At 42.7% G+C, this 144,179-nt stretch overlaps 1 protein-coding gene across 1 annotated transcript; it reads left to right on the top strand.

Moving 5' to 3' along the window:
• Positions 1 to 77,298: 77,298 nt before the first annotated feature.
• Positions 77,299 to 125,925, top strand: LOC124789952 (tubulin polymerization-promoting protein homolog). The gene is made up of 3 exons (XM_047257481.1): positions 77,299 to 77,480; positions 108,960 to 109,089; positions 125,679 to 125,925. Exons 1-3 carry the CDS (start codon positions 77,299 to 77,301, stop codon positions 125,877 to 125,879), a joined length of 513 nt encoding a protein of 170 aa, XP_047113437.1. The 3' UTR covers positions 125,880 to 125,925.
• The last annotated feature ends 18,254 nt before the right edge of the window (positions 125,926 to 144,179 follow it).

Raw genomic sequence — 144,179 nt, 5'->3', positions numbered from 1 at the left:
GTGATGTACCTTCATCGAAATCTTCCGTACTACCGACACATGTTAGTTTTGTTGTGACGTTTTGTAGTTGGTTGTCGCAGCATGTCACCATAGACCGTAGATCAAGTTGGCAGCACATGACATCAGTATAAAGAAACCAACGTCTCGACCAATTGACGGGCATCTATTTTATTGTAGTATTTTCAGTCCAAATTTTTTATTATGATCGTGAATACTTGCGCAACGTTTGGTCGCAGTATTGAAAAACAGAAAAATAAGTATTACAACATTTCATGGGTTATTTTACCGCTGTCAAAATGTTGCTAACATATTTCTCGAGTGTAAGCCATTGAATTGTAGGGTAATGCTAATGAGTAATGCCGTTGCCGAGCACATGCGAATTGTCTTCGGCTTAAGAAAATTTTGTATTGTATAAATGTTACGGCTTTGTCCATAAAGGACATTGTGTATGTCTCATAAAAATATGTGCAGAAATTTATCAAATGTTAATTACACGGCCTTACTTTTCCTCTGTACATGATGCGAACATCGTACATTTCTTTTTACGTAATCAGCAATACTCGTAACATTTTTCTCGGTTATGAAGTACGAAGGAATCTTTCTAGTATTGCGTTGAAAAAGAATAGTTGTCTGACTGACGAGTAAACATAAATATGCTCCAAACATTTTTCGCTAGAATATTTTTACACAGAGGTTGTTTTTATCTAGGAACAAAACATAAATCAAATGTTGTGCTACCATTTCTGAGAAATATGTAAGGGTGCCATCTGCATCGGACAGTGGCATGTAATGTTACCGGCATGTGGAATTTTATTAATATGTGTATAAGGAAATTGATACGAAGAAGTTTCAGTCACTTAACTGTACGATTTCCTTTTCTCAACTACAGTTAATTAAAGTTTGGTTTAACTTCTATAAAAATTTAGAGACGCTAGAACAGTTTTCTTAATAATCGATGCTTTCTAAAATATTATGCTTCTTGTCTTCACGCTGTTTCAATATCTGTAGTGTCATAAAACACAAACCCCGTTTGCACGAAAACTGGGGTAAAGAATAAGAGCAGATGTCTATTCTGACGACTTCTGCAAGTATTTTTGAAACATCGACTGAGAAGAAAATTCTTCCTACTAAATTTATACTTTATTTTCCAGTTCTGTGAGGACCAGACGATGCACAATGTAGCTTAAGAGGGGGATTTATCGAAGAAAAACTAATTCTGGAAGTTGTATAAAAGTATATACAGAAAGAATTGTAAATAGAACGTTTCAAAATTTGTTACACTTTTTGCTAGATGAATATTATTACTAAAGCCATGTCATTAATACCAGAAATTTTGCAAAATTTACATTTATTATAATCCTGCATATGTAATACTAAAACAGTAGGTAACTAAATGGTTCAAATCAATGCAAGATTTTTAACTGGAGTGAGAAAAACGGTATTACCGATCTTGACTACGCATAATGCGTACTGACAGGCACTCGGCCTCATTCTGTTCGTCACGTGACCTTGACATTGGTTTCAAAGCCCAGCGGGACAGTAATATTGCACATGAGCGGTCTGGATGCTTCTTTGGACTAAGCACAAAAGAACAAGACAAGAGAGGAAGAAGTGGCGTCGCTTCCCCCTCGCAGACACCAAGGAGCGGTTCCTGAAATAGACAGCTACTTTGGTAACTTGGGCTTTCGCTGGGGATGAAGGCAGAGGCGGCAATTCTGCGTCTCTGCTCGAGAAACAGTCTAAGCAGTGGGATGTGGAGTACTCACCGAAAGCTTACAGAGGAGAAATGGGAGTAAATAGTACCGCCATAGTGCGTGAGAATTTTAGCATGAAAATTTTTCTTTACCTAAACCAATAAATCGCCTGTAATATTTAGCAGTTTCTCAGTTACTTGCGTATCGTTTACTTTACCTGTTGCTCTCTTCACCTTCTTGTGCTTGTCAGTAACACGCCAGTTGCCGAAATGAAGGCTCCTGGTGTATTCAAGCACCTGCTGTCCTCCGGGTAGCCGAGTTGTCAGGGGCCCATGGGCAACGTCCAGTGCACGCACCACTCCGCGGCTAGCGGCTGCCGACGCCTTCGTAACTGTTGCCTGTTAGCGGCCTCGCGGTGAAAATCTCCCCGCGCTCCAGACGCAGCAACGTATTCTTTAAGTCGTACTTCGCTGCTTCAGAAAGTTGTATGGAGGACATTCTCACTCCGCCAAAGCTGCGAAACCGATTCTACGTAGTATGGCGTCGAAAAGTCCTTGGTAGGTTCCCGGAGCATAGGACACCTGATGACCACTCACAGGGTAAGTAATTTCCGTAAATTACGAGACTGTAGTTTATAGGTGCGGAGCTAGCACCCGATAACCTACCAGATACGTTCAATCGGATTCAGATAAAATGAATATGGTGACCAAGACATCGTCAGTTCACTATCATTCTCCTGAAATCACTGTAGCACCATTATGGCCTTATGACACGAACAGTTATACTGCCGGAAGATGCCGTTGCTATCGGTTAAGACATCAAGCTTTGGAGGGGGGGGGGGGAGCGAGGTAATGCAGGTGGTTCACAGTAACGTTCCCGTACTCCACAACTGTCATGATACTTCCGATTACTAACTAAAGTCCGATGGAAGCCCAGGTCAATGTTTTTCGCAACATAATACTGTCACAGTGGCCTGTGTGGCGCATATACGGTCATGGCGATCGACCTGGTATAACAAGAAACGTGATTTATCCGATCAGCCGACGTGTTTCGATTGATCCACTGTCCAATTTCAACGATCCCGTGCCAAATGCAATCGTAATTGAGGATTTCGTTGGGTCAACATCGGAACACGTAGGATCGTCTGCTGCGGATCTCCATGTTCATCAGTGTACGCTGAGCAATGTGTCCGATACACTTGTACCTGCACCAGCATTACACTCCATCCTCACATCTGACACAGATTGCCGCCTATCCTGCTTTAGAATACTAGCAAGCCTCCGAACTCTACTTTATGTGATGTGGTGTGAATGTCAAACACCTTTTCGCCTATTCGTGGTTTCACCGCTCTTCTGACACTTTACATAGATTCTCAGGACAGTAGCACGAGAACATCCGACCAGCTTCGCCATCCGATAAGCTCGTCTCCAAGCTCAGAGCCATAAAATTTGCCCTTTTTCTAATCGCTTATGTCGGTGGTTTTCTACATTTGTGCTCCATGTCGTCGCTAGAATCATTTCCCATTCGTCTCCGATCTGCTTATACAGGGTGGTCCATTGATAGTGACCAGGTCAAATATCTCACGAAATAAGCATCAAACGAAAAAACTACAAACAACGAAACTCGTCTAGCTTGAAGGGGGAAACCAGATGGCGCTATGGTTGGCCCTCTAAATGGCGCTGCCATAGGTCAAACGGATATCAACGGCGTTTTTTTAAATAGGAACCCCCATTTTTTATTACATATTCGTGTACTACGTAAAGAAATATGAATGTTTTAGTTGGACCACTTTTTTCGCTTTGCTATAGATGGCGCTGTAATAGTCACAAACGTATAAGTACGTGGTATCGAGTAACATTCCGCCAGTGCGGACGGTATTTGCTTCGTCATACATTACCCGTGTTAAAACGGACCGTTTACCAATTGCGGAAAAGGTCGATATCGTGTTGATGTATTGCTATTGTGATCAAAATGCCCAACGGGCGTGTGCTATGTATGCTGCTCGATATCCTGGACGACATCATCCAAGTGTCCGGACCGTTCGTCGGATAGTTACGTTATTTAAGGAAACAGGAAGTGTTCAGCCACATGTGAAACGTCAACCACGACCTGCAGCAAATTATGATGCCCAAGTAGGTGTTTTAGCTGCTGTCGCGGCTAATCTGCACATCAGCAGCAGACAAATTGCGCGAGAACCGGGAATCTCAAAAACGTCGGTGTTGAGCATGCTACATCAACATCGATTGCACACGTACTGTATTTCTATGCACCAGGAATTGCATGGCGACGACTTTGAACGTCGTGTACAGTTCTGCCACAGGGCACAAGAGAAATTACGGGACGATGACAGATTTTTTGCACGCGTTCTATTTAGCGACGAAGCGTCATCCACCAACAGTGGTAACATAAACCGACATAATATGCACTATGGGCAACGGAAAATCCACGATGGCTGCGACAAGTGGAACATCAGCGACCTTGGCGGTTTAATGTATGGTGCGGCATTATGGAAGGAAGGATAATTGGCCGCCATTTTATCGATGGCAATCTAAATGGTGCAATGTATGCTGATTTCCTACGTAATGTTCTACCGATGTTACTAGAAGATGCCGCGCGGGATTAGCCGAGCGGTCAAAGGCGCTGCAGTCATGGACTGTGCGGGTGCTCCCGGCGGAGGTTCGAGTCCTCCCTCGGGCAAGGGTGTGTGTGTTTGTCCTTGGGATAATTTAGGTTAAGTAGTGTGTAAGTGTAGGGACAGACGACTTTAGCAGTTAAGTCCCATAAGATATCACACACATTTGATTTTTTTTTTTTTTTTTTTTTTTTTTTTTTTTTTTTTTTTTTTTTTTTTTACTACAAGATGTTTCACTACGTGACAGAATGGCGATGTGCTTCCAACATGATGGATGTCCGGCATATAGTTCGCGTGCGGTTGAAGCAGTATTGCCTAGCATATTTCATGACAGGTGGATTGGTCGTCGAAGCACCATACCATGGCCCGCACGTTCACCGGTTCTGACGTCCCCGGATTTCTCTCTGTGGGGAAAGTTGAAGGATATTTGCTATCGTGATCCACCGACAACGTCTGACAACATATGTCAGCACATTGTCAATGCATGTGGGAACATTATGGATGGCGAACTACTCGCTTTTGAGAGGAATGTCGTTACACGTATTGCCAAATGCATTGAGGTTGACGGACATCATTTTGAGCATTTATTGCATTAATGTGATATTTACAGGTAATCACGCTGTAACAGCATGCGTTCTCAGAAATGATAAGTTCACAAAGGTACATGTATCACATTGGAACAACCGAAATAAAATGTTCAAACGTACCTACGTTCTGTATTTTAATTTAAAAAATCTACCTGGTACCAATTGCTCGTCTAAAATTGTGAGCCATATGTTTGTGACTATTACAGCGTCATCTATCACAAAGCGAAAAAAGTGGTCCAACTAAAACATTCATATTTCTTTACGTACTACACGAATATGTAATAAAAATTGGGGTTCCTATTTAGCGCCATCTGGTTTCTCCATTCAAGCTAGACACGTTTCGCTCTTTGTAGTTTTTTCGTTTGACGCTTATTTCGTGAGATATTTGGCCCGATCACGATCAATGGAGCACCCTGTATATTTCCCTTACCGCTTCACGAGCCCACAGAACAACCAGGCGGCACTCAATCTCACGGTGCATCATGTTGTTGCGGCTCATCGGTATTATACGACTAGTTTAGACTCACTCCTCATCATCTGACAAAATTTAACAATTTAGGGTGATATAAACAACATGTCCATAGTTAAGACTACATCAAGTAGGTATTTAACACGTTGTTTGTATGCCGAATAATGATATGTTCGCGCACCAGAGACACTTTTGTACGCTGAATGCTATAAGGGGCCTTCAAAAAGTTTCCGTTGGGAGGCCGTACAGTCCAGAATCGATATTCCAATAAGGCAAAATCGCCGTGAGTACTGCGGCAATCAGGTTGAAGACAACCGTTATTAAAATAGTGCGTCCTGCTGCGTGAGAAAGTCCGTAACTGCCTGGTGCACATCCCGGTCAAACAGGAATCGTCGACCCTTCAAGGAACTGAAGGCGCGATAATCGCATGGGAGAGACCAAGACTACAGAGCGGGCGCTGGAGTGTCTCCCACTGGAGTTGCCGTAACTTCTGCGTTACGACATTTGAGGGTATCGCTTTATGCGTTATCATGAAGCAGCAGAACCCACAACTTAGTTCACCATTCCTCAACGGAGATTTTCCACAGACATGCAGCCCCAATGCAGAGTCTTGATTATCCGATGGATTTCTGCCTGTGTTTGCCCTTCGGGGCAATCAAGAGAAGCAAAACAGCACGCTGGTCCTGTCTGAACGCATTTGGTACTAACGTCGACGTAATTCACCTTTGTGCATTTACCGCACGCACGCTGGAAAGACACGAATGCCACGCTAATCCCCTGCCTACATGTTATATATCCACATCACAGACGCGCTATCGTCACTTAAACCTCTATTATAAAGCGCTGCCTGATAGGAAAAGGTAGAGCATCCAGAAAGGGCGATGGGGGAGAACCGAACGAAACTTCACGAGCTGAAAGGGTATATGATGTTATTTCACTGAGTCAAATTTACGAAAAACTTAGTCGTGTAAGCACACATAACGGTATGACGTTGCACTCCCTGTAGCCTGAATGCAGACACTGATTCAGCTGGAAAGGGTGTCATAAGGCTTTTGTATCATCTCCTGTAACAAGCTGGCCCACGGCTGTTGTAACTGGTCATTCAAATCCCAGGTACTGTAACTCGGACAGAGTTGAAGTCGAAGCTGATCCAAAATACACTCCTGGAAATGGAAAAAAGAACACATTGACACCGGTGTGTCAGACCCACCATACTTGCTCCGGACACTGCGAGAGGGCTGTACAAGCAATGATCACACGCACGGCACAGCGGACACACCAGGAACCGCGGTGTTGGCCGTCGAATGGCGCTAGCTGCGCAGCATTTGTGCACCGCCGCCGTCAGTGTCAGCCAGTTTGCCGTGGCATACGGAGCTCCATCGCAGTCTTTAACACTGGTAGCATGCCGCGACAGCGTGGACGTGAACCGTATGTGCAGTTGACGGACTTCGAGCGAGGGCGTATAGTGGGCATGCGGGAGGCCGGGTGGACGTACCGCCGAATTGCTCAACACGTGGGGCGTGAGGTCTCCACAGTACATCGATGTTGTCGCCAGTGGTCGGCGGAAGGTGCACGTGCCCGTCGACCTGGGACCGGACCGCAGCGACGCACGGATGCACGCCAAGACCGTAGGATCCTACGCAGTGCCGTAGGGGACCGCACCGCCACTTCCCAGCAAATTAGGGACACTGTTGCTCCTGGGGTATCGGCGAGGACCATTCGCAACCGTCTCCATGAAGCTGGGCTACGGTCCCGCACACCGTTAGGCCGTCTTCCGCTCACGCCCCAACATCGTGCAGCCCGCCTCCAGTGGTGTCGCGACAGGCGTGAATGGAGGGACGAATGGAGACGTGTCGTCTTCAGCGATGAGAGTCGCTTCTGCCTTGGTGCCATTGATGGTCGTACGCGTGTTTGGCGCCGTGCAGGTGAGCGCCACAATCAGGACTGGATACGACCGAGGCACACAGGGCCAACACCCGGCATCATGGTGTGGGGAGCGATCTCCTACACTGGCCGTACACCACTGGTGATCGTCGAGGGGACACTGAATAGTGCACGGTACATCCAAACCGTCATCGAACCCATCGTTCTACCATTCCTAGACCGGCAAGGGAACTTGCTGTTCCAACAGGACAATGCACGTCCGCATGTATCCCGTGCCACCCAACGTGCTCTAGAAGGTGTAAATCAACTACCCTGGCCAGCAAGATCTCCGGATCTGTCCCCCATTGAGCATGTTTGGGACTGGATGAAGCGTCGTCTCACGCGGTCTGCACGTCCAGCACGAACGCTGGTCCAACTGAGGCGCCAGGTGGAAATGGCATGGCAAGCCGTTCCACAGGACTACATCCAGCATCTCTACGATCGTCTCCATGGGAGAATAGCAGCCTGCATTGCTGCGAAAGGTGGATATACACTGTACTAGTGCCGACATTGTGCATGCTCTGTTGCCTGTGTCTATGTGCCTGTGGTTCTGTCAGTGTGATCATGTGATGTATCTGACCCCAGGAATGTGTCAATAAAGTTTCCCCTTCCTGGGACAATGAATTCACGGTGTTCTTATTTCAATTTCCAGGAGTGTATGTTCTATTGGGGACAGATCTGCGGATCTTGCTGGCTATGTGAGTACCTCAGCGCCACACAGACAGTTCATAGAGACACCTATCCTGTGTTGCCGAGCTTTTCTCTGTTGGAGAATAGCATCACGTTAGTGTCGCATGATGGCGCAGGATGACCGTGACTTATTGTTGCGCCAGTAGAGTTCCGTCAGTCGCTACCAGACGGGACCTCAAGTCATATCCGATGGTTCCCCATACCATGTCGCCTGGACTAATATCGTTATCTCTCGAAAACATTTGAAGAACGGGTCCATTCTCCAGGGGTAGCGCAAAACGGCGAATCAACGCCGAACACAATGCGACGCCGTGAATCAGCAGTCCGTGTTTCCCAGTCGTGGCACGACTCCAAACGCAGCCGTGTGTGCCGTGGTGTCAACGGCAGCCTACGCACGGGACGATAATTCCCTGCTTCGGCGGGTGCTAGTCTCTGACCAAAGATGCGGGACGACACAGACTTTTATGGACAGTCTGTTACTTCTACTCGGACGGCAGGCGCAAGTACGAAGGGGTTACGATGTGCTCAGTGCAAGATACGGCGATCCTCACTTCTTACGGTCAGGCCTTGGCGACGAGTAAGCCTGCTCTCGTGTCCCACGCAGTCCAGCACAGCGCAGGTATCACATCTGAATGCCCACAGACCTGGATATTGAATGATTCCATCTTTTCTTTGGCATTTGCATTGTATAAATTATATTCTCATCAACTATGTAGTAGCAACTTATATGGAACCATTTTAACAATTGTTAAGCATTCAATTCGCTGTAACCTCAGAGAATTTTTTATACAGGGTGATTCAAAAAGAATATCACAACTTTAGGAATTTAAAACACTGCAACGACAAAAGGCAGAGCTAAGCACTATCTGTCGGCGGATTAAGGGAGCTATAAAGTTTCATTTAGTTGTACATTTGTTCGCTTGAGGCGCTGTTGACTAGGCGTCAGCGTCAGTTGATGCTAAGATGGCGACCGCTCAACAGAAAGCTTTTTGTGTTATTGAGTACGGCAGAAGTGAATCGACGACAGTTCTTCAGCGTGCATTTCGAACGAAGTATGGTGTTAAACCTCCTGATAGGTGGTGTATTAAACGTTGGTATAAACAGTTTACAGAGAATGGGTGTTTGTGCAAAGGGAAAAGTTCTGGACGGCCGAGAACGAGTGATGAAAATGTAGCACGCATCCAGCAAGCATTTGTTCGCAGCCCAGGAAAATCGACTCGCAGAGCTAGCAGAGAGCTGCAAATTCCACAATCAACTGTATGGAGAGTCCTACGAAAAAGTTTAGTTATGAAACCTTATCGTCAACTACCCGAGGCGATGGATCGGCCGCCAGGCAGCCCGTGACAGAACACTTCATCACTGGCCTCCAAGAAGCCCTGATCTTACCCCCTGCGATTTTTTCTTATGAGGGTATGTTAAGGATATGGTGTTTCGGCCACCTCTCCCAGCCACCATTGATGATTTGAAACGAGAAATAACAGCAGCTATCCAAACTGTTACGCCTGATATGCTACAGAGAGTGTGGAACGAGTTGAAGTATCGGGTTGATATTGCTCGAGTGTCTGGGGGGGGGGGGGGGCATATTGAACATCTCTGAACTTATTTTTCAGTGAAAAAAAACCTTTATAAATACTCTTTGTAATGATGTATAACAGAAGGTTATATTGTGTTTCTTTCATTAAATACACATTTTTAAAGTTGTGGTATTCTTTTTGAATCACCCTGTATATTATGTTCTTTATATATATATATTTTTTTAAAAGCATTAACAACTCTATACCAATAAGACTGTAACAATGAGAAGTCTTTGCTATTAGATTCAAAAGCATACGACCCACCTTACATTTCAAGGCTGTGGGTTACTCTGTACTGTTAATGATATAAATGAAATGAAAAAAAAAAAATGATTCCATCAGCTGGCCACATGGGAGACTCACAATGTGACCCTTTCAAACTGTGTCAGGTGCTAATAAAGCGGTCTCACATGAGTACTTAGCGCCTCCGTGACCTTCACAGTGTTCACACATCATCTGTCGCCATTCACGCACCTTATATACTCTATCAGGCCTGCTGAAAACTTTAAAGATGAACGACGCTAATGCACTCTTTGGCTTCAAATGGCTCTGAGCACTATGGGACTTAACATCTTAGGTCACCAGGCCCCCAGAACTTAGAACTACTTAAACCTAACTAACCGAATGACATCACACACATCCATTCACGAGGCACGATTCGAACCTGCGACCGTAGCAGTCCCGCGGTTCCGGACTGCAGCGTCTAGAACCGCACGACCACCGCGGCCGGCTCTAATGCACTCTGGTAGCTGTTGTAACTATGACAGAAAATTGCAGTTCTTGTCATTTACATACCAGCCGATGCTGTGTACACGTGCCGGCTGGGGTGGCCGATCGGTTCTAGGCGCTACAGTCTGGAACCGCGTGACCGCTACGGTCGCAGGTTCGAATCCTGCCTCGGGCATGGAGTGTGTGATGTCCTTAGGTTAGTAGGGTTTAAGTAGTTCTAAGTTCTAGGAGACTGATGACCTAAGATGTTAAGTCTCATAATGCTGAGAGCCATTTGAACAATTTTTTTGTGTACACGTACGAAATTACGCTAACATCGGACCATGTCTTCTGAGTGCTTCACTTTTTTTCCTCTGGCAGTGTGTCTTGTGCCAACGGCCTTGCCGCAGTGGTTACGTCGGTTTCCGTCAGATCACCGAAATTAAGCTCTATCGGGCTAGGCTAGTACTTGGATGGGTGACCATCCGGTCTGCCGGGCGCTGTTGACAGGCGGGGTGCACTCAGCCCTTGTGAGGCAAACTGAGGAGCTACTTGACTGAGAAGTAGCGGCTCCGGTCTCGGAAACTGACACACAGCCGGGACAGCGGCGTGCTGACCACAAGCCCCACCATATTCGTATCCAGTGACGCCTGCAGTCTGAGGATGACACGGCGGCCGGTCGGTACCGTTGGGCCTTCATGGTCTGTTCGCGAGGAGTTTAGTTTTTAGTTTAGTGTATCTTGCGCCGGTGCTATACCATCTACAGCACTCCAAAGCGACAAGAGTGTTCTTTTAAGGGGAATAATTAATGCGTATTTAGTATTTACTATACCAGCGTTTTTTATCTTTATCAACTTTAACTAGTAGGCTGCAGATAAAAATTTAAAGGAAGTAAGTAAGATTGTTTTTTAATGTCCGATCAATGACGAGACCAACCGATGCGAAGCACGAGCTGCAACAGGTGGAGAATTGGACAGGAAATCGGCTTTTTTTTTTTAACCATCTTAGCCTTTAGCCATCTAGGGAAGCCGCGTAACACCAAAATCTGAATCGTCAGACAGGTATTAGAACCACCACTCTCCCGAATGTGAGTGTAGCCTCTTACCGCTCCCCCATCTCGTCGGTGATCGCAATGTAGAGCGGGCAAGTTACCATTAAACGATGGCAGTACCAGCAGCCGCTGCCAACAATGTCCAGTTCTCCCTGCGCTGTCACACAACTAGCCATCGATTACTACAGACAACAGAGTGAGTGTAAATTCTTTGCCTGTATAAAAAACATGTATGACTAAGGAACTGTGCTAAGTACAACTACACAGTTTGTTGCAAATGTCGGCTTAACCCATACAGTTTCTTACAGATACACTTCCACATGTGCAACGTTTGTTGCCCATAGAACACTTAGGCGATAATCAGTTTGTCTCCCATGTATTTGCTAACATCTCTTCAATCACCCCCACTACAGCATCTCTTATTCGTGTCTTAAGAATCTGCACACGGGGAACTGTTGAAATGAACACTTTATTCTTAATGAGCCGACCGTTGTGACCGAGCGTTTCTAGGCACTTCAGTCCGGAACCGCGCTGCTGCTACGGTCGCAGGTTATGGTCCTGAGTCGGACATGGATGTGTGTGATGTCCTTAGGTTAGTTAGGTTTAAGTAGTTCTAAGTCTAGGGGACTGATGACCTCAGATGTTGAGTCCCATAGCGCTTAGAGCCATTTGAACCATATTCTTAATGTAACACCACAAAAAGTCGAGAGGTGCCATGTCTGGTGAACGTGGTGGCCATGATGTTCAACACTCTCTACCAAACCGTGTTTCCAGAGAGGTTTTATCCAAGAATTTCCGAACAAATAACCTTCAGTGCGGCGGTGCACCACTCGTTGAAACACCAGCGATGTAAAATTCCAACATATCCAGGTAAACTGTTGCCGTAATGGTAAGCTTAGCGAAAAAAGAAAGATCCAGTAATTGTGTTGTGCCTTCACTTTCGGGCTGTCCCTTATCGAAAAAAAAAAAAAAAAAAAAACACCGTCCGAAGAAGCCTTGGAGACCGAACGGTACCGACCGGCCGCCGTGTCGTCCTCACCCTTAGACGTCACCGGATGCGCGTATGGAGGGGCATATGGTCAGCACACTTCTCTCCTGGCCGTTGTCAGTTTTCGTGGCCGTTGCCGCTACTTCTCAGTCAAGTGGCTCCTCAATTGGCCTCACAAGGGGTGAGTGCACCCTGCTTGCCAACAGTACTCGGCAGACCCGGACGGTGACCCGAGAGCACTTAACTTCGGTGACCTGACGGGAACTGGTATTACCACTGTGGCAAGACCGCAGGCTGCCCTTATCTGCTGTACCACATTCTGGTTCTTCGACACCCACATCCGGACATTATGGTAGTTTACTTTCCTGGTTGTGTGAAAGTCACTTTATTGTGAAGATGAACATTACTAAGGTAGTCATTGTATGCATCGATTCGTACCAGCAAGTTCGTAGCAAACTATGTGCATCTGGGTCCATCACCTGGCTGCAAAGCTTGCAGGAGTTGTTCTTGGTATGAATGGAAATTCAGCCGTTTTTGTGAAAATTTTCACCTCAGTGCTCTGAGGTATGCCCGTTTCACTGTAAACGTGACACATCGATTTTCGAGGACTGTGTTGTACGGTATCAAGACTGTCCTCACTCACTCCAGATCTACTGCGTCTTGGCTTCTCACCAACACTGCCAGTCTCTTTTAACTTCTACATCTACATCTACATCTACATCTACATTGATACTCCGCAAGCCACCCGACGGTGTGTGGCGGAGGGCACTTTACGTGCCACTGTCATTACCTCCCTTTCCTGTTCCAGTCGCGTATGGTTCGCGGGAAGAACGACTGTCTGAAAGCCTCCGTGCGCGCTCTAATCTCTCTAATTTTACATTCGTGATCTCCTCGGGAGGTATAAGTAGGGGGAAGCAATATATTCGATACCTCATCCAGAAACGCACCCTCTCGAAACCTGGCGAGCAAGCTACACCGCGATGCAGAGCGCCTCTCTTGCAGAGTCTGCCACTTGAGTTTGCTAAACATCTCCGTAACGCTATCACGGTTACCAAATAACCCGGTGACGAAACGCGCCGCTCTTCTTTGGATCTTTTCTATCTCCTCCGTCAACCCGACCTGGTACGGATCCCACACTGATGAGCAATACTCAAGTATAGGTCGAACGAGTGTTTTGTAAGCCACCTCCTTTGTTGATGGACTACATTTTCTAAGCACTCTCCCAATGAATCTCAACCTGGTACCCGCCTTACCAACAATTAATTTTATATGATCATTCCACTTCAAATCGTTCCGTACGCATACTCCCAGATATTTTACAGAAGTAACTGCTACCAGTGGTTGTTCCGCTATCATATAATCATACAATAAAGGATCCTTCTTTCTATGTATTCGCAATACATTACATTTGTTTATGTTAAGGGTCAGTTGCCACTCCCTGCACCAAGTGCCTATCCGCTGCAGATCTTCCTGTATTTCGCTACAATTTTCTAATGCAGCAACTTCTCTGTATACCACAGCATCATCCGCGAAAAGCCGCATGGAACTTCCGACACTATCTACTAAGTCATTTATATATATTGTGAAAAGCAATGGTCCCATAACACTCCCCTGTGGCACGCCAGAGGTTACTTTAACGTCTGTAGACGTCTCTCCATTGATAACAACATGCTGTGTTCTGTTTGCTAAAAACTCTTCAATCCAGCCACACAGCTGGTCTGATATTCCGTAAGCTCTTACTTTGTTTATCAGGCGACAGTGCGGAACTGTATCGAACGCCTTCCGGAAGTCAAGAAAAATAGCATCTACCTGGGAGCCTGTATCTAATATTTTCTGGGTCTCATGAACAAATAAGGCGAGTTGGGTCTCACACGATCGCTGTTTCCGGAATCCATGTTGATTCCTACATAGTAGATTCTGGGTTTCCAGAAATGACATGATACGCGAGCAAAAAACATGTTCTAAAATTCTACAAGAGATCGACGTAAGAGATATAGGTCTATAGTTTTGCGCATCTGCTCGACGACCCTTCTTGAAGACTGGGACTATCTGTGCTCTTTTCCAATCATTTGGAACCCTCCGTTCCTCTAGAGACTTGCGGTACACGGCTGTTAGAAGGGGGGCAAGTTCTTTCGCGTACTCTGTGTAGAATCGAATTGGTATCCCGTCAGGTCCAGTGGACTTTCCTCTATTGAGTGATTCCAGTTGCTTTTCTATTCCTTGGACACTTATTTCGATGTCAGCCATTTTTCCATTTGTGCGAGGATTTAGAGAAGGAACTGCGGTGCGGTCTTCCTCTGTGAAACAGCTTTGGAAAAAGGTGTTTAGTATTTCAGCTTTACGCGTGTCATCCTCTGTTTCAATGCCATCATCATCCCGTAGTGTCTGGATATGCTGTTTCGAGCCACTTACTGATTTAACGTAAGACCAGAACTTCCTAGGATTTTCTGTCAAGTCGGTACATAGAATTTTACTTTCGAATTCAATGAACGCTTCACGCATAGCCCTCCTTACGCTAACTTTGACATCGTTTAGCTTCTGTTTGTCTGAGAGGTTTTGGCTGCGTTTAAACTTGGAGTGGAGCTCTCTTTGCTTTCGCAGTAGTTTCCTAACTTTGTTGTTGTACCACGGTGGGTTTTTCCCGTCCCTCACAGTTTTACTCGGCACGTACCTGTCTAAAACGCATTTTACGATTGCCTTGAACTTTTGCCATAAACACTCAACATTGTCAGTGTCGGAACAGAAATTTTCGTTTTGATCTGTTAGGTAGTCTGAAATCTGCCTTCTATTACTCTTGCTAAACAGATAAACCTTCCTCCCTTTTTTTATATTCCTATTAACTTCCATATTCAGGGATGCTGCAACGGCCTTATGATCACTGATTCCCTGTTCTGTACATACAGAGTCGAAAAGTTCGGGTCTGTTTGTTATCAGTAGGTCCAAGATGTTATCTCCACGAGTCGGTTCTCTGTTTAATTGCTCGAGGTAATTTTCGGATAATGCACTCAGTATAATGTCACTCGATGCTCTGTCCCTACCACCCGTCCTTAACATCTGAGTGTCCCAGTCTATATCTGGTAAATTGAAATCTCCACCTAAGACTATAACATGCTGAGAAAATTTATGTGAAATGTATTCCAAATTTTCTCTCAGTTGTTCTGCCACTAATGCTGCTGAGTCGGGAGGTCGGTAAAAGGAGCCAATTATTAACCTAGTTCGGTTGTTTAGTGTAACCTCCACCCATAATAATTCACAGGAACTATCCACTTCTACTTCACCACAGGATAAACTACTACTAACAGCGACGAACACTCCACCACCGGTTGCATGCAATCTATCCTTTCTAAACACCGTCTGTACCTTTGTAAAAATTTCGGCAGAATTTATCTCTGGCTTAAGCCAGCTTTCTGTACCTATAACGATTTCAGCTTCGGTGCTTTCTATCAGCGCTTGAAGTTCCGGTACTTTACCAACGCAGCTTCGACAGTTGACAATTACAATACCGATTGCTGCTTGGTCCCCACATGTCCTGACTTTGCCTCGCACCCGTTGAGGCTGTTGCCCTTTCTGTACTTGCCCAAGGCCATCTAACCTAAAAAACCGCCCAGCCCACGCCACACAACCCCTGCTACCCGTCGATGCTCTTCACATCAGGCGGATTTCAACCAAAGGCACTTCGGAAGTGCCACTAAACTGTAGTAGGCAACTGTATCTTGTTCTGCAAATGTTTTGAACTGTATATTTGTCATCCTGCACAGTACTGAGTAAAATGATGTTAATGGTCTAAGAACACTGTACTAGATAATGGCATGAAACAATATGTCGTCCTGTACAGTACACTGCAAAAAAAGTTAGGGGTGTAAGATCATTGTACTCGGTAATGACGTAGAAGCCGAAATGGTACACAAGAAATATGCACTCAAATGGCCGTGTATTCTTTCAAAAAACGTAACAGGCGACTGTGTTTCATGAAATCACAAAACACATTGCGCGTTTCCAGAATGAGATTTTCACTCTGCAGCGGAGTGTGCGCTGATATGAAACTTCCTGGCAGATTAAAACTGTGTGCCCGACAGTTTTAATCTGCCTGGAAGTTTCATATCAGCGCACACTCCGCTGCAGAGTGAAAATCTCATTCAGGAAACATCCCCCAGGCTGCGGCTAAGCCATGTCTCCGCAGTATCCTTTCTTTCAAGGGTGCTAGTACTGCATGGTTCGCAGGAGAGCTTCTGTAAAGTTTGGAAGGTAGGAGACGAGATACTGGCAGAAGCAAAGCTGTGAGGACCGGGTGTGAGTCGTGCTTCGGTAGCTCAGTTGGTAGAGCACTTGCCCGCGAAAGGCAAAGGTCCCGAGTTCGAGTCTCGGTCGGGCACACAGTTTTAATCTGCCAGGAAGTTTCATATCAGCGCACACTCCGCTGCAGAGTGAAAATCTCATTCTGGAAACATCCCCCAGGCTGTGGCTAAGCCATGTCTCTGCAGTATCCTTTCTTTCAGGAGTGCTAGTTCTGCATGGTTCGCAGGAGAGCTTCTGTGAAGTTTGGAAGGTAGGAGACGAGGTACTGGCAGAAGTAAAGCTGTGAGTACCGGGCGTCAGTCGTGCTTGGATAGTAGCTCAGTTGGTAGAGCACTTGCCCGCGAAAGGCAAAGGTCCCGATTCGAGTCTCGGTCGGGCACACAGTTTTAATCTGCCAGGAAGTTTCATATCAGCGCACACTCCGCTGCAGAGTGAAAATCTCATTCAGGAAACATCCCCCAGGCTGCGGCTAAGCCATGTCTCCGCAGTATCCTTTCTTTCAGGGGTGCTAGTTCTGCATGGTTCGCGGGAGAGCTTCTGTAAAGTTTGGAAGGTAGGAGACGAGATACTGGCAGAAGCAAAGCTGTGAGGACCGGGCGTGAGTCGTGCTTCGGTATCTCAGATGGTAGAGCACTTGCCCGCGAAAGGCAAAGGTCCCGAGTTCGAGTCTCGGTCGGGCACACAGTTTTAATCTTCCAGGAAGTTTCACATTGCGCGTTCTCCTGCACAGACGCTGTTGTGACAGCAGCAGTCCTGAACTACGCGACGTGAACGAGAGGGAGAGAGAGAAGAACTTCTATTGTAGGGGCCGCCCTCTGCCGGGCTGGAAACCCCTATTAATTCGTCAGGATGCAAATGAGGAACTGTGCGGGCGTCGTTAGACACAATAAATCAGTATTCAAAATTACTCTATTTATTATTGAAAACACGAGTCGTTGCTGCTTCTTTTACATCGACTGGCGGCTACGATATCTGAAGAATCAGCTGAATCCACTTGCGGACCAACGGCTGTCGATCACGCTCCATCAGCTTGGAGTGGAGGTCGGTGACACCTTGGTACAGCGGTTTTGTTTCTTGCTGGCGAGGTATTATGCGCCGTCGGAGGTGGCGGTGACCACGATGTGTGCGTTTTTGTTCACGCGCTGTTTCGGTGAGTACTCAGAGCTTCCCAGGTCATTTCCCGCGTTGTCCCCTCAGTTGGACCGCGGTGACGGATCCCGTGTAGCCGTGCCAAATGCTGCACCTGGCTCGCCGGTATAGTGGGCCTTCAGACCTGTGCGAGCTTGGAGCTTAGAGCAGCTTCTGTCCCGGACCGAAGTCTTGCTGGTAGACCCTCGGTCTACCCATCAGCTTTGGCTGCTCTGCTGACGTCAGTATTTGATGCTGGACTTCTTCAGCTGTGGCTTCGTATCGCTGATCATCTCGTAGGGCAGCAAGTGCAAGACCAACACTAAAACAATCTCACACCGTACCGTAACCAGAGAACCGAGTGCGAACGACATGATAGCCACAGATCCTATTAATCGTGTACGGAAGGTTAGTGGGGGTGGAGTATTTATGTCTCCTAGAAGAGGTTCTGCTCTACGACGACGTTCGTAATGACGGAATTGATTCTGCTCTTCCTGAGTCGTCAGCGGAATTCATTTCCGCTACATTTGTTTAACTAATTTGCTACGGGTCCTTTACTGCTTATTCAGTTCCCACTAGACGTTGTTGGATCCTACCTAGTGTCCCTTATGTGCGGAGGTGGGTCGGTCTGCATTGTTCTCACCACGTTCTGTTGAGCTGCTCGCAGTCCGTCCTAAGAGTGTCCAGGTGGCTGTTTTCCTGACCCAGTAATGGTGTTGAAATACTTATGCTTCCTGGTTGGTGGCTGACAACTCTCCCGTGTGACTGTGTAACGCCAGCTGTTCCAACTTAGAAAAAAATTTGCTCTTACGTTTACTTACTATTTTTTAAAATTGGTTTAGCTTGCGAAGGACCACTTGAAATAACATATATATTCTTTCTTTTCTCCTTTCTTTCTTTCCAATAATTTTTCATCATTTCCCTGTGTTTTTCGCTTGTTTCTTCTGTCCATATTGTACCTGTCTTTTTGTTTTCTCCTGGGAGCCCTTGAAACCTTAACTTTTGCTCTGAACCTTTCTCTTTCTATTTCTTCCTCCATTATTTCCGTTTCCCTCAGGTCTTTTATCCACGTCATTGATGTTTTGAGGTTTCTATCAAAGAAGTTAAAACTTCTTTTTGTTATCATGTTTTCATCTATCCTTTTTAGGTGTCCATAGAATGCAACTCTTTTCCTCCTCATCGTGTCTGATATTGCTCTGTTTCTTCATAAGCTTCTTAATTACTTCTTAATTTGCATTTTCCATTCTCGTATATTTGACCCAAGATTTTTCCTGATTAATTTCCTTTCTTTTCTACTTCACCTGATTGTTTGGCTGTATGTAACAAAAGGCTTTCTGACGCATAAAGTCATTCTGGTTTAATGACATTATTATAGAGCCAAAGTTTTGGCGTTAGGGAAATAGAGTTACTGTTATACAGGTTTTTTTTTTTTTTTGTTAATTTAAAAGCCAGCTCCATTTTACTTTCCCTTTCTAGGTTTGCTTCTTTTCTAGCGAAAGAGTATGCTGTCAGAGCACATAAAAACTTCACAAGTGAACCTACCTTTTGCAAAAAGAAACCCACATAGATATATGGAAATGTTTCATAAAAAGCTTTATGTTAAAAAACTTTGCATCAAACCGCCTAGTTGTATGTATCATAGTTCCTTAGAAATAGATTTTTGTAAACAGGGAAGGATTTTACGCTCAGCCAGCATAACTGGCCGAGCATGCAATATCTGAAGCCCAGTAATCTGAACTGGCACACTCAAGTAATAGGCTGAAGCAGTTGAGGTTGGCGAGTTTGAGTTTGAGGTCTCGTTTATTTGCGTGGCACTTCCGACAGCCGAGCGCTAAATGGGTCAAACTGCTGCTAATGATCCTAACCGAGTGGGAGTTGGCGGCGCCGCCCAAGTGCACCAGGAAGTTCTCATCACGCGACTCTGGCGGTCGTGCACGTCGCGCATCTTGCAATCTGTTCTGAGGACACCGCAGCAGAAAGCTGTCCGAAAGGAGCTACCTAGGAAGGTAGTGAAACTAAGAGCTGCTAATATTCAAAAGCAACTGGAAACGTGTACATCTACATTTATATTCTGCAAATCAATGTACGAGGTGCATTCAAGTTCTAAGGCCTCCGATTTTTTTTTCTCTGGACTGGAAAGAGGTAGAAACATGCGCATTGTTTTAAAATGAGGCCCCGTTCATTGTCAATACGTCCCAGAGATGGCAGCACCGTACGGCAGATGGAATTGTACCGCCAGCGGCGAGAATGAGAACTGTTTTAAATACTTGAAATGGTGACGTTTTCCTTCCTTGAACAGCGTGCAATCATTCGTTTTCTGAATTTGCGTGGTGTGAAACCAATTGAAATTCATCGACAGTTGAAGGAGACATGTGGTGATGGAGTTATGGATGTGTCGAAAGTGCGTTCCTGGGTGCGACAGTTTAATGAAGGCAGAACATTGTGTGACAACAAACCGAAACAACCTCGGGCTCGCACAAGCCGGTCTGACGACATGATCGAGAAAGTGGAGAGAATTGTTTTGGAGGATCGCCGAATGACTGTTGAACAGATCGCCTCCAGAGTTGGCATTTCTGTGGGTTCTGTGCACACAATCCTGCATGACGACCTGAAAATGCGAAAAGTGTCATCCAGGTGGGTGCCACGAATGCTGACGGACAACCACATGGCTGCCCGTGTGGCATGTTGCCAAGCAATGTTGATGCGCAACGACAGCATGAATGGGACTTTCTGTTCGTCGGTGGTTGTGACAATGGATGAGACGTGGATGCCATTTTTCAATCCAGAAACAAAGCGCCAGTCAGCTCAGTGGAAGCACACAGATTCACCGCCACCAAAAAAATTTCGGGTAACCGCCAGTGCTGAAAAAATGATGGTGTCCATGTTCTGGGACAGCGAGGGCGTAATCCTTACCCATTGCGTTCCAAAGGGCACTACGGTAACAGGTGCATCCTACGAAAATGTTTTGAAGAACAAATTCCTTCCTGCACTACAACAAAAACGTCCGGGAAGGGCTGCACGTGTGCTGTTTCACCAAGACAACGCACCCGCACATCGAGCTAACGTTACACAACAGTTTCTTCGTGATAACAATTTTGAAGTGATTCCTCGTGCTCCCTACTCACCTGACCTGGCTCCTAGTGACTTTTGGCTTTTTCCAACAATGAAAGACGCTCTCCGTGTCAGCGATTTTCCAGTGGTCAAAACAGACTCCTAAAGAAGCCTTCGCCGCTGCCATGGAATCATGGCGTCAGCGTTGTGAAAAATGTGTACGTCTGCAGGGCGATTACGTCGAGAAGTAACGCCAGCTTCATCGATTTCGGGTGAGTAGTTAATTAGAAAAAAAATCGGAGGCCTTAGAACTTGAATGCACCTCGTACAATACATTTTGGAGTGTGCTGTTTGAAGTACCAGGTACGCTGGGGCTTCAGAAAGTTGGTAAGTTACACAGATCGTCGCACGCTAAGACCATTGCACAACAAGAATAGCGCGTTGTCAGAAGAGAATACATGCTCTATATTTCCTGAAAACACAGTTAAGCTGCGGCACCGGAAAGAGGTTCATTACGGGGTGCCAGTAGGATGATGCGGTAATTGGAAACGTACTCCAAAGCTGAAGTACGCCGGATAGTGCAATTCTCGTGGGTAAAACGTCTAAATCACACGCAGTCATCTTGAAATTCTGGCGGTATGTGGTCCAAATGCAGTGTCGCCTCCAGCCGTAGTGAAAAGGTGCCAACTATTTGACCGAGGAGGCGCAGACGTGTGTGATGCTGATCGGGAAGAATGGCCACCAACATCGACCACAGAAGACAGTGTTCGGGCAGTCGAGGAACTAGATTTTCCAACGATGAGGACATTCATACAGCGGCTCTGGAATGACTTCGGGACGACGGAGCGGTTTACTATCGTCGAGGAACTAAACGATTGGTAGAACATTACGAGTGTTGTTTACGGAGACTTGGTGACTATGTTGGAAAACGGTGTCACGCATCTGTGTCACTCTGAACTGTAGCGCAGCGTTCATTAAAAGTTACTTGAGGTGACACAGTAATGTGTAATCTACTTTTTGAAGCCTCTTCGTAGTAATATTTTTTCTCGTCACATTCACTAGTTGCAGTGTTCTGTCTGAGCTGTTACTTGCCTGTCTTTTTCATCTAGGTCCGTACGGGACAGATATGTAGGGGGTTCAAAATATTTGTAGCTTCTGCACTGAAAGACGGCTTTGGAAGTATTCTAAAGGGGTTCGCGTGACATTGACGGTTTCTTTTTAGTCTGTCTGCCACATAAGATTTTTCAACATTTTCGTTACACGCTCCGTGAAACAAGCAAATATACCATCCATAGCGCCCTTCTAAGTATACATCCGATGTCTTATATGTTTCCCACACACCAGAGCAGAATTCAGTTATGAACTGCACAAGTGTTCTGTATGCAATTTCTGTAGTGAACGCACAGTCCTTTCGCTGTGGTCCACCAGTCAGTCGCAGGATGCCACGTGCTTAGTCATCAACTGGGCCTAGGTGGTCGTTCTCCTTGACACAGCATACATAGGTGACAGAGTTTGGAAGTTAGTAAGAGTTACAAAAAAGTAGCTTACATAAGCAAATGTTATGCTTCACCGACGTTGGAGTATGGGACATAACTGTAGAACTTGCAAGATAGAACGATGAAAGTAAACTAATCGCCGCAATAATAATAATGTTAATAGTAATAATAATAATAAAAAGAAGAAGAACGCAAGGGCAGACAAAAACGCTAGAGTGGGAATCAAAATGGGAATTTCGTGAGCAACATAGATATGGAGGAGAGTCACACAGAACCAGAGAAAAGTATGCTTTCTCCCTGTAGACAGCAAGAAGCATATGACATAAGTCCAAAGGTGAGGTGCTGGACCGATAACCGAACAGATGACCTGATCATAGGGCCTCACACGGGTACTCAACGTCTATTTAAGAGCAGGGGGCATCAGGGACGCAGGGTATCAGAATAGGAAATATTCATACTAGGTTTTTTTAGATGCTGAGACGACCTTTGTACGATTCCCAGGATGTTTTGTTGAAAAAACGCTCAAAAGGGAACGACACCTTTAACATCTGACACCACTATATCTCATTAAGGAATTTGCCAGTAGACTATTCAACGATAAAGTGTCTGCATATTATCTGAGGCAAATTAAAGTGATTTGCTAAGCTTTGCAGTACGATCACCGAGATCAGTTTCAGCTTCCGGAGTGATACTGGTAATAATTGTATAAGGTGCCGCAGAGGGAAGGAAAACAAAGCTAAAGGTGACAGAAATTGCATAAGCAAAGAAATTCGTGTATACATATGCCCTAAGCCGAAGGGTTTCGAAGAGAAGGCACTTTTTATGAACATTGGTCTCTGCGCTAGTTCCGTGTATTCAGTCGGTGCTGGATCAGTAGTACACGTAAAACCTTACGGTTAGGCAGTGTTGGAGGACAGCTCACGTAGTACAAGTTTCTTTGTCTGTCTTTGTCTGGTATGATATGGTCAGTCTGCTTGTTTGAGAGGAATGAATAACACGACACTGTGACTTGCTGATGTTCACTCATTTAAAAATAATGTCAGCTGAACGGTTAGGAGACGCCCTTCGGCCTTGGAACATACTTGTATCGTGATGGATCCTCTCAATCTATGGGAAGCGGGAGAGGAGGGGAGTGGAGCGACACCTCAAACGCACTTTTCCTGCTGACGTGATAGTTGAACTATCTCAGTAGATCTGTATAATTAACAATGTTAAATATTTTATAGGCTTGCATGAAGATAGCGGCTTACAAATCACACTCTGATAAGCGAGGTGAAGTTTTTGGTTGCAACGTGGCCACTGCTGCTCTCAAACAGGAACGTACATGTTTATTAATGCAAGGAAGTGGCATTTCCTTCTGACAGTACAAAACGATTGAAATTGCTGTTGTGCTTCTTGAAAATTTGTTGTGGACAGTTTAAATTTTGTAGAGAACTGCCGTAATTTTATTGTGTTCTGGGGAAAATGTAGTTGAGCTATTGCAAAATTGTGACCTGAAAATAAATAATAATATAAAAACAGGGATGCCTAGGGGATAAACACAAAGCTGTGGAAGCATATATGATTAGAGAAAAGATGCACTGAAGAGCAAAAGAAACTGGTACTTCTGCCTAATACTGTGTAGTGTCCCTGCGAGCACGCAGAAGTGCCGGAACACGACGTGGTATGGACTCGACTAATGTCTGAAGCAGAGCTGTCCATAAATTAGTAAAGGTACGAGAGGATGGAACTCTCTTCTGAACAGCACGTTGCAAGGCGTCACAGATATATTCAGTAATGTTCATGTCAGGGAGTCTGGTAGCCAACGGAAGTTTTTCAACTCAGAAGCGTGTTTCTGGAGCCACTCTGTAGCAATTCTGGACGTGTGGTGGTGTCGCATTGTCCTGCTGGAATTGCCCAAATCCGTCGGCATGCACAATGGACATGAACGGATGCAGGTGATCAGAGAGGATGCTTACGTACGTGTCACGTGTCAGAGTCGTATCTAGACGTATCAGGAGTCCCATATCACTCCAACTGCACACGTCCCACACCATTACAGAGCCTCCACCAGCTTGAACTGTCCCCTGGTGACATGCAGGGTCCATGGACACATGAAGTTCTGTCCATACCGGTACACGTCCATCCGCTCGATACAATTTGAAACGAGACTCTTCCAACCAGGCAACATGTTTCCAGTCAACGATAGTCCAATGTCGGTGCTGACGGGCCCAGGCGAGGCGTAAAGCTTTGTGTAGTGCACTCATCAAGGGTACACGAGTGGGCCTTCAGCTCCGAAAGCCCATATTGATGATTTTTCTTCGAATGGTTCACTCACTGACACTTGTTGATGGCCCAGCACTGAAATGTGCAGTAATTTGCGGAAGGGTTGCACTTCCGTCACGTTGAACGATTCTCTTCAGTCATAGTTGGCCTGTTCTTGCAGTATCTTTTTCCAGCCACAGCGATGTCAGAGACTTTATGTTTTATTTACGGTACACTCGTGAAGTGGTCGTACGGGAAAATCCCTAATTCATCGCTACCTCGGAGATGTGTCTCATCGCTCGTGCTCCCACTGTAACACCACTTTCAAACTTACTTAAATCTTGATAACCTGCTGTTGTAGCAGCAGTAAGCGATCTAACAGCTGCACCAGACACTTTTTGTCTTGCATAGGCGTTGCTGATCGCAGCGCCTTATTCTGCCTGTTTACTAATCTCTGCATTTGAATACGCATGCCAGTTTCTTTGGTGCTTTAGTGCACTTGCCATTCATAGAGAAATTTTAAAAAATCTCTAAAGAAAAAGGAACCAACTTTATGAACATTAAGAACCCTGATGGTAAATCACTACTAAGCAAAGGAAATCAGGGTGTAAGTTGGAAAGAGTATATCGAAAGGCTATATAAATAAAGAAACATAAAGACAATACTACGGAAAGGAAAGAGGAAGTGGATAAAGATGAGATGGGTGATGTTATAATGCAAGAAAAATTTGAGTGAGTACTAAAAGAGGCACCTGGAGTAGAAGAAATTCCTAAAAAATTGTTAATATCCTTGGGAGAACCAATGATGACAAAACTGTTCCACTCTGTTTTCAGGATATAGGAGACAGAAGGAATTGCCTCAAACTTCAAGACGGCAGGTGTTGGAAGTCGATGCTTCGTCGCAGAATACGGAGGTCGGAAGGTTGCTCGTCTTGTCGTGTGAAACATGATAGGAGGCGGTCTGCAGCAGATCTGGTGACAGAGTAAAGTGCTGGTGCTGGCAAAAGTGTTTCGGAGCAAACCGTACAGTGCGTATTATTAAACACTGAGCTCCACAGCAGACGACCCCTGTGTATTCCATGGTGACCCAGTGACATTGCGAGTTACGATTGCAATGGGCGCAAGATATTCGAGATTGGACCGTTGGACAATGGAAACTCGTCTGCCTAGATGACTCAAGTTTTTTATTACACCAGGCAAGGGCCTTCCCTCGGAGATAGCACTGGGTTCCATCAGATCACCGAAGTTCATGGCCGTAGGACTTGGCTAGCATTTGAATGGCTGACCATACGGGCCTGCTGAGCGCTGTCGGCAAGCGGGGTGCCTTCAGCCATTGTGAAGCCAGTTCAAGAGCTACTTGATTGAGAATTAGCGGATCCGGTCACGAAAACTGACAACAGCCAGGAGAGCAGTGTGTTGACCACTTGCCCCTCCATGTCCGCATCTAGTGACACCTATCGCCTGAGGAAGACACGGCGGTCGGTCGGTACCAGGTGGGCCTACTGAAGCCTGTTTGGACAGGGTTTAGGTCGATGGACGTGTCCGGATACACAGTTATTCAGGCGAACGGCTGATCGACACATGCGTCGCGTCGTGGATGCAGGACGGAGAGACAATATTACGCTATGGGGGACGTTCCATTTGACCTGAGGCTATAAGTGAAGGCATCATGACAGGTGTGGAGTATGTGAACATTACTGCAGGCTACCGACATCTCGTCGTGCGTTGATGTCTTCCTCGGCAGCGATGGCTCCTTCCAGCACGATAACTGTTCTTGCCACAAATTCAGATGTAAAGATAACTTCCAGAGTACCCCAAGGAAGTGCCATACGACGTTTACTGTTCACAATTATATAAATGATATAGTAGAAAGCGTCGCAAGCTCCTTAAGACTGTTCACAGATCATGTGGTTGTCCATAAGAAAGTAGCAACGCTAGAAGACGGTTTCGATTTGCAAAATAACGTACAGAGGACTGATGAATGGTGCAGGCTCTGGCAGCTGACGCTGAGAACGTCGATAAATGTAACATGTTGGGCATACACAGGAAAAGAAATCAACTACTGTACAACTACACTATTGACTGGAAATTGCTAGAAAAAGTATCTACCGTAGTATATCCAAGAGCTATACAGAGCTACCTTAAGTGGAATGACCACATAAAACAAATAGTAGAAAAAGCAGATGCCAGACTGAGATGCGTAGGAAGAATTTTAAGAAACTGTAACTCATTCACGAAGGAAGTGGCTTACATGATGCTTATTTTAGCGATTCTTGAGGACTGTTCATTAATGTGCGGTCGTTATCAGGTAGAACTGATAGATGAGACAGAGAAAATTCAACGAAGAGCCTCGCGTTTCGTCAAGGGATTGGGTAGTCGGCGCGAGAGCTTTAGCGAGATGCTCGACAAATTCCACTGGCGGACGATACAAGAGAGATGTTGTGTATCACGAAAAGGTTTACTACTAAAATTACGAGAGAGCACTTTCCGGGGAGAGTCGGACAACGTTGTATTTCCTTCAACATAAATCTCCCCACGTCATCACGATGAGAAAATTCGAGAAATGTGAGCTAATACAGAGGCTTGCCGACAGTCATTCTTCCCACGCGCGATCACGAATGGAACATGGATGGGGGAAGCAGTTAGAGATACCAGAAGTACCCTCTGCTTGAAAGTGTTGAAGCAGACGTAGACAAGGCCTGAATAGTGCTGTAGTGGTTTTAGGAGTATGATAATGAACTCACCTTGATGTCTTGTCCACCAAATTCACCTGATCTGTAGCTGACAGATCTCATCTGGGACACTATCGGGTGCCAGTTCCGCGACCACCAGCCGTAATTTGTAGGAATAACGTGGTCCCTGCGCAGTTCCATTATACCTCCTGCAAACTACTAAAGAATTGTCTAATCCACGCCACATACGATCATTATTGTATTGGCTTCCAGATGTGGACTAACACACTATTAAGCAAGTGGTCGCAATAGTTTGGTTCATCAATGTATGTTAGTTAACATGGTGTCAGGAAGTCTTTTCTTGATGTGCGTGCTGGAGTGTAGGCTTACGTGTAACTGAACGGTAAGCCAGAAGCAGTATAGAAAAGAAGAGAACAGAAGGATTTGAAATGTAGTGTTACGTATGCTGAAGGTTTCATGGGTAGATCGGATAATTAATAAAGGGGGGATCGGAGCGATTTCGTAAAAAATAGTTCAAAAATATAACGTGACTAAAAGTACGGATCGGTTGATATGTTACGCCATTATATGTTAGGCATCAACGATACTTAATTTGGTAATGAAGGGACACACTGGAAGTAAAAATTTTTATGGGAAGACTGAAGCTTCTACAGACTAAGTACCTATAGGTACTTGTAGGTTGCAGTAGTTTCTCAGATATGAAATGTAGAGACCAGCATCAAACTGACTGTCGTGCAGATTACAACAACAACAGCCAACACTCAAACATAAAGAACAAAGTGGAATAATTTCGTAATGACAACAAATATTTACAAACGTGTACCACAGGAGCTAAATTCATATGGATGTTTTCGCTTCAAATAGCTGTTTCTTTCATCTCTGCCCTGAGGCAAAGTAGTTTACAACCATTCAAGTTGCTACGTTTCCCGCAGAAATTATTTCCAAGAGCAATTGTTCAGGTGAATGGCTCTGAGCACTATGGGACTTAACATCTATGGTCACCAGTCCCCTGGAACTTAGAACCACTTAAACGTAACTAACCTAAGGACATCACACAACACCCATCACGAGGCAGAGAAAATCCACGACCCCGCCGGGAATCGAACCCGGGAACCCGGGCGTGGGTGTTCAGAGTACTTCAATCACCTTCTCACACTAATCACCAGAGAGTTGAGGCCCTGGTCAATCTTGACTAGGTTTTCACGTATCTTCAATTACTGAAGTGCTACATATGCACGTCTGACCCATGTATTGCTCTCTCTGAAGCAGTGATGAGTAACAGAGCTTTCTGGTCGACTCTTCAGAGGCTTTGGTCACGATGTGGCGAGTAGGACGGAATTAATACCATGGCGCCAGTAACAGTTTCTGTTGAAAACATTATCTGGGTATCAGCTAACATACAAAACTTTCGTTCCTTCAAGAAAGTGCATTAAATGGGTCTTTTCAATACCATGAAAGCAGTGCTCGTTACAATAAGCTTACCGAAATTACGTTTCGCAGTCCGCAGCTCCTGGTCGTGCGGTAGCGTTCTCGCCCGGGTTCCCGGGTTCGATTCCCGGCGGGGTCAGGGATTTTCTCTGCCTCGTGATGACTGGGTGTTGTGTGATGTCCTTAGGTTAGTTAGGTTTAAGTAGTTCTAAGTTCTAGGGGACTGATGACTATAGATGTTAAGTCCAATAGTGCTCAGAGCCGTTGGTCTTTTTTTTTTTTTTTACAACGGCAGATTTAATATTTTGATTGACCTGAGTCTGACAGATGTCTTATGATACTATGCCACATGCTCGAACCCAAGACTTTTGTCAAATGACTTGTAGGAACGTTTTGATCGCTCTGAAACCGTATGCAAAAGTTGGCCCTCATAACTTTCGGTAATGACTCGCCACAGCTGGTACTGTCTTTTAGATTATGGCCATGGTTGATAAATGTGCTAACCATGCCGTGTGAAATACTGATTCGAGTTACATTGCTACCAGTTATTTTATAACTATTTTCTGTTTTATTTGATATATTGCTATGCATTTCGATCATGTTTCGTTCAGCCTCATGAGTTGCTGATACAGAATAAATGTTATTTATCGATATTTAATTTACATAAAACAACAGGGAAATTATGTGCACACCCACTCCCCAGACCTGCCCCTTCCTCCAACAGTCACTCCATTAACAGGAGAGTGCATATAGTTTAAGTGATGCAACTTCTTTGTTAGGTTTAGATTTATTAAGAAGATTTTATCGATAAATGACGTTTATCCTGTATACTCAAACTGTCGTGTACTAAGCAAAAGGTACAAGACCAACATTATGGGAGGCCGACATCACATAGGCACAACAATACTCCTGGAACCTCCTCCAGATGACACTCACAAACCCAGACCTCTTCCTGCTTCTGCACCAATTCCTCCAGCACGATGAGTATGTCTGCCAACAGAGCGGATGGCTGTCAAAGGAGCACTGTCAACTGTTAACTGCATTGCTTTCGCCTTGTACTGGCGGACATGGAAATTTTTCCTCCAACAGACATGCAACAGGACACTCACGTAGTTCCACATCAGAAATCAGACAGCGCACTTCAGTGCTTGCGACCCGCTTGACAGGAGTGGCGGTTGGCAGTGGTATTTTAGATATCCTTATTTATGCCCTTCTGGTACACGAATCAATGGACCATCCTGTGTTAGATGAAGGACTTTGGGAATAACGACCTGTGCTTTATTTATAGCTTTCACCTTGGAGGAGGAGGAGGATATCCTTGAAGGTTGAGAGCTCGTGGTTTTGTTGCCCGTTTTTACGACAAAATGATGGCCATAAACATAGCTGTGGAATTCTTTTAGGTCAAAGATAATTGCCAGAGCTTCATTCTCTGTTTGACTGTAGTTGTACTGAGCTGTCGTCAAGGTCTTGGAAGCAAAAGCGATGGGAAATCCCATGCCATCGACTCTGAGAAATGACTGACGCCAACCCATAATCAGATGCATCTGCAGCCACTGTAAGCAGCTTGTTGGGATCTTACACGATTAAGCACGTTGGATTAATGAGTGTTCTTAATGAGTACCTGCTAGAGGTGCTGAAAAGCCCCTTGGCAAGTGGGCCACCGTTGCCACTTCATATTCTTATGCAATAAATGTTTCAATGTCTCTGCAATGACCACAGCACCAATGGTAAATTTCCTGCGGTACTTCAGTTGAGCAACGACTGACTTCAACTGTTGGAATCCTCAGCGGCAGGAAGGTTCCATATGTAGTCAACATACCTTGAAAGTTGGGCAGATGCCTGTAGAAGCAATTATATGACATACATATTGTATCTTGTGGACAAAAAAGCATGTTGGGAACTGAGGCATGTCCAGTGGGTCTGTCCTCGTGAGAATTATGTCAGCTAAATAATTTGCAGTACCTGGTACACCATTTCACAACTGTTCCTAAGCCTTAGAAATTCTAAACAGCAGCTGACTTCATCTGACCAATCTGAAGGGTATGCTTATCACCAAGATGCATATCGCCTACTCGTCTAAAGGTAGCTACAGATATTTTGGAACTTTGTCATAATGTCCTCTACCTTCGGAATCGGATAAGTGTGACAATTGTTTGAGCATTTACTGTGAATTTGAAATCACCACAGACGCGAAGGTACCCATATGGTTTTTCCACCAAAATAGTGGGTAGGGCCCATAAGCTATTGAAAATCGGAGTGAAGAAGTCCTTATCCCATAGTCGTTGTAGTTCCAACTGCAGTTTGTCCTGCAGGCAAAAGGGATATTTCTTGCTTCAAACAATTTTGGTATCGCCAAAGGTTTGAGCATAATCTGGGTCTCATAGTCACAGACGCAAGCTGTCTTTCCATCAAAGATAGTATAGAACTTTTGGCAGAGGACCGGAAGGCGTAGGTTGGGTAAGGAGTCCCAAACCTCGTTTCTTGGATCATGTACGTCAAGACCAAACTTTTCCGGGAATTAGTGTCCTCAAATATTAGTGGTATCTGGTATCTGGGCCACCAACAATGTAGCCGTAAGTATTGAAACCTTGTGCCAAATGGTAGGACAGAACTGGACCTAAACACCAATGGCATTTTATCTCTAACTGGTTAGTAATCTGTGAAACGCCTGACCATAACTGCTTCTTTTCGTATATATCAATAATCGTTGAGGAAGATCTGGTGTCGATACGGAAACAAACTAGGGTGTGATTGACGGTTACCTCCGAGGTCAAGTACGAGCAGTACAAGGCAAAACTGCACGCACTTTAAAGACATTGGGAATCATCTCTAGAAAATCGAACTCATTGTCGTAGTACACTTCCGGGAAGTGCATACTGGCCACATTCATCCATCGGGCTGAGTTACAGATCTCGGTCTTGTGGTCCGACTTCCAACAAAGAGTGTATCTAGCCTACGTGAAATAACACTTTTGACACCGATGGGTGACAAAACAAATGTACTAGGAGCACAAGCTTCTGGAAGCCTGATGTGTCCTGAGCGCAGGTGCTGCTGCCGATTGATAAACTGTGAAGCAGACTTCTTCATGTAAAGGAAATAATGGTGGCAAATTCTGGGGCAATAGCGGTCCCGGGGCAGCAGACGTGACCCGAACTGCAGCAGGGTTGTCAGGCTAGAAACACAGGTGAGAGACCCTGAAGGTCTGTTAAACACATCATTCTTAGTTCAAATGCCCTAATTAGCGGTAAACAGGCGGCCAAGATGGCGTCGTTTAATTTAGTAAGTCATTTTGAAGGCCCTCATCTGGTTAATAGACTTTAATCATGTCTCTCACTAAACAATCGGCATATGACTGTTAACATTTGGAATTTAAATACTGGCACTTGTAATCTCTAGACAAACCCGCCAACTTTGTTATCCACTCGCTATAACTCTGGCCATTATTCTTGGTACAATTAAAAAAGTTTTGTCGTGCTGATGCCACATGATTCTGGGAACCAAAAGTGTCTGCAAGCTTGACCCTAAGGAGCACACTCTGCCATTTCCGAGGCAAAACCGCAGCAAGTAAGAGTTGTGCAAGCGGATTTGAAACCTCTTAATTTCTGAGAAATCCGTAAAGAGCACACACACACACACACACACACACACACACACACACAAAAACGCGCGCGCGCCCTGTAAGCTCTAGCGAAATCGCAGATCAAAGATGACTGACGTCAGAAGTTATCGATAGTGAAGTGAAATTAATAATCTACGGGTGAGGTAGCATAAACTCTGTACCTCTGTTTTTTTAAGAGTGAGAGAGCACGATTCCGCGTAGAATTTAAACAAGACCCACCATCTCTATTCATATAGGGGATAGGTAAATTAGTATGAAAACTTGTACTTACTTGGGAATGGTTTATTAATAAGCGGTTGGACCACCATCTGCCCGTAATACAGTTGCGATTCTTCTTGGCATATACTGATTGTATGCTCTCCAGTGGAATGTTATATCACTCTTCGATCAGAACATCTTCTAACTCGTGTAGTGACGAGGGAGGCGGCAATCTGCTCCGGAGTCTGCACTCCAATACCGTTCACAATGGTTCGATAATGTTCAATTTCAGGTACTGTGCTGGCCAGGGAAGACGCTGCGTTTCATTTGCGTGCTGCTCATACAACGCTTGTACTGTCCTGGATGTGTGAATGGGAGCATTATCGTCCTGAAATATGGCATCATTCTTGGGGACACAACAATTACATCATGGGGTGCACCTGATCACCTAAAATGTTCACATAATCGTTGGCTGTAACACGGCCTTTGAGAGTAATGATGAGACCAGCAGAATACCATGAAGTGGCTGCCCACACAATCACACTTTCACCTCCATGCTTAAGCATTGGAATCAGTCAATCAGGATTGTAGAATTCTTTTGGCGTTCTCCAGGCGCAAACCCGGTTCGATGTCGGAAATAACGAAAACATAGGAAAGTCGGACCATGATTTATGCACTTGACACCAAGTTTTACGCTTCTTTGCATCGGTTGTCGTCACTAATGGTTTCGCTATAGTAGCTTGTCCATGAATATTCGTTTTACGGAGTACTCGGCGAACAGTTTCATAGATACGGGGTCTCGAAGATGGCCATTGAGCTCTGCAGTCACTTTAGCTGCCTTAGTTTTGTGATGTTTTGACACAGTTAATGTTAGCGGACGACGATCTCTGTCATTTAGTTTTCATTTGCGCCCACTGTTACGTTTACACGATGATGTCTTTCCATGTTTTGTGTAGGCTGTTGTGACTGCTGAAACAGTTGCTCTTGAAACACTCAATAAGTTGGCTGTCTTGGGTACTGATGCTCCAGCTAATCGGGCCCCCACAATCTGCCCTCTTTGGAACTCTGTTAGGGCTTTCATTGCACGTCGACCTCGGCATCTGAATGCAAATATAAAGTGTGCACTATTCTTAAACAACCTGCACTGATGCCTAGCCCGTACTGAACACGCACAGTCCAGCGCTGACACGTGTCTTACCTGCGTTGTTGACCGTGAAACACAACCATCCCATTAGTACCACTGTTCATATTATTTTGTCTATCCGCTGTAAGGATACTCGCTAACTTAATTTCTACAGCTTCCGTAATAACACTACCCTAGTAGCTGGAAGTGCATGCCAGAGTCTCTGTGTTGCTGATTCCATAGGATGACTGGTGCCAAGACAATGCTCTGCAATGACGGATTTGCTCGGCTGTTGCAAGCACGTGTGCCGCTTACGCTCAGTACACCGGTCCCCCACAGTCCTGATAATCTGGCCAACATACAACGTGACACAAGTGCAAGGAATGCGGTAGACATTCGCCTTACGCAAACCAAGATCATCCTTTACGGAACCTAAAAGACCCTGATCATACACGCTAGTCGAAAAGCACGCTTCACGTTATATTTCCGCATAATACGATCAATCGTCGTGCGTAAGGCAAAAGGCATTAGATTTTGGTGCCACATCGGTATTACCATCATTCACCCGGTGCAGAATTGGTCTAAAGCGCAACGCAGGTTTGATCTTTCTTTCACTATAAACATTCTGTTGAAAGATGACTTCGAGATGGGCTAACTGAGCTGACAAACTCTTAGGGTCCGAGATGACATGTGCCGTGTGAACCAAGTACGAAGTATCTCTTCACGTTGAGACAGGTGGTGACGACTATCAGCCCGCATATACAAGTCAGTATGACTAGGCTTCTTACAAACGTCATGTCCAAACGTATCATTCACCTTCCTCCCGACCAACACATCAAAGAAAAAAAGCCTAATTTTTGAAGCCAACATTGAACGAAACCGAAACAACTCCTTGGAATCAAAATTATGATCAACATATTGTTTCAACGTTTGCAAAAGTTGGGCATCATACAAGGGCTGGAACTTAAATAGTGGCAACTGTTTATTCACAAACGATACAGAAGAGTTACATGTTTGCACCTGTTACTGTCCTTCAGAGTAGTCACCAGCGTTGTGTAGAATCCGTTGCCAGCGACGTGGAAGGCGTAGTATACCGTTAGCAGAGACTGTTCTGTTGATGGTGCGAATGGAGCGGTCTACTGCCTGTCGAATCTCTGGAACAGTTCTGAAGCGAATGCCACGAATTGGTTCTTTCATCTTCGGAATCAAATCAAAGTCACCATCACCTGCGACCAGCTTTGCGAAAGAAGCGACGACACTTCCTGCGCAACCCACCCATCATTTTGCACTATAATGCGCGGGCGCATACAGCGCAAGCTGTGGCTGCTCTGTTCCATCGATGGGACTGGGAAGTATTGTACCGTCCACCATACTCCCCGGACGTAAGTCCTTGTGACTTTGATTTGATTCCGAAGATGAAGGAACCACTTCGTGGCATTCGCTTCAGAACTGTTCCAGAGATTCGACAGGCAGTAGACCGCTCCAGTCGCACCATCAACAGAACAGGCTTTGCTAACGGTATACTACGCCCTCCACATCGCTGGCAACTGGTTGTACACAACGCTGGTGACTACTTTGAAGGACAGTAACAGGTACAAACATGTAACTCTTTTGTATCGGTTGTGAACAAATAGTTGCCACTATTTAAGTTCCAACCCTCGTATTAATTCTCCTGCCACCAATCGAATCAAGCAACGCACTGGCCTAGCTCTTATTCGTGAAAGCGCTTGTTCGTGAAAGGATCCAGTACGCTCGTCGACAGTTGGATTTTGTTTCCAAGGAATTGTTTCGGCATCATTTAATGTTGGCATAAGGAATTTCGTCTTGTTCTTGGGACTGGGTGGACGGGTGCTTCATGGTCACAGTCTGATTGGAATTTTTATTCGCTAACTGCCCGGCGTGAGGCGAAGTTTGAACGTTTCCGTGGCACGGACTCTAATATTTTATCTCGATGTTCTGTGATAAATCTCACGGAGAAAGCTCTCAACGATGCAGCTTTATCCATGCTAGGGAGGGTTTAAATTTTGCACCGACTCCCAAGCGTTTGCCAGTGGCTAATTTTTTTTAGTTTTGTTGAACAATTTGTTTTTTAAGTACCTCCTGATGCTAGAAGGAAGGCTTGTCGTGTGTTGATTCGGAAACGTCAGCCTAAGAGTATTATCACAGCAGCTGAGAGAGCTGCTTTAGTTCACTTAGAATTAGTTGATCCTGATATTGTTATTTTGCCTGCGGGCAAGGGCAATGTTGCCGTTGTTTTAAAGTAGCGGTATTACGTTCAAAAGAAGCAGTGTTGACTGTCTAATTCAAAGTATTGCATGGTCGGTGCTGACCTCACAAATAGTGTTGACAGCCTTATGAAGACAAGTTCCTTATCACAGGAGACCATCAAGAGCCTTAATTCTTATTGTGCTGTGCCCCGTAGGTTATATGGCCTCTATAAGGTCCAGAAGGAGGGCGTTCCTCCTATTCCGATTGTAGGTAACATTGATGCTCCGACATATTGTAGCAAATCTCCATGCTACTCTGTTCAGCCCCATAGTAGGTTGACGTGAGCACCACATTAAGAACTCGGTGGATTTCTCAATCGTTTAGAGGGAATGCATTTCAATGACCCTGATATTCTAGTAAGTTTTGATGTGATCTTTCTGTTCACTCGTATTCCTCTGATTCGTTAAGTTTGATTAAGGTTAGGTTTGGCGCTGAATTAACGAACCTATTTCGACATGTGTTGACTTCCAATTGCTTTTTATTCAGTGATCAGTACTGTGAGCAAACAGATGGAGTTGCGATGAGAAGCCCATTGTCACCTATTATTGACACTGTTTATGGAATATTTCGAGGAACGTGCCTTGGAATCAACGCCTTTGAAACCTTTGTGTGCGTGTGTGTGGTTTTTTTTCAGATATGTCGACGATACTTTTTTGTTTGGTGTCATGGCAGTGAGAATTTAAACATTGTAGACGTGTGGTTTTCGACCAACATCTAAGATCAGGGTCCTTTTACGTCCCGTAAAAGATTGCAGTTGTGACATGTCGTATATTGGCCAGATTATCAGGACTGTGGAGGACCGGTGTACTGAGCATAAGCGGCACACACGCGGACAACAGCCGAGCAAATCCGCCATTGCAGAGAATTGTCTTGGCACCAATCATCCTATGGAATACAATATGGCGATTCTGGCATGCACTTCCAGCTATTGGGGTAGTGTCATTAAGGCAGCTGTTGAAATTAATTAGCAAGCAACCTTATGAGATGGTGGTTTTTGTTTAAATTCTGAGTGCAATCGTGCCCTCTCACCTGTCAAAAAACAGGGGACAGAGTTTATGCTACACCCGCTGATTATTAATTCCACTATCGATAACTTCTCACGTCGGTCGTCTTTGATTTGTGTTTTCGCTACTGTTTACTGTGTGTGTGTGTGTGTTCTCTTTATGGAGATTCTTTGAAATTCGAGTGTTATCTTTATGGAGATTCTTTGAAATTCGAGGTTTTAAATTCGCTTGTACAGGGCTTGCTTGCTGCAGTATTGCTTTGAAAATGGCAGTGTGTGCTCCTGTCGAAATATCGGCGGTTGTCGACGACGCCACACAGCTGCATTCTCGTAAGGTATTTGAACAAGTACGTAAACTGTTTATTATTTCGTGAGTAATAGCCGCAACTAGTAATACGTTTATGCAACTGTGAGGCTAGATGGTCAGTATCTTAATGAAAAAATTTTGCGGTTGCTTCAAGGAGCCATAATCGCACTCAGGCGTCCATCTCTTCGACCGAACCAAGTCGACGGCCACGAATGTCTTTCTTCTGGGCTCCAAAACAATGGCACTTGCTTGGGGAGAAAATCGGGATTATGTGGAAGACGTGTGAGGGCTTCCCAGCGAAAGTTCTACAGTGTTCTCGAAATAACGTTGGTGACGTGTTGGCAGGCCATTACACATCATCCATACATTCCCGATCACTCTTCATGCGATTTCCATGTTTTTGGAGTCTTGAAGGAAGACATTTGTGGCTGTCGATTTGCTTCGGACGAAGAGGAGCACGACTGGATGCAATCATGATTTCGTAGGCAACCGCAAACATTTCTCCGCGAAGACATTGACCGTCTTGCCTCACAGTTGGATTTTACATTTACTTTTCAAATAATAAACAGTCTACTTACTGTTCTCCATCTGTTTCGTTTTCATTTTACTGCCTCTTATATTTAAGTAGATGCAAAGATAGTTAAAGATGGAATTGGCTTCATATCACGATTACCTCTGGTTCACATAGCCAGTAATTGGGACAGCAGACGTTACATTTCTGGTGTGTTATGACCGATAGTTGCGTCCTGCCTTCATGGCCTCCGTGGTATTATCTTTCAACAAAGTAATGGATTGCATGTTGCTCTTACTACCCTGAGCTACCTCCATCTTCGATACCGTATGTGTTCGACTATTGCCTTGGCCAGTACGTTCTCCGGATTTCTCAGCAACTGAATACATGCGGTCGTGGTTTTCTAAGAGACTGACACGCTAAAACCCGCCAGTAACTAAGGGTGATGAAGCTCTGCATATTGAAACAGAATGGAGTGACGTACCTGTATCTGCCATCCAAGCCCAGTTCGACTCGATGCCAATCAGGTTAGAGTCATTGTTGTTGCCAGTGGTTGCAGATCTGTGTTCTGCAGATTGTTGTACTCTGTAACATTTTTTTAGATTTTTCCATCTAACCAGCTCTGTAATAGATGTTTAATATATATTCTTAATCCATTTTTAAGTAATAACACTCACTTCTTGTGTATTGCAGTCTTTTCTTCTGACATTACAAAATTACTCTGGAGAAGTAAGGTTTTTCCAAATGTGAAAAAAAGTTCCAAGGTACAACGTTGTCATGCACCCAGAAACAAACATTCTATTGTCATTTTAAAATGTTGCAGTCGACAAAATCTTGCCAATACTGTATTTAATAGCCTATCTGTTACAATGTTACTCTACTACACACTAATAATTAGTAAGTTAAATCAAATTAAACAGAAGTTCGATGGCTATTCGGCAAGTAAGTTCCGGTCGGTCGCGAAATGGAAACCACTGTGAAAATCAAAACTCTTTTATTCGCAACAGTTACCTACATCTTGCAGCTACTTCTCTACATAACTGCCGTTCAGATTTAGACATTCGTCGCAACGTTGTATCAATTTTGCAATAGCCTCGTCATAGAAGGCAACCGCCGATGCCTTCCACCAATTCTCTACGCCCGTCTATAGCTCGTCGTCTGTGCTAAAATGTTGTCTTCATGACCAAGCGGCTAATGGGAGCAGATATGAAACTCAGGATGAGACATTTACGGGCTGTGCTGTGGCTGATCAAACACTTTCCATCGAAAACGTTTCAAGAGCATCTGCATTGTCCCTGCAGAGTATGCCTGAGAAATGTCATGAAAAACGAAACGCTTATGACACTATTTTCTAGGGGTCTTTACGTGTTCACTGTAAGCTCAGAATTGAAAGGAGCGACGCACCACGATCGACGGGCATACTACGCAACACACCTGTGCAAAACTAAATAGAATTTTCACAGTGGTTTCCATTTCGCGGCCGAGAGGAACCTACTTTCTGAACAGCCCTCACATTATCATAAATCTGTTGCAAGCAAACTGTATTTTGCAATAGAGGTATTGAAAACTAACACATTTCCTTTTTAAATGAAAATTACGCCACTTGACTCTATAGATATTTTTCTCTACTGTACAGTCATGAATTCGGCCTTTGGTAATTTTCATTTAGCACACTGAAATGCCCCTTACTTAAACATGGCTAAGGTCGTGATTGTACGGTAGAATAAACGATCTGTACAATGAAATCGCGGAATTTTCGTTTAAAAAGTATTACATAACTGTGGCCCCACACCATGGTAAAAATATTAACACTTTTCCATTTTCAGGACAGGTAAAATCGTCAGGACGCCAATGAAACGCAGTCCATTTGCAAATATCACATATTCCATGTTAGAAGCCCTTCTTCCGTTTCAGTGTACAAGATCGTGCGCGATCCACATGTTATATTAGTTTTAAAAATGTACACATCAAATTAAGTTTTGCATCATCCCAGTTCCCAGAACTCCTGAAGACAGACGTTGACTGTGGGTGTTGTATTACAGACACAGTCTCAGTGACTGCTCAGAGATGTCACTAAATCCGCCCAAAGATGTAAACAACCAAGCATAAGCAGAGCCTATTAGATGGAGGGGGTCCGACAGCCGATCAGTTCTAGTCATTCCACCAGGAAGGAGATACACGGCCCGTGTTGTCTGTAGTTCAACCATGCCTAGACGGCCAGTACCGCGGTTCGATCGCGTCCACATTGTTACTTTGTGCCAAGAAGGGCTCTCGCCAAGGGAAGTGTCCAGGCGTATCGAAGTGAACCAATGCGATGTTGTTCGGACATGGAGATACAGACAGACAGGAACTGTCGATGACATGCCTCGCTCAGGTCGTCCAAGGGCTACTACTACAGTGGATGACCGCTACCTACGGATTATGGCTCGGAGGAACCGACAGCAACGCCACCATGTTGAATAATGATTTTAGTGCAGCCATAGGACGTCGTGTTACGACTCAAACTGTACATAATAGGCTGCATGATGCACAACTTCACTCCCGACGTCCATGGCTAGGTGCATCTTTGCAACCACGACACCAAGCAGCTTGGTAGAGATGGGCCCAACAACATGCCGAACGGACCGCTCAGAACTGGCATCACGTTCTCATCACCGATTTGTGTCACATATGCCTTCAATCAGACAATCGTTGGAGACGTGTTTGGAGGCAACCCAGTCAGGCTGAACGCCTTAGACACACTGCCCAGCGAGCGCAGCAAGGTGGAGATTCCCTGCTGTTTTGGGGTGGCATTACGTGGGGTCGAAATACGTCGCTGCTGGTGGTCATGGAAGGCGCCGTAATGGCTGTAGTATACTTGAATGCCATCCTCCGACCGATAGTGCAACCATATCGGCAGCATATTGGCGAGGCATTCATCTTCGTGAATGACAATTCGCACCCCCATCGTGCACGTCTTGTGAATGACTTCCTTCAGGAAGTGGCCAGCATGTTTTCCGGATATGAACCCTATCAAACATGCCTGGGATAGATTGAAAAGGGCTCTTTATGGTCAACGTGACCCACCAACTACTCTAAGGTATCTACGCCGAATCGCCGTTGAGGAGTGGGACAATCTGGACCAATAGTGCCTTGATGAACTTGTGGATAGTATGCCACGACGAACACAGGCAAGCATCAATGCAAGAGGACATGCTACTGGGTATCAGAGGTATCGGTGTGTACAAAAAAATGTTCAAATGCGTGTGAAATCTTATGGGACTTAACTGCTAAGGTCATCAGTCCCTAAGCTTACACACTACTTAACCTAAATTATCCTAAGGACAAACACACCCACCCATGCCCGAGGGAGGACTCGAACCTCGGGGACCAGCAGCACAGTTCATGACTGTAGCGCCTAAGACCGCTCGGCTAATCCCGCGCGGCCCGGTGTGTACAGCAATCTGGACCACCAACTCTGAAGGTCTCGCTGTATGGTGGTACAACGTGCAGTGTGTAGTCTCGATGAGCAATAAAAAGGGCGGAAATGATGTTTATGTTGATCTGTGTTCCAGTTTTCTGTACAGGTTCCGGAACTCTCGTAACCGAGGTAACGCAAATCTTTTTTGATGTGTGTTAATAAAATTTTACCCACCATAAAATTCTGCAACGGAAGATTTAACAATAACTTCCAAATATTTTTAATATATTATACATCACTCAAATGTGTAGATCTCAAAATATTCGCAAATGCTGCACAAAACTCAACCTCGCCTGTCGCAGCAAGTAGTCTCCATTCCTTCATGTGATTCCAAAATCGGTTACTGGATTGAAACGGCGACCAAAAAACACCATGTGTTCCTAGGTACATTATCCTTAAGGAACAACACTCACCTCTACTAAATTTTGCGCTGTGTATACCACAAAGTCGCTACAGATTAAATCGTGTGCTCTTCCTACTGTACTATACGCGCACAGTAAGCAAAATTCCGTTATTTATTATTCTTCCCGGCGTTGCAGTTTTAATAATCAGTAGCGTATAATAATAAATGAAACATGTGAGAAAAGCTAAGACGCCCTCGTCGATAAATGGTTCAAACCGTGAACGACGGAATCTTTGTCCGCAGCGAAAATACGAAAGCGCATGCGCTAAGGCGTTTTTCGACGGTATTCACCGTTGGAGGCGCTGCAACTCTTTTGCGCCAGGGAGCAGCAGCATCGACCGAGCGCTTGCGTATTATGTTCCGTCACGCGCTTTCGTATTTTCGTTGCATATAAAGGTTCCTTCGTTCACGGTTTGTACCACCTCGAGTCAATCAGTTTGGAGCACTGACAATGTTTATTTGCAAGCACGTGCGCGTCATTTGTTACGGTCACGATTTCTGCTCAGTGTCTATGTCGACGGTGATACGCCATTCGCCTTCGAAGGCACCGTTGTTTCTCATGCGTGTCCCGTTGTACCGGAGATTTCTAGCCGACACGAGTTAGTGCATTTTGTCTGCCAGGGCCCTGGTTACGTCAGTCGGGCTGAGGCAGGTCAAGGGCAGGGATCCGCAGCTTGGCGACTCTTGCGCCGCCCCCACGCGTGGCAATGTAACAACGGCCGATCGACGTCCATTCCGGCAAGCTGCCGGAGGCGCCGATGACACCACTCAGCTGGCTAAGGACCGAGCGCACCGTCCCTCCCGCCGCAAGTCGCCGGTAACCACTTACAGTGATAACGATTCACGTGAACCCTGTTCACAGCCTCGCGTGAGGGACCGATCTTCGACTTCGTCATCCGACGACTCCCATGGCCGCCTAGTGATAGACGTCTCACCCAGGCCTGTCACGCGATGTCGCACCCAAACACTGATACAACCGAGCACCACGTGGACACCCCGTCAGGTGCTGTTTCGTCTACACCATCTCGTCGGCCCAACGAGCCTTCTGGGGACTCCGACCCTGTCGGTCCCCCCCTGTGGTCGAAAATCTAAACAGTCTTCTGCTCGCACTCATCACATTCGGATTCAGATGCCTCAACACCTGGAGCGGCCGCTCTTGGTGGTGCCGTGGACCAGGACATGGGTCCCCCTCCCTATTAAATTTTTCAGAATCCACCGCCACCATCACCAAAGAAGGAGAAGATCCTTTCTCTCTTGGTTTACTGTCCCAACAACTACATTAAACTGAACACTGAGCTACAACGCCTTATTGCAGGCCAACTGTGATCCATTTATCTAGAAGATCATGTCACATACCTGTTTGACACAAAGGACAATTATCTCCAAATCCCCAACTTTGTGAAGTTGAGGACTGTGGACTACTACACTCACCATGCTTCTGGCGACAGAAGAACAAAAATCGTCATCAAAGACCTTCCCTACCAAGTTACAGAAACAGACATCAGGGATGAATTACTCCATCTCAAGTTCCTGCAATCTTTGATCCACCAGTGAAAGAGGGACCCTGAGACCCTGAACTCAATCCCTATGCCCACCCATGTTGTCTATGTTATTAGGAGAGAGGACGTTGAACGCATTTACCAAATCAAGTATCTCCTGTGCACCAAGCTGCATACTGAATCATATGAAGGCCGCAATGGACCCTCCATCTGCCGTAGGTGTCAGCGTTTGCGACACATCAGCAGTTACTGCTCACTGCCTTTTGGTGTGTCAAGTTTGCTGGTTCACATGGCCGGAGGACTGCAAACTCCCCACCTCAGAGAAACTCATATGCACCCGCTGTTTGGACATCACTCACAACCCCCACCATCTGGTTTCCTGAAAGGGTTACCCTATATACCAGACCTCCAAGAAGGAAACCAAGGACGAAATGGCCACCCCTGCCATCGCAGGACTGCACCCATTTCCTCAGCTTAAGGAGCAAACCTAATGACCATCAAAACACAGATACTCAGCAGCCACCACTGGTTCTGACCTCTACAACCATATTCGCCGCTACAGCTCAGTCTACTCCTGCTCGTCCATCTCCTGTGACAAATACCAACGCCCATCAAACAGAACGACTGCATGCAGCCTCCTCACGCCCACCTGTTGCAGTGGTACAGCCCTCCATTGCAGCACCTTCTCCACCAGTCACCACACCCAACCCTGCCTGTCGAATGGTCAGGCAGCCCACCTGGCATATTCCCCTAGTGATGGAGACAGATGCTTCTTTATGGCACGACATGAGAGAGATCCTCCAGGTCATGTCTTTGTTCATGCAGCCCCATGACAGGTCTGTCAGTCGTGAAACAGCTCAAAAGATCTGTCGGTCAGAGGACGGGCTCACAACATCACCCTTGTTGATGGCTCAGCCAAATTTTGTTAAAATGGCGAACCACCCACGGCACCACCATTAACTCCCTCGGAATCTACTCGTCTGTGTTTTTAATACTAATGACGTTAAATTTATGAAGACTGAACACCTTCCTTTACAACCATTGTGTGGACATTTTACTTGTCTGAGAAATCCAACTGAAACCTACTGACGATTTTTGTCTCTACAACGTGGTTTGCTATCGCACCGACTGACTCCATCACCGAGGTGGGGGAATGACAGTGGCCATACATAAGACATTCATCCATAATCACAAGGCTCTCCAACCCTAGAACATACAGAGGCTACGGTGGTCACTGTTTGCACATGCCTCAGTGCTATTACTTTTGCTGTCGCGTATTTGAGCTCTAACCTACCACTTTGTAAAGCGGACTTCTGTACATTGACATCATTTGGCAAACTCAGTGTTGAGCTTCATCTCAATTCCAAGCATCCAGCTTGGCATTTTCGTGTTGCTAATTCCAAGGAAGAAGTCTGCCTTGATGTAGAAGATCCTCTAGCCCACACATTCCCACTCATATATCAGTTCGCTGCGACTGCCATCTGGACGTCCTGGATGAGGCCATTTTCAAGAACATTGCGGTGTAGTTTTCGTTGGAAACACTCAATGAACTGGCCTCTGCCCACGACCCCTTGCTCCTGCACCTTACTGATGTCGCTCTACCTTTAGACATCCATTCTACCTTGACCATCACGGATTGGGACAAACTTTCCAGGATCCTCATCACCACCATTCGGCAAAACCTCGACCTGTCAATATGTTTAGTGCTGTTGATTACCTAACCACGTAAATCCAGAAAGCAATTACTTCCATTGTCCCACGGGCTTTAACCCACTGGATGACTTGCCTCCATATTGTTGAACTAAAAATCCAGAAGAACTGCTATCACAGTCAATGGAAGTAGCTTCGTGACCCTCAGAATAAGCATCACATGAAGCATTTCCAACATGAATTCTACAACCACCTCACTGAGTGGAAAAGAGAACAATGGAGGGACAAAGTGTCCACCTTCCTCCTCCAACATAAATGACAGGGTTGTTGTCTGAGCCCTATGGTGGTCTGCAGTGAAGACCAACCATCACATCCGCACAGTGGATGGCTTAACTTATGATGCTCTCTGTGTGGTAGAAACTCTGGCCGATGCATTTGAGGCCCAGAAACAATTGCCCATCCAGGACCTTACGCCTGATGAACTCGAGGATGAATGTGATATTGTGGCGTCTGTTACCACTTTCAGACAACCACTTCTTACTGCCCCTCACCTTACATCCCAGCAGAAGTCCAGCGGATCCTCCGGTTGAAGTGTGGGCAGTCGGCTCCAGTTTTGGATGGCATCTTAAACGAACACCTCCATTGGCTCCCACGCAAGCCACTGATCTTATTTACCAGCATCCTGAAGTGCTGTCTCACAACCAGTCTTTTCCCCCAACATTGGAAACAGGCCAGACTGATAGCCATTCCCAAGCCCTCAAAGGATCCTTGGTCCCCACTAACAACAGGCCCATCAGCCTTCTGAATACCATGACGAAGTTCCTAGAATTCTTGCTCCTCCTTTGCATTTCCCAGCCTCTGGCGGCAGCTGGAACAATCCGTCCAGAACAGAAAAACTTAAAGTTCTTAGCAACACAGAACATTTCAGCAAGGGCTTTAACTCCACCATGTCGATGCCAGCGGTTTTCCTGGACCTGCAAAACGTGTACATCAAGATTTGGCAGGACAATCTTGTGTACCAAATGCTGAAACAGACGGCCATCCCAGATATCTATGTCAAGATCGTGGATAATTTCCTCCTTAATAGAACCTTCTTGGTTATCCAGCAAGGAAAATACTTAAGCTTATGTCACATGTCGATGGGTACCCCTCAAGACTCTGTGTCGTCTCCCATCCTCTTTAACATTTATGTTAATGATATACCAATCATACCACGCTGCCACATGGCGCAATACATCGATGATACGGCGCTCTATACGACCAGGCGCAACAGCGATCAGCTCATGCCCGTCTCCAGAGGCAGGTCGACGTTACAGTCATCTGGTGTCGTTCAAACGAGATTGCCCTCAATGTCGCGAAAACTGCGGCAGTCTACTTCACCAAACGGCGCCCAATTCTCCACCACACCATCATTACTGCAGACATCTGGGTTACATGGCCCCCAGATACCAAATATCTAGGTGTCCAGATGGATAAAAAACTGCTTTTCCATTGACATGCAGAATACGTCACCCAAAAATGACAGAAGTTGATAAAAACGTTGTACACACTCTTCAACTGCAGGTAGCTAGACTTAGAAGCCAAGCTCCAACTGTACCAGACAGTTGTCCACCCTTCCCTCACCTATAGCTCTTTAGCGTGGACCACGATTAGTGCCTCCTGGATGCAGACCCTCCAGGGCCTGCAGAATAAGGTGCTTCGATGCAGCCTGCATGACCCACCCCTCACGAGGGTTGTTACCCTCCACGAGGAAACAAACTTTGTAATTCTAAAGACGTCCATTCGAGAGAAGTCAAGGTGCGTCTGTGAGGAAGTGGATGCACCACGACTCCCCAGCACAGGCACCGCCACCTGTTCCTTTGACCATCCTCAAGTAATATGATTCAGATATTGGCTAACGATAGCCCTGTTACAGCCACTAATAAAGTGTCTGTCTTAATACGACCACTCGATATGTGACGTCTATAATACGACGAGCAATATCACTATATACAGTGTGACAGTTATGGAACTATATGAAGTAAAATATCATAACTTCTGAACGCTTTAGGTTAGGACGTTCAAACTGCGCGGTTGGCTGCGGGGCATGATGGGAACTACTATGCGCTGTGTAGTTTGGTTTAGCGGTGAAGCTCACTTTCATTTGGATGGGTTCGACAGTAAACGAAATTGGAGCAGTTGGGGGACAGAGAATCCGCATTTTGCAATCGAGAAGTCTCTTCTCACTCAAGGGGTGACTGTGTGGTGTGCACTGTCCAGCCACGGAATGATCGGTGCGATATTCCTTGATGCCACAGTGACTACCGAACGGTATGTGAATGTTTTGGTAGATGATTCATACCCATTACTCAAAATGACCCTGACTTCGACAAGATGTGGTTGATGCAAGACTGATCTCGATCCCATCGCAGCAGGAAAGTGTTTGATGTCCTGGAGGAGCAGTTTGGAAACAGCATTCTGTCTGTGGGGTACCCAGACACCACTGGCATGGGCCTCTATTGGCCACCATATTCTCGGGATCTGAACACATGCTACTGCTTTTTGTAGGTCTGTGTTAAAGACAAGATGTACAGCAATAACCCTAAAACGATTGCTGAGCTTAAGACAGCCATTCAAGAGGTCATCGACAGCATCGATGTTTCGACACTTCAGCGGGTCATGCGGCATTTCGTTACTCGTCTGTGCCATATCATCGCCAATGATGGCAGGCATATTGACCGTGCCATAACCTAAATCTGAATATCTGTAGTGACGTTTAAATAGTGAATAAAATGTGTGCACGCCGTAGTTTGAAACTAATATATGTTTTTTCCATATAGTTTAATAATTGTCACCCTGTACGTAGTTGTGTTCCCTGTTGCCTGCTACCTTGAACTTCCACCGTCGGAGGGTGGAACAGGACTTCGAGTCCCACCGCCATACCTTCAAGATGCGCTCCAATGATGTCATCGGAATGATGTAATTGTAGGTTAGAACACTTTTACCCTTACATCAAGACAGTAAGACCGAGATCAACAGGCGACACTGTACCTCAAACTATCACATAAAAGAGAGGTTTGTACCAGTTATCGACGAGAGCGACTCAGCTTTTCTCACCTGATGATGGTGGCCAGGGGGACCGCGGAAATATTGTGTGCAGATGGCAGCTTGATCCCCCTGAAGACCTGACAAGAATTTGATCTGTTTAATACGCCGGGAACGTCTACATAGTCACAATGTATCATGTGTATCAAACTCACCAACAATTTATTTACCCTATGTGTCACTTGATATAATTAATGAGATGAATGAACTTTTCGTCCAGTACACAACTTATTTAATCTCTGAGTCAAGCTGATACAGTTATTACTCTCATATCCAGCGCCACGACAATTTTCAAATGGTATTTGGTTCAAATGGCTCTGAGCACTATGGGACTTAACATCTACGGTCATCAGTCCCCTAGAACTTAGAACTACTTAAACCTAACTAACCTAAGGACATCACACAACACCCAGCCATCACGAGGCAGAGAAAATCCCTGACCCCGCCAGGAATCGAACCCGGGAACCCGGGCGTGGGAAACGAGAACGCTACCGCACGACCACGAGATGCGGGCAAATGGTATTTACTCTTTCTTGCATCGACCGCCAAAAGTCATCTTCGCATAAACACTGTATTGCAAATGGAATCAATCTTTTTTGAGTTTTCAAGTGAACAGAGTATATACTCGTATATCGTTTTTTACTGAAGAATAAAAACCAAAGGTATGATATGGGAAGCACTGATTTAGCGGATTGCATCATCCAATGTACTAATGGTCCCACTGACACGGCTGGAAATGTATGCAATTGGACGGTCGAGCATGAGGTTGAAATACTAAATTTTCACTGGTCTTCATGTGTTTCGAAACTATTAGTGTTCCGTTGGTGTAGTTGTCTTCCGTCCGAAGACTATCTTGTAGTAGCTCTCCACGTTAGTCTGTTCTGTGCAAGACTCTTCATCTCTGCAAAACTACTGCAGTCTTTTTGTCAGGTTCGGCCGTAAATTTATTTTCTTTCCAATACGGTCCAGAGTCTTTTGGTTAGTTATCCGATGTACCCATTTCATCTTTGGCTTTCTTCTGTAGCACCAAATTGCAAAAGCTAATATTCAAAGTTAATAAAGTTTTTTTTTCTTTTTCGGAAAGGGTTTTCTTATCACCAGTCAGCATTTTATAAGTCTCCGCTACGACCATCGTCAGACATTCCCTGTCAAAAACAGCAAGTTTCATTTATGAAAAGGTTTTACATGAACTGCTACTTGTCACTGGATGACTGATAGCGCTCTCTAAAGAATATTTTAGTGTTTTTAAAACAGTGGCAGTGATTAACAGCCAATGTGGCTCTATATATCATCTGCTACTTTCAGTGTATCTTTTCCTAATCTAATTCCCGCAGCATTGCCTGATTTAATTCGTCTGCATTTCGTTATCCTTTTTGTACTTTCGTTGATGTACATCTTACAACGTCTTTTCGAGGCATTACCCGTTCATATTAACTGGTATTTCCGTTCCTTTGCCATCTCTGTCAGAATTACAATGTCATCAGCATACCCTAAAGTATTCATTCCTCCTCCTGAACTTTAATTCATTTCTCATATTTGTCTTTATATTGAACTACGTGAAAAAAGTAAATTAGTTACAAACTACGGCGTGCAAACACACTATATTCAACATGTAAACGTCACTACGGATATTCGAAATTAGGTTATGACATTCGCAAACGAATAGCGAAAGTCTGCATGACCCGCTGAAGTGTCGAAACACTGATGCTGTCTGTGACTTCCTGAATGGCTGTTTTCAGTTCAGCAATGATTTTGGGGTTCTTGCTGTACACCGTGTCTTTAATATAGCCCCACAAAAAGGAGTCGCATGTGTTCAGATCCGGAGAATATGGCGTCCAATCGAGGCCAATGCCAGCGGCCACTGGGTACCCCAGAGCGAGAATGCGGTCCCCAAAGTGCTTGTACAGGACATCAAACACTCTCTTGCTTCGATGGGGTCGAACTCAGTCGTGCGTGAACCAAATATTGTCGCATTCATGATCACTTTGGATAATGGAGATGAAATCGTCACTCAAAATGTTCATGTACCTTTCGGTAGTCACTGTGTCATCAAGGAATATCCCACCGATTATTCCGTGACTGGACATTGCACACCACACAGTCGCCTGTTGAGGGTAAAGAAACTTCTCGATCGCGAAATGCGGATTCTCAGTCCCCTAAATGCGCCATTTTGCTTACTGACGAGCCCACCCAAATGAAAGTGGGCTTGGTCGCTAAACCGAAGTATGCATGCGCATACTAATTCCCATCATTCCCCGCGGCCAGCCGTGCAGTTTGAACGCCCTAACGCAAACCGTTCTGAAGTTGTGACGATTTTATTTCATATAATTCAGTAATTGTCACCCTGTGTCTTCTAATATAAGTCACAGTGTCAGTATCATATCGCCTGTTCCGGGAATCAAATTAATCTTCCCTAATAATGGACCCTTCAGTCCTATATTGAATGATTCATCCTGGAGTGGCTCTCAAGAAAGTTGAAAAGTGCGATTGAATTTTATCATTTTGAGAGTGGTGAACACGTGATCTGTTTTACTTGCTAAAAACATTCAACATCTTAGACCGCGTAAGATATTTCTTTAAGACAACCGGTTTCGACAGACTTTGCTATCATCTTCAGCTCTTAAAAATCTTTTTGTTGTAAAACGTGTTCATTCTACGTTGAACCTCACACAAAGTTGTCAAGTGGATAAAACATCTGAGAACGATATATGTGGTGTCACCGCCAGACACCACACTTGCTAGGTGGTAGTTTTAAATCGGCCGCGGTCCATTAGTACATGTCGGACCCGCGTGTCGCCACTGTGTGATCGCAGACCGAGCGCCACCACAAGGCAGGTCTCGAGATACGGACTAGCACTCGCCCCAGTTGTACGGACGACTTTGCTAGCGACTACATGGACGAAGCATTGCTCACTAGCCGAGCCAATAGTTAGAATAGCCTTCAGCTAAGTCAATGGCTACGACCTAGCAAGGCGCCATTAGTAACATTGCATGTATCTAAAGAGTCTCACTTGTATCGCCACAATCTCCAGATGTACCAAAAGGATGGATTAAAGTTAAGTATTCCAGAAGCTACGTACTTTTCTTTATAGCATTCATTACGTATCCTGTTTCAGACCTCGCGCCATCCTGCTTTAGCTAAACGCGTGCCTTTCGGCTTCCTCTCATTGTGTCTAGGCTGTCTTGTCTAGACAGAACAATATATGTATGGACACGGCCTTTCGCACAAGGTGCTTTATGTTTTTAAATATTTTAGTTTTGATAAACCTTTCATAAGGCGCTGATTTTTATCCACTTGACATCTTGGCTTGCGGTTCGACGTAAGGTGAACACGTTTTACAACGAAAAGATTTTTAAAACGTAAAGATGACAGCAAAGTTTGTCGACACCGTTTGTCTTAAATAAAGAAATATTTTATGCGATCTAGGCTGTTGAATGTTTTTAGTGGGAAAGTGTCTTTGCGAGGGATGGTTTTAAATCCTGCTGACCACATTTCTGTGATTATGCGCATCGATCTCCAGAAAGATTCAGGCTGTTTCGAGTGCCTGTACCGGCTCATCGACCATACATTATTTTGTCCAGTATTTGTGGCTTGTTGTCAGAAGCCGAACACATCGACCGAGCGCAAGCCTGGTTAAGGGGCAGGACGCCCAGAAACGAGACCTGCCGTTACAAGCTCAGGTGGTTTGGAGTCCTTTTTGAATGCATCGCCAGACGTTATGTAGTAGATATGTATGGCTGCGGCCTTTATAATTTATCCAAGGCAACGACTGGAAATAAGAGTATCCGAAATTCATAGCTTTTCTAAATGTTGGCGTATTACAGTAATGAATCCCATATAGTGAAACAAAATGCATGCTGGATATTGTCTCGATCCCGCGACCCTTGTCAACAGATGGTGCTTATCCGACTGATTTTTGCGTACAGTCGTGGGCACACGAATATTTTGTCATACATTCGACGCGTCACACCCTCCAGACAAATGGCAAGCGGGATGGTGAGCTTCACATTGGATGGCGTAGATAAATTGTTCTGCTGGCGCTATCAGCGAGGATGCACACCTCTGGACAACAGAATACATCTGGCACTTTTTCGGTGATTATGTCGAGGTGTCATACTTTCCTTTTCCAGCAGTTATGGATGTGTTACCCTATCTGGCAGAATTTTGAATGATTAGTTAGACTTGTTGAAGATACGCGATGCATTCAAACAGTTGGAATTTAATTAGCATTTATGATGAAGTGCAGCGACAGTGAAAGATGGCAAAAAAGGGTGGATAGCGGCAGTTGTGTAAAGTATTAAAAGGCATTGTATATTGTGGACCTGAGGAAGACACAATTGTGCGGTCAGTTGAAAAGTCAGACTTATACTTCAAACTTGTTTTCACAGAGAGACATGCTGAATCTATCTGCAGAAGGGCCGGCAGAAATAACACAAAGAATTGGTTGGGGAGAGACGTATATGCAGGAATTATATGAAAGCCGCACCATAAATTGTCTGTCCAGAAACGCGCGCAAGCATAGAAGCGTTCTAAAACATTAGATAAATGTTGATCTCGTAGTTTGCGGGTTGGTAATTTACATTTTCTCCTCAGTGATGTACAACAATGCCGGCGTGGGTACGGCGGCTATTCTCTCTTCGTAAATAACTTCGTTTCCAAATGTGTCCTTTTAAAAGTGCATGTTCTCGTCGCATCGGGAGAAGGAAATTAGGACGCAACTCAGTAGCATAATGAAAATTTGCGTCTTCCGAATATTGGAACTTTTACCTAACAAAATACTGAGATTCAATTACATGGGTCTTTCTCACACGAACTCAGGAGACCGACAGACACCGAGATCGCTAAAAATAGAAAAAATGAGCTATATGAAATAATTGCTGTTTTTGTTCCTCAAGTTTCTGTCAGCGTAGGTATAATCATACATCCCTACGATATCTTTGCCGTACAGAGACGGCGTGAATATTAATTTATATGTGTAGGCCATTTAAAGAACGTACACATCTGGTACCATTAGTTAGACTTGCTGAAGAAGGACGACGCCTTAAAACAATTGAAATTTAATTAGCATTTATGATGAAGTGCAGGGACATTGAAATATAGCAGAAAAAGGGTAAATAGCGGCAGTCACACAAAAGATTAAAAGGCACGGTACATTGTAGACCTGAGGAAGAAACAATTGTGCAATCAGTTGAAAAGGTCAAACTTCGGTTCGAAACGAGTTTTCACAGACCGAGTGGAAGACTGTACACGCTGCATCTATCTGCAGAAAGACCAGTAGAATTGACCTAAATAATTACCGTCTAGTATAAGAATCCTAGAATAAGATTTAAGACGAAGCATAATGTTCATGGCTTTATACACTTTCGTATCAAGTATACTCACGGAATATTTCTGGAGCAGGTATGTACATTTCCGTATCTGATACACTTATGGAATATTTTTGGCGTAGATATTTACATTTCCATATCTGGTAAACGTATGGAATAATTTTGGCGTAATGTTTCCTTATTGGTTGCCTCTGACTAATTTTTTATTTGCAGAGTTCAGTTTAGAAGTTTCATTGTGGAAATTACGCGATAATCACGGCTGGTGTCAGTGTAGGTGCCGATCGATAAAGAAGCTACGAAGAAGACTTCTTCACATGAAGAAAATAATGGCAGCTGTGCTGTGTGGTGGCAGACAGTAGCAGAGCAGCCGCCAGCGCTCTACCGCGGGCCGCTCCGCCCCGCCGTGGTCATCCACACTGACCGGTGACGTCTCGGACGTCCGACTCAAATTTCACGAAGCTGAGGCGAGAGAACACCTCGGAGACTGGCACGTGTAACACGGCGACCCTCACAGACTGGTTCCCCCGTTAACACGACCAAAGGGAGACTTGTTTGTTGTTGTTCTCGTTATAGTCGCTAGTCCGGAGACTGGTTTGATGCAACAGCTATCCACACTGTTCTGTTCTGTGCAAGCCTCTTTATCTCTGCATAGGTACTGCTACCTACATCCACTTCAACCTGCTTACTGTGATCGAGCACTGGTCCCCATCTACAATTTTTTTCCCGAAACGCTTCCCCTTCGTTACCAGGCTGACGATCACTTGATGCCTCAATAAATGTAATATCAACCGATGCCTTCTTTCAGTCGACTTGTGCCACGAATTTTTTTTCCACCCAATTCGATTCAGTACCTCCACATTTGTTGTTCAGTCTGTCTACAGGGTGTTACAAAAAGGTACGGCCAAATTTTTTTTGCACCCAATTCGATTCAGTACCTCCACATTTGTTGTTCAGTCTGTCTACAGGGTGTTACAAAAACGTATGGCCAAACTTTCAGGAAACATCCCTCACACACAAATAAAGGAAAGATGTTATGTGGACATGTGTCCGGAAATACTCACTTTCCATGTTAGAGCTCAGTTTAGTTTCGTCAGTATGTGCTGTACTTCCTCGATTCACCGCCAGTTGGCCCAGTTGAAGGAAGGTAATGTTGAATTGTGCAATCACGTCATCAACACAGATTTTCTGTGAACGTTTGGCAGGTATTGTTGGTGATGTCTTGATTGGGCCCCATGTTCTTCCACCTACGCTCAATGGAGCACGTTATCATGATTTCATACGAGATACTCTACCTGTGCTGCTAGAACAAGTGCCTTTACAAGTACGACACAACATGTGGTTCATGCACGACGGAGCTCCTGCACATTTCAGTCCAAGTGTTCGTACGCTTCTCAACAACAGATTTGCTGACCGATGGATTGGTAGAGGCGGACCAATTCCATGGCCTCCACGCTCTCCTGACCTCAATCCTCTTGACTTCCATTTATGGAGGCATTTGAAAGCTCTTGTCTACGCAACCCCGGTACCAAATGTAGATACTCTTCGTGCTCGTATTGTGAACGGCTGTGATACAATACGCCATTCTCGAGGGCTGCATCAGCGCATCAGGGATTCCATGCGACGGAGGGTGGATGCATGTATCCTTGCTAACGGAGGACATTTAGAACATTTCCTGTAACAAACTGTTTGAAGTCACGCTGGTACGTTCTGTTGCTGTGTGTTTCCATTCCATGATTAATGTGATTTGAAGAGAAGTAATAAAATGAGCTCTAACATGGAAAGTAAGCGTTTCCGGACACATGTCCGCATAACGTATTTTCTTTCTTTGTGTGTGAGGAATGTTTCCTGAAAGTTTGGCCGTACCTTTTTGTAACACCCTGTATATGATCTTCAGTATTCTTCTCTATACCATATTTCAAAAGCTTCTGTTCTCTTATAATTCGGATTTTATCGTCCACATTTCACTACCATATAAGACTACACTCCCGACAAATACTTTCAGAAAAGGCTTCCTTTCTTTTTCATAAAGGCTTGACCTACTATTGTTATTCCGTAATTAATACCCTTAAGACTTCAGCCATCATCAGTTACTTTACTGCCCAAAAAACAAAACTCGTTTACTACTTTTAGTTTCTTAGTTCGTAGCATAATTTCGTCAGCGCCGCTTGATCTAATTCTACTACACTCCATTATCATTGCCTTACTTTCGTTGATTTTTGTCTTGTAATCTTTTTTCAAGGTACTATACATTCCATTCAGCTGTTCTTCCAGGTACTTTGCCGCCTCTGGCAGAATTACACTGTCATGGGCAAACCTTCACGGGTTTTTATTTCTTTTGTCTGAATTTTAACTCCTTTTCGAAATGTCTCTTTAGGTTCATTGTTATGTGCACACATTGAATAACGCAGACGATAGGTTACAACCCTGTCCCATTTCTTTCTTCATTATACCTCTCCCTAGTGTTGATTAAAAAATTCTTAGATAAAGAGGCACGCCCCTCCTGATGTTACATACCGATAGAAAATAGGCTGTAACGATACCTACCCAGTTATAATACAACGAACTTTCTCTTTACTCTCTTTTGAAATCAACGCAGAAAAGACACATTTTCCAACGGGAAAATCATTAACAATACTGAATGCCAGAAGTCGAGAACCGGAGCATACGACCGACGCGGCCTGCATTCCGTCTTTCCGCATCTTCATTATACAGGGTGAGTCAGGCGGAAAGGTATGTGCTTTGAGAGGCAATGATATTAATGATTCTGAACAAAAATTTCCATATGGACATATGACCTATTCCGAATGGTTTCCGGGATGGAACACATTTAATATCACCTTTGTACGTTTTTCTTGAATGGCTTTAAAACCGTACTCTCTAGCAAAAACGTGACGCAATACAATATTAAACTACATTAAATTTCCTAAAGAAAAGTTCCTATTCATTCTTCTCCAGGGCTAATGGTTTGCGCGAAGGGAGCGCGAGAATATTGAGAATCTCGCGCGATGCTCATGCACTGTAGCATAGGTAGTTTTTGTTGGCCAGTTTGAGGAAATCTGAGGCTTGATAGACCATATGTGCCCTGTATCAAACTATTCGTCTCGACTTCTTCTTCAGTACTGTAGTGCGTTGTGAACAGATAAATGTTTGGGTAATACAGAAAATAAGTATCAATGTACGTTAAATGTGTTCTGTCTCGGAAACGGTTCGGAATAGGGCGTATATCGATATAAGTTTTTTGTTGAGAATCACTAGTAGTATCGGCCCTCAAAGCATGTACCTTTCCTACGGTGTAACCCTGTATGCACGAAGTGTGCATCAAACAGAGCTTTTCTGATGAATGGAAATATATTCCCAACCGGTTACTTTTATCTGGGGTTCCACTGTCGAATCCGGTATTTGACGTGCAACACCTACAATGTCTTACAGGATACACATCAATCACAGTTTGTTCGTCACATTCTCAGTATTATGACAGCAAATGCCGTCGTACACGACGACACGGAAGATGCCTTAAACTATTCCTCGCTCCATAAGATTTTCTTACTTTAATTTTGGAGCCTTGACTTTATCATAATTTGCTTTTCATGACTGTCGTATTCATTTTAGTTGATAAACATGATCGGTGTCTTCACGATTTCATCTACGTATAATGAGAAGATTGCTGTGTGTGACAGCAGTTTGCAACTCGTGTACGCACTGCTTGCTCTATTTGTATCTTTTTAAACTGGTTGTGTATTATAGACGGAGAACAGGGCAGAATTCGGAATGAAGGAATGTGGAAATCCACCAGACAGTTCCACCGCGTCTAGCCAGTGTCCCAACTCTGCGGTCCACGTAGTTCTGAATCGCTTTCCTGTCTTGCAAATCAGCGTTCTGTACGTTACAATGAACTAGAAAGTAGCTGTCTTTAAACGTGTTAATACCAGCAAAATCTGTCATCCGTGTCTACAGAACAGGTATTACGTTTTTTAACAAAAAAAACATCATCAGAAAGCAAGCTCATGAAAGGCTGATTTACGGGAAAGGGCCGGCCGCTGTGGCCGAGTGGTTCTAGGCGCCTCAGTCCGGAATCGCGCTGGTTCTACGGTCGCAGGTTCGAATCCTGCCTCGGGCATGGATGTGTGTGATGTCCTTAGGTTAGTTAGGTTTAAGTAGTTCTAAGTTCTAGGGGACTAATGACCTCAGATGTTCCATAGTGCTCAAAGCTATTTGAACCATTTTTACAAGAAAGGGATGATTATCGTAGAACAAACAATGCTTGTGCAGTTCCAGAAATAACACACAAGTTGATTAAAAAAGAATGTCTATAAAATAAAACTGATACTTTCTTAATTGAAATGATACAGTCCACAGTGATATACACTGATAAAATACTTAATAAATTTGTTTTCAATAAGTTTCCTGTCAGTCTGTGGAGTTCTTATATTCACAATCAGAAACATTGTTATTGTTTATCTGTATTTAGTATACGAGTACCCTGTTAAAATGGCATAAAACTATACAATATTTTCTCGTCCGGCTAGCGGCGCAGTCTAAGGTGCTGCTTCCCGAGTGGGAAGGCGTGCCGGTCCCCGACACGAATCCGCCCGGCGGATTGGTGTCGAGGTCCGGTGTGCCGGCCAGCCTGTAGATGGTTTTTAACGGGGTTTTCCATCTACCTCTGAGAATGCGGGCTGGTTCCCCTTATTGTGCCTCAGCTACACTGTGTCGGCGATTGCTGCGCAAACATCGTTTCCTCGGACGCTCACACCATAATTATTCAACCACGCAAGCATTTGGGGTCACACCGGTCTGGTAGGAGACATTTCCCGGGAGTCCACTGAGGGCCGAACTGCACAATAACCTTGGGTTCGATGTGGGGCGGGTGGACTGGGTGGACTGCTGTGGCCTGTTGTGGGGTTGTGAACCACCGGGGATTAGGCGGGACGAAGCCTCTCCCTCGTTTCTAGATCATACATACATACAATATTTGAATCAGTGAGGTTACGAAGGAAAAGAGTCCACATTTTTAATATTTATTTTATTATTTTTTAATTTTAACTGAAATAGCAGTGACACCCCGAAAGGTAAATACAGCTTCTGAGTTGTCGAGTCAGGTGTAGTGATACAGTGCATGCCTGGAAAACGTAACATTGCAGGATCATATCCTGGTGGGACCACGGAAATTTTCAGTCTACTCTCAATCTAGCCTTCACCTCTGAACTGTATGAGAAGTCACTACCAGATCCCCTTTCCCGTGTTGCGAAACCGGGGTAGATTAGGGACCGACAAGTCGCCGAAGTGGCGTCCAATAGAAAGGCTTACACCCAGCCACTGAGCCACACAGAATTATTATGAGTTAACAAAAGAAAAGTTTCCGATACATTTTGGACTGGCAGTCGCGAAGAGTTCCCTGGAACGTTTTCCTTCTTGGTCTCGATAGTCATGTAATGATCCTGTATCCCGACACAGCTCTCTGACTATTTCCGTCCGGTTTATTTTTCGATTCGGAGTCACAGTTTCCTCCGAAGCGATCGTGATCTGACTTTAATAAACGAAGTTTTACCCCGCCTTGATCGAGTATATTCACCAAATCAATACAACGAACTGATACGTAAAACCAAAAGACATCACCGGCGTTTGAAGGATAGCACATACTCATGCAGGGCGTATCTAAATTCAAGATTCGGTGGCAAAATTTCTTTAAGAAAACCACATAAGATTTGCTACAAACAAATTTTCCAAGTCAGAAAATGTATTCATTTTCTCTGTACCCAATAAGGGAAGGGTTATTGCCATTTGTCGTGACTTTATTGGTAGATTTTTCAGTGATAGCTATAAAAGGGGAGAAGTGACTAATATGTCTGCAATTCTGCAATTCTTTTTTGTGACAGTCTTGCTACTAGTGCTTTGAGCTATTCGAACAGCTATTTTAATAATGTTTGTGTAACGTAAGAACATGTAAAATAATAGCTATATTCCCTGTCGGCCCTATTAATAAATTTGAACCACCACTATTATGATTCTCTGCTGATATTTTTTTTGTTGAACATGTTCATTCAGCTGAGCTCATGAAAGAAAAAGATTCCAACATGTCTCCATCTGCTTCATGTAAAGAATTTGTGCAATATTGCAGTACCACTATGGGTTTCTTTGGTTAGTTGGATTAACTTTGTAATTGTAAATTTGTGATAGTTGAATTAACTTCGTAATTGTAAAATTGCGCTTCAGAGTATTAGCTTATAAGATACATATTTTTAGCATTTTCCAAAATTTACACTGCATGTAATATTTGTCTTCTTACTCTCATAGATTTATTTTATTTCCACCAAGAAATATGGCTATTTGCGTCACTGCGTAAAATACGCGGTTATATAAGTTGTAAACTTTGTTGTTGCAAAGGAGGAACATACATAACTTCCTTCATTTATTCTCCCCACTGCCTCTCCGATCGCTGCGAGCGAACGAGAGTTTTTTAGGCTATAATTTTCTAGTGGATCCTAACAGCTTTAACGAAGCGATATATAGTTTCTATGTGATTCGCGCATGGTAAATTGAGTTGGAAAGTTTCTCATTACTGTTACGACAGTTGCTAATAATACAAATGCACTTTGTCTTGCTGCAAATCGTCACTTTGTAAACAACGAGAACATCGCTTCTGCCTGCGGATACGTGTACCCCGCAGGGAGGTATTAAACTAATAGACAAAAAACTCTCTCGGTACATACCAAGGTGGATAGTGTACTTCATTTAAATGAAGTGTTACTTTTGTGTGGTCTAGCGGTTCTGGCGCTGCAGTCCGGAACCGTGGGACTGCTACGGTCGCAGGTTCGAATCCTGCCTCGGGCATGGATGTGTGTGATGTCCTTAGATTAGTTAGGTTTAGGTAGTTCTAAGTTCTAGGGGACTTATGACCTAAGATGTTGAGTCCCATAGTGCTCAGAGCCATTTGAACCATTTGTTACTTTTGTATGATATTTGTTAACAGCCATTAATATGAAGAATATCTGTTCCACTCAGCCAGTTTCATGCATTTCGTGAATATTTCTTCACCCCTCTTCTAAGCGCAGTTACGTGATCAGAAATATACAGACCGGATAAAGTGCCCGTCTGCTTGCCGTGGGTTTTTGCGTGTTCTCCGTACCCTTCTGCGGCTATGTCATTGATTTTCTCCCCAGAGTTCAACGCCCACCCAACAAATATTTGCTCTGCGGATTGTTCGAAATACTGCCACACCGCAGTTCTGGAGCAAAACTTGTAGACCTACGACACCCTCCACCCAGAGTATAAAGACTGTATTCCTCACACTCTGAGAGAGTCTGCTAACAAAACCCGACGCACCTGCTCCCCTCGCATCTGCATTACCAGATGTGGCTGGCGTATCGAAGCTTCCAAACTACTGGAAAAAAGGACAGGGCATTCCCACTTTCACGAAGGTTAATCGCACAGATGCGCAGTTCTATGGAACTAAAACTGTCACATTAGTATGCCATAGAATTATGGAAAAATTTTATGTTCGTTTTTGCAGACCGATAATCTTCTTTGTAGAAACCAACATTGATTTTGCAAACACCGACGTGCGATACCAGTTTGCTCTGTGTTTACTGGACATATTACGGAATTTTACTGAACTGCATGCCGACCGCCTTCTCTCGATTTCAGTATAAGTCGTAACTGACGAAGAGAACGAGCCCTAAAAACCTTAGAGAACTGTGCCTATTTACTGAAATGGAGTGGCTCATTATTTTTCTAGCGGTCTCTCCTCATGTTTACTCAATATCCCACACAGTAGTTACAACCAGTCAGACTAGTGCAGATGCCTTAAGTTTGGTTCTTTCCTTGACTTTTGTTCCAACCACCTCGCCTCATATCGTCGGGAGTGGGCTACAGATCTTCACATATTGGTTTTGAAATACGAGGGTAAGTCAATTATTATCCGCAAAGTAGTTATAAAATTTTATTGTAATCAAATAAGAAACTTACAAGAACATAATTTTTCGACATAGTCTCCTTGCATTTCAACGCACTTGGTCTATCGTGGTACAAGCTTCCTGATACCCTCATAAAAGAATGTTCTCGGTTGAGCTGCGAGCCAGGAATGCACCACTTCTTTCACTGCTTCGTCCGAGGCAAATCGACGGCCCCTTAATGCCTGTTTGAGTGGACCAAACAAGTGATAGTCAGAAGGGGGAAAATTGGGACTATATGGAGGATGATCCAGCACTTAAAATTTGAATTTCTGGAGCGTTTCAGCAGTGTGGGCAGCAGTATGCCGACGGGCATTATCGTGCAACAACACAACACCTTTTGACAGCAATCCTCGGCGTTTGCTTCGGATTGCAGGCTTTAGCCTGGCAGTAAGCATCTCACTGTAACGTACACTGTTTATTGTTGTGCTCCTTTCCCCATAATGTTCCAGTACTGGACCTTGTGCGTCCCAAAAAACCGTAAGCGTCAGTTTTCCTGCGAACGGTTGGGTCTTGGAACTTTTTCTTGTACGGCGAATTTGGATGTTTCCGTTCCATACTCTGCCGTTTACTCTCCGGCTCGTAATGATGGATCCATGTTTCGTCACCGGTAATGGTACTGTCTAAGAAATTGACCCCTTCGTTACCATAGCGATACAAATGTTTTTAGCAGGTGTCCAAGCGCGTTTGTTTATGCAACTGTATGAGTTGTTTTGGGACCCATCTTCCACAAACTTTATGAATCCCAAGTCCGTTGTGGTTGATTTCGTTGGCAGAACCGTGGCTAATTTGCAACGATGTGCCACTTCGTCAGTAGTTAACCGTCTGTCTAAGAGAATCATTTCACTTGAACGCTCAATGTTGGTAAACGGTCGTCCGGCTCCTTTATCGTCCGCAATACTTGTGCAACCATTTCGGAATTTTTCAGTCCATTCGTAGACACTCCATTGTGACAAAACACTGTTCCCTGACTGTACCGAAAGTCTTCGATGAATTTCGGCCCCTGATACGCCTTCCGACCACAAAAATGGACCACTGGATTCTTTGGTGCAAATAGACAGCGGGGCAGCCATGATTAACAGCACGGCAGCGACAACGAAACTAACATAGCAGCTTGAAAATTGCTAACATATAACAACAAATAAACAAAGCATGCGTCATCAAAGTAAAATGACAGTACCACCTAAATAAACAAAAATATAACTAAATTACGGATAATAATTGACTTACCTTCGTACATAGACTGATGTTCTTCATGCGTTCTTCAGTCATAAAACTGATCTGATGCAGTCTTTCCTGTGCAAACCTCGTAACTGCAACTAAATTCATTTGAACCTTGGTTTCCCTATACACATTTACATCCTCTAATCCTCTCTCGATTACCAAACTGATGATTCCTTGATGCATGAAGGATCGCTTCTTTTAGGCAATTACGCCATAGTTTTTTTCAGGCACAGTTTCATTCCATACCTATTCATTAGTTATTCAATAAACTTATCTGATCCGCGACATTCTTCTGTAGTACTAATACCAAAAGCTTCTACTCCTGTATAGTGTGAACTTTTTATCATCCCTTTTTCACTTCTGTACAAGGCGACACTCCAGAAATCTTACCTTCAGAAAAGACAAAGTACGATTATGCAATTTCACAAAACTGAAATTCAATCCACCTCTCCTAATGAAATTAGGTAGATAATAAATTCACTCAAAAGTAAAAGTTTACGTGGAATTGATGCCATTTGCAACAGAGTACTAAAAGCTTGTTCCCAGCAGACAAGCAGAATTCTCAGGTACATACGTAGTACCTCACTGAAACAGTCCATTTTTCCAGATAGACTGAAATATGCTATTGTTAAACCATTGCATAAAAAAGTGGATAGGTCTGATGCTAACAACTACTGTCCATTCTCAATTCTGACAGTTTTACCCGAAATTCTTGAAAAAGTAATGTACTAAAAAGTATCTTCAGGGTCATTCCACACCAAGTGGTCTAAAACTGAAAAAAGTTCCCACCATCATGGTCTCCAATTTTCGTCAAATTTTAACTGTAGCTTTAGTCAAGTGTTGAAGTAAGTTTCCCAAGATTTCAGGCCTCTAGCTGCAATAGCTGCTGATCTAGACCCCCTTGTCTGAAGTGTACTTAGTCCGTGTGCATGCAACATAAAAAAAATGTCATATTTGGAGTCTAATAAAATCGAAACTAATTCATAAGAATGGTTAGTAAGATGCGACCCTGTACAGTTTTTTTTGCTGATTCCAACGAAATTATGTATAACATTACTCATGCAAACCCCGGTCAAATAACTCGACTCAAAGTATACTTCAAAATTTGTCGTGACACAACGCGACAAATTTTGACCAATATTAAGACTGCAATGATTTCCTTGCAGTTGAAGATATGGACTTGAACTTTTGGCCAAGCTTCATGCTTGTGCTAGACATAATGCAGCCGGATTTGCAATGATCCAGGCCATATGGTCGCCCTGCAGTATCTCTTCAAATTAGGCAGTGTCAGCACAAACGGTAAAATTTACCAAAGTTTCAAGCCAATTACTAAAAAATAGTTGGCCTGAATCTGCTTGTGAATAGTATCACCTAAAAGAGAAACTCTTGCTCTACAAGACTGACATTTGTTTTTTTTGCAACGCGACCATTAAGTACTCATTAACTCACATCAAAGTTGTTATATTTTGTATGCGCGATGCACTAATTTTTCTTCATTTCTAGGAATTTGAATCTTAATAGTCGCTTAGAATTACTGATATAATTGGATATTTCATTCGTGTTTTATTCAGTGATTGGCCAGTGAGAGATGTCAGAAGTTAATGAAGAAGAAGAATCGTTGGCCCCCTGTTCAATTGGAAAAGATGCTGCTGCATCGAAGTGCCATGTTATCTTCTATGCTAAGAAGACTGGATTCAAAGCGTTTAGTGATTTCACAGAATGTGACCAGAAATTGCTTGTTTCGCGTTCAGAAGCCAAACTTGACGAAAATTCCATCATTTGCTTCCACCATGAAGCCCTCTTCCTACATGAATATCAAGCGATGCAAAAGAAATGTTGCAATCCATTCAAGAAGAGGAATCACAATGTAAAAGCTGGACTTAGACTGCTTGATAATGAAACAGCTGCCAAACTTTGCCTGTTAAAGAAAAAAGAAGTGATTGATATAAAACCTGGTCAGAAGCTTTGCCCTCGCTGCATGTCGGCACTGAACCAAAAGCTAGAAGATTCATCATCACTATCAACCCAATCTGAACAAGATTTCACAACGGATGAAACTCAACCAGCCATCAACAAAAGTTTATCATTTATTGGTGCTTCACCATTGAAAAGAAGACAACTAAGTAAAAGAGATAAGCAAAGCTATGCAAAAAGAAAGATCTTGGATGCACAAAGTTTAATTGGGAATCAAATTGCTGCTGCTGTAGGAATCAATTACGATGAACAGCCAAGTTCAAGTAAAAGTCGCCCATGCAATAATTGTGCAGATCTTGATAATCTTATAGAAGAGTTGAAAGAAAAATGTAAAGTGTCAAATCGTAGGACAAAAGTTCAAATATTGACCTTGGTTCCAAGAAGCTGGACAATTAAAGATACGACAACAGCATTTAATGTATCAGAAAGAATGGTAAAGCAAGCGAGAAAACTGAAGAATGAGCAAGGTGTTCTAGCTTTTCCAGCAAATCGGCAAGGAAGGAAGCTTTCAGATGAAGTTGTCCAGAAAGTACATGACTTTTTTCAAGATGACGAATTCAGCAGACTTTGTCCAGGGAAGAAAGACTGTGTGCCTGTGAGAATTTCAGGAACAAAGGTGTACAAGCAAAAGCGGTTGTTGCTTTGCAATTTGAAGGAAATGTACGTGTCTTATCAGAAGCAAAATGGACCAGAAATTGGCTTCTCAAAGTTTTGCGAGCTTAGACCAAAATGGTGTGTTACAGTTGGCTCTGCTGGAATGCACTCAGTTTGTGTCTGTACAATACACCAAAATGTCAAGCTTATGCTCACTGGTGCATCAATCAATGAAGACTACAAGGAAATTCTTAGCAAAGCTGTTTGCAGCTTGGAAAACAAGGATTGTATGCTTCATCGTTGTGAAAACTGCCCTGGTCCAGAAGGTGTAGAAGCAGTTATTGCAACATATTTTGAAGATAATGACCCTGAAGAACTGATTGAGTACAAACAATGGATTCATACCGACAGGGATACTTTAGAAACAAAGCAGCTTTCAACAGAAGAGTATGTTGAAGATATTGCAGCAAAAATTTGGAACCTGTCTTGTCATCACTACATTGCCAAGCATCAAAGCCAGCACCTGAAAGCTCTCAAAACTGATTTGAAAGAAGGCGAATTCATAATACTAATGGATTTTGCTGAAAACTATTCATTTATTGTTCAAGATGCAGTGCAAGGCTTTCACTGGGAAAACAGTCAAGCAACAGTTCATCCATTTGTAGTCTACTACTGTGAAAACGAAGAGGTGCAATGTGTGAATCTTTGTGTTATTAGTGACTGCCTTCGACACGATATGATTACTGTCCATGTTTACATTGGAAAAGTAATCAATTACCTGAAGATGCAATTTTCCAAAATAAGCCACATCCACTACTTCAGTGATGGTTCAGCTGCACAATATAAGAATTTCAAGAATTTTCTCAACTTATGCTATCACAAAGAAGATTTTGAAATAACAGCAGAATGGAATTTCTTTGGAACAAGCCATGGAAAGTCGCCTTGTGATGGCATTGGAGGCACAACAAAACGGTTGGCAGCAAGAGCAAGTTTGCAACGTCCATATGAAAACCAGATTCTAACACCCAAAGATCTTTTCAACTTCTGCAATGATAATATCAATGGAATCAAATTCTTTTTCATCAGCAAAGAGGAAGTTGAAGAAGAAAAAGCTTCTCAAGAAGAAAGATTCCTGCAAGGGCACACTCTAGCTGGCACAAGAGAAAACCACCATTTTTTGCCCATTGATATGACGACAATTAAGGTCAGTAGAGTTTCTAATGATGCGACATCTTTTTTGGCCAAAATTAGTGCTGCTGAAGTAGTAGTTCAAGTCATGGATCTTCAGCCTGGGCAGTATGTTGCTTGCATTTATGAAAAGAAATGGTGGATTGGAAACATCGTTGAAATCTCAGTCGAACAGAAAGATGCTTTCATAAGCTTTATGCATCCTCATGGTCCTGCAAGTTCATTTTATTGGCCCTTAAGACGTGATACTTGCTGGATTCCAGAACAACTTATCATTGGTGTTATTCCAGCTCCATCAGTGACATCATCTGGTCGGCAATACAGTTTTCCTGAAAGCATTCTCTTGCAAATCAACGATGCTTCCAGAATGATGAAGTAACTGAGGAAGACAGGCTTGGGAACCTGCATAAAGAAACCCACAATCAGGCTTGGGATCCTGTGGTAAAGACACCCTGTAATCAGGCTTGGGAACCTGCAGTAAAGATACCCACCCGTGGCTGTTACTGCATGGCTATCGGGCGTGGCCCCTATGGCGATGGGGATGCTGGTTTTATTGTGATAACCAGTAATGGCTCAGCCATCATGGACCAACGCAGGGCACTGCGCACACAAAATATAAGATACTTTGACCTGAGTAAATAAGCACTTAATGGAAGCGTTGCAAAAGAAAAATATATCCATCTTGTAGAGCAAGAGTTTCTCTTTCAGATGATACTATTCACAATTAAATCCAGGCTGACTATTTTGTAGTAATGGGCTTTGAACTTTGGTAAATAAAGCCATTTGCGCTGACACTGCCAAATTTGAAGAGATTTTGCAAGGCGACTATAAAGCCTGGGTAGTTGGAAATCCAGCTGTATTATGTCCAGCACAAAGATAAGACTTGGTAAAAAGTTCAAGTCCATATCTTTATCTGCAAGGAAATTATTGCAGTCTGAATATTGGTCAAAATTTGTCGCATTAAGTCACGACAGAATTAGGGGTACACTTTGAGTCGACTTGTTTGACCGGATTTTGCATCAGTAATCTTATAATTAATTTCGTTTGAATCAGCACAAAAAACTGTACAGGGTCTCATCTTACTAACCATTCTTATGAATTGGTTTCAATTTTATGAGACCCCAAAAATGGCATTTTGTCTGATGTCGCGCGCATGCGAACTTACTACCCTTCAGACAAGGGGGTGTAGATCAGCAAGTATTGCAGCTAGAGGCTTGAAATCTTGAGAAACTTAATTTAGCACTTGACTAGTGCTACAGATAAAATTTGAAGAAAATTGGAGACATGATGGTGGGAAGGTTTAGACCACTTGGCATGGAATGACCCTTCACATAATTGAAAAATGAAGTACTAAGAAAATGTCAGATTCGTTTTCAGAAAGACTTTTCAACAGGAAATGCTTTATATACTTTCACTGATGAAATATTAAATGCTGTAAATAACCAAACATCGCCCATTGGGATATTTTGTGATCTCTCAAAGGCTTTTGTCTGTGTCAATCACGAAATTCTTCTAGATAAGCTTACGTATTGTGGTATGAGTGGAACAGTGCAGAAATGGTTTACTTCATATTTAACTGGAAGAATGCAGGAGGGTGAAATTGATAGTACAACTAGTCTGCAAAACTCAGCAGAATCCTCTAACTGGGGAGTTATCAAGAATGGTGCTCCATAGGGTTCTGTGTTGGGTCCCATATTGTTCTTAATATATGTTAATGACTTACCGCTCTATATTCATGAAGGTGCTTTGACTGATCAAATAATAAATGCTCTAAATAAGTAAATGTCACTCATTGGGATATTTTGTGATCTCTCAAAGGCTTTTGACTATGTGAATCATGAATTTCTTCTAGATAAGCTTAAATATTGTGGTATGAGTGGGACAGTGCACAAATGGTTTAATTTATACTTAACTGAAAGAATGCAGAAGGTTGAAATTAACAATACAGATAGTCTGCAAAAACCACCAGAGTCCTCTAACTAGGGAGGTATCAAGAATGGTGTCCCACAGGGTTCAGTCTTGGGCCCCTTATTGTTCTTGGTGTATATTAACGACTTGCCATTCTATATTCATGAAGATGCAAAGATAGTTCTTTTTACTAATGATACAAGTGTTGTAATCACACCAAAAAAACAAGAATTAGCTGATGAAATTGTAAATAATGTCTTTCAGATAATTATTAAGTGGTTCTCTGCATCTTTGAGAAAATGCAGTACATACAGGTTGGTACAGTAAATGTCATATCACCATTGATAAATATAGAGTTAAATAGAAGTCTATTGCTAAGGCGGAACATTTGAAATTTCTTGGTGTGTGCATTGATGCGAAATTGAATTGGAAGAAATGCCTTGATGATCTGCTGCAGTTGTTAGGTTCACATACTTATGCTATTAGAGTTATATCAGTAAATTAGCCTAATATGTCTATTTTCATTCACTGCTTTCATATGGCATCATATTTTGGGGTAATTCAATATAAAGAGAAAAAATATTCATTGCACAAAAGTGTATAATCAGAATAATAGCTGGATCCCACCCAAGATCACCTTGCATACATTTATTTAAGAAACTCAGGCTATTCACAGTACCTTCACAATACATATATTCACTTAGGCAATTTGTTATTAATAACCAATCCCACTTCAAAAATAATAGCGAAGTGCACAGCTACAACACAAGAAGAAAGGATGATATTCACTATTCTGGGTTAAATCTGACTTTGGCACGGAAAGGAGTGAATTATGCTTCCACAAAAATATTTAGTCATTTGCCAAATAGCATTAAAAGTCTGACAGACAGCCAACCAATATTTAAAAATAAATTAAAAGAATTTCTGAATGACAACTCCTTCTACTCAATAGATGAATTTTTAGATATGAAGTAGTAATACATACATACATATATATATATATATATATATATATATATATATATATATATATATATATATATATTCGATAGATGAATTTTTAGATATGAAATAGTATTACGGTACAGTATATATGATTACGAAACGTCATATATGTGCTCTATGGAACAAGTTGTTATGTAATGTATCCAGTCTCCTGCTTATAGTACGCTTTATCAGTCACACAGTCTGTAACACACAACGAACACATGGGCAGAGGAACTTCCATTCGTCAGGGCCGTCTACTGTGGAAACGATGCATTTCCACACACATATTCGTAGAACCTTTTTTCTCCATTGCCAGTCAGGAATCCGTCCCTGCAGTTCGTCAGTTTTACTAATGTTCGCCATGTACACCCTCGTTACTTCGGCCATCGATAGTTGTTCTTCTAAGCAACTCATCAACCATTGTTAGTGTTTCATTTTCTAATCTAATTCCCCCAGCATCACCTGATTTAATTCGACTTTGTTCCGTTACCTTGTTTTAATTTTGTTGATGTCATCTTATGACCTTTTTTCAATACACTATTGATTCTCGATCGATCTTGAACCTTAAAGTTTTTATTTCTTCTATAACCGCGTTTCCAGATTTATGTTTGGTTCCGCTTGTACCGGCTGAAATAACGCACACAATGGCGGGTTCTTAGCTTTACTCCTGGAGGGACTGAGATGCTGCTGCAACGTATCAACTATCAGATCTCTTAATTACAACTTAAACAAGATGAAATACTTAAATTTGTTGCAATCCATGTCCACGAGAATGTCATGAGTAATTGTTACTGTCGCTGAACATTAATACAAGTATATCACTTGATGCAGAACAAGATTCTAGCCTCTTCTCACAGAGTGCAATCAACGATAACTTTTTATGAAGAGGTCTGTCTTACACAAATGTAGTACTGCTGGCTCGGTAGAGAGACGATGCCGCCGGCCGCGGTGGCCGAGCGGTTCTAGGAGCTTCAGTCTGGAACCGCGCTGCTGCTACGGTCGCAGGTTCGAATCTTGCCTTGGCCATGGATGTGTGTGATGTCCTTAGGTTAGTTAGGTTTAAGTAGTTCTAAGTTCTAGGGGACTGATGACCTCCGATGTTAAGTCCCATAGTGCTCAGAGCCATTTTTGAGAGACGATGCCGTCATCTTCGGCGATGATTGCCGACTAGACTTAGCGGCTCTGTGCTCTGACGTAAGTAAGCGAGCAGATTCGGCGGCGCATGGAAACTCTTCAGGGCGTGTCTGCGCCACCGTCTCTCTGCTTCTGGCAACACTTACGTTTCCTTGTGGTTCCGGCGCGAGTTACCACCCTTGACTTGGCTCCCTGCTCTTCGGACGACAGCACAGTTTCTTTACTGCTTGCTCTATGTGGTGACTGAATAACCTGGGGGATAGGGTCCAAACCTGTGTCACTGCCATCTCAACCAACGTCTGCATTTCCCATCTTCCACTCTTAGAGATGCAATCTAGCTCTAGTACGGGTCGTAGACGATCTTTCACTTCCTGTATTTTATCCATGATAACTTAATTCCGAAGAATGTATTCTAATCATTATTGTCAAAAGCCTGTTCCAAATCTACGCATGCTATAAATGTGGATTTGACAGTCTTTAAGATAAGATTGTTTTGTTTGCACATTGCCTATAGGCTACATTTTGCATATATAGGTTAGATATATTAAACAGTTCATTGAAGTTTTTATAATAAAATGAAAAGGTACTTACAGGACATCACCAATCACTCACTGTTTACATTGACTGATCCTATAATACACAGAAATCCCACTAGATGATCACATATCCCATTCCTCTCCTAAGTATATACATGAAAAAGAAAAACAAAATAATTACATAAATAAATAAAAGACAAAAATTCAAAAACAAAAATAAACAAATAATAAAATCAAAATAATAAGAGTATACACGAACGTGTGTGCGCGCGCCCACACACACACACACACAAAACTTAACATCAACACAAATATAGTCAAACAAAAAACAGTTGAAAGCAAAAACTGATAAAGTTGATAACACTTACAGGAACGAATGACACTCTAGACAGTAGACACACTAAATGGCAGTTACAGTCCTATACTTCAGAAACAGAGAGTGACCACAAGGAAAACTGCAAGATTTCAATAAGTTTACCACATGAGAGAAAGAGTTTTGGCTCACAATAATCCATTGTGTTATAAAAACTTCAATGAACTGTTTTAAATCTATAAACTGAGTGTGCAAACGATAATCTATGTGTGCAAAAGAAAAATTCGTTTAATATTACAGGACACCCACTGAGGATGCCTTGTAAATAATACCAAACGCGTCTGGGTGCGCAAGTTAAATAAAAAACTTAATGTGCAGCGCGTAAAAGTTGATTTTCTTTAAAACTACTGCAATTTTTATACATTAAAGCAGTCAAAGTCCCACCACTCCGGCCGAGGTTTCCGGGGGTTTTCATTTGGTTATGATCCTAACGCTGGAACTGAAATTTTCCTCCTAAATTTTTCCAGTAAGGATTTCGTCTGCCCCATTCCCAGCCAGCTGGGACATTTGACTGAAATACTGACAAGCTGTATTGATGGATCTCAAAATATTCTCAGTATTGTCAATACATACTGGACACGTGAGTCAAGTATTTACGACTAGACAATATTCTCCATTGGGATATTGGCAGAGCTTTAGGAACCAGCTACGCGGCGTTAGTGTTCACTGGTTATGTTTCAATACGCCGTCGTGTGTATCATACCTCAGATTCAAATTTAAGGATTCTTTTAACAGAAAAGAATTTTAACAGGCATACAGTCATTGTGATACCACTTTAGGGTGGTTAACGGACGGTTCCCTGTGACTCTGCTTACTTCATTAAATTGAAAATATTGTATAGATTGGAGTATTACATAACAGTTCGGAAAAACACCCCATTTCGAAAAATACGTCATATATGTCCAATGACTGGGAAGATATCTGCGAAAGACACATCAGTTTCACCAAATTATCACAAAACGTAAAAAATCTGTTTTACGTTAATTGCCTGGACAGGTCATTGCCAGTCAAGTATAATTGATCCACAAGTTACCCCAGAATTTTTTTTTTAAATTGTGCTAGCTAATATTAAAGAACTAGACTTAGAGCATTAGCATGATCTGCCTGTAGTCAGAAATCTCTGTGTTGATCCTAATCTCTTGTCGACGGCGATTGCCATCCTAACGTGTTTTGCTTTCCTATTTTATCTTGTACCAACTCGACGTACGACGCAGGGCTCATCTGAAAATAATTTAGGAAATCTTTGGGATCCGTGGTTCTGACTTCAGTCAGTAAATTAACATGTGGCCAGCCACTCGTTAAAAAAAATATAAAAAAATAAAAGAAAACATTCTCAGACCCATTTCGTCTTTTTCGTAGTCTTGTGTTGCTTGCAAGGTATAGCTAATATAACTGTAACACATGCTTTCTTTTGGGTGTTCGACATCTTAACCTTGCTGTCAGCTGACAATGTTTGTCAATGTGATTGATAGTGTGAAGTCTCTTCAATATATTGAAGGTTTGACAAACTAGAATTGTCGAGAAATATTGAACGTGTATACGCCCGTTTAGCCACACCTGACCGTGACTTACAACACACTATCGTTTATCCAGTTACTGCAAACAGTCCCATTTCATCTGGCTCAAGGACGAAATCACAAATCGTCTTGGAAAGAATATGTCCACGAAGCTCGTAGTGTGTCGTCTTAACACCGTCATTTTTCCCTTACTCGCGAGTTCTTCGCTCTTTTTTGTGGTCTCAGGTCTTCAGTCGCAGTTAATACTATCTTATCTAAGACATTTTCTGCAAGTGCAGTAATCGCAGCATCTAGTAGCCGTGTATGAGCTTTATGTCCCCAGAAGCTGCTTGTAGGATCAGATCGGAGATAAAGAAGCTCACAGAGGACCGAAGCCAGTGCGTCCATTATCGGAGCTACAACCTTAGAGCACAGACGACAGGATTTTTTTTATTGCAATCGCCGATGTACAGAATAATCTCACTGCAAAGGCAGACGGGCAGAATGCCGAAGCGCGTTGTGCAGTTTTATTAGGAACACAAACTGACAGTTGCGTCCGACGACGAGCAGTATGCTAGACAGTCAAACACGGTCCAGCTGTCTAAGTTGACAATGACGGCAAGGAATAAAAATTTAGGAGCAGGAAATCTACAAAGCTGGAAAAGATTTCTTGCAGCAGGGGCGTTTCTCTAGTATTTTGGAATCAGGAGTGGACCGGTATCGCCTGATTTAACATTGGACATTCTTTTAGGTGAAGGCGATGAAAAAGGTGTATACTGTACCTCACATCTTAATTTTGTCAGGTATACAGTTTAGTGAAGAAAAGGTTTGACAAATCACTTACATCTACAACAATCGTACACATAAATACCATATGTTCATTTTTTAAAATATTTGTGAAATTATTATTTTAGCATAAAATATATTCTGTGGCAATAAATGCAGTTCGTCCATTTACTTTCTTTAAGTTAGATCTGAAATCAGTTCGAAACAAATCATCATGTCAAAGAGAAAACGTTCCTTGCTTCTGGATACAAGATGTACACTGATATTGTCACCTAGCTTTTTTAAATTCTTTGCTTATTGTATATAATTTAAAGGATTTGTTGATAATGGTTAAGCTCTGCATTAACCTTTCCACAATACTTTACAGTTTGGTAGAAATAGAGAGATTCAAAATAAAATACTAGAAAAAATAAGATCTGCACTTCCTCCTAGTAAACTTAACTTAGGAACAGCAAGAAGTGTTGTACAGAACTGTAAAATCTTTTTCTATGGGTACATGGAAATAAAATTTCTGACAAATAGCAAAATCGTTTTCAACTTCAGATTAAAGTCTTTCTACTCAACATCTCCTTCTAAGTTACAGGGAAATTCTTTGATAAAAATAAATTATCAGTTAAAATCTTTAGATGGCCAGCAAGTGCTCATATAATTTACACAAATATACACACACACACAGACAGACAGACATTTTTGCCGGCCGTTGTGGCCGAGCGACTCTAGGCGCTTCAGTCTGGAACCACGCGACCGCTATGGTCGCAGGTTCGAATCCTGCCTCGGGCATGGATGTGTGTCATGTCCCTTGGGTTCTTAGGTTTAAGTAGTTCTAAGTTCCAGGGGACTGATGACCTCAAATGTTAAGTCCCATAGTGCTCAGAGCCATTTTTGAACAGACATTTTTGATCGATTGATGCGTACCACAACATAACGATTGTTCTGAACATGATCTATAGGGACAAATGGAAAGAGCACGTAACAAGAATGAAAGACCAGAATAACTAAGCCAGTGCTGAAGTATAAGGCAAAACCAGGAAGAAGGAAGATGGGTCGACCAAAGAAAAAATGGACGGAACAAACTGGAGATGGTTTAATCTTCGTTGTTGTTACTGTTGTTGGTGATAGTGAAAGCGGCCGCGGTGGTGTTGGTGTTGGTGATGTGTTGTTGTTACCGTTGTTGTTTTGCTTTCAGTCTGAAAACTGGTTTGATGCAGCTGTCCACGGTATGTGTGTCTTCACCTCTAGGCAACTACTGCAACCTACAGTCATATCAACGAGTTTACTGTGTTCAAACCCTCTACAATTTTACCCCCTATACTCACTAGCATTATGAATTTGACGAATCCGTGATACATGACGATATGTCCTATCAACCGATCCCTTCTGTTAGTCAAATTATGGCCTAAATTTCTTTTCTCCTCATTTTGAGTCAGTACCTCTTTATTAGTTACCCGACTCATCCGTCTAATCTTCAACATTCTTTTATAGCACCATATTTCAAAAATTTCTGTTGTCTTCTTGTCTTATCTGCTTATTTTTCACTATGTTAACAATATATCTTTTTCAGAAACGCTTGTCTTGGCATTGCTAGTCAGCACTACCTGATTTAATTCGACTATATTCCTTAATCCTTGTTTTACTTTTGGCTGTTATTCATCTTCAACTGCTCTTCCAAGATCTTTGCCATCTGTGACGGTATTACAATGTCATCAGCAAGCAACAACGTTTGCATTTCTCCTCCATATATTCGCTTTACAAATTTCTTCTTGTTTTCATTTACTGCTTGCCCATTGTAAAAACTAAATAACACTTGGGAGAAGTTACAATCCTTTCTTTCTCCTCTTTCCTTTCAGGTCTGTTACCCTTATAACTGCAAATAGGATTCTGAACAAGTCGTTCCCTTTCTTTTTCCCCTGCTACTTTTTGTGTTTCAAACAGTGCATTCCAGTCAACGCTCTCAAAAGCTTTCTCTAAACCTACAATGCTGTAAATATAAGTTTATCTTTCTTCAGTCTATCTTCTAAAAAAGCTATTGGTTCAGTATGTTCTCTTGTGCATCTACATTTCTCCAGAACCCAAGCTGATATTCCTCGATATCGGATTATACCAGTTTTTCCATTTTTCTGTGAATAATTTTGCAACCATGACTTATTAAACTGGTGGTTCAGTAATATTCATAATTGTCAGCAAGAGCTTTGGAGAGATTACCATCCTATCTTCCTCCTTTTTTCCCTCTTTGCAGCAGTAGTTAGTACCTTCCTCTTGGAGTCAGTGGGTATTTCGCCGTCTCGCATATTGCATACAATCTGAAACAGTTCTGTTAGTGTTGAATCTTCCAACTATCTCGATAATCGTGAGGGAATTTTGTCTATTCCATGTGGCTTGCTTTAACTTTGTTCTGTCAAATTCTTTCCCACCTCATCTTCGTTTACTTACTGTTTACTTTCTGTAACACTGCCTTGAATTTCATTTCCCCTGTATACTCCTTGTACATATTCAACACCTTTCCCTTCTTTGCTTATACTGGCGTGCTATCGGAGCTCTTGATATTTATATAGCTGTTTCTCTTTTCTCCATAAGTACATTTAATTTTCCTACCTTTCCTCTAGTCGTGCATACTTTTACAGAGTTGCATTTCTCGTCTACATGTAACACTCAGGGGCTGCGAGCCTCTCTCTTGAATATTCAGGATTTTTTTTTAACTAATCGCCTCAGATGTAAGTCGTGGTCAGCGGAGACAGATGAAGTACTGGGTGACCCAAAGAGTAGAAAGAAAGGTTTCAACCTTCCTAGAGGTCTATGAATGGCGTTGGGCCGAATGAGGACGGGATCGGGTGATGGAAGGAGATGGTGAAAGAGTGGGGGTATTAGGAAGTTCTTACGAGAATACAGTGACGTGCAGCCCATGGATCAATCACCTACTGGTGTTATTCACACTCTTTGCACAGTTTGAGTAAATATATCTGAGTACAGGTTATATAGAATAACATGAACAAACAGATAATTTACAAGACCGCCGACTAAGGCATAAAACACTATCTGGATATATATTCCTGATTATGATGCTAGTATGTCACTAATAGTATGTTATAATAGCCTTTATGAAGAATTTATTGCAGTTTTCGCAGCAGGTATTGCTGTTTTACGTTTTGAATTGATGGTTCAGGTAAAAATTTCTTTTTTTATTCTGAAGAAGTTAAAGTTGAAATGCCTACAATACATAATTTATTTTTGATTCGCTGGAAATTTCACGTACACTATCTGATCAAAGGTATTCGGACATCTATTAGTGGACATTAATATACGGTGTGTCATCCCCTTCGCCTTTATGAGAGATTCATCTCTAATTTCGGTAAGGTGTCTGAATGACTGTGGAGGAATGACAACCCATTCTTCCTCAAGAGCCAAAAGCGGGGGAGATTTTAATGTTGCACGCTGGACTCCGGGAGCGAAGTCAACGTTTGGGGTTCATCTCGGGACTGTGGGTAGGCTGCACCACATATCACTGTGTCACAGACTTTACTTGATGACAGTGTGCATTGTCATGCTGGTACAAGGTGGACTTCTGGAACCAATTTGGAACTCACTAATGATTACTTCCCGTGATTTCATCCAACGTTTTACAACCACACTCCGCAACACTGGACTGTCCCTGTCGGTCAGTACGCGTAGTCTGCCTGGTCTCGGTTTCTCTATGGTTGTTCTTTCACGTTTGCACTTCACAGCCACAACACCAACATCCGACTTGGGCAGCTTTAGAACGGCTAAAATGACCGTAGGTGACATCCAATGAAAAGTCCACTTTCGAAGTCACCGAGCTCTCGTGGCCGACCCGTTCCGTTGTCACTGCACCTGTACTCAAGCTACAAGTCCATACTCCCCGCCTCTCCTTGTACTGGTGGGTCCGTCTCTAGTGACATCTAGTGCTTGACTCCGCTTTACACAGGAGTGTGCGGATACTAATGCCCAGATAGTGTAACTGTACAAGAAGCTCCCGTATTATGTTAATACTGGTCTATTATGATAAATTAGTTTCTTTTCATTTTTTCAGATGGCTGCACCGGGACAAAAATTAGAAGAAGTTTTCACAGCTTTCGCGAAGTTTGGCGACTCGAGGTCTGACGGCAAGGCGATAACGCTGACGCAGTCGGACAAATGGATGAAGCAGGCGCAGGTGATCGACGACCGTAAAATCACCACCACTGACACCGGCATCGCGTTCAACAAGTTCAAGTGAGTGAACTCGTGAACCCCCCCCCCCCCCTCTCTCTCTCTCTCTCTCTCTCTCTCTCTCTCTCTCTCTCTCTCTTACTCTCTATCTACCTCGAAGATGGCAGCCACCTAACAAGTCATTCGTACATCTCATTTAGAATACACGACCTATTCAGAAACTCATCTGCGCTAAAATATGCCGTTATCTGGACAGTTAAAAATGATATATTATTTCGATAGGCAGAACGCTTGCAGAAGCTTAAAATGCCTCAGCTTACCTGGTGTGGAAATGCTCTTGTGACGTCAGCTACAGGCTGATGACTTGATGCCTATATACAATAAGTACTGTGAAAACGCCGACAACACTTAGTACATTGTACAGGGACCGGCAATTCGTAGTTTGGGCTTCTGGGGGCGTTAAACTTGGGGAAAGGTGGCGTCAAATTTCTTCAAAATGAGTTTGGTACCGTAATTTGTTACGAAATCCATTAGTCATTAGGTTAATGTGGTTGCTAAGACTGCGTCTCCGGAATGTTTAGTAAACTGAGGAGGTCGAGAAACAGATCATTTTTCAAGGCGGAGCCCATGTCAGAAAGTTCATGATTTTGGCCGCTGTCGGGTGTCAAAGGTAGAAAAACTTCTGATATGGTGATGATGTGTGTGCGTTCCACGTCTCGTTTACGAACCCAACAAGACCATAACCCTGTCCATTCGGAAGTTATGTCGGAAGCAATCTATGTTGGAACAACATAAATTTAACCATGATGACGCAGATACCCGACTCAGATTTGTTGTAAGAATCTCAATGAAGTATATTTCGCGCAGGAAACCTGTCGCTCACAAAATCCCTGTTCGACTAGTCCTTGAGTGCTGCCCGTCGGCCTGGGGCCCTTACCAAGCTGGGTCAACGAAAAGGATTTTAAAGATTTAGGGAAAGCTGCGCGATTAGTCACAGTTTTGACTAGTCAGAGCTCGGCAAATTACAGACGTAACAAGACAAATGTTGTGCATTGGAAAAGCTCATTCACAACTTTTTAGCTCCCATTTTGCAAAATAACTCAAGAAACACCCTACTTCCTCCAATATGTCTAATACTCGTATACTAATCACGACACTGAAATTAGAAAAATTCGGGCTTATAGAACAATAATATACACAAGAATGGAAAATAAAATTGATGTGTTAGATGACGATCGGTTTGGATTTAGGAAATGTAAAGGCACCATAGAGCAGTTCTGACTTTGTGCTTGACGACAGAGGCAAGACTTCACAATATTTAAGAGAGTTTCATAGGATATGTCGACCTAGAAAAACCGTTCGATAACGTACAATGGTGCAAGATGTTTGAAAATATCAGAAACATGTCTGTTACTTATAGGGTTAGATGGATAACATACAATATTTACAAGTATCAACAATAAGAATGGAAGACCAAGAAAGAAATGTTTGGGTTACAAAGGGTGTAAGACAGGGATGCAGCCTTCCTCTCCAGATGTTCAGCCTGTACGTCGAAGAAATAGTGCTGAAAATAAACTTCAAAACCAGCGTGAAAATTGAGGGACAAAGGCTGTTGGTCAAAGGATTTGCTGACGACATTGTTACCTTCAGCAAAAGTGAGGAAGCCAAAATGAATTTTCACTCTGCCGTGGAGTGTGCGGTGTTTTGAAACGTCCTCGTACATCAAAACTGTGTGCCAGGCCAGGACCCGAATCAAGAACGTTGTCTTTGGCGGACAAGTGCTCTACAGACTTTTTTTTCGCAACTGAGCTGCACAAGCATGACCCAAGATCCGCCCTCACAACTTTATTCCAATTTTGTTCCTTTTTTTTCTCCTGCTGATGGCTTAACGCTGACGGCGGTCTATGCTTCTAGGGTATAAGGTAAGGGAAAATTAACAATTTATTTAACACTTTCAGAGGAGAGTGGGCACAATGGCGGGTCCGTTTCACCTCTGGGACGGTCATGTGCATAAACGGTACTAGGTTTACAATAGTGTGAGTACTATTATATTACAATAATGTAAAACCTCTTCTAATTAATAATTTGTTGTCACCGGATCGGGTAGCGGCGTCACGGCTGCAGTATCCACAGTTTCCTGTTTGTCGGTCAACATGGCATAAGTCGTCGATCAGGGGGAAAATAACAGTCGCATGTTTCCCTAGTGAAGCCGTGAGTCGGCTTGTAACCGCGTACGGCGGATGGATGTCGACTTCGGCACTATTCGAGGCCCAAGAGAAAGACAGACCTCGGTGCGTACGTCACGAAGTTAGGCCAGAGCTTGCTGGCTCGCTCAACTCAGCAGACAAAATGCGTTTGTAGACCGGTTAACTCCGAACTGGGTGTGCACGTACTAAGGAGAATTGCATCTTCTACTGGAATCTGCTATTATGAAGTCTTGCTGATTACTAGTCGTACAGCAAAATTTAAGATCGTTTCTCGACATAAATGTTGTGCATTGAAAAAAAAGCCTCGTTCAGAAACTTTCTAGAGTTCATTTTGCAAAATAACTAAAGAAACACCCTACCTTCTTCAATATGTCTCTAATATAATAATCAAGGCACTATTGTCTATAGCATTTAGTCTCTTCTGCGTATCAGTCCTCATTTTATACAAGCTGTCGTGCCTTGTGTAAGTAATAATCATTTTGGCATGGTTTTAATTTTATTGTACCGCAGTAGAGCCGTGACAAATGGACTTCCTATTATTGTAGGACTAATAACAGTAACATTCCATAATAGTATATTTCAGTAGAAGATGGAATTCTCGTTTGTACATAACCACGCAGTTACGAGTTAATAGGCGTACAAATGCAGCTTGTCTGCTGAGTCGAGCGAGCGAGCGAGTTCGGCCAACCTTCGTGACGTACACTCCGCGGTCTGTCTTCCTCGTAGGACTAGTTACTGTTTGTATAACGTACGTCGCAAGCACAAAATAGGCCCTGCCCTGTGCGCCATCTATGGAGGCTAGCCTTAACACAATGAGTCATATGTAGGTCGGTGGTCTTGTAGGTATGGCTCTTCTCCGTGTCTTATGGAGGACACAGCAATAAGAAAAGAGAAGGTTGTCTGCAGAATCGGAGAAGATAGGAGCAAGTGGAAGATATTGATACGGAGATGTGCCAGGGTGATAGGGAGTAGTTTTGGTGGTACTAGAGAGAGCTATAGAAGGTAACAGTTGTAGGTGAAGACAGATTATAATACATCCAACGAATACTATAATTGAAGGAGGTAGGGTGTAAATGATACACTGAAATGGGAGTTGACACAGGAATTACTTATGACCATAAAACAAAGAAATAAATAAAAAAGTACTGACAGCGTTCTTCCCGCTGGCCATTCGCCGCGTGAAGTGGCCGCGCGGTTTGAGGCGTCCTGTCACGGACTGCGCGGCCCCTCCCGCAGGACGTTTGAGTCCTTCCTCGGGCATGGCTGTGTGTGTTGTTCTTAGCATAGGTTAGTTTAAGTAGCGTGTAAGACTAGGGACCGATGACCTCAGCATTTTGGTCCCTTAGGAATCCACACATTCACTTTTGGGCTGGTTATTCGCCTGTACGAGTAGAATAGCGACTGAGAAAAATGATATGACACCATACAGTGGCTTACGGAGAGCAGATGTAGATGCAAACGTATTTGCATGGAGCACAGCTAGTGCGTACTGAACGTGATCGTGCTCTCTGTGTTGCTATGGACAGAGCAGGAAACACGTACTGAGCATGAACATACTGTGTTTAGTTTGCTAAAACAGGGGCATTTTGTTTAGACTACACTGACGGGGAAAAAGATCGCAATACCAAGAAGAAGTTGTACGACATAGACGAAAGTTGGTAGGCGTGTTTCTACATCTGAAAGATGATGTCTATTGAAATTTCGCGCCGCAGAAGAGGGTCGCTACTAGCCACTATGAGGATGCAAATAAGGGCTGCTTTCAATACACGCTGTAACGGTCGTGTGCGTTAGCTACCTTTTGGACTGGACGTGCTAAGTGAATGTTAGTCAGAAATACCTTTAGGGTGACATCTCACTGAGCTTAAACGAGGTCGTGTAATAAGGCTTTGAGGAACTGGATGTTCCTTCTGCAATATTGCAGCAAGACTTGGCAGGAATGTAGCCACTGTACATGACTGCTGGTAGCTCGCCCTGTAACTTGCATTCCACTGGCCTCAAACCGCCGTCGTTTTCGACTTTAGTGGCGTCAAGCGAGAGCTCGAGGGGAGGGGAGGGTGGAGGTCTGTTGCCTTTTCTGATGAAAGCAGGTTCTGCCTCGGTGGCCGTGATGGCTGCGGTTGATTAGAAGAAGGCCAGCTGAGAGCCTGCAACCAACATATCTGCGTGCTAGTTACACTGAACCTACACCTGGAGTTAGAGTCTGGGGTGCGATTTCGTATGACAGCAAGTGCACTCTCGTGGTTACTCCACTCACCTTGACTGTTAATTTCTACATCAGTTTGATGATTCGATCTGTCGTTTTCTCACTCATGAACAGCATTCCATGGGGTGTTTCCAACAGGATAACGCTCGCCCGCATACCGCTCTTGTAGCCCAACATGCGTTACAGACTGTCGACATGTTGCCTTGGCATGCTCGATCACCAAATGTTCTCCGATCGAGCACATATGGGACATCATCGGACCACAACTCCAGCGTCAACCACAAAAAGCCTTAACCGTCCCACTGTTGATCGAACAAGTGCAACAGGCATGGAACTCCTTCCCACAAACTGACATCTGTCACCTATACAACACAACGCATGCACGTTGGCTTGCTTGCATTCAAAATCTTGGCGGTTACGCGGTTGTTAATGCACCAGCATTTCACATTTGCTGTGGCTTATCTCGCGCAGAAAGGTGGAAGGAGTATATAGAGGGTTTATACAAGGGCGATGTACTTGAGGACAATATTATGGAAATGGAAGAGGATGTAGATGAAGATGAAATGGGAGATAAGATACTGCGTGAAGAGTTTGATAGAGCACTGAAAGACCTGAGTCGAAACAAGGCCCCGGGAGTAGACAACATTCCATTGGAACTACTGATGGCCTTGGGAGAGCCAGTCATGACAAAACTCTACCATCTCGTGAGCAAGATGTATGAGACAGGCGAAATCCCACTGACTTCAAGAAGAATATAATAATTCCAATCCCAAAGAAAGCAGGTGTTGACAGATGTGAAAATTACCGAACTATCAGTTTAATAAGTCACAGCTGCAAAATACTAACGCGAATTCTTTACAGACGAATGGAAAAACTGGTAGAAGCGGACCTCGGGGAAGATCAGTTTGGATTCCGTAGAAATGTTGGAACACGTGAGGCAATACTAACCTTACGACTTATCTTAGAAGAAAGATTAAGAAAAGGCAAACCTACGTTTCTAGCATTTGTAGACTTAGAGAAAGCTTTTGACAACGTTAACTGGAATACTCTCTTTCAAATTCTGAAGGTGGCAGGGGTAAAATACAGGGAGCGAAAGGCTATTTACAATTTGTACAGAAACCAGATGGCAGTTATAAGAGTCGAGGGGCATGAAAGGGAAGCAGTGGTTGGGAAAGGAGTAAGACGGGGTTGTAGCCTCTCCCCGATGTTCTTCAATCTGTATATTGAGCAAGCAGTAAAGGAAACAAAAGAAAAATTCGGAGTAGGTATTAAAATTCATGGAGAAGAAGTAAAAACTTTGAGGTTCGCCGATGACACTGTAATTCTGTCAGAGATAGCAAAGGACTTGGAAGAGCAGTTGAACGGAATGGACAGTGTCTTGAAAGGAGGATATAAGATGAACATCAACAAAAGCAAAACGAGGATAATGGAATGTAGTCAAATTAAATCGGGTGATGCTGAGGGGATTAGATTAGGAAATGAGACACTTAAAGTAGTAAAGGAGTTTTGCTATTTAGGGAGTAAAATAACTGATGATGGTCGAAGTAGAGAGGATATAAAATGTAGACTGGCAATGGCAAGGAAATCGTTTCTGAAGAAGAGAAATTTGTTAACATCGAGTATAGATTTAAGTGTCAGGAAGTCGTTTCTGAAAGTATTTGTATGGAGTGTAGCCATGTATGGAAGTGAAACATGGACGATAACCAGTTTGGACAAGAAGAGAATAGAAGCTTTTGAAATGTGGTGCTACAGAAGAATGCTGAAGATAAGGTGGGTAGATCACGTAACTAATGAGGAGGTATTGAATAGGATTGGGGAGAAGAGAAGTTTGTGGCACAACTTGACTAGATGAAGGGATCGGTTGGTAGGACATGTTTTGAGGCATCAAGGGATCACAAATTTAGCATTGGAGGGCAGCGTGGAGGGTAAAAATCGTAGAGGGAGACCAAGAAATCAATACACTAAGCAGATTCAGAAGGATGTAGGTTGCAGTAGGTACTGGGAGATGAAGAAGCTTGCACAGGATAGAGTAGCATGGAGAGCTGCATCAAACCAGTCTCAGGACTGAAGACCACAACAACAACAACAACTCGCTCTTACATTAACACATGATCTCACAATGTTAATCAGTTACATGTGTCACGTAAATAAAAGTATTCCCCAAATTTCATTACTCTGCATTAATTATATTTGGTGTTGTACTTTTTCCGTCAGTGTATTTTGCTATGTTGGTAACATTGTAACCGTGATTAGACAGCACCAACGAACAGAATATTTGCAAGTAACTGAATTTTATTGTCAACGCACAAATGTGGGTAGCTGGCAGATCCTTCCAAAGAACTGGCCAATGCATTGTATGTGATATTTCAGTTGTGTATGGATGTCCATGGAAGGTGCACATACCAGTCGCTATGCTACCGAGTAATTACTGCATAAGGCAAGCAGCCGCCAGAAATGGCATGGCGAACGTGGCATGTGTGTTTTTCATGGATTACATCAGAAACACTTATCCACTGAACTAGCTCTTCTTCACGACTCACCACTCACCACGCACTTGTTAAAATAAATAAAAGAAATGCACCTTCTCTTTTTAATCCAAGGCCACTGTACCTGCATTTTAACCTTATTTTAATCTTTCGTGAATGAAAATAAAAAGAGAACTAATGATTTTCTGTTACGTCCCTTGCAGTTTTATGATTTCCAAAAAATCCTGCATTTGTTGTTCAGTAAAAATAAAAAATATCACTACAAAATTCTGAATGAGGATTTGGGAAATTGTAAAAATTACTCATTCTTGTTACTTTTTCATAATTTTATTCAAACAGAACGTGATATGATAAGTGAATATAACTGAAATTAAGTTCCTACTTCTTGAAGTTGTGTACAGTTGTCATTTGCAATCAACGTAACAATATACGCTACTGGCCATTAATATTGCTACACCACGAAGATGACGTGCTACAGACGCGAAATTTAACCGACAGGAAGAAGATGCTGTGATATGCAAATTATCAGCTTTTCAGAGCATTCACACAAGGTTGGCGCTGGTGGCGACACCCACAACGTGCTGCCATGAGGAAAGTTTCCAACTGATTTCTCATACACAGACAGCAGTTGACCGACGATGCCTGGTGAAACGTTGTTGTGATGCCTCGTGTAAGGAGGAGAAATGCGTACCATCACGTTTCTGACTTTGATAAAGGTCGGATTGTAGCCTATCGCGATTGCGGTTTATCGTATCGCGACATTGCTGCTCGCGTTGGTCGAGATCCAATGACTGTTAGCAGAACATGCAATCGGTGGGTTCAGGAGGGTAATACGGATCGCCGTGCTGGATCCCAACGGCCTCGTATCACTAGCAGTCGAGATGACAGGCATCTTATCCGCATGGCTGTAACGGATCGTGCAGTTACGTCTCCATCCCTGAGTCAATAGATGGGGACGTTCGCAATACAACAACCATCTGCACGAACAGTTCGATGACGTTCGATGACGTTTGCAGCAGCATAGACTATCAGCTCGGAGACCATGGCTGCGGTTACCCTTGACGCTGCATCACAGACAGGAGCGCCTGCGATAGTGTGCTCAACGACGAACCTGGGTGCACGAATGGCAAAACGTCATTTTTTCGGATGAATCCAGGTTCTGTTTACAGCATCATGATGGTCGCATCCGTGTTTGGCGACATCGCGGTGAACGCACATTGGAAGCGTGTATTCGTCATCGCCATACTGGCGTATCACCCAGCGTGATGGTATGGGCTACCATTGGTTACACGTCTCGGTCACCTCTTGTTCGCATTGACGGCACTCTGAACAGTGGACGTTAAATTTCATATGTGTTACGACCCGTGGCTCTACCCCTCATTCGATCCCTGTGAAACCCTACATTTCAGTAGGATAATGCACGACCACATTTTGGAGGCCCTGAAAGGACTTTTCTGGATACAGAAAATGTTCGACTGCTGCCCTGGCCAGCACATTCTCCAGATCTCTCACCAACTGAAAACGTCTGGTCAATGGTGGCCGAGCAACTGGCTCGTCACAATACGCCAGTCACTACTCTTGAACTGTGGTATCGTGTTGAAGCTGCATGGGCAGCTGTACCTGTAGACGCCATCCAAGCTCTGTTTGACTCGATGCGCAGGCGTATCAAGGCCGTTATTACGGCTAGAGGTGGTTGTTCTGGGGACTGATTTCTCAGGATCTATGCACCCAAATTGCATGAAAACGTAATCACATGTCAGCTCTAGTATAATATATTTGTCCAATGAATACCCGTTTATCATCTGCATTTCTTCTTGGTGTTGCAATTTTAGTGGCCAGTAGTGTATGTCTAGTTTGACAATCGCTGCAGGCCCCAGGTCGCGACTTCCTCGGAGCTGACTTGCGGTAACACCGAAGACTTTCCAAATTGAACAATTCCCATCCTTTATAGCGGTAATTGGTTGGTGACTGTTCTTTCTTTTAATTTCGTTGTATTTCAGAAAGTTTTCTTAAAGCTAGAGAGGGTCGCATCGAAAAACATAATTGCTCTTCTGACCTCATCAACATTTTTCTTTATTGACATTTTTATTGCGTGTTGACAGTGCTATGTAAAGATTGTGCAAAACGTGGAACACTTGGATGGTTAAAAAGCATGGCAGCTGACTTCATCATGGTTGAGGTATTGTCTGTTATTATTATAGTATCTTTGAACTAGAAATTATATTTGGTCGTCAAAGCCGTTACTCAGTTTGAAATATTGTCTGCACTGTGTCTTTCTTCAGCCTGAATGCCCTCTAGAACGTATCATGTACAAAATGTGCCGTGATTGTACACAAAATAATATTATTTACAGTTGTCCACGGGCCATTGGGCATCATTAAGGAATTTACTAATGTGATTAATAACAACCGATGGGTATTTCACCATCAAAAATAACACAGTTCTGTGATAATGTTGTTTATAACCTATTTCTATAACACAGCTTCAAATCTTGTAAGTGTACGAATGCTAACAAACTTCAAAAGTTGGCTGTACATACTGTTGATGTCTCTTATTTTTCTCTCATTGCTTTGTATTATGCATTGTAGATATTTGAAGACGGTAGATATTGAGAAATTGGAAAAGTGAAATAAAAACCATTTGCAGCTAAAAGCGAATATGACGTCGTTTAAAAAGTTTATAGAAGATATTGCCCCTTGGTACTAGAAATTAATAGTTTTATTTAATGTGATCGGTTTTATAGCTTTGATAGATTTACTTGTATGTTGTTGCTAACGGAAACTGGTTGAGAGTGAAGGTGTCACAAAGGAAACTAAATTTAGGATTTGGGAACGAAATGACAGTGACAGGCTGGAAACAAATCGAGACTCGCTTTGATTTCCTGGATTGAGAGCTTCATTTATCAGTGAGGATAAATCGTGAGAAACAATTTCTCGAATTTCTGGAGAAGAATAATTGGGTGATCTTAATGGACTTCCTGAACCACACCATTCCAGAGGTACTGTTGGATCCATGAATTTAGACATGTCTTCAGGTTTGATGAGTATCCAAAGTAACAGAAGACTGTTCCCGGTAGTAATGGCAATTTCCAGTTTTTATCCAAGTTGGTAAAGTGACACCCTTTACCGCTTGAAACTTCTTTGCGAAGGTGATATGATTGACTTACATCCTACAGCTTTGAAAAATACATCATATGGAAAAATTCAAATACTTACTATGAAGGTGCACTTTTTAAATTGTATAAATATAAAATGAGAACAAATATATGCACAGACTGTTTTTAATCTATAAACCCACTAATATATATGTGTAAAATTTAATAACATAATATACATATCATTATTGTTATAATGAACAATACCCATGTTGAGGTAAACTGGAATGGAGAATGGCGTGTTGAAGATTCAAGTCGAACTGGGAGCTGAATCAATATGTGAACCAAAAGTGTTGTGAGCTGAACCACTGAGTGAGCCAAGAATGCAAAGAGCTGAGTGACTCCCGAGTTGCCTTGTGATACACTCCACGTAATGTTGGGGGCAGTGAGTGGCTGGAGGGAGCCAAATCAGTAACTGAGCCACAAGCACAGTGACTTGTGAGTCACCTGTGGTCCGCTCCACGCTGAGTCAGGAGTGATAGGGGAGTCAAGAGCATCTGTTTCACAGAGCATTCTCTTGCGTGAAGTGTCAAATCGGCCAACATGGCAGCTCCTTGCAATCTGTCTTTCCAAACCAAAAGCAGAAATAAAGGAGAGAAAATGTTTTCTGTGTTAGTACAGTATTCTAACGGAGTGACCCCTCTTTGCTTTCTATTTTTTTCATAGCTGACAAAAGCTGTTCAGAGCAGTAAGGTATACAAACAGATACATAATGCATTATGTACAGCACATTTTTTGCAGTATAGTCTATGTCATAGTGACTTATTTGGCATGCCAGGTAGGGCATTGTTGTAGCAGCCTGTCCTAGAGTCTTCATTCTGCACACTGTTACTAGAGAGGATTTTTGGATCCAAAGAGCTGCCGTTCTTTTCTATTGAGACCACTCACTCACTCTGTGAAAGGATCTAGCTCTTTGAATCAGTTCAGAAATGGATCCTTCATCTCTAATTAGGACCATTGCTATTACCAGCCTCAGCCAGGAACATCAGGAACCATTTTCGGAAGCTGGTAGAAAGTAATGGGATCTCGGCACCTATGGCGTCAGCCTGGTAGGAGCAATTTCTGACCGACCCTAAGCCAGCTCGTTACAGAGGCATTGTCCTCGAAAAAGCTGGTGCTGAATGGGCTGATGCATTCATCGCCCCCCTCCACCTGCACTACATCTCAAGAGAAGAGATATTTTCAAATGGACTGAGTAACTGTGGCATCCAACCATGGCATGAAATTGTGAATCCTAAAATTATAACTAATTAGCACAGTGAGCGATCTGGTTCAATAAGAAAGTGAAGAACAGAAGAAAGATAAGGAGTCCGACTAAAAAGAGGCATTTGTGTCGACTTCAAAGTGATAAAATATTATTCTTTTGTAAAAATGGGAAAAGACCTGGCTTGTGCAGGGGAATTTAGCGATCGCCTACTGGCTCAGTTTGGAATCGAGCCGTTGAGTGCAATATGGGCGCCAGCATGTTAAAAACCACGGGACAGGACCTCTCGCTTAGCAGCATCTTGATAGATAAGGGACATGCCCTAGCAACTGTACAATACTGGTTGAGTAATACGTTCCGTGGAAGTGCAGTGGCAAAACTGACGAGTAACTAGGCCTAACCAAGTAATATCACATGAGCTATGAATAAGTTACTCCTCAGCTGGCATCACCGGGCTAGTGCACCCCATTCCAGTCCTCCCACAAGGAAAAATCCCCGGCAGTACTGGAAATCGAACCCTGATCCCCCTGCATGAGGATCCATTACATTGACCACTGGGCTACGGAAGCAGACTTAATCGTATTTGACAATATACATCAATTTTTTTAATAATCTGCGACGTTACCACCCCCTGCAATGCGGAAACTATTAGTCCCTGAGAAAAAAAAAATTATTAGCACCTTCCTTGTAGTGAATTTAATGTAGTTTAATATTGTACTGGGGAACATTTTCGCTATACGCCGCAGTTTTATAGTTCTTCAAGAAACAGGAAATACATTACAAGGTGACACTTAATCCCCCCCCCCCACTCCCCCCCAACGCTCGCACCCCATCGGCCAGGATTTTAAGTATTTTTCTCGTGACACCGCTCCCTTCCACAGTCTAAAATTTGCAACTATACGATTTTTTTTCCCACAAACGACATTTTGTGGTCTTCGTTGACTGGGCTACACAGGAGCCACAACTGGAAGATTTCTGTACAGAACGATCACAATTAGTATCGACCACTTGGGGCGTCAGGTTCACATTGTTAGTAGCAATAACTGACAAGGAATAATATGTATGAGGCTGGAATTTCCAGTTGTAACAATGATTGCAGGTCTTTATGAATTCGAATTAATGTAAGGGAATTCCCAGAACAAAGAGAAAAGAACCAATAGCACCCAATTACAGAATTTGTGCTTAACATCAAGAGAGTTTCACATCATTTAAATATTTTTAAGTGACACTAAGAAGCAATATGAAATGGGACAAACATGTAACATTCGTAATAATTAAAGTGAATGGAGGACTTCGATTTGCTGGAAGTGTTGTGGGAAAATGCGGTACACCCGTAAAAGAAATCACATACAAAACGCTGATGCGACCAGTTCTATAATACTTATCCAGAGTTTGGAAACCTACTGAAATCGGCATGGCATTAGAGGTCGTTCGAATTCAGAGATGCTGCTGGGATCGTGTCAGTTTGGTATAGACCATACAAAAGTGTAGCAGGGATGCTCAGAAAACGTGGTGAGTATCTTTCTCTCAAAGCCCTGTTGGGTAAATTCAACGAATTCGTGTTCAAAGAGGAAGCATAACAACTCCAATGCCACCAGAACTCCTGACGCCTCTGGAGAAAAAAAAATCTCCGATGACCGCCCTCCCCAGATCTGAAATATCGATATTAAAGTTTTATTAACATGTGGGCATGTTTTTTGCCTGTGTAATACTTAACTATGAGTTGCAAACCTAAAACCGTGATTTTATTAAAAATACAAACAGAAAAACGCGCAGTTTAATTCAGTAAATATAAATACAAACTCCGCTGCAGAGTGAAAATCTCATTCTGGAAACATCCCCCAGGCTGTGGCTAAGCCATGTCTCCGCAATATCCTTTCTTTCAGGAGTGCTAGTTCTGCACGGTTCGCAGGAGAGCTTCTGTAAAGTTTGGAAGGTAGGAGACGAGATACTGGCAGAAGTAAAGCTGTGAGTACCGGGCCTGAGTCGTGCTTCGGTAGCTTAGATGGTAGAGCACTTGCCCGTGAAAGGCAAAGGTCCCGAGTTCGAGTCTCGGTCGGGCACACAGTTTTAATCTGCCAGGAAGTTTCATATCAGCGCACACTCCGCTGCAGAGTGAAAATCTCACTCTGGAAACTTACGTTAGATTTAGAAAGGTGTCAGCCGGCGAAACACTGATTATTTAAATAACAAGAAGTTTTTTCCTTGCCCTGTTATCTTCAAACAAGTTCTAGAGTTCTTCATAGTCTAGTTTCAATGTAACGTCTGATTCGATAGCAAGGACACCAAGATACCAAAGGCGTTCCTCTTTTTGTGACGTCCTTAATTGTTTATGCGTTTTGCAGAAAGAAAGACCTTTCTGTTAAGCAGTTGGAAGCAGGAGTACTCGAGAATATTTGAAGCGCTATCTTCAAATTTGGATAAACATTTTCTAATTTTCTACTTTGTAACATTTTGCACATTTCTGGAAGGGAATCTGACCCATTTTCATTCTGTACATCAGAGATGTAGCTTTTGAAGTGTAAACATTCAAGTACAAATGCTGAATCTTCAGCATCTGAACTGCAGCCTAGGCGATGCTTCCTGGTTTTTAAATGCACATTGTTTATTCAGGTCTGGAAAAAACATCAACAGTTGACTGATGTCCTTATAAGGACAGACTCTCTTGTTCAGTTCTTCAATCAATTTCTACAAAATTAAAGGGAAGGATATCTGCATCTCATCTGATTCATTAGTTTCTTCAGTGTCTCAGTCATATTTCTCAAAGGTTTTCTTCTCTTTTTAAACTCTATCCCATTTTTACTTTCTTCCCAGAAACCAACTAAGGAATTGTACAACTTCAGAACAATGGCCACGACCATGTTTATTGTGTGTAATAGGTTACTTTTTCCTCTGTATCTTTCAAGAAATGAATCCTAAATTAGAATCAGAAAAGATGTCTGAAAACTACACAATTTCTTCATTCTGCTTCTAGCTTCACGTTGCAACAAAGAATTTTCTTTTTCTTTCCTTATGATTGACAACAGTGCTCTGACTACAGCCTCGCCATCTTCATTGAAGCTCCAGCAAGCCTCTTCTCTAGCAGACTATCGGGTTATAGAGACGAATTAACGGTCAAGTTGTCTTTACTGAAAAATGTGTTTAAATTATTCCATTACTGAATAGAACCAATAAAAAATATTTCTGGCTAATATAAAAAAGACGTTGAATCACCACAACATTTTGCTGCACTTGAACCCACTAAATTCAGTGTGTGGGCTGAACAAGAATTACAGTAAGCATGAGGAGTGACAGCTTTAATTCTAGCTTCCAAGCCGGAATAAATACGTGACATACTTGGTGTATTGTCGTAACTTTGTTCCTTTCAATTCCTTATGTCCAGTGTCTCTCAAGAAAGTATGGTATCTACTTCTGCCAGGTCGTGGTCACCATGCCTTGCACTGGATATAAATATAGCACATCGCTCTTCTGCTGATCCCAGTTTATTGACGTAACACAAGACACAGCTTAACTGATCACTATGAGCAACATCAGGACTTGATTTAACAATGGCAGAATAATATTTAGCTGCAATAATTTCTGCCACTATTTCTTCAACTCTCTTCCCATGATGTCCCCCCCTCCCCCCCCCCCTCCCGCACTCCCAAACAGAGTAAATGGTGCACAAAATAACGTTCCCTGACTTTCTGAATAGGCCTACGCTAAATAATCTCTATCAATAACTTTATTGTTTGCCAGCTTTATCTGAAGAAATGCACTCGTTTAACGTCTTGTGGTACTGTCTTTAAACTGATGGTGTGATTCTGAAAGATCACTTTCTTTATTTTGTTTTGTTCCGTTAATTGCGACATTGTTTCGGAGTTTATCAATTCTTCCCTCCCCCCTCCCCACCAAAAAAGGATAAGCGCTGAGTGTGAAATGTTCTTCAAAGATTGGCGTTCCATTTTCACTTTCATTTGGTGGAAGTGTTTTTTCTCCGTATTTGGGTTTATTTGGGCTTGGCCTTCTACAATTTCAGTTGAGGAGTGTGTTTCTTCTGCATCTGAATTTTTTGAATATTTTATAAAAAACGTCAAGGCACGGAAGTTTTTTCAGTGCTTCTTCTTCTCTTTTTCTGTTTCTTTTTTCTTTTGTCGGAGATTGATCCTGAGTCCCTTTTAGTCGTTTTTTTCCAGTCATTTTCTTCAGGAATTATCAAAATATTGCAAAGCAGCATCCGACGACAGAGCAGGGATCACATTAGAAGCCACTTGCATGTTAGTTTGACGAAATAAAGCAAACTGTATTTAGTCGTCCGCGTGAAAATCGTACAGACTGCATTTGCTACTCTCTGCTAATATAGGTGCTTGCGCAATGTAAATAAAGTTTACAAGAACGCAATGGTAAGTTGATTCATCATTTGGCTGACAGAAGTTAAAAGAATTCTAATTACAGAAAGTTCCAAAAAACACATTGTTTTCTTTATAAACATAAAAATATATGAAACTTCCTGGCAGATTAAAACTGTGTACCGGATCCAGACTCGAACTCGGGACCTTTGCCTTTCGCGGGCAAGTGCTCTACCACCTGAGCCACCCAAGCACGACTCACACTAGGTCCTCACAGCTTTACATCTGCCAGTGCCTCGTCTCCTACCAAGGTTCGCAGGAGAGCTTCTGTTAAGTTTGGAAGGTAGGAGACGAGGTACTGGTAGAAGTAAAGCTGTGAGTACCGGGCGTGAGTCGTGCTTGGGTAACTCAGTTGGTAGAGCACTTGCCCGCGAAAGGCAAAGGTCCCGAGTTCGAGTCTCGGTCGGGCACACAGTTTTAATCTGCTAGGAAGTTTCATATCAGCGCACACTCCGCTGCAGAGTGAAAATCTCATTCCATAAAAATATATGCATGAATATTAAGAGTTTATTAACGAAACCACGCTGGTGTAGATGTACCTTAACACCATTTTAACCGCATTGTAATATATTTATCACTCAAAAATAAAACATGTAAGAATGTTCTCTTATAAGCTATAAAAAAATTAACATCACTTTATCAAACTGTTTCTTACCTCTGTTAGCAGCATCGAGAATATACGACACCACATAACACACTTCTACGTGTATGTCAATTAATATTCGCCAGTGTGCAGGAGATATAAATTTTAGGAACTTGTCTGATGTCCGTGGTTTTTGTACAATTTTCCACAAATGTTGCCTCCCCCTAAAACCTACCATCCTGGGCAATTGTCCAAAAAATGGTTCAAATGGCTCTGAGCACTATGGGACTTAACATCTATGGTCATCAGTCCCCTAGAACTTAGAACTACTTAAATCTAACTAACCTAAGGACATCACACAACACCTAGTCATCACGAGGCAGAGAAAATCCCTGACCCCGTTGGCAATCGAACCCGGGAACCCGGGCGTGGGAAGCGAGAACGCTACCGCACGACCACGCACGCAATTGTCCAATTGCACACGCACCTTCCCCTCTTCCCAATCAATGTGGCCTGTGGGTAAGTCGTGAAAAGATTTATTTCCATATATAAATTAATCACACAGAAGTATGTGGTCTGCATGACATTCAGTCTCAACGAAAAATACAAGGAATAACTGTATAACCAAAACAAAGAATAAACACAATGCAACATGGACCCATGGAACTCTCATAGAGTCTACACTTTTTTTGTTTTGTGTTAGGTTGGGGTAGAGCGCCACAGGTAGATGGCAGTCTCACTGTCTTGGAGTCTACACCACCTTTTTTTGCGGTAGGTTGAGGTACAGTGCCACCGGTCAATCTTTGTCTTACTGTCTTGGTGTAAGGCTAAAAATGTTCTATCCTACAATGATGTCATTCAAATGACATCATTGGAATGCGCATTGAAGGTGTGGTGGTGGGAATTGAAGTGCCATACCACCCTCTGATGGTGGAAGTTCAAGGTAGCAGACAATAGGTAACACAACGACGTATTTACTGATATTGGTGGCCATATGATAGTCGACGTATATCAAGTGGTCATATCAAGACTGATACTTTATTGATGGCCGTAACAGGGCTATCATTAGTCATGGTCTGAATGTGATTCCTCGAGGATGATTAGAGGAACAGGATGGGTGTATCGGTGCTGGGGAGTCGTTGTACCAATGTAGTGTAAGCCATCCACTTTGACATAGAGAGGCCTTGCCTTCTCTCTAATGGACGTCTTCAGAGCTACAATGTTTGTTTCCTCATGGAGAGTAACTATCCTTGTGAGGGGAGGGGCATGCAGGCTCCACCAAAGCACCTTATTTTGCAGGTGCTAGAGGATCTGCGTCCAGGAGGCACTAATCGTGGCCCACATGGAGGACCCATAGGTGAGGGAAGGGTGGACAATCGTCTGGTACAGTTGGAGCTTGGTTGGTTCAGTTCCCTGCTGTTGAACACTGGGTACAACGGTTTTATCAGCTTCTGTCCTTTTCAGGTGACATATTCTGCATGGCGATGGAAGAGCTATTTTTTATCCATGCAGACACCCACGTATTTGGTATCAGGGGACCACGGGATCTGGGCGGCTGCAATAGTGATGTAGTTGTGGAGGATTGGGCACCGTTTGGTGAAGTAGATTGCCATAGTTTTGGCGACATTGAGGGCAGTCTTGTTTGAATGACAGCCGGTGACCGTCATGTCCGCCTGCCTCTGGAGAGTAGCAGTGAGCTGGTCCATGTTGCGGCTGGTCGTATAGAGCGTCGTATCATCGGTGTATTCCACCAGGTGGCAGTGTGAGATGACTGGAATTTCATTAACATAAATGTTATACAGGTTGGGAGACAACACAGAGCCTTGAGGGGTACCCATCGACATGTGACATAAGCCTGAGCATTTTCCTTGCTGAATAACCAAGAAGATTCTATCATGGAGGAAATTATCGACGATCTTGAAAATAGTGTCTGGGATGGTAGTCTGTGTCAGCATTTTGTACACAAGATTGTCCTTCTAAATCTTGTTGTATGCGTTTTTCTCGTCCAGGAATACCGTTGGCGTTGACATGGTGAAGTTAAAGCCCTTTCTGACATATTCCGTGATCCTAAGAACTTGGAATTCAGCCAACAGGTGGGAAGTGAATCCTAACTGTTCTGGACTGATCGTTCCAAATGCCACCAGACTTTGGAAAAGACAGTGGGGGATCAAAAATTCTGGGACCTTTGCCATGGTATTTAGATGGCTAATGGGCCTGTTCTTAGTAAGGATCATAGGATCTGTCAATGGCTTCGGGTAGGCAATCAGTTTGGCCTGCTTCCACTGTGAGAGGAAAAGGCTGGTTGTGAGACAGCAGTTTAGGATGCTGGTAAATAAGACTAGTGGCTAGCAAGGAAGCTGATGGAAGTGTTCATTTAAGATGCCATCCAAATCTGGAGCCGACTGCCCATGCTTCCATCTGAGGACCGCGTTCATCCAAGAGTCCATCAGGTGTAAGGTCCTGGATAAGCAATTGGTTCTGGGCCCCAAGTGCATTGGCCAGAGTTTCATCCATACAGAGGGCATTGTAAGTTAAACCATCCACTGTGCAGATGCGGTGGTTGGTCTCGACTCTGGAGTGCCATAGGGTTCGGACAACAGCCCTTTCTGATTTATGTTGGACGAGAAAGGTGGACATCTTGTCCATCCATTGTTCTGTTTTCCCATTGGCGAGGCAGTGGCAGAATTCACGTTGGAGTCCCCTCATGTGACATTTAACCAAAGGGCCTCGAAACTGCTTCCAGCACCTCCGGTAGTGTACTTCTGGATTTTCAGTTTACATAATAGGGGAGTCAAGTCATCAAGTGGGGTTAAAGCCCTTGGGACAATCGAGGTAGAGGCCTTCATTGCCTTCTGGATTTTCATGGTTAGGTAATCAACAGCACTAAGGAGACTGGCAGGTGTTGTCAGGTTGAAGTTCAGCCAAGTGGAGTTTTTGAAGATGCAGAGTCCTGTACCACAAGGAAGCAAGAGAGAGGATGTTGTTATGGATGTCCAGTATCTGCTTTCTGAAACACAAGTGCATACATAGATTAATAGAGGTCTTTATTTACATGAACTGGAAACTTTATACTTAACTTGAATAGAGTACATGTGTTGTGGTTCAAGCTCATCAGTAATAGTCCTCTAGCAGTCAGTATCGGTAATCTTGACATTAAAAACTTAAGTATCTCACTGCTAGTACAGTACAATTCTGGCTGAGGTAAACTAGTCCCGCTATAGTCACTAATCTGGTCACTGTGTACGGTCGTAGCCTGTGATGAATTAAACCCACTCTGCGGCTAAACTGACAGATGTCAGACTGGATAATTGAGTGACTGAATGAGGCTGTCTGATCCGTGGCGGTGGCCTAAATACACACTGTCGATGGGGCGGTGGTGGCGTGTTGCTTGTGGGTGTGTCTCTGGCCTCTCTTGTGATTGGCATGCTTGATCCAGTGCCTACTAGTCGATATTTGCACTTTATCTTTGCCGACCAGTGTGTTGGCGACAGCTTATGCCTCCTACCCGAAATGCTGCACCGTTGTTGTGTAGAGAGGATGCGAACGACGGTGGGGGGAAGACAGGACGCTGGACATAGAGATGAGCCAGGAGCCACGATTGTGGAGAACGGCATACTCCTGACCGTACCCCACTATCTGCCTTTCGAGGCAACAAGAATAGCCTCTGAAAAACCTTTGCCTGGACACATGTCCAGGCCTGAGGGCGCGTCCTGGACCGGTGATGGCGACGGCCACGACGGGTCCATATCCATCAGGTTGGCGAGCGGGATGGGGCGGTCGAGGGCACATCATCCATCTACTCCTCCTGGTGGCACCAGCAGGCGGCTGCAAAGGCCATGAATCTGGGGAAAGAAATGCAGTAGAATCACAGGACGAACGACATGTACGAATTTGGTTTTGGTGGTGGCGCTGCAAACCATCGGGACCTGAAGTCAAGTACGTAAAAGAGCCAATGCGTTCCTGAATTACACCTCTTCCCCAGCGCCCACGGTTGCCATAAACCCTGAAAAGAGCAAGATTGCGCCGCTCCAAGCGGCACTTGCGGACGCGCCGGATGCTGCGGTGGTTGTAGCAAGTGTAGCAGCGTCCAGTGGCGGCGGCCATGCAGAAGTTCCGCCGGTAATGGTTCGTCTCCTGTGTGTGAGCGATAGGAGGCGGGAAACAGTTGCAGCGCCTGTGAAATGTGGGTGGCGCAAAGCTTGGTCATCTGTTGTTTAAAAGTACGTAAGAGGCGTTCTGCTTCTCCGTTGAATTGGGGGTGAAACGGAGCACTTTTTACATGACATATGCCATTTCGTTCACAAAACTGTTCAAAATCACGTGAAGTGAACTGTGATCCATTGTTCGACACAAGTACTTCTGGCAAACCTTCTATGCAAAATATGGAGGACGACACTTGAATGGCGCTGCGTGATGTGACAGAAGCCATAGGTACTGCAAATGAGAACTTGCTAAAAGCGTCTACCACTATGAGTCAACGAATGTTCCAAAATGGTCGTGCAAAGTGTATGTGCAGTCGTTGCCGTGGGGATTGAGTGTTAGACCAAGCTGAGAATGACACGTCCTTTTGCAACACTTTGGGAATAAGCACACTCGATTGTCCACTGTCATTTTCAAGTAGGATCACACCCTGTTGAACTGAAAGTTATGTCAACGTGCAAAATATCGGCGCACAAATTAGTTCTGGATACTGTTCATTGAACGAGGCCAAGACGTGCGCATGTAATGCAACAAAATCTTGAGATCTGGGTCTGCTTCCGTGGCCTGTGAAATTTTTCTGTAGTGCAAGGGATAAGATTCTAGCAATTCAGAGTCCTGCGCATCGACTTGGCAACAAGATGCGGCAGATGCATCAAAATCAGAGTCTGGGACAATCGGAAGGCGATATAGGACGTCTGCATTGCCATGCTTTACCGAAGGTCTGTACACAATTTCATACTGATATTGAGAAAGCAAGAAAGCCGATGGCAAGCAAATGAGATTGGAATCGATGACCTGCCTTTCCTCGCAATGTGTCGGAACTGCAGTCAGTACTATAGTTCAGTTTGAAAAAAGTCTCACTTTTCGAGACGACACTTGTGTCCTGTTTGGTGAGCATTGGTATTCGTCACAGGAGACGGATGAGCAGGAATAAAATCAGCTTGAGCAGCGAATGTCGCCATAGGGGGCAGAGCCGCAGGGGGCTCCTGTGTCATGGATGCGTCAGCTGCCTGAGCATCTGTGGTTTGTTGATCATTAGGTTTACCCCTTAATATGGGGAAATGGGTGCAGTCCTGCGATGGTCATTGTGGTCAATTCGTCCTTGATTTCCTTTTTGGAGAGTGGAAAGACTTCATAGCCTTCTTCATAGTGTCGGAAGTTCCATGCGGCTTTTCGCGGATGATGCTGTAGTATACAGAGAAGTTGCAGCATTAGAAAATTGTAGCGAAATGCAGGAAGATCTGCAGCGGATAGGCACTTGGTGCAGGGAGTGGCAACTGACCCTTAACATAGACAAATGTAATGTATTGCGAATACATAGAAAGAAGGATCCTTTATTCCATGATTATATGATAACGGAACAAACACTGGCAGCAGTTACTTCTGTAAAATATCTGGGAGTATGCGTGCGGAACGATTTGAAGTGGAATGATCATATAAAATTAATTGTTGGTAAGGCGGGTGCCAGGTTGAGATTCATTGGGAGAGTCCTTAGAAAATGTAGTCCATCAACAAAGGAGGTGGCTTACAAAACACTCGTTCGACCTATACTTGAGTATTGCTCATCAGTGTGGATCCGTACCAGATAGGGTTGACGGAGGAGATAGAGAAGATCCAAAGAAGAGCGGCGCGTTTCGTCACAGGGTTATTTGGTAAGCGTGATAGCGTTACGGAGATGTTTAGCAAACTCAAGTGGCAGACTCTGCAAGAGAGGCGCTCTGCATCGCGGTGTAGCTTGCTGTCCAGGTTTCGAGAGGGTGCGTTTCTGGATGAGGTATCGAATATATTGCTCCCCCCTACTTATATCTCCCGAGGAGATCACGAATGTAAAATTAGAGAGATTCGAGCGCGTACGGAGGCTTTCACACAGTCGTTCTTCCCGCGAACCATACGCGACTGGAACAGAAAAGGGAGGTAATGACCGTGGCACGTAAAGTGCCCTCCGCCACACACCGTTGGGTGGCTTGCGGAGTATAAATGTAGATATAGATGTAGATACATAGAGCAACCCTTCCAGGAAGCCAGATGGTGGGGGTCGTGAGTGGCGTCCAAACAGCGGGCGCATGTGGGTTTTTCTAGGGCCGTGAGTTTGCAGTCCTCTGACGCATGTGAGCCGGCACACTTGACACACAAAAAACGCAGTGAGCAGTAATTGCCGGTGTGTTGCAAACGTTGACACCTATGGCAGATGGAGGGGCCGTTGCGGCCCTCATATGATTCAGTACGCACCTAGGTGCACAGGAGATGCCTGATTTGCTAATTGCGTTTGACTTTCGGTGGTCTCAGTATCGGCACTTCCGGCAGCTTGTCGGGATGGCCATCGAGCAGCCAGTGTCACATTGCCGCGAAGGGGTGGGGGGGGGGGGGGAAGGGAGGGGGTGGCGGAAGTGTCGCCTAGCTGTGAATTCCTGTAATGCTTTGCATCAGCCCGACTGACGTAGCCAAGGCCCTAACAGACAAAAATATAGTAACACTTGTCGCCTATAAAAGCCCAGTACAACGGAGAAGCGTACGCAAAAACGACGGTGCCTTAGAAGGCGAACGACAAATCTGACTCAGACACTCCAACTAAACAACGCTGAGCAGCACTCGTGACCGTAACGAACGACGCGCACGTACTCGAAAGTAAACATTGTCAGGGCTCCAACCTGATTGTATCGTGGAATGTATATAGTGGGGAACACTACAGCACTGTACGCAGTCATGTATTTTACTCACTCAACACTATTCACTTTCTTCCCATTCCACTTGCGTGTTTACGCGAAATACGCACCGCCACGCACTGTCAGTGGCCTGAGGAGTACGAACGTAGACCAGCGACCTGCCCCAGCTTTTCACAGGTGGCATGAGGTATCTGCAGATAAATAATAATAATAGTCATCATCATCACACCATCAGTATTCTGCCCAACTCTCCGTGCTCTGCTGTTCTCTGCCATTCTCCTCAGTTGAACGTCGCGCTAATTTTGTTTACTGGCCACTGTGTAGAGTTAAGATTAAAAATCAGAGAACATCATTAGATAACTGAACATCACCACTTTACAATAACTAAATTATCTAAACAGCGCACGCCAGGAAACTTCTCTGGAGGAACGAATTTTATCTTTTCCATATTTAATTGGCGTTTGGAGTGACATCTCGTGCCAATGATGGCAGCTGCGAGCTAACATTCTGTCCCGTCCACCCGACTCCAACTGCGATCCGACGCGAACAACATTTTCTGTGTTACCTTCTCCCGCATTTTCCTTCACACCCCGTAAACATTAACTTGAAACTGAAAAATTCGTACTTATCAGCTTAATATCTCATATGTGCTGCATCGCAAGGCATTTAGGAAGTCTCGCATCAACATCTAGGTAGCAGTAGCTAGTACCAACCTGGCACTACAGTGAGGTGGGCTTATAAAATTCCAAGAAGATGGCAGTGCATCCTTTTCGCAGTAGTTAATTGATTGTAGCTCAGCTAATTTGAACGAGATATTTATAACTCATATACACAAACCTTCTGTGTGAGTCAGTTATCGATTAATGAAAACCAGTTCAAAATCTTTACAGTAGTTCCTATGGTTAGCCAGAACATACAAACAGAAACTGCGGCGACGGACTTTAATTTATATATCTATATAAGAAAGAATACGCCGCCCACACCGTCTTTCACCTCAACACCTTCGCCATTTACCCCCACAACCAAACCCTTTTCACCTTCACCCACCTCGACACCCTAGTTTAAGCCTCTTCCCTCCCCTCTCTTCACCCCTCCCCCTTTCCCATCATGGCACAGCATGAGTGATGCATCCTCTTCCTGCATATCCGCTCCTCTACACCAACAAATACCTACTCATGGACACCCTCTCCCCTCCACCGGGTCGACACCTTCTTCCTGAACAAAACCTTCCTCCAGCCCCACCATACTATCCCCACCTCTCCCTCTATCCTCCACCGAACTGATGCTCCTGGTCCCCGAGTACAGGGTGGCGTCGCCAACGGCCACCTTAAGCACACCCCCGTCTGGCCACAGCCCCTCTTCAATGATCCCACCGAATACCTTATCCTCAGTGTCTTCTTCCCCTCCATCACCGTCACCTGCATCACCATCTATATCTGCTCCACTGCTCCTATTCCCTATGACTTGATCTCCTACATTGACTGCACCTTCTCCACCTATGTGAGTGCTGCTGACATCAACATCCGTAGCCGCTCCCTTGCCGCCCTTCAGCCGTGGCATCAGTTCCTCCTCACGATCCAGGGTGACCTTTTCCGCTTTCCCAGCACACCCATCTCGAAAGCGACACCACCCCCAATGTTGTCCTTGCCTCTGCCAATCTCCTTCGGCGTATCGCCGTTAACATCCTTGACCCTACAGGTAGCGACCAACTCCCCGTCCTTCTCACCATAACATCTGCTCACCACCCGCCTCCAGCTCCACGCCCTGCACCCCCCTCCCAAGGTAGTAAATGACTACCATTGCTTCAGCTCGGATGCCTACCGGGAATCCATCTCCACCCAGGTTGGAAGCCACCCTCTTACCTATCACCATCCTGACGACATCGACCACTCTTCGTCCTTCCTTCACAAGGTCATTACTGACGCCATGGAGGATCATGTTCCCTCTAAAATCATCCACACCCACCGTCTCACTCTCCCTCCGTGTGCTGTCCTCCTCCTCCATGAATTCCGCCACCTTGCTTCCTGCACACTCATGACAGGGATACACTCCGACACCACCGGCAAATACAGCGACATGTACGGAACCTTATTATAGCAAAGCAACGCTGGGACTGTTGCCAGACCTGTACATGACTCAACGCCACTCTCCCTATAAACTCCTCCAAGTACTGGTCAGCCCTCCATCACCTTACTGGTTCCCATTCTGCTCTCCATTACCCCCTTCTACATAAAGACCACCCTCTTACCGACAACCTCAGTAAGGCCAACCACTTGACTTTCCACCTTCCCAAGGTGTTCTCCATCCCTGATGATCCCCACTTCGATTATTCTCTTTTCCTCACCATCATGAAATGTGCCGATACCTCGATTGCTCCACTTGCTCCCAGTCTCCAGAACCTGGGGCAGTTGGCCCTCTCCGACATCAACACTCCACTCACAGAACAAGACATTACACGTATCCTCTGGTCACAATGCAACATGGCCCCTAGTCACCTAACGCCACCTCAGAGAATGCCCCTTCTCCTTCCTGACTGTCATTGCCAATCTCTACGTCATCCTGTCTACCGGCTTCTACCCCGGCCTGTGGAAGACTTCCTGCAATCCTCTTATTCCTCAAACCCAACAAACCCCCTTCAGTCGCCTGTTCCTATCGTCCCATCTGCCTCACCTCCTTCTTCTGCAAGGTCTTCGAATCCATCCTCTCCTGCCCTATCCATTGCCACCTCAATCAACACCACCTCCTCCCCCTTACCCTGTGTGGCTTCTGACCCTCTTTCTCCGCCAAAGACCAACTCCTTAACGTCACCCACCTTCTTTCCCTCCAACTTAACTCCAGTCACTCTGCCATTTTTGTTTCTCCCAATCTCCAAAATGCCTATGACCGCATATGGCATCCCGGTCTCCTCCTTAAACTCCAGACCTACACCCTGCCTATCAATTTTGTCTGTCTGGTCGCTTCCTTCCTCTCACACCATCCTTCCTGTGTCACCCTCCACAACACCAACTCCTGTATCTTTTATCCCACTGCTGGCGTCCCCCAGGGCTCCGTCCTCTCCCCCCTCCTCTATCTTCTGTACACTGCTGATATGCCCAAGCCATCCCCAACTGTCCACCTCCTCCAAAATACTGATGATACCGCCTTCCTGGCTCTCTATCCTACCCTTCAGCAGTCCCAACGCACCGTCCAAACCCACCTCAACCACTTCACCACTTGGTGTAGCTAGTGCTTCTTTCGTCTCAGTCCCTCCAAAACCAAGGCAATCATCATAGGCTGCACCACTCGCTCCTTCTGTCTCCATGATTTCTACCTCACCATTTATGGTCATCCCATCCAGCTCACCCCCACCCTGAAATACCTTGGCCTCACCCTTGACCATCACATAACCTGGACCCCTCATCTCCTAACTATCCAGCAGAAAGCCCATTCCTGCCTCTGCCTCCTGAAACTCCTGTCTGGCCAGACATGGGGACTGCATCCTTCCACCATCCTCCACACCTACAAATCCCTCATCTGTCCTCCAAATCCTAGAATGCCACATGCTCCACATTGCCTTGTGTATCTGCCTTGTATGACCTCATCCCCTTCCCCCACCTCCTCCTTTTCCTCCAACATCTCTGCATCCTTTACACTGTCTGCAGGCTTGAGCCCCCGCCCCAGCCCCTGCTTTCCTCCTTTCTCTCTGTCTCCCACCGATTGCTGTCCATCTAATACTGTATCTCCACCTCGACACCTTCCATCTACTTCATCAGGGAAATTTCCAGCACCTCCCCCTCCCATGTTGAACTTTGCCATTCAATCTATGCTTCCTACCAACTGTAGCCTGGCCTTGTCCCCTCCCCCTCCCCAAGGCCCCCCTTTTCCTCTCCCCTCCTTCTCCCAGAGCGGATTTTCCCCCTTCCCTCCCTGAGTCCCTGCACCCCCTCCTCGGCTGTTTTCCTCTCGTGTCCCTTCCCTCCCAAGCTCTCCTTTGGCACCCTCCCCATCTCATCCCCCTTCTCTCCCCTCCTTCTTGCCTCCTTTTCCCTTCTACTTTGTGCCACCCCCCCCCCCCCCCTCCCGGCAGATCCTCCCTGGTTTTTATTCATTATCAAGTGTGCTGCATTAATGTTGTGTTCTGTACCGTTATACAGTGTCATCTAGTGATGTGGTTTTAATTGTGTGCTCAACCTGTATATAGTCCACGTTTGTTTGTGTGCTTTTTATACTGTGACTGACTTTTAACTTGTTTTTGCCTGCAGTGTTTTTTTAAGTGTGCTTCAAATTGCCAGCTGTGTTCCTTTAACTTTATGTCGACTTTTTAACTGTCCCCCAGTGCATGTCCCCATTCTAGTGTTTATTTTAACTCCCATTATCTCCATTTACAGTGTTTTTTATGTCCCTTTTTTTATCCCCCTTTTATGTAAGAGTTTGCCTTTCTGTATTTTCCTTTTTGTAAAGCTCTTTGGCTGAAGAATGGTGGACTGTGCCACTGCCCATGTGGGGCAGGGGAATGAAATTACAATAAAGGAAAAAAGAAAGAAAGCCTTAGGTAGAAGATATGCGCATGCTACATACCATGACCTCTTATGACAATAGTATGAAATATGATGATAAAAGTAACCTGAGGATGAATAAAACGGCTACAATAGAGTACCTATTATCTGAATACAGATCAACCGGAATATGGACTAACGGAAGGTGTTCCATTGGGTAAATTCAATTTTGCATGCGCACCATGTAAAAGTTCTGTCACTCTAGTCTGGGGTCTGGTCAGTTCGGTTGTTTCCACCCTCCTGCCAAATGCCACTGATGCAGTTCTGTGTTTGTCTGAGTAGAGTTGCGCTCTATCAAAAAACTACAGTTCGGTAGTTTTGGTACACTACATAAATGCCGTAGTAAATTGTTGGGTTACTGGTAGTATTGGTAGCAGTGGTACGGAAACAAACATAAATGAATGTGTGTGAGAGACACTGTGGGTCGACAACTTCTTTTTTGTTTTTTATCCGTCTATTTGTTTGCTTTGCATGTAATTAGAACTGCACACCGTTCAGTGCTAGCCCATTGAGTATTTTACGATATATAAATTGTGTTTTATATGTAATAAAAGTTAGTGGATCGCATAACTTTTCTTCCTTTATATTAACAAACCAGTTACTTTTGATGGAAGTACAGCTTACATGCATAAACATATAAAAATCTATACAATTGTTGCTGTTATTTCGTACTCAGATGAACATTCTTAATCACAATAAAAGACAAGAGTTACTATTAATCAGTGTAAATTGTTTATGAACATCAGAAACATGTTTATTCACATGTTTTTGTTTTACTTTTTTTTCCAATTTTACCCTTTTTGTTAGGAAATGCGTTTCCTAGTCTATATGGTGAAACTGTGTTGTGTTTTCCACTTTTACATCCCTCTGTTTCGCATTGTTGTTGTTGTTGTGGTCTTCAGTCCAGAGACTGGTTTGATGCAGCTCTCCATGCTACTCTATCCTGTGCAAGCTTCTTCTTCTCCCAGTACCTACTTCAACCTGCACCTTTTGAATCCTTTTAGTGTATTCATCTCTTGGTCTCCCTCTACGATTTTCACCCTCCACGCTGCCCTCCAATACTAAATTGGTGATCCCTTGATGCCTCAGAATATGTCCTACTAACCGATCCCTTCTTCTAGTCAAGTTGTGCCACATATTTCTCTTCTCCCCAATTCTATTCAATACCTCCTCATTAGTTATGTGATCTACCCATCTAATCTTCAGCATTCTTCTGTAGCACCACATTTCGGAAGCTTCTATTCTCTTCTTGTCTAAACTATTTATCGTCCACGTTTCACTTCCATACATGACTACACTCCTTACAAATACTTTTAGAAACGACTTCATGACACTTAAATCTATATTCGATGTTAACAAATTTCTCTTCTTCAGAAACGCTCTCCTTGCCATTGCAGGTCTACGTTTTATATCCTCTCTACTTCGACCATCATCAGTTATTTTGCTCCCATAATACCAAAACTCATTTACTACTTTAAGCGTCTCATTTCCTAATCTAATTTCCTCAGCATCACCCACTTTAATTCGACTACATTCCATTATCCTCGTTTTGCTTTTGTTCATGTTTATCTTACATCCTCCTTCCAAGACACTGTCCATTCTGTTCAGCTGCTCTTCCAGGTCATTTACTGTCTCTGACAATTACAATGCCATCGGCGAACCTCAAAGTTTTTATTTCTTCTCCATGGATTTTAATTCCTACTCCGAATTTTTGTTTTGTTTCCTTTACTGCTTTCTCAATATACAGATTGAATAGCACCGGGGATGCACTACAAATCAAAGATTTTCGAACAAAAGCTAAATTGAACATGGACAGTTTCAGTTTTGCTCTAAATACTGTTTCTTTTTAAGTAACAGACCGAAGAATAACTCTGCAGAACAAAAATATTCCATGGGTTACGTGGCTCTCAGTTTCTAGACTGGTCTTTAGGGGAATATAGTATGACATTGATGACATGCGCGAAGTGTTGGAAATTAGGTAATGCCCAATAGATATGCAACACATCTAATGTACAGGCAACGCGGTTTCGATCTTAACTGACCAAGGCTAATGGGAAAACTACCGTCTCTACGCTTACTTACGATAGCCTGTGGTAGTTTTACAACTGTACGTCGGAACCCTCACTTGCGACAGACCGTGTTGTTGTTTTCGGTTCAAAAAGGACTGTAACAGGTGGCAGGGGAAGCGGGAGGCATAGAAGGTGGAAGGGGATTTCCTTTTCAAAAATCGGCTGATTTAGACGAATCTGCCCGTGCCAATTTCCTCTAGTTCTTGAATATTGTATACATCGAGAAAAGAAGAAAGTTTACATCTGGGATGTTACTCTCCGTCTAGTTTATGTTTGCAATGTTCCCTACAGAGGAGATAAATAAATAAAAGTTGTTATTTACCTCCAATTCTGTAGGTTTTAATGTTCTAGTCATCTTGTACGATATCAGCACACTTTAGTATTATTTCCTTTTTTTAAAATGAATATCCTTTTCTGTTCAATTATTTTCATCACACGCAGATACGCAAGCAATTGTACAGTTGTCCCCTACTGCTATAGAGGACAGACGCAGTAATAACTCGTTTAAAATGGACTCTTAAACTCGCGTCCGAAGCTTTGCAAAGCAGTTCACTTTGAGACCACGACGGTCTGTGCGCCGTATGGTGTACAGGCGCGGGTCTATCGCCATCTTGGTCTGGGGCTGTTCGTGAGATATCGTGGCACTTCTTCCGCGAATGGCGAGCACTTTTTCGGACACAGTTCGCAGTTGTGGACACAACAGTGGAACAGTCGCCATGCCATAGTAGTCCGGGAGACCATTACAAAAAAGTGCAATTGTTTTGTATTACTTGGTGTTTTAACACATTGCTATTGACGTCATAACAGACAAAACCCCATTTTATTCTGGGACATGTGACGCCCAATCACTTTTAAACGTGTCGTAAAAAGTAATGTTGGGAAACTACTAGCTACAACTTTTTAAGCATTATTAGCAACACATATTATAGACAGAAAAGGTCAGCAAGGTATATACTATTGAAATATTATGCATTGTAACTAGTGTTATTAATAATAGCAATACTGCATTGTAAATATTAAAAAATAAACTTACATTAATAATATAAATTTGTTTATTATTATGAATATTTTTGAACAATCAGACTTGAAAAGAGTACTATATAAATCAAAGACTTAGAACAAAACCAGTAGAACTTTGGCGGATAGCAGGTTTTGATAACGGGCTTTTGTTTGTTAGGCTGTCAATAACAACATATTAAAACGTCAAGTAGCATTACGTGGTTGTACTTTTTCTCACGGGCTTCCGTACTATTGGAACCAATCAGTGCCTAGACTGGGAGAGAAATGAACACTAGAATCCAACGATTCAGGGAGCTACAGTTCTAGGGAACTGCGTCAAAGTGACTCGAAAGACTTTCCTCGGCCTCTCGTAGTAATACTGAGCGGTTGTTCAACATGCTACGTCCCACTCGCAATATTCTGCTTTGAACATTTTCATTGTTCACCTAATTGTTTTGAAACTTTGTGCGAGATTAAAATTGTATGCCGGATAGATACTCTAATCTGGGACCTTTACCTTTTGCTGGCAAGTCTACAAGCACGTCTCGTTATCCGCCGTCACAACTTAACTTCCGTCAGTACCTTCCAAACTCCACAGAACTTCTCCTGCATCCATAGAGGAAAGTATGTAGTGGAGAAATGACTTTGCCATAGCCCAGACGATTGTTTCCAGAATGAATTTTCACTCTGCAGCAGGGAGAGCGCTGATTTCAAAGTGTGCAGGAGAACTTCTGTGAAGTTTCAAAATCACTAAACGTACGTTTACATCCTCAAATAGCCAAACGCTTTTCAGAGACTTTAGTTGTATGTCTCCTGAAGAAAATGCGGTGACTTATCGCTGATGATTTCAGGTCCAAAACTTTAAAGTACAGCGATTATGTGAAATTCATCGAGGAGCTAGCCAGGCAGAAGAAGATGGAGCCGCAGCAAATAATGGACAAGATGCTTAACTGCGGACCGCCGGGCACCGCAGGCGCTACGGTAAGCCACTCACTACACACGCTAAAACTCGCCACACACAGGGGGCGTGGCCCCTCCCTAGTCTAGTGTAAATAAAACTATTGCTCCGACAACAACAACTTTTTTACTGCAGTAATGAATATCATAGTATGTATTCTGCTCCTGAACTAGGTTTTACATTCAGTAAGGATTATTCCGAATTCCAAGAAATAAGGGTCTCAGCAATTTCTGCAAAACCTGATGTTTTATAAGCAGAATATTGAAGATTTTATCTTTTAAAAAGGATACATAGTCCAATCAAATGGTGTATTTCTGGTAAAGCACTTGCCCGTGAAAGACAAAGGTCGCGAGTTCGAGTCTCGGTCTGCCACACAGTTTTAATCTGCCAGGAAGTTTCATATCAGCGTACACTCCGTTGCTGAGTGAAAATCTCATTCTGGAAACATCCCCCAGGCTGTGGCTAAGCCACGTCTCCGCAGTATCCTTTCTTCCAGGAATGCTAGTTCTCCAAGGTTTGCAGAAGAGCTTCTGTGAAATTTGGAAGGTAGGAGACGAAGGTACTGGCACAATTGAAATTATGAGATTGGGTCGTGAGTCGTGCTTGGGGAGCTCAGATGAAAGAGCACTTACCCGCGAAAGGCAAAGGTCCCGAGTTCGAGGCTCGGTCCGGCACACAGTTTTAATCTGCAAGGAAGTTTCAAATCAGCGCACACTCTTCTGCAGAATGAAAATCTCATTCTGAGAAGCAGCCTGTTTTTGACCCTTCTGCGAAAACATCAAAAACGCCTACTTCCACCCGCAACAACTCGAAAATGCATGTTATCAGCCAAAGCACCTGCACCACGTGAAAATACGTAAGATTTCCCGCAAGAGGCGTCTGTATCATTAAAATTTCTCGTAGGGAAGGGGGGAGCAAAGTGAGAATTACGAAAAATATCTTCTGCACCTACTGCCAAACGTACCGTCCCACCTCTCTATCGCTCATCATCGATATACTTTCGGTGTATTACGCTTAAAAGATGTTGTTTCGACTGAAGCGATGGGAAAACTTGTTTGATGATACGTTAACAAATTATATTCACTGCTTATTGCGCACAGGTGCCTGAATAGACAGGTGAATATGAAATCTATGTGTAGTAATGGACATGTGTCACGAAATGAGAGAATGTCAGCACAGGATTGGGTCATCAATTTGAATAGGTTCTCTGTCTGGAAAAGAAAGAACGCATTTAGTGATAGAATGTCAATTCAAAAGACAGATAAGTTTTATTGTGAACTATCTAAGTATGAATAAATTCTTGTACTGATGTCGGGTGCACATTTTATTTACTCGTCTCCATTTGCAGGTCGGTGGCCCAGGCAATGTTTCTTGGGCACTAGAAAGTCCATTTGAGGCGTCTTGGGCATTTGAAGATCCAGTTAAAGGTCCAGGGGCTACGGAATATCCAGGCTGTGCAACGAATTGTTGTTCTTCAGTTGAAAAAACTGAAATTGAATAATTAATGTTATGATAGATAAAGACTGATTGATGAGGATGCGTAATGCTGCAAAATACACTGTCGGAAAAAATTAGTACACCCTTTAAAGGTTTCCAATTCTCTCAAGATTTACAGTTGCAACAATGCATATGGAGTACATAAAATGATTACATTTACAGATAAATAGCACAAGCAGTTCTGAGGTACCAGGTATTAAAGCACGCTGAAACACCGGTATCAGTACGTGGTTTAACCTCCACCGGCAGCAATGGACGCGCCGACTCCGGCATCCGGTCAACAGTACAGATGGCGGCTACTGTCACGTCATGCTACGCCTGCTCGGCCGGTTCACGTCGTTTTGTAATAGTTGCTGACTGACGACTCACAGGAGCTACTTCCCTCCCCATCATATCCCACACGTGCTTAATTGGAGACAATCACTTTTATATATCGTAACATTAATCATTCAATTACAATTTTTTCAGTTGAAGAACAACAGCTCACTTTTCAACCTGGACATTTTCCTGCCCCTGGCCCTTTGCCTGGACCTTTCAGAGCGCGAGACCCCTCTCCTGGACCTTCCAGTGCCAACAGCCAAACGGACACGAGTGAATAAAATGTGCAGGTGGCATCAGTACAGGAATTTCTTCATACTTAGATAGTTCACGATACAACTAAGCCAGCGGTTCTAGGCGCTTCAGTCCTGAACCGCGCAGGTTCGAATTCTGCCTCGGGAACTGATGACCTCAGATGTTAAGTGCTTAGAGCCATTTGAACCATTTGATATAACTAAACTGTCTTTTGGAAACTGGAAATTTGTGGTAAGATCTTATTGGACCAAACCGCTGCGGTCATCGGTCCCTAAGCCTACACACTACTTAATCTAACTTAAACTGACTTACGTTATGGACAACACACACAGCCATGCCCGATGGAGGACTCCGACGGGGGGAGCCGCACGAATCGTGACATGGCGACTGAGACAACGCGGCTACCCCGCGCGGCCAACTGTCTTTTGAATTCACATTCTGTCACCAAATGCCTTCTTTCTTCTTCACATAGAGAACCTACTCGAAGTAACGACCCAATCCTGTGCTCGACATTCACTCATTTCATAACACATGTACTACATACAGATTTCTATTCAGTCTCATGTTCTCAATATGTAGCAAATTTGTTACTGTTTCATCAAACATGTTTTCCCATCGATTCAATCAAAACAAACTCCTTTAAGCGCAATACACCGAAAGTTTATCGACGATGAAAGATGGACGAGTTCGTCTGACTGCAGGGCGCAGAAGATTTTTTCGTAATTTTCACTTTGCTCCCTCCACCCTACGAAAAAATTTAAAATTTAATGTTACTAACGTCTCTTGCGGGAAATTTAATGTTCTTTCACGTGGTGTAGATGCTTTTGCTGATAACATGTATATTTTTCGAGTTGTTGGGGGTGGAAGTGGCCGTTTCTGACGTTTTCGCAGAATTGCCAAAAAACTCGCTGCTTTTCAGCGCACTCCAGCGCCGATATCGTCTGTCAGAAAATCAAATCTGGCTAGTGAATTTTATAGGAAAATTTATAAACTTTAATTTTGTGCCGAATGGTCATCTCCGAAAAAACGCGCAGTTTTAGATATAAAAAAACGGGAAAAATGAAAAAAGTGCTATGAAGGAGCAAGAAGTCTTGGCTGCAGTATTAACAACGTAACCAAGACTGCTGGTTTTTCGTATCGCACGTACTGGTTGCCGTACGAACCCAGTTATGAAGTGGAAAAAGTGCGGTGATTTTGAGGTTTTTGGGTTTTTTATCATGAATCCGACCTCCTAAAAGGCAACATTCATGAAATTCGGATTCAGCACCCCAAGAAGCATACATGGACGAGAGAAAAAGCCTTTCGCGATTTTGTTACGAAAACAGCTGTTTTGAACAACAATTGACAGGAGTGCTAGAGCATTCATTATCTATTTAGTATGCGGCAGTATCAGTCCTAGAGAAGAAATGAATAGGACATTTTCTGCAGGAAATTTAATTTAGGTTACTTTTTCACTGGGATACATTTTAGCTAGAGGCGGCTGTTTTAAAGTTATTCCAGAAAAACGTACAGAAGTGACCTTCAAACACACCCCTACCCCCTCATTCACTCCAGTTACGAGTTTTAGTATATTTTTCATGTCACCCCTTCGTACCACTGTACAAATCTCCTATGACTGAATCGAAGTCGTGCAACTGCCACTATGGGGTTTCTACTGCATCCGCAACTTTGGTACCACTGACGCGATGAGAGATTAGGTACCACGTTGGCGTAGTGTCTCCCTTTAATTTCGTCGGACTGTTGGAGGTTTTCGTTCCATGGGCCCTAATTACAGTGCCAGTGGTATGAAGAAGATCGTCAGGTGGCACTTTATTATATTTCACTGAACCAACGTACACAGCTTCCTTGGCCCGAGTATATACTTTTTCATTTCCCTGTATTCCGCTGCGCGCCTTCACCCAAAACATGATGGTCGTCTTAATTACGAGGGAAAGTTCCTGAACTGCCCTCATAATGTTAATTAAGAGTGATACTTTTTAAAATTTGGAAAAGAAAACCCTCATTGTATCAAAGTAAATTGTGCTTAATTTGAAGCTTTGACATGTATTTATGTTCTGGACAAATATCCACTACGGCTTTGAACATACTGACGAACACGTCTAAATCACTCTGTCCAACATCAGTGACTTTATGTCAGTGATACCCTGAGGAATGTTCGCCTCCAAACGGTCCAAAGTTTGTAGCTTGTCAGCATAGATCGGGGATTTGATGTTACCCCAAAGGAAAAAATCACACTCCTGTGGCGCCACTTCACGGATCCACGTCTCCAAGTGATCCTGTCGCCAAACTTCTCCCTCAAAAACTCGAGTTTAGCATCAGCTGAGTAGCACATAGCGCCATTCTGCTGGAATCACATGTTTCCAATATCTATGGCCTCAAGTTCTTGTCACAGGAATTCGCGTAACGTGGATCCGTAGCGTCACCGTTGCTGGTAACGGTTCTTCTCTTATCATACCTTAATGAAAGACCCTTTACTAGATAATGCTGAGTGTGAATCTGATAAAATTATGATTGTTTCTTCTTGAACTTCTCTTTCGTATTTACGTTTCTCTAAAATCGCTATGTGTTCTACACTTCGCCGTAATGGCCAGCCGGGCTGACTCATTATTGCCCCAAGAGGTGGCAGCTCTGAGTACTAAATTCCTCATCCCGTATGCTCCCATGTCACCTACAAATAAAACCACGTATTCTTTGTTCAAATGGTTCAAATGGCTCTGAGCACTATGGGACTTAACATCTGTGATCATCAGTCCCCTAGAACTTAGAACTACTTAAACCTAACTAACCTAAGGACATCACACACATACATACCCGAGGCAGGATTCGAACCGGCGACCGTAGCAGTCTCGCGGTTCTGGACTGAGCGCCTAGAACCGCGAGACCACCGCGGCCGGCGTATTCTTTGTAGTATCCCTTTGAGCCACGATATAATTAAATCAGGTGAAATGCAGTAAAATATTTGTTTTTATTTTTATGTGTCGTTAGGGCACAAACTGACTGTTTCAGTGGGAAACAACTGTAGCAATACCAACTTCATTAGACCTGTACGTAAAAATTGTCACCTTTTCTTAATGACAAATGAACATTTTTAATTACATGAGCCATGTGACAAACAAAAGTATTATTGCAATATAAACAGAATTGAGACCACAATCACAAAACCGGATTCCATAATATATAATTTTATGACGACCCTCCATTTCAAACATGTAAAAAAAAAGTCCTTTCAGTGCTTCACTATTTATGATGTAGCTGAAAGCATTCGGTCACCTTCGTCATAAAAATCGAACTTTGCACATGGAATACGTCCTTCTGATTCGTTTAGGATTTTGTTTGCTGCTGCAGTGGGCACAACGTTTAGAAGCGCTCTTCCCAGGCACGTGTGTTGTTTTATCAGTATCATATGCACTGCCTTTGAAAGATAGGGCTTCAAGTGATTTCTTGGGCTATCTGAGTTCCATCTGCTCAAAGGAGGGTAGAATATTCTGCGTCACCATTTCTTGCATTTCTTGCTTTGGCGGTCAGTGGCATATGTTGCCAAAATACCAGGTGATCAAAAAGTCAGTATACATTTGAAAACTGAATAAATCACGGAATAATGTAGACAGAGAGGTACAAATTGACACACATGCTTGGAATGACATGGGGTTTTATTAGAAGAAAAAAAAAAAAAAATACAAAAATTCACAAAATGTCCGACAGATGGCGCTCCATCTGATCAGAACAGCAATAATTAGCATAACAAAGTAAGACAAAGCAAAGATGATGTTCTTTACAAGAAATGTTCAACAATAGCTGTAGTCGAGGGATAATGTTGTGAACAGCACTGTAAAGCATGTCCGGAGTTATGGCGAGGCATTGGCGTCGGATGTTGTCTTTCAGCATCCCTAGAGATGTAGGTCGATCACGATACACTTGCCACTTCAGGTAACCCCAAAGCCAATAATAGCGCGGACTGAAGTCTGGGGACCTGGGAGGCCAAGCATGACGAAACTGGCGGCTGAGCACACGATCATCACTAAACGACGCGCGCAAGAGATCTTTCACGCGTCTAGCAATATGGGGTGGAGCGCCATCCTGCATAAACATCGTACGTTCCAGCAGGTGTTCATCAGCCAGGCTGGGGATGATGCGGTTCTGTAACATATCGGCGTACCTCTCACCCGTCACGGTAGCAGTTACAAAACCAGAATCACTCATTTCCTCGAAGAAAAAAGGCCCAATAATGTTAGATGTGGTAAATCCAACCCATACCTTGACTTTCTCGTCGTGCAATGGAGTTTCCAGTTTTAGGATTTTCGGTAGCCCTAATTCTGCAGTTGTGGGCGTTGACAGACCCTCGGAGCGTGAAACGAGCTTCGTCGATCCACAACACGTTACTCAACCAATCGTCATCTTCCGCCATCTTTTGAAACGCCCACACCACAAATGCCCTCCGCTTCACTAAATCACCAGGTAACAGTTCATGATGCCGATGGATTTTGTACGGATAGCATCGGAGGGTAGGCCTCAGTGCCAACCAAACAGTAGTGTATGAAATGCCGGTGCCACGTGCGACTGCACGAGCGCTGACTTCCCCGTGCATAGACGAACCCGCTAGTCTCCATTTCTTCCTGAACTGTCTCAGCAGCATTACGCCATGTGCCATGTGCTCGGTCGGCCACTACGGGGTCTATCGTCTAAACAACCCGTGGCTTCGAACATCGAAATCATTCTCGCCACAGCTGCATTTGTCAACGGACCTTTACCCGTTCGAATCCCCTTCCTATGGCGATAAGATCGTAACGCTGAACTAGCACATTCCCCATTCTGATAATACAGCTTCACTAAAAGCGCCTTTTCAGGTAACGTCAGCATGCCGCGACTGCTGGCACATCTGATTCTCTCTCTTTTTTTTCCTTTATTGTTATTTTAAACACCTGTACACCAGGCGGGCTTGCAGCAGCATCCTACGCCGCTCTTCAGCCTCAGGAAAATATTAAAAGACACATAGACTGAACAAAATGGTGGGCAAAAACATTAGACACAGAATAAAAAAACACGAGGCCGTTCACACTCGACGAAAACCACACTAAAAACTGTCGGCACGATGCACAAACACTGACGACTTCGACGGCACCGGTGAACGGAGGAGCGCGACGGCGAACACTAAACCCAAACACGATGGCACACACACGAGAAACTGGTGGCGATGATCTCCAGCGCGTGAATGTCCACATAGCGTGTGTGAGTCCGGGGGCCTGCCAAGAGGGGAAGATGGGGGAGGGAGAGAGGAGAGCAAAGATGCCAATGGCAGAGGAGATGGGAGGAGGAATGGAGGTATGGGGGTAGGGGAAGCCCGGGGGAGGAGTGGGGAGAAAGGGAGGAGGGAGGGAAGAGGGAGAGAGGGTGCCCATAGCAACAAACACAGGGAGGGAGGATCAAAGTTGGTAGGAGGGATAGATGGAGGGGAGGAGGGCACCATCAGGGAGGGGGAGCTGGCGGAAGACACCTTGGGAGAGGGTATGGCGAGTGGAGAGATGGAGAGCAGGTGGGACGTGGAAATAAAGGTGCGGCAGCAGACGTGGGTGGGAGAGGATGGGAGAGACCAACGGGTGAGGAGGATCGAGTTTACGGGAGGTGTAGAGTATCCGTATCCGTTCGAGGAAAAGGAGGAGATGGGGGAAGGGAATAAGATCATAAAGGACCCGCGTGGGGGAGGGAAGACAGATGCGATAGGCGAGGCAAAGAGCATGGCGTTCTAGGATCTGAAAGGATTTGTAAAAAAGGTAGGGGGAGCGGAGATCTAGGCAGGGTGGGCGTAGCAAAGGACAGGGCGAATGAGGGAATTATAGGTATGGAGGATGGTGGAGGGGTCCAGACTCCAAGTACGGCCGGAAAGGAGCTTGAGGAGACAGAGTCGGGAGCGTGCCTTGGCTTGGATCGTCCGGAGGTGGGGGGGTCCAGGAGAGACGATGGTCAAGGGTGACACCAAGGTACTTTAGGGTGGGGGTGAGGGCGATAGGACGGCCATAGATGGTGATGTAGAAATCGAGGAGGCGGAGGGAAGGAGTGGTTTTGCTTACAATGATCGCCTGGGTTTTGGAAGGATTGACCTTAAGCAATCACTGGTTGCACCAAGTGGTGAACCGGTCAAGATGGGATTGGAGAAGGTGTTGGGAGCGCTGCAGGGTGGGGGTAAGGGCAAGGAAGGCGGTATCATCGGCGTACTGGAGAAGGTGGAGGGGGGGTGAAGGCGGCGGCATGTCCGCCATATACAAAAGGTACAGAAGAGGGGAGAGGACGGAACCTTGGGGCACAGCGGCAGAGGGGAAAAAGGTGTAGGAATCTGTGTTGTGGATGGTGACGTAGGAGGACGTTGGGAAAGAAAGGAGCCAATCAGACAGACGTAGTTAATAGGAAGGGCGAAGGTTTGGAGCTTGAAGAGGAGACCGGAATGCCACGTGCGGTCATAGGCTCGTTCAAGGTCAAGGGAGAGGAAGATAGTGGAGCGACGGGAATTAAGCTGTTCGGAGAGGAGATGAGTGAGGTTAAGAAGAAGGTCATCGAGAGAAGGATGGCAGAAAGCCACAAAGGGTAACGGGAAGGAGGCAGTGCTGGCGGAGATGCTGGTGGATGCGTCGGGTGAGGATGGATTCCAGGACCTTGCTGAAGACCGAGGTAAGGCTGATGGGATAGTAGGAGGAGACAGTGGATGGCGGTTTACCGGGTTTAAGAAACATCAGGATACGGGAGGTTTTCCACAGGTCGAGGTAGTAGCTGGTGGACAGGACTACATTGTAGAGCCTGATCAGGGTGGAGACGAAAGAGGCAGGAGCTTCACGAAGGTGGCGATAGGTGACACGATCGTGACCAGGAGCGGTGTTGCGTTTCGTGTGGAGTGTAGCGATGAGATCCTGTGTAGTGATAGGGGCATTGAGTTCAGTGTGTGCAATGTTGTCCAAGTACTGGAAACCAGGTGCGAGGGGAGGGACAGAGGTGTCAGTTCGATCGCGGACATCTGGGAAGAGGGAGTAATCGAACTGGAGATCGCCGGGGAAGGTAAAAACATCGGACAGGTAGGAGGCAAAGTGATTGGCCTTACTAAGGTTGTCAGGGAAGGGTTAGTTATCATGAAGGAGAGGATACTAGCGAGGGGGGCTTAGATCTGGTAAGGCGGTGGAAGGCTGACCAGTACTTGGACGAGTTTATAGGAGGGGTAGCATTTAAACGGGTGCATGTCTGGCGCCAGTCCTGGCATTTCTTAGCCGCAAGCAAGTTACGGATGTGTCTCTGGAGTTGCCGGTGGCATTGTAGTGTGTCCGGGTCACACGTGTGGTAGAAGGCACGGCAGAGACGGCGGGATTCACGGACGAGGAGGATGGCCTGTGGGTGTAAGGTAGGACGGTGAGGGTGGATGGCAACAGAAGGGACGTGGGCCTCCACGGCCTCAGACAGTGTCTGCTGGAGAAAGGAGGCGGCATGGGTAATATCATCAGGGTGGCGGTAGGTGAAGGGGTGGCCATTGACCTGGCTGGGTAGGGTATCCCGGAAGGCATTCCAGCCAGCATGGGAATAATCATGGACGTACTTCGGGGTAGGGTCATGATGGGGGTCGGGGCAGGGGCCATGACCGTCTGAAACTGTGAGGAGGACAGGGAAATGGTCACTACCAATGGAGTCCAGGACATCCACTGTTATGCGGCCAAGGAGGTTAGGGGAGGAGAGGACGACATCAGGAGTGGAGTTGGATTCGGGGCGGGTGTGCTGGGGAATGGGGACGAGGTCACCTTGGAGGGAGGAGAGGAACCGATGCCACCGCCATAACTGGGTGGCAGAACGATTATGGATGTTGAGGTCGGCGGCGATCACTTAGGAGGGGAAGGTATGGTCAATGTGGGAGAGGAAGTCAAAAGGAATAGGGGCATTAGGGCAGACATAGATGGCGGCGCAGATGATGTTAACGCCAGGGAAGAAGAGACTAAGGATCAGGTGTTCGGTGGGATCGGGAAGGAGAGGTTGGAGCTGAACTGGGATCTGGCGGTGGTGACGAATGGCAACTCCGCCACGCGCTATCGGGAAGCGATTGTCAGAGTGGTGAAGGAGGTAGGGCGAGGTGTGTATGGTGTGGTGGGGCTGAAGAAAGGTTTCATTGAGGAGGAATTCTCTCTCTCATTACAGCTCCTTTTATACACGATTGTCATGTGCAGTCACTGACGTTTTGCTGTCCAGCGCCATCTGTCCGACACTTTGTGAACTTCGTTTTTTTTTTTTCTTTTTGTTCTAATAAAACACCATGTCATTCCAAGCATGTGTATCAATTTTTAACCTCTCTATCTACATTATTCCGTGGTTTATTAAGTTTTCAAATTTATACTGACTTTTTGATCACCCGGTATTACTGCTTAGCCAACGAATTCCATATTTTTATTGTAGTCCTTGACAATTTTTGGGCAGTTGATTGTACAGTAGTTATGCTTCCATCTATCCTTTTTATTTACCGACTTCATCGAGTAAATATCACAATAATTTTAAAACGACATATATCTATGAGTATTTCACAATAATTTCACCGATTTATAAAGTTATTCAGTAATGTGTTATGTTTTCAAAGATTCACAACATACTTAATCTCAAAAATAAAAAAGATTCGCAACATGGTGCGTCTTCTTTTTCTTTATGTTATTTCCTCCCTCAAGTCCTATGCGGCCAGGGGGGTGGGCTGTCAGCGATACAATACTCCGCTCTTCATCCAAGAGTATTCATAAAGATGTAACAAAGACTATACAAAAATATGGGAACTGTTTACTTTTTAAATTAAAAAGATGAATGATGGACAGATAAAAGGACAAAAAATATATATAGCCAGCTAAATGAATGCTGCTTCACTCATGTAGACTGTATGGCCTGCAGAGAATTTTTGTTTGTATTCAATCGAACTTCTATGTTTTTCACAAATTGCAACTCCTTCTAAGCTTTTCGCGCTAATTAAGGCCATATAAGCACGATCTTTTCCGAATTTACTTCTGAGCAAAAAGCGATTCTGGTAGCTGGAGTCTAAAGTTTTTGGCAATCATGCCTTTTGCGTGCTTGTGAAGATATTTCCGTAGCAACTTTCATCCACTAACAAATTTTTCTGTATATCTAACCAAATTTAGCTTTAAAATTTTTTTTAATCTAATCAAATAATTTCATCCCCTATTGCGATCCCTTAGGGGTTGAATTCCCAGAAACACTGAAACAAGTATTTTTTTAATTTCTGACTGAGAAGTCAAATATCAGTTGTCATAGATGTAAACATTAAAAATCCTTTAGTAGCCTATAGTAATTATTTATTTTCAAAAATCTCTCACCCACTATTTTACCCTCTTAGTGGTTGTATTTCCATAAATCCTGAAACATGTATTTTTTATTTTCTGACTGAGAAACCAAACACCAGTTTTCAAAGCTCTAACTTTAAAATTCCCTTAATACCGACATACTTTCAAAAAGCCTTTCATCCTCTATTTCACCCCCTTAGGAGTGGAATTTCGGACAATTCGTTCTGAAGCGATCGTACAGTATAAGATCCACTCCCTTTCGTAACTTCAAGTTTCTATCTTCAGCGGTTTTGGGTGGGCAGTGATGAGTAAGTGCATCAGTCTGACCCTATTTGACCCCCTTAGGGGTTGAATTTCCAAAAACAGTGAAATGTGTATTCTTCCATTGCGAACCGAGAAACCAAACACTAATTTTCTAAGATCTAGCTTTAGAAATGCTTTAACAATAAAATATTTTCATAAAACGGTTCACCCCCTATTTTACCCCGTTAGAGATTGAATTTCCAAAACCAGTTACATGCATATGTTTTATTTCTAACAGAGACGCCAAATACAAAATTTCATAGATTTGGCTTAAAAAAGCTTCCACAGTAAAATATTTCCATAAAAACTTTCATCTCCCATTTCACCCCCATAGGGGTTGAATTTCAGAAAACAATGAAATAATTTTTTTATTTCTAACTGAGAAGCCAAATTTAAATTTTCATAGATTTAGCTTTAAAAATGCTTTCATAACAAAATATTTTCATAAAAAATCTCATCCTCTACTTCACCCCCTTAAGGGTTCAATTTCCAAAAACACTAAAAAACTTATTTTTATTTGTAACCGAGAAATCAAATACCAGTGTTCATATATGTAGCTGTAAAAGTACTTTAGTAGTTCTATAATAATGACATACTTAAAAAAAACTTTCATCATGCTGACACATGTTTTCTTTTATTTCTGACTGAGAAACCCAATGCACATTTTCGTAGATCTAGCTTGAAAGTACTCTTAATAGCAATATTTTTCAAAAAGCCCTTCATCCCCTATTTCATCCCCTTAGGGTTGGAATTTCGTAAAATCCCTTCTTAAACGGCGCCTACAGTATAAGATCCACATCATCTCGAAATTTCAAGTTTCTATACTTAGCGGTTTGGGCTTGGCAAAGATGAGTCAGTTAGTCAATCAATCGGACAGGACATTGTACAGAGATTTAAAAAACACAATTGTCATGAGGTGTTATTCTTTTGTGAAAAAAGCACTGGAGCACTGCACTTTCACTTAATAACTGAAGGACTTGCACTGGGTGAGTTGTGTTGTAAGAGGAGAGAATATCATCGATAGAGATTGCAGGGTGCAGGTAAAGAGATGGAGATGTCTCAAGTAGGGAAACTATGCAGATGGGTAGAAGGTGAAGCAGATAGTGGGAACACAGATGGTGGGAAGGATGGTGGGTAAGGAGGAGTCTTGTTGCGTGGGAAGGGTAGTTGGTACAAGAAGAAAGGGAGAAGGGTAGGTGGAGAGGAGAAAGGAGAGGGAAGCCCTGTTGTGATGTCAGATAGGTGGGGAATGGTTAAAGTTTGTAGGCAGGATAAATATCGAGGTGGATCTCCTTGTGTTGGAGAGGGAGTTGGTGTTGCATTGTGATAGGATGCGGAGTGTATGTAGATGCAGGGACGAAGGGATGTGTTTTTGAAGGCATGGCAGCATACCGAGGATGGTCATGAGAGGCAAGGCTGTGGATTATTGGAATCTAGTGTACAGATAGTACAGGGTGATTCAAAAAGAATACCACAACTTTAGGAATTTAAAACTCTGCAACGACAAAAGGCAGAGCTAAGCACTATCTGTCGGCGAATTAAGGGAGCTATAAAGTTTCATTTAGTTGTACATTTGTTCGCCATTTCAGCCAATAAGGTTTTTGGTCCCTTTTTCTTCGAAGGTGCTCTGTAACTGGACTACAGTATCTGGAGTATCTGGAGATGTTAGAGAATTAATTGGCTGTTCCCTCAGCTCGAACAAGAAGCACAACAATTCATATTTCAGCAGCATGGAGCGCCACCACATTGGCACTTATCTGTCCATAACTACCTGAACGTCAACTACCCGAGGCGATGGATCGGCCGCCAGGCAGCCCGTGACAGAGCACTTCATCACTGGCCTCCAAGAAGCCCTGATCTTACCCCCTGCGATTTTTTCTTATGGGGGTATGTTAAGGATATGGTGTTTCGGCCACCTCTCCCAGCCACCATTGATGATTTGAAACGAGAAATAACAGCAGCTATCCAAACTGTTACGCCTGATATGCTACAGAGAGTGTGGAACGAGTTGGAGTATCAGGTTGATATTGCTCGTGTGTCTGGAGGGGGCCATATTGAACATCTCTGAACTTGTTTTTGAGTGAAAAAAAACCTTTTTAAATACTCTTTGTAATGATGTATAACAGAAGGTTATATTATGTTTCTTTCATTAAATACACGTTTTTAAAGTTGTGGTATTCTTTTTGAATCACCCTGTATAGGAGTTGTGCCCGAGGTGTTCAATGTTGAGTGAGGAGGGGTGGGAATTTTTTAGATGGTACAAGGTCCATGTGGGGGATGGTAAACGGATGCAGAATGCGAGGCAGAGTGGATAGGGTTTGAGGCTCTGGCGCGCCCGGGTTCACGGGTTCGATTCCCGGCGGGGTCAGGGATTTTCTCTGCCTCGTGATGACTGGGTGTTGTGTGATGTCCTTAGGTTAGTTAGGTTTAAGTAGTTCTAAGTTCTAGGGGACTGATGACCATAGATGTTAAGTCCCATAGTGCTCAGAGCCATTTGAGGCTCTGGAGGAACTTGTAGAACTTTGGTGAGGTAGATATCCATGCAAGATCTGCATTAGCAGAGGTTGAGTCGGATCAGGATTTTGCAGATGTGGAGAACTGTGGAGTGGTGTACAATCTGCAAGTTCAGCCTGTTAGTAGTTTTAGTCTACTGTGGGCTTTCTGTTGGATGGTTACTAGGTTGGGTTTCCACGTTAGTTGCCGTTTGAGGGTTGTACAAGATATTTTAGTGTGTTAGTTAACTGGATAGGACGGTTGTACATGGTAAGGTAGAAGTCATGGAGGCAGAAGGTGCGGGTGGTTCGGCACATAATTATTGGCTGCGTTTTGGAGGTGTTGATTTTAGGGAGCCATTGGTGACATCAGGAGGTAAACTGATTGAAGTGGATTTGGAGGGATCGTTTGGGGAGTATAGGGCAGAGGGCGAGGAAAGCGGCGTCATCAGCACACTAAAGGAGGTGGCACAGTCGATTCGATTGAAACCACTGACATAAATGTAAGCGTTCCTTAGTAAAACTTTTTGTATACTTAATATTATCTAATATTTAGAAACTGTCAATACTGCTGATCATATAAAATAGAAAAAGTCTTTCCTTAATTACAAAAACACGATTACTACAAAAAACCAGTGAATTTAATCTTGAGTTCTATTTGTTTGAAGTAGAGCGGCATCTGCTTATAGCTCATAGTTCCTGCTTTGCCGCAAGACAACTGCACGGATCGATCATGTCACTATGGATACAGTGAGAAAGGAGCATTTCAGTAGGCACAAAGCGAAAATATTAAGGTAGTTTCTCTGCGCAACTCTTAGGCTGAAAGGGGTATACTGTACTGTATAAGCACAATAAATGACATTTCGATATTCGCTCTCCTTACTTATGTTGTAATTTTAATCGCCAGCGGGTATAACTGTACTGATATATGAGGGACTATCAATAAGTAATGCAATAAATTTTCTTCTCGGCCAATTTCTGCTGAAAAAAATGCAGAATTTGTTGTGGAACATCGTGGAATATTCCTGTTTCAGCTCCTATATAGTTTCATGAAGTTCCAGTTGGTGGCGGTACTATACGTAGCATTTAAAGTGGCGTCTGTAACCGAGCTGTGTTCCAAGCACAGTGCTATCACTGAGTTTCGTTTGGTGGAAAATCAGAGCATCACAGATATTCATAGCCGCCTAAAAATGTCTACGGAGACCTTGCAGTGAATAGAAGCATGTCACTGGAGGTGATCGATGGATCGGTCAGATTCCTCGCTGTCCAACTGGACGTCACTGTGGGTAGTGCTGACACACTCGTCCAGCAGTTGGGGTAGTCAAATGTGTCAACCCCTTGGGTTCCTCGCCGTCTAATAGAACACCATAAAAAGCAATGAAGGAACATCTGTACCAAATTACTTCGGTATTACGAGGCTGATCGTGGCAAATTTTTGTCGAACATCGTCATAGGCGATGATACATGGCTAAATCACTTCGAACCGGAAACAAAACTGCAATCCGTGGAGTGGCACCACACGATCTCTCTTCTGAAGAAAAAAATTCAAAGCCATATCCTCTGTTGTTAAAGTCATTGCGACGGTCTTCTAGGACACTGAAGGAGCTATTCTGTTTGACGTCCTCCCTCATGGAGCAACGATCGACTCTGTAGTGTATCGAGCTAGCTCCAGGAAATTGAAGAAAAAACTTCAGCGTATTCATTGCCACAAAAATGCAAACAAACTCTCCCTCTCTGTGACAAGGCAAGGCCTATTACCACTCTATAGACCCCAGACGAGCTCAGAAAACTTCACTGGACTGTTCTTCTCCATCCGCCCTGCAGCCTGAATCTCGCACCTTCCGACATCCATCTGTTTGGCCCTGTGAAAGATGTACTCTGCCAGAGGCTGTACGTGGATGATGGGGAGTTTAGTACGATATCTCCGACGTCATCTAGTAGAGAGGTCCCATACAGGCACGCAGTCTCTCCCAGTAAGATGGGGTAAGGCTGTGGTATTGAATGGAGATTATGTTGAAAAATAGGGTTTTGTAGCGAAAAGAGTGGGGAGTAATATGGTGTATTGGAATCCACAATAAAACCAACGTGCTATCAGAAAAAAGGTGTTGCATTACTTATTGAAAAAATGGTTCAAATGGCTCTGAGCACTATGGGACTTAGCTGGTGAGGTCATCAGTCCCCTAGAACTTAGAACTACTTATACCTAACTAACCTAAGGACATCACACACGTCCATTCCCGAGGCAGTATTCGAACCTGCGACCGTAGCGGTCGCGCGGTTCCAGACTGTAGCGCCTAGAACCGCTCGACCACACCGGCCGGCTTACTTATTGAATGCCCCTCGTAATTGCCTAAGCATGGGTAGCAGCAGCTTGCATTTCTACCAGCTCAGTGAAAGTACAATAAAGGGAAAAAGAAACTGTTAGCGTGCAGGATGTGTGTGTTGCAGCAAGCGCTGAAGACAGGCGTGGCGGCGGCGGCGACGGAGCGGCTGACGGACACGTCCAAGTACACGGGCAGCCACAAGCAGCGCTTCGACGAGAGCGGCCGCGGCCGAGGCATCGAGGGCCGCGAGGACATCGCCGACACCTCGGGCTACGTCACCGGCTACAAGGCCAAGGATACCTGGGACAAGACGCACCAGAAGTGACGCACCGCCCTACTCCTACCCAAACCGTGTGTGCAAATTAAAAAGTTAGCTTGTCTGCTGTTCACTCAAAACAATAATAAAAATATTTTGGTATGAATCGTTTTATTGTTTCCGAAGTATTCACCTTACGGTTTGTTAACTTTACTCTGCATTTGAACCAGTTCCTTAGACATTATGTCTAAAGTGACACTGGTGCCAGAAATCAGAAACACAGAGAGTACTAATATAGCGTTGAGGGTTGCATTCATTAGAAATAAAGGTGCCGCTGTTAATTCTGTGTTATACCGTCTTCCTCCGCTCCCACTGCAGTCTCGCGAGTATGACGGATCTGAAGATGGAGGCTCTGTTCCTCGACTCCTTCCTTACTGAAGTGCGCAGCGGGGTAAGACTAGTCCCACCTTAGCACACAAGTCGAGTGTATGATACTGCTGTTGTAAAGTGGCACTGACAGAGCGAAAAGACTGACTGATAGGATCAGATTGCCTCTAAGGATGCTGTGCTTTGTGAGACCTTGGAGGGTGTAAGATGAAAATTAAGTGGTGCAGTGAATACAATTACAGCTGTACTCCTTTAGATGACAACTTCCATACTATAGTCCACATTTCAGACGAAAAACAAACAAATTTCATCCATTGCTAACAAAGTAGATGCATTTTTGTTTATTTCACCTCCACCATGACGAAATATAGTATGTGCTCCTTCAAATTAAAACTGGCTACAGACCGTCACTCTTGTGTCCCTGTGGCCAAAAAGTATACTATTTGTGTATTGTTGTGGTCATGGCAACTTGCATTACATACAAATATACACATGCACATATAGATGTATCCATATGCATACATAGATGTTATGTATATAGATGTACATCTATATGTAGACATACACAGGAATACTTTCACAAAACAAAACAAATGCATACAAACATGAACATAAGGGAAAGGTTGGCAAGAGTACTACTCACGCAAACTAAGTTGACATTCAGTGTGATGGCAGATGGGAGCAACTGTGAAAGCATTTCCATTTACAGTCACTGCCATCAGCCACTGCACCGAGTGTCAACTTCGTTTGTGCTCTTTTTAAATTTTATTTTGTTGTGCCATAGTCTTAAGAGGTATTTATATGAAACTAATACAGACTATCAGCTGTTATCTAATGCACAATTTTCAAAATTAAAATTAATTTATATGCATAAATAGCACATGAATGATTTACAAGTGCAAAGCGCTGCAAATGCCTATTCTTGGACGATCTATGATATAAGATTACACAACCATGATATACAAGAGTACACATTTGCAAATGTTTTCTTACTTAAATAAATCTCACTGTCCAAATTAAAAACACTTTTTCGATGGAATGATCATATTACTGAAATGAACACAGCTTTTTAGGCACTTAAACTAATGTAAAAATGTGTAACATAGCCCCTGTAATCAGTACAATGTTCATGCCACTGGTCATGCATTAACTCGTCTGCTGCTGAAGGACCTGTGTACTTCTCTCCATTAGAGTCTTCTCAGCTGTTGTCATTAGTTGGTTCTTCTTCTGGATCTACCTTTTGCAATCGTTCTTTTTGAATGACTTTTCCTCTACCAGAGATTTTTTAAAAGGCGAACTTATTAATATTTGAGACCGTGCTCTTTTGTGTTTCCTCTTCTCTCCAGTTGTCTGTAGGTTTGGAGAGGGCTGAATGTCCCTTGGGGGTAGGTGGGAAGGTCCTTGTTTGGTATGGTGGGAGATATGCCTTTAGAGGGTCCTGGTTTCTGGTTTAGTGTAGAGAGAATTGTTGGTGGAGAAACAGACAGTTGACTATCTTCATTTTCTTCACTGGTTACAATAGGCATTTTTAGCGCAGAATGTTTCATGATATTAGTAGGAACAAAATCGCTTCCATTAAAAAATCTTCGTTTTATGGCCATATACCAAAACTTTTGAAAGCACTAGTAACTTTCTCATTTGAAGCAACCCTATTACAAGCATTCCCACATAGTTCTTCAATGTGATACTGCATAATAATGGCACTCCCTGGAAGTGAAACGTGCCATTTGTTACATTGTTTGTTGGGAAAATGTCATTTTTAATGCACAAAATAAAATCCATTAAAAAGATGAAGTTGAAGTATATGATAAACAAGTTTTAGAATTTACGTTTGTGACAGGAAATGAAGAAACAGTGCGTCATTTTCAGTGCGTTTTTATCCTTAAAAAAGTCTCCTTGTTGGCAAAAATATAGATAAAGGCTTATATGTCGATGATTTTGATCAAATGACTCCAGCCATACAACCAATAAAAATAGTGCACAAAAAAGGTCTTCTAACTCTAAGATTAAAAAATACAGTGATGACAGTGCCTGTGTTTCGTGAAATAAATTAGATTTATTAAATTCTTAATCAGTAGATGGAGGGTGATCACATCTGGTCCCTGAAGTGTATAACATTTGCTGAAATGCATCATCCTCAAAGAGTAACAGCTAAAAATGGAAGACAGAGAATTGTAGGTCTTTGCACAATATGTAAAATTAAAGAGTAAATTTGTTTAATGATGGAGTGAGGGAATCACTCACCCCTTCAAATACTGTTAATATTCGTGAAGAAATTACTGATGAATTACATAAAACAATGATAAAAAATTAAAAGGGAAACAATGAGAAAATTTTTAAGAGAAGTAGTGTTGTTATATTTGGTGTAGATGATTTATGGCAAGCTGATTTAGTAACAATAGAATCTGGAAACTTAAAAGGAATTTCAAAAATAAATAAAAATATAAATACTAATTGACTGTAACTGCCATTTTTTTTCAAAATGTTCTTAGCCTATTACAATCAAGGACAAATCAGGTAAAAGTGTAGCTATGTTTTCAAAAAAATGTTTAGAGAGAGAGAGCACCAAGAAATCTACAGACAGATAAATGTAAGGACTTAAACAATAAAGATATTCAAAAACATATAAAAAAATATCAACCATTATTCAACCTTTATTGAATTAAATCACCTGTTGTTGAAAGATTTAATAGAGCACTAAAAGAAAAAATGTGGAAGACATTTGTTCTTCAAGGAATATGTAAGTGGAATGAAGTATTTGAAAAATTGGTTGACAAATACAAAAATACAAGACATTCAAGAATAAAAATGAAGCCAATAAAAGTTACTCACAAAAATTGTAAGCCAAATGCCTCTATCCAATGATAAACGAAAATTTAAAATAGGACATAGAGTTAGAATTAGTGAACTTGAAGGATACACTGCTATTTGGCAACAGAAATTTTCAAAATTGGAAGTGTTATTCAGTCTAATGTGATCACATCTAAAACCATTGAATGGGCAAGAAGTAAAAATAAATTTTCACGAGAAAGAACTAAAAAAATCCTGATGTGTATCTTGTTGAGAAAGTTTTGAGAAAGGGAGGGAATCAAGTGTATGTTAAATGTTTGGAGTTTCATGATTCACACAATAGTTGGGTGAATAAAGAAAAAATTATTTTAGAAACAAATTTTTATATGTAAATGTATTCCCTATGAATGAGGAAACTTATACTTTCATATTTTCTATCTGTATGCTATTTTGATGATGAAGATGTCTATATGTCTTCATTTATAGTTCAAGTAACTGATGAGAATGTGAATTATTTGTATGATTTAAATGGAGGAGAAATATGTATTATTCATAATGACTACAAATGACAGACTACAAGTAATTAAAATTTATTTGTAAATATGGGTTATCTTCTCTTAAGACATTGTTTACCTCATCTTTGAATTAGTTTTATATCCTTTAGATTCAATAAGTTGTAGTGATTTTGTAACTACATTCAGTTTATTAGAGTATTCTTCATAGATTTCAAAAATAATTGGAGCTAGTTTATCTCTAGGAAAAGCATCTAACACAACAGGTTTTATTTTGTGTTTTGCTTACAAATTTGAATTATATTATAACTTATTGTTCAATACCAATTGGATCAGACTCCATAGGTACTTCCGTTAGAATACTGGAAAATATTGTGTACTTCTATATACATTTATCAAATCAACATACTTGTTCATATCGTTCATATCTTCACAGAATAGTTTGATAATGTGTGAGAGAGCATTAAAGTGAATGTGATACATTTCTTTGCCCCTATATACTCTACACAAGCCAAAATATTGCTCAACTATGCTATCAATAAGCTTATAATCATAACATTCTTGAAATAACACATAAAATAATTTATCATCTTCAGGTCCGCCACTACTGTATGTAGAGAACCTTCCTGAAAGATGACTTTTAGACTGAACACCATCAAATCTGACATAATTTTTTGATGTATAGTTTAGATGTGGCAATGTAAATAATCTGTTCCATCTTCATTTCAACTATGTTGGATATTATATGATTTTTTAGTTGCAGGCATTCTTTATCTTTAATTGTTGTTGTTGTAGTTGTTTTTGTTCTTCTATTTCTAGTCTGTTTTTAAATTCTATAGCTAGTTGTTATTTTTCTGTCATTTTGCTGTATAGTTTGTATCACCATATTTTCTAATTGGTGGAAAACTTCATAAGTTAACAGTTTTGAAAATCTAGCTGCTTCTTTTTTTGAAGATACAATTAAAGAATGAAAATCAGATTCATTGATAAATGTAGATTTGGGATGTATATTTTTAACGGTCTGTTGTGTAGGAATTATAGACTATTCTGGACTGAAAAAAAAAGAACGAACTATTACGTGGACTGAATGTGGTTTTGCAAATTGTTGTTCTGAGTAATTATATATATTGTAGTCGAAAACTAAAATATATAAAAATAAAGTTGTTAATTATATGAAAAAAATGATCATCTATAATATTAAGTTGGATGGAATTTTGTGTTAGGATATTACACATTGTCTGAAAATTTTACGAAAGAATTTAAAGGTAAAATTAATTGAGATATTATATCAACTAAACAAAATGTATTCGTTAATTTTATAAGAGAGTTTCACAACAAAATAAATAGGGTTATTAAATCATATAAAAACTTAACTGAAAATTTCAAAAGAGAATTTAAAGATAAAATTAATTGGGGTGCAATATCTCAGTGAAATTCAACTAAAAATTCCATACAACAGTTTCAAGATTAATTATATTGGGAATATATATCAAGGAATCGAAGATTATCTGAAGATTTTGTGACAGAATTGAAGGATAAAGTAGACTGGAAAAATATGTCATTTAATTGCAAATTGCGTGAATAACGTTTTTAGATAATTTAAAGACAAATTAGACAATTATCAGAGGATTCTAATAGAGAATTTCAAGATAGAATAAATTGGAGTACTATTCAGTAATACAATATTTATCTCAAGATTGTGTGAGAGAATTTCAAGAAAAATTGAACTGGGGGGAGGGGGGGGTACAACAAGTGATCAAGCATTGTATGAAGGTTTTACAATAGAATTTAAAAATGAAGTTGACTGGGATATCATTTTGGATTGTGAAAATTTATCTGAATCTTTCAAACAAAGAATAATAACAAGATATGAAATAATGAACCAATGTGAAGGCAGCAACTGCTTCATATGTTTAACTGATCAGTTAATTCATTCTGTTCAATATGTTATTAATTATTTTATACTCTCTCTATCCTAATTATATGATTAACTAATAGTTCTTATGTGTGCTATTGAAATTGATGTTCAAATTTTTTTCATTCTTTGGTATAAAATATTGAGTTTGCAGTTATAAGCAAATCTTAACATTTCTTCACAATTTGTATTACTACCAAAGCACTGTTAACTACTCCATATAAATGTTGAATTTTTTGAAAATTTTCCAAATGATTTATTTGACCTTGATACATTTCTTTTACTTCATTTTTAGTCGTATAGTCTCCATATATACAAACTCATGTTAAAATTTCATGTGTAACCCATTTTCTTAATTATTGAGCTTCTTCTTTTTGTGTTATTAAAATTAATGAATAAAAACCTGCTGCATTGATGAAAATGGTATTTTTTTTCATTGTGCATTATGGATGTCTCAGCTCCTCCATAGATTTTCTAGTGTTTTAGTGTCATCCACATCTATTTTTTTCTAATTCCATGTTTAGTATCTTTATATCCCTAAAATTTGGTTTCTTCAATCATAAACTAAAGATTATTCTGATGAGCAATTATCATGAATGCTTACTTTCCATTGTATGCAATTTTGTTGTTTCTGATGTCTGGAAATGCCTCCATATAAAAAAAAAACTTTTCATTGAAGATATTATTCAGATTCATGGTATAATATTTAGAATATATGTAAATGAAGGTACTTCTACTATTGTTGCTCATGAAAACAATTATAGCAGCAGTAGGACTAAAGTAATGAAATATTTGAATGACTTTGGATGTTTGAGTCTCTATCAACAGCTGCAGAAATGCAAGTGAGTGATGCTGCATTCAAAGAAAAATGAATGTTGTTTCAGTAAACACATAATCTTGAGATAAATGGTGAGCTAAGTGAAGAGAGTTAAAATTTTATAAATAGGTCTAGATGTGGCATATGAAATCACAATAACTAATTGTTTAACTTTCATATTAATTATTTTCTATTTAAGTGGATACTCTCAAGCAACAGCTGAAGCAGTCATCAGACTTCATCCAATCCAGAATATGAAGTTTACTTCACAGAAACACAAAATGTGGTTGGAGGACAATTGATGGATGACTCTTGTATGTGAGTGTACAGTAGTAAACAAATTCCTTCCATGAGTGGAAAAAACGTTCTGTGTATTATTACGTTAACGAATTCAGAGTGATCAACAGTTGAAGATATTGTTATCAATAAAAAAATAAATCACTGAATATGATGACACAAGACTAATATGTATTGGTTTTCAAGAATATAAACATTTAGATTGTTTCTATTCACTGCTGTTCAAGAGCATGTAACAAATGTGCTCTGGAAAAAGTCGATATTAAAGATCATTCTTCCATTTAGTTTTGTTTTAGTTTATTAAATTTTATTTCTATTAAATAAGACACTAAACTGGAGCAATTCACGATTGTTTAACTTTGTGATTATTGTAGAAGAACTTATTTGACTCAACATGGTAAATTAAATAAAGCTGATCTAAGTACATACATTAATAGCCATCCTTTGGAACAATTACCTTATTCTAAAATTGGAAATGATGACCCAATTTTTCAAAATAATGAAACTAAACCAGTGAAAGAAATATTTCCTTTTTCGACTAGTGTATTTGGGAAACCATGAAATGCAAGAACATTTAGAGATTATCTAGTTGCACTTGCAATAATCTAAACTTAACTGAGCCTAATTTTTTCGTGAATTCATCTCAGCTAAAAATTATGAAAATAGTCAAATATTATCTAAAAATTCATTGCAGACAAACAGTAAATTATTAATTTTTTTTAAAGTATAGAATGTGGACAAGTGGAAATATTATAGAATGTAAATTTCAAACACAATACTATATAATTCCCAGAAACAAAGAGGTAATAAAAAATTTGACAATGGTAAAGAAAATATTTTACCAAAAATGTCTAATTTCCAAGCTCTTGGTTCTGGTTGTTTATTAAGCAAACTTATTGGTTTGCATTTAGCAATTAATAGATTTTCAATTAAGAGCTTCATCTTATATCGACTTGCCAGAAATAATACAATGTAAGAAAACTTATATTACATGACAAACAATGGTCCAAATGTGTTCTATAGGCTATAAAATTTGCTTTGTTTGCTGTAGATAAAAATGTGGATAGAATCACAAAATATAGAAATGTTGGTCTTGACACTGATCAGAAACATGTAAATTTTGGTAGATGGTGTTCCAGAAACTGAGGCTACAATTAAAGTATCAATTAATGATTATTCATTTTATGAAAGAATCAAGTGTATCCATTACAAGTTATAAAATGTAGCATAAGTATTAAAAATTATCAGGTTTTGAGAATTCACTGTTAAAAATGATTATCCACAAAATTCAAAAGTGATAAAAATACTTATTCAAATATTTATTCAAAAATATCCTGTCTAACACAGCACGATTTTCATAATGGCTTATATAAGGAAACATTATAAGATAGATAGAAACTTAATAACAAAAAGATAAATCTAGTGGAACTGAAATTCAATGATGTACTATGAAATATCGAAAACATGAACCAAGTAGTCTTTGTTACTATATTAAGTACATCGGTAAGAACTGCAGTTATCCAATCATATATTGAGGAACAAACTGTCATAAAAAATTTGCACAAGAAAACAGGTTAAAGAAATTTAAAAACCACATTCTGAAACTGAAGAAATGTGATCATTAACATCTCAAGAACTCTCGAGACATACAAGTCTTAAATATACTCATTATGTAGACATACTATACAAGAAATAATAAAGTTTGTCATCATGATCATTTGACTGTAAAATATTTATCTCTACTGTGCAGTCAATTTAATCTTCAAAAGGAACATACCAATTTTAAACTGATTTTTTACATAATCTCTGAGGAGATGATTATCATTTGTTCATAAAAGAACTCATTTATGATAACAAAGAAATAGATGTGATAGCCATCATTAAAGAAAGATCTATTCTTTTGGCAAGAATACAGAAAATTTGAAGATGAGGTTTATACATTTCGTTTAGATTCAAGACAAACTTACATCAAATTTGAAAAAGTCTCAAATGACCAACATTAAAAAGTTTTTCCATAGAATCTAGTCAATCCAGCGATCAGAAAAAGTCTCCATCCATATGATTACATATATAACTGAAAGAAGAGGCACAGCTTCCATGAAAAGAAGAATTTTACAGTTAAATGAATGACTGTAAAATAAGTGATGAAGATTATAAACATGCAGAATTAGTTTGGGAAAAATTTAATATAAAAAATCCTTTTGAATATCATGATCTGTATCTTGAAACTGATGTTTTGTTATTGGCTGAGTTGTCACAAATTTTGATCAAAACTTGCATAAAAGCATACAATTTGGATCCATTTAGGTACTTTACTGCACTTAATTTGCCTTAGGATGGAATTCTAAAAATGACTGGGCAATGAGAATATATGAAATATTATGACATAAAAAAGATATCAAACTATGAGATGCAATCATGCAATTACAGATGCAATCAATCTGTAAGGCTATCCTATGTGTCAATATTTACTATTAATGGATGTGAATGGAATGATCCAGAATTTTTTTGAGTCCAATGAAGTGAGTTGTCAGACACTTCTGGAAATGGATATGTATTTGAAGTAGATCTAGAATAGAAATCTTAAACAGTATTTGTCTCTAGGAATAAAGATAACAAAAATACAAAGAGTTTTAAAATTTAAACAATTCAACTGATTGAAAACCTGTACAGATGTGAATACAGAAATGAGGATGAAAGCAAGGAATGATTTTGAAAAAGATTTCTACAAATTGGTGAATTATTAAATATTTTTTATTTTGCTGACTGCAACATGTGATTGCATGTACATCATCAATTGCTGTGCAGCATGAAGCCCTATCAGCGGTAGTGATGAGCTCTAATTAAGATGGAGGATCTCAGTATAATTACATCAATGTATTTCTAATTATTATTATTAAGCAAGTATTTTTCATTGTACAGCAGCTATAACCCACAGGATGTCCGGCATTGTTAGACCATGCTGTAGTGTAAGCAGAGAAGCTGCAATGAGTGCCTGTTCCACTGCTGTCCAGTTGCAGCCCACAGGATGTCTTTACGGCCTTTTGGACCTAGTGTCATCCAATTATGCCGCAGCACAGCCTGAACTTGAGTCTCACAGAATACTGCTATTCACCAATACCTACAATTCAAGGGACTGTTGATCTAAATGTTTAAAACTATGTATGCTTCATGTAGGTACAAAACGAGAGTTACTGTACTTTCAGCTACCTAGTTCCAGCTGCTTTTCAGAGTCTGCCAACTACTCATTATCCACATCTGACATACATGCACATAGATCGTCATAAATAGAGAAATTGTTAGGTTTTTGTTAGGTTAGCGAAGACGACAAGCAAATATTCTTGTAAAAATGTTTATTAATTTCTACATATACAATTACATATAGAATTCAAACCTATATTTATGTTTGTCTGGTATAATAATATCCAGCTTAATTTGTAACTTAATTTTTATCTTGTAATTTAAATCTACATACGAATCTTCTAATTTTTCCTCTATCCAGTAGTTTGACAGGTACACAGAATGTATGTTCTCAAAATCCTATATCTATCTAATTTTTTCATGTGAAATGTCTGTTCTATGGCTTTATTAATTAGTTCCCCTCTTTCTTGCAAATCTTCTAACCCAGAGCACTTAGTGTGTTTAACGTTACATCTTATCTCCTTCCTAACACTATGGTTATAATGCTCCTCGTCTTCCTTGGTGTGCACTGCATATTATTGCGAAATTTGTGTATAGTTTACTGCTTTCACAAGTAAATTACCATTAACTGTACTTATTCCGCTGGATTTAGGTGCACAACATGCGGACCAGCACACATATAGCAATGTAATCATGCTTTAAAAGTAGATGCAGCAGGCTCAGTTTCTCATGGGGGCCCCCACTCTCTATACTGTATGACTTCCAAATCCCTATTCCCCCCCTCCAAACCTACTACAGACAATGGGGCCTCCCATGAAAAACTGAGATGCAAAGTGCTGTAATTGGAATCCATAGATTGCATGTACAACAAAATTTAGAAGATATGCCCAGAAGTTCATGTAACTGGATTTATCACCATCTTGGATCTTTAGAGTGTAAAAGGAGGGCTGACAGCTCCAACTGATCAGTCATCTGGGGCAGCTGAAATGTCAACACAGATTCCTCCAAAGTGCTAAACACCCCTCAACTTACTAGAAATAAAGACAAAACCAAACGACGGCCGCTTTGGTTTGTGGCTATTACTGGAGAACTTGGGCAATCTTGTTACAGGTATTGATTAGCATAAATTACACTCAACACGGCACACTCCCTTGTAATAAGAACCTAAGTGTGCTTGCAGCCATTATAGAACTGTTTTGCAATAACATAATGGTTGTTGAAATCTGTGATCAAGTGGACTGTCAGGACCAGTCAAAGAAGGACTGTCTGTAATGTTAATGAAGGTATTGTATGGATCATTTACTATTATCTATGTAGTAAATTCTTCAAGTCTGTCACAGCAAAACATTGTGACAAAGTGAAGTTACCTTTTCTCCTACACAGGAATGGCAGTGTAACAGCAAGAGGAATACTGGAGCAAACAGGCAAGGAAGCGCCAGGAACCATTTCGAGGAAATATAAATATCCTGTGGCTACAGCATATAAAGTAGAATTAGCCAACGTCTAAATTAGATGTTCTAATGGAAGAGCTGCTGGAATATTGGAGCAGCTACGTGTATACGGCTATTATCTTTCTGATTTGGACATAATGCAAGACTTTTCCGGAATTTTTAATAAAATGGAGATGTGTGACTACTTAATATCAAACCACGACATCTCTATGGACGGAGACTGCCAGGGAAGCAGCAGTGTGATTCTGGAGAATGATAAGACAGCTGGACTAAACCGCTTAACATGGATGACCTCTCATTGTAAAGTAAAGATGTTTAATATGAAATCACAAGCGCCGGCATGAACAATGTAATTGGTAACCACCTTATAGATTTTATAAAGTGTCCAGATATACGAGTATGAGAAACTTTTATGTCCTCCTTGGCTAAAGAACATGGTATTAGAGGACTGGAGGCTACAATATATATCTACAGAACGGATCGTGAATTTGACTTTGTGCAAAACTGTTTAAGTGTTCTGAACTCTAACAAAGAGCATTTCAATGTGCTCCATTGTACTTTGTGCCAATCATATCCATATGGTTTAGCTAACTGATATATTACAGAAGAGCTGTTGAGTTGTGTTTAACACTGTTCAGTTCGTCTACTCTACTAGGGTTATAAGAATACTCGGAAATTGACTAGAGTACAAATAAACCTTTCAGACACTCTAAGACTGAGAAAAGTTTATAAATTATATTCTGTTTGCATGCAGTCTTCATTATCTACCTGTAAACTTCATGTAGCTTATTAACACTGACACCAACAAAGACAATATAAGTATTATACAGGATTGCAACATTAAAACAGGAGAAACATATTTTTCAAAGTCAAGGACAGTCTTCACCACAATTCCGTCAGAAGCAGAAGTCGCCAAATTGGCCTGGTGTCCACGAACAATTTATTTAAATGGTTCAAATGTCTCTGAGCACTATGGGACTTAACTTCTGAGGTCATCAGTCCCCTAGAACTCAGAACTACTTAAACCTAACTAACCTAAGGACATCACACACATCCATGCCCGAGGCAGGATTCGAACCTACGACCGTAGCGGTCGCGCGGTTCCAGACTGTAGCGCCTAGAACCGCTCGGCCACTCCGGCCGGCCAACAATTTATTCCACGAGTGCTAAGAAAAGAAGTAAATGTATAACATAGTCTTAAGCCATTCCCCATTAAAGAAATTACGCCCACAAGTACAGTTAATGTGGCGTATGTATGAAAAGAAAACTGCAAATGGAAGAAATCGAAGCCAAAAGACGAAAACTGGAGTATATGGTGAAGACATTCACCACAACCGATGAATGTAAATTGCTACTGGAAAAAGAAAGAACCATTACCGATGTGGAAGCAAGATTTACATATTAATTTAAGCACTATGTGTGGCAAATCTGGCTACAACTAAATAAAATTTCTCCATTTGCTGTTAATAGCGAAGGTAAGTGGCCATATGTTGGACTCCTGGCCCAAACATATGGATTGGAGCAGGTTTATCACATTAAAGGACATACGAATAATCTGTTTCTAAAGCTCGATTCCAACCTGAATCTGCTCGCAAGCGATGGTTACATTGTATCTAAATACGTTGATGTAGACATTGTGCGCTTAGCAACAGAACAACCGTCTGCAGACATTAAACCAATGAAATAATAACATTTAATGGCAATTCGTTTGTAAAATCTCTAAACTTAAAATTCTATACGGAAATCCCACAAGAATGTGCAGCAAGAAGAGTCGGCTGCATACATCCAGGAAACTGTGGAGTGTTATAGTCATAAATTGCAGTTGTTTCAAAGACAATGCCTTTTTTGCATGCTGCACATCGAAATTTTTATTTTTATTTATGTATCCAGACGCGTTTCGCTTATTTTTACAAGGGATCTTCAGTGGGTGTCAGGTAACTTCTAATTCACTGCATCTAAGCAAACTGCTTTTTCTCATTTGGCAACCATGTGGACATCTTACAGTTCTTTTTCAGTTCACTGTTTACGTTACACATCACTGTAACTGCCATCTTTTTAATAACGTGGAGGATACAAAAATGGCATTTTCTTTGAAACAACTGCAATTTATATACGGCTGCTGCGGAAATGGCCACTACAAGAAACGTGTTATAATCATACTGTTATGCAGGTGATAAGAGGTGGCATTAAACACCTTGTATGCTCACAGCTAGAAGATTTGCAAGAAAGAATCTAACAAATTGTTAAAGACATATAAGAGAAATTTCACAGGAAAGCATTAGATACATATTATAATTTGAGAACATACCTTCTTTGTACCTGTCAAATTACTGGTTGGAGGAAAAATTAGAAGATTCATACGCAGATTTAAATTACAAGTTAAAAATTAACCTGGATGTTATTACACCAGACAAACATAAATAAACGTTTGCATTGTATATGTAAATGTATATGTAGAAATTTATAAATATTTTTACGAGAATATTTGCTTGTCCTGTTCGATAACCTAATTAAAAAAAATGGTTCAAATGGCTCTGAGCACTATGGGACTTAAAGCTATGGTCATCAGTTCCCTAGAACTTAGAACTACTTAAACCTAACTAACCTAAGGACATCACACAACACCCAGTCATCACGAGGCAGAGAAAATCCCTGACCCCGCCGGGAATCGAACCCGGGAACCCGGGCGTGGGAAGCGCGAACGCTACCGCACGACCACGAGCTGCGGATCCTAATAAAAACCATAACAATTTCTCTGTTTATGACGATCTATGTGCTTGTATCTAAGATGTGAATAGATGGCTGACTTTGAAAAGTAGCCGAAATTAGTTAGATGAAAGTACAGGAACTCTCTTTTTGTACCTATATGAGGCATACATACTTTTACACATTTAGAAACACTGGCAACTATATTGTAGGTACTGACAAGCAGAAGTATTGTGCGAGACTCAGGTTGAGGCTGCACTACGGGATAAGTGGACGACACCAGGTCAGAAGGGTCTGGAAGACATCCTGTGGGCTGCACCTGAGAGTCCTCGTTCAGTACTGGAGGCAGGCACACGTTGCAGCTGCTCTGCTTGTACTACGGCATGGTCTACCAAAGCCACACATCCTGTGGGCTACAGCTGTTATAGTGCAGCTGTAACAGGTATGTCAAACGAATCTAAGTATAATAAAGAATGCATACTTCATAATAATAATTAGAAATGTTCTGACGTAATACGTACCGAGATTCTTCTTATTCATCCCAGCTGATCGCTGCAGTTGGTGGTGGCTCACCCTGAACAGCAAAGGATGTGAATGCAATCACATTATTATAAAAAAAAAAATTGCCCAAGGAGTGAGGAACTGGGCTTGCATTCCATTGGCTGCAGAGCAGAGGCACTTGGGGCGGAGGGTGCTCCGTGCAAAATTTGTAGTAGCGCAGGGGGCCCTCCCGTCCCTCCCCTCCCCTCCCCTCCTTGACGTCATCATGTGGCAGGATGTCATGATTCCTGAAATGATCTTGGAGATAAGAAAGTGCTGGTGCTGCTGTCAGCGAAATATGATGCGTGCAGTTGTCTCAGCTGTAATGTGACAATACAGATAAGAAAGCGCTGATGCTGATGTCAGCATGTTCTCCAGCTGTACCGGCTCTGCCCCAGTACTGCTGTATTAAAGCTTCCACGTCATTTTTTGTCGAACTTCGTCACAGGCCCCGACGTCGACAAGCAGAGCGGTTCTATGCAGCGTAAAGGCCTTACCAGTCAGGTAGCGTAAGGCCGTCACATTGAACGGAGATTAAGTTCAAAAGTAGGATTTTGTAACGAAAAGAGTTTTTTTGGTTAAAAAGTCCTATTTTTTAACATAACCTGGTCGTGTATTGGACATCCTGAATAAAACGAGATTTCAGAAAAAAAATGTGTTGCGTTACTTATTGAACACCCCTCGCGTGTATATATATATATATATATATATATATATATATATATATATATATATATATGTGTGTGTGTGTGTGTGTGTGTGTGTCAGTAAACTTGGGTTGCAAAACGCATAGCTTAATAGGTATGAGCACTACTTCATCTTCAATACTGTGAAACAACTCTCTTCTACTGCAGGCTCTTTGTGTGGTGTCACCGCCAGACACCACACTTGCTAGGTGGTAGCCTCTAATCGGCCGCGGTCCATTAGTATACGCCGGACCCGCGTGTCGCCACTGTCAGTAATTGCAGACCGAGCGCCACCACACGGCAGGTCTAGAGAGACGTCCTGGCACTCGCCCCAGTTGTACAGCCGACGTTCATAGCAATGGTTCACTGACAAATACGCTCTCATTTCCCCAGACGATAGTTAGCATAGCCTTCAGCTACATTTGCTACGACCTAGCAAGGCGCCGTATTCAATTGATAATTAATATTGTGAAGCATGTACCGTAACGAGAGATGTTCTACAATTGTGGATTAAAGTTAAGTATTACAAGATTTTCGTACTTTATTGCAATTCTCAAGATATTGTCCCGTTCCAGAACTCACGCCAGTCAGCGTGTAATTAAACGCGTGCATTTCGGCCTCCTCTAGAAAAACAATGTTGGCTCTTCTGCCAACACTACACTTTGTTTTCCATATTTTGGGAGGAGGTAGTATGGATCAAAACATGAGAAACAGAGTGCAATAAATATGGGCTCTAAAGTGTATACCTTAAGAACTATGCGCGTTTGTTCAGTACAAAGAGACGTGTTACACATTATCGAAGATGAAGGAGTGCACACTGGTACATGTTTTAGAGCCTGTGTTTACTGAGAACTTTTGTTTCTAGTATCGTGTGCTTTCAACTGTATGCGTTTACGTCATTAATTCTGATACACCCTATACGTACAGAGTAAGGCAGCTGAGACCGGCCCCTAATACATCCGCAATGAATAAGTATATCGTAGTGCGGTTTTCGCCAAGTTATAGGTAAGCAGGGATGGCTAGAGGACAAATGTAAGGATGTAGAGGCTTGTCTCACTAGGGGTAAGATAGATACTGCCTACAGGAAAATTAAAGAGACCTTTGGAGAGAAGAGAACCACTTGTATGAATATCAAGAGCTCAGATGGAAACCCAGTTCTAAGCAAAGAAGGGAAAGCAGAAAGGTGGAAGGAGTATATAGAGGGTCTATACAATGGCGATGTACTTGAGGACAATATTATGGAAATGGAAGAGGATGTAGATGAAGACGAAATGGGAGATAAGATACTGCGTGGACAGTTTGACAGAGCACTGAAAGACCTGAGTCGAAACAAGGCCCCGGGAGTAGACAACATTCCATTGGAACTACTGGTGGCCTTGGGAGAGCCAGTCATGACAAAACTCTACCATCTGGTGAGCAAGACGTATGAGACAGGCGAAATACCCTCAGACTTCAAGAAGACTATAATAATTCCAATTCCAAAGAAAGCAGGTGTTGACAGATGTGAAAATTACCGAACTATCAGTTTAATAAGTCACAGCTGCAAAATACTAACGCGAATTCTTTACAGACGAATGGAAAAACTGGTAGAAGCGGACCTCGGGGAAGGTCAGTTTGGATTCCGTAGAAATGTTGGAACACGTGAGGCAATACTAACCTTAAGACTTATCTTAGAAGAAAGACTAAGAAAAGGCAAACCTACGTTTCTAGCATTTGTAGACTTAGAAAAAGCTTATGACGATGTTAACTGGAATACTCTCTTTCAAATTCTGAAGGTGGCAGGGGTAAAATACAGGGAGCGAAAGGCTATTTACAATTTGTACAGAAACCAGATGGCAATTATAAGAGTCAAGGGGCATGAAAGGGAAGCAGTGGTTGGGAAAGGAGTGAGACAGGGTTGTAGCCTCTCCCCAATGTTGTTCAATCTGTATATTGAGCAAGCAGTAAAGGAAACAAAAGAAAAATTCGGAGTAGGTATTAAAATTAATGGAGAAGAAGTAAAAACTTTGTGGTCAGATATTCTCTCGTGGCTCGCCATCGCTGGTAATGAATACCCTGCATACATACGTGTTTCAATGGGAAGTTGCAGTACAGAAAGTGGCCCAGATATCACCAGTGCATTTGTGTGCGTGCGCACGCTTGTGTGTGTGTGTGTGTGTGTGTGTGTGTGTGTGTGTGGGTGGGTAGTGAGTGAAGAGTTATGAAACAATGTGTTTATAGTGTGTGCAGTGACTGATAGTGAGGTATGAGTGAACAGTGTGGCACTACATTGTTTAACAAGTTATTTGTAAAAAAAAAGTATTTATACCAGGAGTAAATCTAAGGGTTGTCTCTAACTAGAAGTCTGTAAATGTATGTGTATATAAATAACCCTCCCCCCCCATGAACCATGGACCTTGCCGTTGGTGGGGAGGCTTGCATGCCTCAATGATGCAGATAGCCGTACCGTAGGTGCAACCACAACGGAGGGGTATCTGTTGAGAGGCCAGACAAACGTGTGGTTCCTGAAGAGAGGCAGCAGCCTTTTCAGTAGTTGCAGGGGCAACAGTCTGGATGATTGACTGACCTGGCCTTGTAACACTAAACAAAACGGCCTTCCTGTGCTGGTACTGCGAACGGCTGAACACAAGGGAAAACTACATCCGTAATTTTTCCCGAGGGCATGCAGCTTTACTGTATGATCGAATGATGATGGCGTCCTCTTGGGTAAAATATTCCGGAGGTAAAATAGTCTCCCATTCAGATCTCCGGGTGGGGACTACTCAAGAGGACGTCCTTATCAGGAGAAAGAAAACTGGCGTTCTACGGATTGGAGCGTGGAATGTCAGATCCCTTAATCGGGCAGGTAGGTTAGAAAATTTAAAAAGGGAAATGGGTAGGTTAAAGTTAGATGTGGTGGGAATTAGTGAAGTTCGGTGGCAGGAGGAACAAGACTTTTGGTCAGGTGAATACAGGGTTATAAATGCAAAATCAAATAGGGGTAATGCAGGAGTAGGTTTAATAAAGAATAAAAAATAGGAGTGTGGGTAAGCTACTACAAACAGCATAGTGAGCGCATTAAAGACACGAAGCCCACGCCTACTACAGTAGTACAAGTTTATATGCCAACTAGCTCTGCAGATGATGA

This window comes from Schistocerca piceifrons, chromosome 3, assembly GCF_021461385.2.
Source record: "Schistocerca piceifrons isolate TAMUIC-IGC-003096 chromosome 3, iqSchPice1.1, whole genome shotgun sequence".
Lineage (NCBI taxonomy): Eukaryota > Metazoa > Arthropoda > Insecta > Orthoptera > Acrididae > Schistocerca > Schistocerca piceifrons.
The sequence above is the reverse complement of the archived record's forward strand: the minus strand, read 5'-3'. Positions and strand labels throughout refer to the sequence as shown.

Bases quoted from the DNA above. Each gene is read 5' to 3' on its own strand.
- LOC124789952 (XM_047257481.1), top strand. From the start codon at position 77,299: ATGGCTGCACCGGGACAAAAATTAGAAGAAGTTTTCACAGCTTTCGCG. The intron at 77,481-108,959 runs GTGAGTGAACTC...TGATGATTTCAG, and splicing joins ATCGCGTTCAACAAGTTCAA to GTCCAAAACTTTAAAGTACA. The intron at 109,090-125,678 runs GTAAGCCACTCA...TGTGTGTTGCAG, and splicing joins CGGGCACCGCAGGCGCTACG to CAAGCGCTGAAGACAGGCGT.